Raw genomic sequence first — 144179 nt, 5'->3', positions numbered from 1 at the left:
TTTCATTTAAGCTTTAGTAAGACCTTACAGGGACTTCAAAGTGCTTATATGGCACTGTGTCCATTTTATGGGAGTTTATGGCAAAAGAAATTACATAATTTTTTTTTATTAGAGTCTTAAGAGTTATACATAGTAGTTGGGTTCCTTCCCACAAACTCATACACGCATGGAAATTGATTTCAGTTCATGATCCCTCCTTTTCCCTCCATCCAGAGTGGACTGGATGAGTGGAGTTCTTAATCCACTCACCTATTGTGGGGCATCTAGGTTGATTCCATAAGTTAGCTATTGTGAATTTTGCTGCTATAAACATTAAAGTGGCTGTATCACTGTAGTACGCCGATTTTCCTTGGGGAAAATACCAAGGAATGGGATAGTGGGTCATATGGTGGTTCTACCCCCCCTTTTTTTTTTTTGAAGAATCTCTATATTTCTTTCCAGAGTGGTTTTATTAGTTTGCAGCCCCACCAACAATGTACAAGTGTATGTTTTCCTCAAAACTCCCCAGAATTTAAGTTCATATGCTTGATCATTGCCATTCTGAGTCAGATGAAATCTTCGTGTAGTTTTGATTTGCATTTCCCTGATTGCTAGAGATGTTAAACATTTTTTCCATATATTTGTTGGCCATATGTGTTTGTTCTTTTGAGAAGTTCCTGCTTAGTTTTTTTTTTTTTTTTGCCCATTCATTGATTATTTGTTTTTGGGGTTAAATTTTTTTAGTTCTTTGTATATTCTGAATATTAATCCCCTATTAGAGGAGTAGCTTGCCAAGATTTCCTCCCATTCTTTAGGCTTTCTCTTTACTCTCTTAATCATCTCCTTGGCTGTGCAGGAGCTTTTTGGCTTTATTTCTTGTACTTTGGGGGTCTTGTTAGGGAAGTTGGTGCCTTAATTTTGAAAATAAAACAATTTCCAATCAGATTTTTGCAATATTCTTGGCAAGAAACTCTAAGTTAAATATGTAGCTTTGAGTTATGGCTATGATATTTTAAATGATGCCATTACTAGAGACATTAGACATGTTTGTTATTATACCAACTTGTAAGACATTCAGACATGCAAATAGGTGTACCCAGGGTTCAATTATCTTTCAGCCTGTCAAAGTGCCATTTTGTGCCCTTTCACTATATGATTGTGAGCTGCTTAAGCTAGGAAACTGCCTCTCATTTAATTTTACTTAGCTATTCCTTTATTTATCTTTGGTAAGATCATCCATACAACATAGATAACATGGGAATGGTGTATGTTTTGGACAAGTTTCTTACCATTTTCTCATCTGTTAAATGGGAGTAATAATATAAACCTACATTATAGGGTTGTTAGAAGCATTAAATGAGAAAATCCCTATGAAGCAGTTAGAATGGGCCCAGTAGCTTCTTGCCTTGGAAAGCTAATCTGTGTTCAATGAAGACTGGCATGTATGCTTAAAATTTTATGTAAGGGTCCATTTATATCACCACATCAATTTACATTTAAGTCTTTGCATGTCCCATTCTAAACAATCTCATTCCTGCTCGTGTTTTCCCCAACATTCAAGCACTAAGGACATATTTTTTAAGATGAAATTTTTTTAAGATGAATAAAGGATTGAATTAGTAATGAAGAATGAGTTGTAATGTTTGTCACAGACACTTCCCTTTGCCATCAGGGGTAAGGTGGTATTTAGGGGAAGCGGGTGGGTGCTATTTGAGAGTGACTGAGAATTTTATGAATAACTCCTTAAGATAAAGAGAAACAAAATAGAGAAATCAGGACTAAAATGGTATCAAATTTCACAGGATCATGTCAACTTTCTCTCTGAATCACTTGAAGCTTTGAAAAGAAATTTTACGCACACATAACTTTAATTTGTATTCTCCTTATGCTCCATAGTGGCATGGAGTCATTGTTGATGAATACTTCATCCAGACTGATTCATTTATTCCTGGTAAAAAAGGAAGGGTGGGGTTCTCCCTCATTGAGTCATTATTTTTCCTCTTATAATAAAAAACAAAAATAGGATTTTAGTGTTGATATTGTCCAGTTTATCACATTTTCCTTAGATGTATTTTTGTTTTTTACTTTTTGAGATAAAACTTACATATGATGAATTGTCCCACTTTTAATGTGCAGTTTGATGATAGTGGCAACTGTATATAAATATGTTACCAATATCACCATCAAGTGACTTCTGTTACATGAAAACATTCTCCTTTGCTCTTTGCAATTGATTACCCGCCTTAGGCCCATCCATAGACCATTGCTGACCTACCCTTTCACCTGTATGTCTGGCGTTTTCATTCCCTATGATGCTCTTGTGGTCATGTTGGTGCATGTACCTGTAGTTCATTCTTTTTTATAGCTGATTATATTTCATAGTATGATAGGTCACTGTGTCTTTATGTACCAATTGAATGCTGTTTCCAGTTTTATGTTATTAATTAATAGTACTGCTGTGAACATTCATGCACAAATTATTTTGACATATGTTCATTAATCTTAGATAAATACCTATGATGAATAGTGCTGTGTCAGATGTAAATGAACATTCAGCTTTGTAAGATAATGCCAAATGCTTTCCAGTTACTCTTATTTCTGTTCAAATGGAACCAGTAAGTTAGGACAGTATTACTTGAACTATATTCTCACGAACACTTTGCATCATCTATCTTTTAAATTTGTGTTTCTAGTGAGTGTGTAGAGCTATCTCATTTTATTTTAATGTTTAGTGATATTAAAGAACTATTCAGATGTCTATCAGTATTTATCTATCTTATTTTGTGAAATGTTTCAAATGTTTTGCCTACTTAAAAACATTCTTAGGGTTGTTTTATTAAACCTTAAGTATTTTATCTATTCTAGATGCAAACATTTTGTCCAATATGTGTTTTTGTAAATATTTTCTCCCAGTCTGTGTCTTTTTTTTTTTTGCCTTCTTAACCTTATTTTTCAAAGAGCATATGTTTTTAATTTGGATGTAGCTCATTTAATCAATTTTTCTTTTCTACTTTGTTCTCTTTGTGCCCTGTTTAAGAAATATTTATCTCACTCACTATCACAAACATTTTATTCTTTTTAAAACTTTGCTTTTAGCTTTATATTTAGCTCATCTTTTTTTTTTCTATGATCTATTTCCAGTTACTTTTTGTATGTGGCTGAAAATAAAGGGCTGCTTTATTTATATATTTTGTCTTATGAGAAAACATGTTGCTCTAGCAGCACTTTTTAAACTTCAACCTTGACTGTGGAATTAGCTTGGTACCTTTGTTAGAAATCAGTTGAGGGTTTAAGGCTCACCCCACTTCTCAGTTCCATCCCAGTGATCTGTAGGTCTGTCACCAATGTGGATTTATAGTAAGTTCTGAAAACAGTAAGAACTCCAAATTTGTTCTTCTTTTTTTAAAAAAAAAAACATTTTTCAATTCTACGTCTTTTGCTTTTCCATATACAACATAGAACCAGTTTATCAATTTTTTTCTATAAAAGTCTCTAGGATAAGTCCATTAAATTGTAATGTGATTATTACTATGTTTAGGTCTACCTTTTTATTATTCATTTTACATTGGTCAACATTCTATTTTGCTTTTATCTCTTTTCTTTTCAGCTTTTTGCACATTATTTGGATATTTTTTGTATTCCACTTTTTTTTTTTTGCTTTTTTGAGTGTATAGATGTCAATATCCTTGTTGTGATATTGTGGTTTAGATATTCAAGATATTGAAATAATTTGGAAAATAATTATCTCAAAGTAAAAATTTTATATTTGAGATTTATATTAAAAAAGGGACAAACTCCTACAACTCTACAATAAAAAGACAAATGACCTGATACCTGATTTTTTTTAATTACTAATGATTTGAACAGAAAATAAAATCCTAAAAGAAAATACATATATGTTCAATAGACACAAGGAAAAGTGTTTGATACCAGGTAAAGGAAAATGAAAACTGCATTATAATTTTGCTACATACCCCAGAGAGTGGCTGGAGACTTTGGACATGTTTGGTCAGAAAGGCCAAAGTTTAAGAAATTGACAACATTGAAGGTTGGCAAGGTTGTGGAATAACCAGAAATCATACATTGTTGGGAGTATAAAATTATACAACCACTTTAGAAAAAGGAATGAAAATCATTGTAAACTAACAATATTAGGATTTAAAAATACAAATAAGTCTTTTCTTAAGAGAAAAAAATATGACTAAGAAAGGTCATGTGTAAAACTTTAGAGCATCATTATTTATAATAACCCAAAGCAAACAGCCTGGGTGTTCATCAATAGAACAGCTAAACCATCTGTGGCATGTTCATACATTGAAATACTATTCATCAATATAAAGGAGATAATTGATATACACAATAGAATGAATTGGTCTCAAAAAATAGTACACTGAGTGAATGGTTATTCATTGTACACTGTCATTTATATGAAGTTCTAGAATAGGCAAAACCAACTGATGGGGAAAAATCAGAACAGTGATTACCTAAGGGGATGATGGTGGGTGGGAATAGACTGGAGTAGGGCACAAAGGAACTTTCTGTGGAAATGATGATGTTCTCTGCTCTGACAAGGCTTTGAATCATTACAGTTGCCATCTATTTATCAGAGCTCATCAAGTGATACATGTACTTAAAACTTACGCACTTTATGATATGCAAGTTTTAACCCCTAAAAATAAAAAGAACTATAAACAAAAAAAATCATTTGGTTAACATTAAGGAAGGTTTGGTGACATTAAGGAATTACTGTTGGTTGCTAATTACTAGTAATATTGTCTCGGATTTTTCTGCATTAACAAGGGACTACAAAATATCAGTGGCATATAGCTACAGGTTATTTATTTCTTGTGTATGTGTCTGTGCATTGCCTGGAGTGGCTTTGCTTCAGGCTATGGACTTGTGAATTGCTGGGATGATTCTAAGTTTTATGTTGTGCCCAGGATCTCTCCACATGTTTCTTATCCATGTTGAACTATAATATCCTGATGTAAAAACAGGACTCCGTGGAAGCCTAAGGCCAACCATATGAAGTTCTCTTCAACCTCTTTTTGGGTCATGTCCTCTAACATTGCTTTGACATAAACAATTCACATGGCCAAACTCAAATTTAAGGAGTTGGAAAATACTTGATGGCTATGTCCTTTCAGGGTATGAATTCTAAAAAGGTGACCTGTGTGACCAATTATGACCATAAACTCAATCTACCAAGATGTGATTATGGTATTATGCTAAAATTTTTAGAGAGAATTTTTAGAGATGCATACTAAATTACTTATAGATTAAATGATAGATATCTGTAATTCATATTAAAATAATCAGAAGAGAGAGAAGTGGGTGGCAGTACAGAGGAAAAAAAATTCTGGCTAGGAAGCCTGTAATGATTGAAGCTATGTGTGGGTACCACGAAGCTTCATCATAGCATTCTTTCTACTTCTGAACAAATTTGAACTTTTCAATAATAAAACATTAAAAATAAGCCAAAGAAATCATGTGTTAAATTTGTCACTTTTATGTATGAGAAAACAGGCTCTGTGAGGGTGTTATTTGTTCTGTGATGAGACAGCTAGTTATTGGCAGAATGGAGCCAGAATCCAGGCCAATATTTTCCAGCTAATGTGGCTTTCAGTCATTTATTTGGTAATTTCTCAAATATTTATTTAATACTAGACTCTATGCAAAGTGTTAGGGATAAAAAGTTGAAAGTTTCTACTCCCTCAAGTCTCCTAGTTTAGTGGGTCAAGGTATATGTCAAAGCAGTTAGGTCGCAAGGACTGGGAATGCTAAAATGCTATAAGCAGAGGAGTAATGTGATCACATAAAACAAAATGTGTGGGGACATAGGATAAGGTGTCCCTAAATCTGAGTGAGAAGTAAAGAAGGCTTCATAGCTGAGGTAGGCTTGAACAGAGAACTGCAAGACTAGTTGGATAAGCCAGAGACTGCATCGTAGCTCCCAGAAGCATCATGTGGAGAGTGTTGAGGTGTGCAAGAGCATGACATTATGGCACTTTGGGGAGACTACGTGTGACTCAGTGCAGTTAAGGATTAACTGTAGTGTGTCTATTTGGAGGTTCTGGGAGGGGAGGCAGGAGCGACGAGGCTGAGCTCACATGTTCTGCAAAGTTGAGATTTGAATTCTTTGGATCAGTGTTGCCTCATCTAATTATAAGAATCACCTGGGGGCTCTCATTAAAATACAGGACCTTAAGTCCTAGCTGTGGTCCAAGGAATCAGAAGCTCTAGAGGTGAGACAAGTTTAGAAAACACGACTATGGGAGCTACTGAAGAATTTTAAGCAGAGGAGTGATGTGATCAGATTTGTAAGTTAGAAAGGCCACCCTGACAGCAGCGTACAGGTTAGACTGGTGAAAGGTAGGTGCACAAAGCCAGAGTCAGAAAGATGAGTCACACAGCTGCTGCAAGAGGCCATAGAAGGCCTAATGAGTGCCTGCGCCAGGATTGCAGCAACAGTGATGGAGAGGATGGGATTGGTGGGCTACGGGGAGTAATTACCTGTGGAGAGTGAGAGGAGGATTCTGCTTTGATTGTCTGATTTGATGGGTGGTAGGCTAGTGCTACTGCTCACTTGAAGGAAGGGAATTCAAAGGTTCAGGCAGGGTGCAGTGTGTTAAACAGTGGCTCACTTTGGGCTTTGTGTAGTCCTCAAGTGCTTTTTTGGACATAAACAGAGAAGTGACCAGTGGGCAGGTCTTGAGTTCAAGAGAAAGTCTTAGCTAGAGATTTAGAAAGTGTCCACAGGGAAATTCTAGTAAAAACTCTAGGTTTATGTTCAATGTCTCAGAAAATAAATCAGGGCCTAGGAAAGCAATGATTTGGCTTAAGGGAGAGTTGGAAGGGGAGTCTGTAGGGAAGGAGAGAACAGGGAGAAAATAATATTATGGAAACCAAGGAGAAGAAGGTGGGCACAGAGTGACAGATGTAGAAAGGCAGAAATGTGCTCCTTGGATTGATAGAAACAATTCTTGGTAGAATTGGTAGAAACATTCTTGGCTTTAGCCAATAATGGTCTAGTAGAATATTTAAGGCAGAAATCTCAGTTTCAGACTGAGAATTGAGTGGAATTAAGGAAGAAGAGATCAAGCATAGGTGACTCTGCCTAAAGAAGCTTTGGGAATAAATTACATCTGTACTCTTCCTTAGGTAGGAAACAGGACATGCTTTTAGGGGACGGGGTTACATAATGATCTCTGTTGCTTCTTTTCACCCAGTGAGACCTGTGCTTCTTGACAGATATGCAAGTTTACTTATTCACACATTCGAAATAACTGATATGAAAACTTTTTAGTATTTTTGTTGAAAATTCATTCACTAGCCATTCATTATTATTTTATAGATTTAATAATTTGAAATAAAGTTGTATGACAGAGTTTAGATGTGACTACAGTATTTACAAGAGAATACAAATGGATTTTATTCATTGAGCAAACAAGTGTCTGTAGTGAACAACTATTCTCATGTTGGAGACATTCATATCTGTGTGTATCAGGAGGGATATTTTTATACACGCTTGTGTAAACTTTAAAACTGATGATGTACTGGAAATTCATTCAGTCTTCTCTAACTTTTCAAGATCAAAACTCTGAGAGAATATTGATAGACAACTAAATGTGAATTTTGAGACAAGCTGTCATGAAAACCCTTATGTTAATATTAATTTTTTTTTCTCCATGATTAAAGTCCCCCCCCCTTCAAGAGCTCTTTGGGCTCCTTGATGAGGTTTTAGAATGTACATCTATTTATTTTCAAGTTCTATTCTATGTTTTATTTCTTTATATAATAACTTCATCCCCTCTCTTTGAACTTCATGTTTGATTGCATGTTGCACTCTGTTTCACTCCAGCAGAGCATTTATTTCATTTCTTCAACCCCGTGTCACCTAGGCGACATGGAGCAGGATTTTAAAAAACGAACTTGTTCTTAAATTCTGTTCTGGAACTTGTGGACACCCCTGCCACACCTGCTTTCTTTCCCATTTTCACCGATGAATTTGAGAACATTTTCAGGCTGACAAGAATCATGGGGAATAAATAAAATTCAGATGAGTTTTATAGTTGTGCTATGATCAGATGTTTCTTGCCTGAGTAAAGAACATGTCTTAGGTGAGGACCTAGAGAAGTAGACTCTAGAAGGAGCTCCATGGTCCCTGATGAGAAGATGTGAGAAAACTCCTGTGGCTCCTGCTGTGCCTGCCACATGCAGGTGGTGGCAGCTATAATGCTGTGGTGTGAAAGTTTATGTCCCTGCACCCAGATTCCTATGTGGAAATATTAACTCCCAGAGTGAAAGTATTAGGAAGTGTGTGTGTGTGTGGGGGGGCTTTGGGGAGGTGATTAGTTTCTGATCTCATTAATGGGATTAGTGCCTTTAAAGAGAGAACCAGAAGAGCTGCTTTGACCCTGCCTCCATGTGAGGAGCTGCCATCTATGAAGCAGGAAGTGATTTCAAACCAGACAGTGAATCTTTTCTTACCTTGATCTTGGACTTCCTGGCTTCCAGAACTAGAAGAAATACATTTCTGTTGTTTATAAACTACTCAGTTTATGGTTAGTTTGTTATAGCAGCTGAAATGGACTAAGATACTTAGTTTTTGGCAATGATTTTCTGCTTTGGGCCTATACTTAATGCCCAACTGTGGCTCCTCTCTGGCTATGTCTGAAAGGTTATGACTGTCTTCATGCCTTGATGATGCCTAGTTCAGCTCCACCTGAGACAGTACCCTGAAATCCCCAAATCCCAGAATCTCCAGCACAGGTAATCTCAAGCCCACTTTCTGGGCCTTGTGGTTCTCATCTTTGAATGCACCCCCTTGAGGTTTTCTTATACCACTGGGTATGGATGTAGGGGTGGCCAAGAAGTGCTGTTTGCAGAGGACTGTGAATGGCACTTTGGTCTCAACATGGGACCATATGAATCTCTTTGCTATGTCAGATAGAACTGAGAGGAGGTGGGTTGGACTAGCAGCCTTGTAAGGCACATGCCCCCATGTCCAGTGTCTAATTCTGTGGAATCTGACAGCTTCTCATTCAAGCCTGAGCTTACATGTCATTATAAATATATTTTCATACTGTAAGGGGAGAATATATGTCATGAAATTGTTAGCAGTCAGCTTGACTTTAAAGTTTTAATTCAGTTGTGTCGGGGCCTCAGTTTGTACTTTTCCTCCAGGGTCCCACATATTAGAGGTGGCTGATTGGGAGCTAAGCCGCTAGTCACAGAGATGCACCCCTCATCCCATATTGAATGCCACAAGATTGAAACATGTTATGGTTTGGAGCTGGAATGTCCCCCCAAAGTCTTGTGTTGAAAGCATGGTTGCCAATGCAGCGAAGTTCAGAGGTGGCACTTTTTGGCAATGATTGGATTATGAGGCTCTGACCTCATTAACCATTTGATGGGTTAATCTACTGATAGCTAAATGGACTAGTGGGAGTGGGATGTAGTTGGAGGAAGTAGATTATTAGAAGTAGTAGCCCTGGAGTGTTTATCTTCCCTTCTCTCCCCTCCTCTCCCTACTCCTCCCCTCTCTTCTCCCTCTCCTCCTCTTCCTCCTTCTCCTCCTCCTTTTCCTCCTCCTCCTCCTCTTCTTCTTCTTCCTTCTTCTTTCTTCTTCTTGTCTTTTTTCTTCCTGGCTGTCATAGGTTGAGAAAATTTCCTCAGTCATGCCCTTTGGTCACAACATTTTGCCTCACTCAGGTCCAAAGCAATAAATCCAGCCTATCGTGGACTGAATCCTTCCCTGAAACCATGAGCCAAAATAAATATTTCCTCATCTGAGTTGTTCTTGTCAGGTACTTTGGTCAAAAAACACAAAACCACCATCACTGTACTTGTGGGTTGTGATTTGAGCTCCATTTCCCTGCTGCAGTGTAACCTGCTTTTAATACCAAAGCTTTGGCAGCCTGAACTTCCCCTTCCCAGAGGCCAGACTCTCCTATTACCTCTTCCCTAGGCTTTGGCTAGCTTTCATTGAAGTAAATATATGTGGAATCAAAATGGGACTTATTTAACTCCAAGAAGCATAGACACATTGGTTATTTCTGCTTTGTCAATTATGGATCAGCTGCTTCCTCAAGTTCTTCATGCACATACTTTCTTATCCTTCTTGAAGATAGATGTTGTTGTCTACAGATGGGGAAATTGAGGCTCAGAGAGGTAAGAAAACATGCTTAAGGGCACACAGTAGGTGGAGAACTAGAATTTTGAATCCAAGTAACTGCCTCCAAAGTCTTTACTTCATTGCTTAGGGATTTCCACTGCCACATCACATTCATTGGCCAACATGCTGAACACCGTAGCCACCATATGTACAGATGGGCTGTGCATAGTCAACCTTGGGCCACTCCCCTTGAAAAATAGGCCCATGTTTAAGTTAGAACTCCTACGCTATATTTTGCCTTCTTGGTTTGTCTTTCTTCCCCTTTGGCCCACAACTGAGCTTCTGTACTATCTTGTAGCATATGCACATGATTCATTTGTTGGCTGAGGTTGGAAGTTATCTTCCACTTGGGCCTGAATTTCACCAAAAGAGTGCAACAATTTCCTAGTCAGAGCTTTTTTATTGCCAAACTGAGAAAGATAAACAGATGCATTTAATGTACTAGAACACAAAATCCAAAAAGACCCCTAAAATCTGTTAACGTGAACCTTATCCCAAGAACCTATAAAATGAAAACTTTATATTAATTTCTTTAAAAATACCTTATTAATATTTCATAAACTTTATAGAGCCAGGCCATATTGTGAAATTCAACGTCAGTCTGAAAGCAATTGAGTTCAGTGTCAGAGGTGAATGATCTCAGTTTACTACTGAGAATTATTTATACTTCAATGAAAAGTTTCTCTGTCTAGATTAGCCTAGCTGATTAGGAAATTATGCTAATGAAGGAAAATCAGGGTTTGATAACTGCTTGGGTCTGTTAATATTTCTTGCATTCATGATCTTAGATATGACTAGAACTGGCCAGCCTGGCTGAATTTTTTTTTTAACAATTATACACCAGTTGTGGCAAGTGGAAAGAAGGAGAATGGGTTTGGGCCAGTGCAGGAAATTCATGCCTAGCTGATATAAATCAAAGATATTATTCATTGCTTTCTTGTCCATCCTTTGATTTGCTCAGTAAACATATTGAGCAGCTTTCTTGATGTTATTTGGGAGGTTTTTATATTATCATGTTATATAATTCTTACAACAAAGTATGATCTCCTTACATAGGCCCAGAGTGGTTAAGAAAACCTTATATTCGAGGTATTTGGGAAAAGCTCAAATCAGAATTCAAAGCCGAGTTTTCTACCTCTTATCTTCAGGGTTCTTTTCCTTATACTGTGGCAATCACCTAAGAGCCTCACTAACATAGCTTAATTATTTTACAGAAGATTCTTAATTAGGAAAACAACAGTAAAAATCACTGGTTTTAATATATTGATATATTTTTGTTATATTTACCTAATTGAGATTTTATGAAATGCTTTATAGACAAGAAGGGAAATCAAACTCATAATTGTCAACAGGATGACATTTCAGTTTCTTCTGTAAACTTCCACCAAAATATATTCCTCAGCTTAGTAAAATAGAGTATGACTATATGATTTTGAAATAGTGAAACACTTTTACTCTATGAATACATTTACTGTTTATTTAATAAAAATTATACTGGCAATCAACTTAATTATTAAAATGTGTGTCTAGAACAATCCCCATTTAGCTAATCAAATGTCCTGGTCAACTTTCCTTAATATGAAATTAATCCTTTTTCAAAATTTATCTTTTATATTTATTTTAATAAAACAATTTTTATTGAGATAATGTTCCAGAAAATTTTACAAGAATAAGGCACATGTCAAACTTTACCAGGATAACTTCTGTCATTGTGATTTTTTTTGTTTTGGGGCTGTTACTATTTTTATCTAATTTAATATTATGTGTCTAAATTTCATCAAGACTTTTCATCTTCATAAAAATGTGGCAAAGATATATAATTAGATTGATATAGATTTTTTAAAACTAGACAACCTGATTGTAAAGTTAATGTTATTTTTGTTTCAGCTAGAAAAATGGTGAAAGTCACAATCATGAGAAGATGTTAGCCTTAGAAGGTGTTAAAACTATTGTAAATGTATAATAATTAAAGCAGCAATGTCGTGGATTGTGAATATGGATCCATCGATAAAGGAAAATAAAAAGTATAAACCCAAATATATAAAACAATTTAGCATATAATAAATGTAGCATTGAAAATTCTGGAGAAACTGATAAAAGTTAATGAGATAAATAGGTAGCCAGTTCACATAAAGGGAAATTTATGTGGTTCTCATTAAAAAATCACCAACCTCTCTTATAGTAAGAGAAATACATATTAAAATTATAAGGAAATATCATTTCTTCACCTAGGATGAAAACATGAACAAGGGTTTTGAGTACACTGCTGGTGGGAATACATATGGGCCAATTTCTATGAGCAGTTAATTAAAACTGGTCCAAATTTACAATGAACACAGCATTTTATCCAGCAATTCTATTTCTGAGTTTGTATAATAATGTGCCTTTGGAAGATCTACAAATACTTTTTCATTGCTGCTTGGGTGGCTGAAGGCAAGTGAGATGGATTAGTTTTTTAATTATATACTTAATTTTGTATCTTTTCAGTTTTACACATAGGCATTTATTTGTATTATCAATTTGAAATAAAAATAGTGAAAACAGAACTTGTCTCTTCTTTTTATTTTTTAGTCAAATACGAATTTATCAGGGCAGTTTTTCTAATTTCTAACAGTTTTTCCAAGTGCAATTTTGGTCATTGTCATTTTCATTTCATGTTGGTTATTATTAATTATTAATTAAGCCAAAAAGCTGACATTTTTATTTATTTTTTTGGCTACTCTATGAGAAAAATGTGAGGCATTCCTCTTTGGTATGTACTAGTTGACCTCATCATTGGCAAGGCAAGAGTGAAAATCAAAGAATATTTTTAGCTTCAAAATGGTGAGGTCAAAATATCCCATTGAAGTGACAGTGCTCCCTTTTAAGATAACCTTGAATATTATTGTGAAAGTCATCTAAATAATGTTTTCTTTCTTTTAAGAGCCTCTTGTATAACTATTTTCCTTTATGGATCTCTGTGTAAATGGGGGCTTTGGCATAGATAAAAAACAGATAGAGAAGTGATATATTGGATAAATGCTTTTCTGATTAAAATATGTTGGTATGTATAATTTTCAGAAAACTGGTAGCATCTAATGTCTCTTAGAAAACCAGATCCTGAATATTGGCCCACTAGGATGCTAATATTAAGCCCCCATGCTCAACCCCCTAAATGAGAGAGGATCTTATTTTTAATATTTGGAAAAAAAATCAATAATTATAAATGTTGATGTAAATAATAATATAGACCTTTACAAATCTTGATTAAACTGAGAATCTCCTCCACTTTTTGTAAATCTGATATCCCAGGCCAGGGCGAGTTTCTGTCCCTGAAAAATTAGGAAAATGAACCTGCTTAATTGTTTCATTCAACAGCATTTATTGAGTGCCTACTTTATACCAGGCTTTAGGCTACACAGGCATTGAATTTATGGAGATAAGTAAGACATGTCTCTGCATATCAAAGGACACTGGCATTTATTTAATCCTTGAATTTTCCTATTGCATTGCCAGGTAGGTGGATAGAAATGAATGTGGTTATTTGTTAGATTTTTCACATAGAGCCCTGGGACAATTAAGGATTTCAGCTTTAGAGAACAGCTTTAAGAAAACTTTTTTTTTTTAAACCAGCAAATGATGAAGTTCACTCTTACAGTTTCCTCTGTATCCTGTGCCATTAAGATGCCAATTGATTGCTAATTGCTCTGCATTATCCATAAGCCAGCTACAAACATGTTTAATGGCATGCTCTTTGTTATAATTTAGGGGCAGTGACTGCTGTCTATCTCTTTGTGCTTTGGAACATTTCTTTTTGAGCCTACAAAGTGTTTGGCTGGCATGCAAGGGCCTGAGGAAGCTTAAGCAGAAATCTGGTCCCAGGAAACATAATCCTACCACACCCCGAAATGGATAGATGGTTGCACGATGCCAGTGTGCACACACAGACGGGTAAGTGGGAGACTTGTCAGCCAGAATTGTGAAAGGTGCCACCACACAGCCAGCCAGTTCTGCCAAAGGAGAAAACCACCTGCCAAGGGCAAACGTGTGAATGGCCATGAAAATCATGTTTTCCTTCTGTCAAAGTTGGTTTTGAACACTGAGGGTAGAGACTGAAGTGAAGCAGACATAGCTACAAGGACATCCTTTTCTTCTTCAAGGACTGTCTGCGTTTTGAGTTCAAGATTCTTCTCTATCAGAGAGGAAAACCTGATTCTCAAGTAACGCCAAAGCAAGCCTTTAAAGATGGTTAAAAAAAAACAACAAAAAACCACTATTGTGTTGTCCTGATAATTGGGACTCTGGGATGAATGGTGAGAGAGAAAATTACCAGGTATTAAAACAAAATGAAACATGGCTTAAGGGATTTGTATTGTTCTCTATAGATTTTCTTGGAAGGCTGAGGATAACCAGGCTAGCACTATTAAAAATAAGAACAAAGTTGATCACATCTTAAGTCAATTCCCCCAATTTTCACACTTTTCTTTTTTGCTGAAAAATGAGATTTCTTGGTGCCCCCACCCCCACCTCCACCCCAATCTACAATTCTGTAATTTTTTCCCAAACAGTTTTGGAAGAATTAGTTCCCTGGCAATGTGTGACCTTTCTAAATGTACCTCTTGTCATCTCAACTAGTCCCTATTTTCTGTTAAACTAAACCTTCACTGTGTTTCTTGCTAAAGATTGTTCTCAGTTCTTTTCCAGGTTTACAGCATGGAACATATCTTACTAAAAATAGATTTGTGCCCATCTGTTGTGAATGCTCTTGTCGCCCAATCCAGACCCTCTTCACCAGGCTTGTATGCTAATGCTCTTGAGAGGATTCCCTGTTACCATATAGCTGTGTCTTCTATAGAGAATCCACCCTTAGCTCAATGGAAGCCTTTGTATCCTATAAGTAATAGCTTATGGCCACTGACTAAGGAAGTGTAAAAGTCAGCTTCTGTCTCAAGGTAGGGCCAATTCTGTGGAGAAATTCATGCTCCAGAGCTCCCTGAGGGATTAGGCTGAAGTTAGACTCTAGCTAAGACAACATCTTTCTTCAGCTGTACCCTGCTGCCTTAGCTGCTCTTCCCCTGAGAGAACCAACACAAGAATCCCTGTCCTAGGCTCCGCATCAAGGGGACCAGACAGGCACCCTCATTATGAATGTTTATGGCAGGTGGGTAAGAGTCTGGGAGTGGTAGTGATTGGAGAGGGCTTAGCACATAATTTATCCTAATAAGTGTTTGCTAAATGAATGGATTTTCCAGGCTTGATGTTTGGATTAAAAGTAACCCAGCTATTATCAACAGATCTATTTCCCAAGAAGGGCCAGGCTCCCTGATTCACTCCTGGACTGGAAATGAAATGACTAGGAAAATTTCATAAGGCTTATTGCTGAATAGAAAGAAATTGATGATTGTTAATGATGTTAATTAATCAACAGGGATTATTCGGTGCCAGCTTTTCTCAGCGTTTCACTAAGTACCCCAGTCTGTGGTAGGTTGGATGAAAAAACAAAACAAAACAAAACAAAAAAAAAACCCAAGCTTTTATCTTATAAGTGAAATCTACTTATCTCAATGTGGAAATAAAACTTATTCAAATGAAACAATTAAAGAAATTATATTGTGCTATGAAATTACCTGCTAAAATGGACTTTATAGGTAATATGTTCCGAAGGATTTCAGAGAAATAAGAAACCAATGTGGGTGTTTACCAGTTAGGCAAGTCTTGGAGGAATAGGTGTGTGTGGGAGGGGCGGGAGAAGGAAACCATTCCAAGTGGGAGAAGTGGTAAGAACAAAGTTGTGGAGACAGTAATGAGACTGCCACTGTCTGCCAGCATACACAAAACTAGAAAATGTTTCCTCTGAGTTCTCTTCCTCTTCATAATCCCATCCTGCTTCCTTATTTCCATTTATTATTCATTCATTCACTTATTTATCCAAACACCAAATATTCTTCTGAGCACCTGCTCTGTTCCAAGAACTGCATTAGGCTTCATGGGTATGGTAATGAAAAGAATACCTGTCTTTGCTCTCAGGAAACTGACAGCATCTGGGTGGATAAAGATACACATCACGCAATTGCAATTCAGGGTGGTCCTGGTGCTGTAAGGGTAAACAGAGGGCGCAAAGAGAGAACAAACGAGAGAGGTGCAATCCAGACTTGGGGGATGGCCAAAAAGTTTTCCTTAGGAAGTGGTATCTAATTTGAGACCTAATCCTGAATTTAGCCAAATGAAGTAGGGTACAAGGAAAAATTCCTAGAGATACATGGTGCTTTGAGAAAAGTATATGGTACAGTGTGAGTGATATGTATGGAGGACAGAGAGGCGGAGGAGCCACAATGACTAGGAGCCAGATCAGGAACCACTGTGGGACCAAGCAAAGGAGTATGAACTCCATCTGAAGGGTGGTGGTAGCAATATATTAAATATTAAAATGATGTGACCATATTATTACTTCTGAAACATTAGGTTAGATGGAATTGTTTAAATGAATTGGAAGAGAAAACTGGAAGCTTATGGACACAAGAAGAAGCTTTGCTTTACTTGTGATCAGTGATGGTAGGAATGGAGATAGGTAGAGGAATCTCATGGTTTCCAGCAAGGAAAACAAGAATAATACTGGAGAATTTAGTTTAAGCAGCCAGGGTGAGGATTGATGATGTTTTCATCAAGTTTGGGAACAGAAGAGGAAGAGCCAGAATGGGAAAGAGAAGATTGTTCAGTTTGGATGTGTTGAGTTTGAGAATCCTATGGATATTCAAGTAGAGTTTTCAAATAGATGAGTCTGGAAGTTAGAAGAGGAGTTTTTGGGTGGTGAGACAGATTGGGGGTTTGACTCACATTGTTATCTTACTTTGTTTAATGGTATCACTATTGTTCCAATTCTTATTAGAAATTTTTATTTCTTTAAAAGAAATATGGGATTTTTGCACCTCCCTGAAACGATATGCAAACTTTTGGGTATAAGTGAATATCTTCATTTTCCCAATATGATGAACCCTAGTTTTTGTGGGAGTTTCAAAAGATTTCTTAACTCTCATTTCCCACAATAAACAAACAAAGAAACAAACAGATTAAAATGAGTTGGTTCAAGCTGGGAGGGACACACGTATAATCCCAGTGGTTCCAGAGACGAAGGCAGGAAGACCACAAGTTCAAAGCCAACCTCAGCAACATAGCGAGACCTTAAGCAACTTAGAGAGACCCAATCTCAAAATTAAAAGGGATGGGAATGTGGCTCAGTAGTAAGCACTCCTGGGTTCAATTTTGGATTAAAAAGTAAATATAAAAAAGTAACAATTAAAAACCCCAAAATAGTTGGATTTCTTTTGTCTCTTAAATGAATCAAATTCTGCAGTTTATATAATAATGTTTATATTACCTTTCTTCATTGCTAGTTCTGTAGTTTAGATAATTATTGCTTGCTATTTTAACTATTTTTATTGGAATGCCTTAACTTCCCAGTACATATACTTTTCACGTATTCTTCAAGTTGCCACCAATGACACTGAATCCCAACCTTTATGAGCAGCTGAAAACTCTACCTTTGTCAGTCCCTTCCAGTAATCATCAACTTAGTATACTGAGTTTTGCAATCCAGTTATTAAAACCTCAGGCTCAGTTCAAATCACTGTATCTTTTACTAAATTAGACATTGTCAGGCTGCTGGAGGCTGAACGCAGAGGAATAGGGAGTGATGGGTTCTTTATTTCTCTCCCTCTTGGGCAGTTGTTCTGTGATAGTTGTGTCAGGAAGGTCAGGGTGAGTGAAGAATATTCAGTCAGGTGACTGACAGCATGTTAGATGTGGCAAGCTGGCAATTCCTGCCATCAGTCAGGTGATGTTTCACCTCGTCCAGTCTCTGGGAATAGGGACCTGCTTCACTCACACAGTGTGGCGACAGGTGTATTCTGATGGCCAACCAATGGTCTTATTGGTACAGTGCTTCCTCCTCTCTTGATAGGTGGCTGTCTGTGTCCTCCTCACCTGTTCCTCAGTATGGCTGGCCTTTCACTATTTACCTCTTATTTGGTGACCTGGACTAAGTCTATAGAAAACTTGGAATCCTTGGTATATCTCTCTAGATTTGAGTGAAATTGGAAGGTGGGAGCAATTTTAGTATCTTATGATTCACTTGTTTACTCTGTCTCAGGATACAAGTATCCAAGATGTTCTGTGCATTTTCCTGGGTGTGTGAGTTTCCAGGTATATTGAAGGTTCATAACAATATCCCCTTCCTAATTATCTTTACAGATTTGTGACTTCTTCTCTAGGGGACACCTGGCTTGCTTGGACTGTGAGATATATGCCCAGCTGTTTCCCCACCGACCCCACCTGGAGAGATAAAGAGGGTGAATCCTCTCTCACAAACTCACTTGTCTCCCAAAGACGAAGCCTCTTCTGTTTACCTCAAGGCGGGTGCTCAGCAGTTCTTTCAAAAGGTCTCCTTATTAGCAGACTCTAAGCCTGGGATATTTAGCATCATTGTCTTTCAGCTTTGAGTAGTGTCTACTTGGTAATTCCAGGAGGTAGGATTCTTGGTATTCTTTACAATTTCATGTTACTATTTCTTAACTTGTACCCATGATAAAATATCTTGTCTCCTCCATATGTCCTTCCTAATTATTTTCACTTCAGTGACACCTTAATGTCAAGATAAATCTCAGACTGGCTCCCTAGGTCATTTAAAAATCTGACCTTGCCATACCTGGTGGCACATGCCTGTAATCTCACCAACTTGAGAGGCTGGGGCTGGAGGGTCACAAATGCAAAGCCAGCCTTAGCAATTTAGTGAGGTCTTCAGCAACTTAGTGAGACTCTATCTCAAAATTTCTAAGAATAAATAAATAAAAATAAAATAAGGCTGGGGATGTGGCTCAGTGGTGAAGTGCCCCTGGGTTCAATCCCCAGTACAAAAACAAAAATGAAAACAAAACAAAACTCAACTTTAATGCACTTTTTGCAGTGATATCACTAACTAATACAGACATTGATCAAATAAGTCCTGTCCTATAACATCTCCATGGTGTTGCCCATGTCATTCTATCTGACTGTGGCAACCTTTCTTTAATTTTGATTGAACAAACTTCTATTCATTCTTTAGGTTGAACTCACATTGTCATTTTCTTCATAACTTCCTGTCATTCATTCAATAGGAATTCACTCTCCCATGCCCATTCTAACATGATTTTATCTTTCTGACTTCAAGAGATTATAGGAAATAGTTTATTCATTACATTATCAACACAAGCCTAGCAAAGTGGATACAGAAAATTTGCAACAGTTCTATTAGACTGAAATAACAGCAGATTATAGTTGGAGCCTCAAATGACCTTAAATACTAGTTTAGTTGATATCTATTGGAGCCTTTGGAGAGGAAGCATTCAAGTCTCTTAGAGTCTTTTAACTTTGCAATGTATAAAATGCTTTCATTGCAATAGCTTATGAGCTTTCACCAAAACAAACCACACAACTATAACAAGAAATCCTGCTCACAAATTGTCACTGCCTGTCTAATAGACACTCTCTGTTGTCATATTTGGGGGACGCACTAAAACCATGTGTTTGAGTCTAAAATACAATCAACAAGCGGGGACATGAAGTCTAAAAGAAGACGAAGTGTGGGTGTTCCCAGAAATTAGCACCATGCTTAATGCCAGGACTCACATTAGACAGAGATGGGGGCAGAGCAGGGTGGGTGGGGTGTGTGTGTGTGGGTGTCACCAGTTTCAGCTGTGCAGTGGTGACGAAGGAGAAAATGAGGTAATTTGGGCCAACTCCTGCTAGGGGGGAATGAAGTCCATATGGATGTCAGTTGGCAGCCTGAGCATCTGTGTTGTACAGCTATGTAGCCGGTGCCATCAGGCATCTGAGCATCTGGACTCCAAGAAAGCAGAGCTTCTGGATACACTGTGTCTTCAAGCATCTTCAAGGGTGGCTTTAGGCAGAGGGCTTCAAAGAGGGCCCAGGAACCTCTGAGCAATGCTCAAAGTCTGGCTACACTATAAAGCCCCGATTATATGAAGAAAGTCTTAGCTGTTCCTTAGGTGGTTCACTTGACAGGCTTGAACCTTATAAACCATGAGGCACACGTAAATACATGGTGATCTAAATACATTTGCAGGATTATCTCAACACATCAAAATTGAAGTGAATTTGCTAATTTTCAAGAGCCAGATCTAATGGTGTGCATGCATTACTCATTCCATTAATACCAATCACGTATACTTTCAGCCACCCCTTACCCTCATACACTTCTTCATCCAGAGTACACACACCTGCCTCCTCCATGTAGGAACCCACACCTAAGCAACACATCTCTGCTGCCAGAGGCATGTGCATATGCAGATGCAAACATCCTCATCAAACCTGGGCGTCCTACACACTTTCTCTCTTCTTTCAGCCTATCTTGAATCATGCAGCTGTTTTGGGTCATTTTCTGACCCACCAGCTACACTCCAGGTGGAACAGCTGTGGTCACAGACTTGGCCAGGACTTGCTGCCAAGAAAGGGCTGGAGGTGGTGGAGTGAGCAGCCTTTGAGTGGAACTGTGGAATGTGGGTGGAGCCAGAGGAGAAGGGGCACAGCTGATGCCACTTTTTCAAGAAGAAGGTGGGAAACTCCCCTCCCATCCCAGTGAGATGACTGAAGGCAGCTGTGGGCTGCTGATGCAAGGAAAATGAGATGGTGAAGCTTAGCTTCAGAAGCAGCAGCTGCTGTGGTCTGCAGGGCACTGCCGGGTCATCCTGGATGGTGGGCATGGCTCCAGTGCCTGTGTGTAGTGGTGGGAGGTGGCTTCGGTGAGGATCTGACCAGAAGGAACTGGCAGTTGGTTGAGTTTCTTTGTCTCCTAGTGACAGTTTGTGGTTATATGTGTGAGAGGACACATTTCCATATGTTTACTCATTTACCTAACTGGCATGCAGGATGATTTTTAAGATGTCTGAGCAGTAGGAAAAGCTGAGTGTTAGTGGAATCTGCAAGATGCATCAATGCCCTTGCACATGGTCTCTCTGCCTGCAGTGTTAATGCTTTCACCATCTTTGAGAAGCAAGATTCCTGTTAGTTGGAGAGCCCTGTCTGGTGCATCTCACGCCATGCTCAGTTGTGTCCTCTTTCTCCAGTTACTTACTCTAGGATGTAGGAGACCAATGGGGTCATGAACCGAGTAAATTATACTACAGCAAAGTCTGGCCTTGGTAATTAATACCAACCGTGATCCCAAGTTCTGATGGCACTTATCTTTAACACAAGAGTTCATGTTTAGTGAAATTATTAAAAAAAAAACAAAAAACAAAACTTACACGTATGTTTATCACTTTAAGTCCTACCCTAGGTTTTTTGGTGTCCTTCCTTCCCTCTGTGGGACCAGTGTCCTTCAAGAGTTTCTCTGTTAGGCAGGCCACTCATTAAGCGTCTCTATTCAGAACAACCTTCTACCTGCAGTATCCCAGTCATTCAGTTATCATCAACAGTTCTGTTGTGACTGTAGAAGGACCTGTGGCTATAGAAAGATCAGCCTTACTAACTAAAAACCAACTGCTGACTGAACTCCTTTGTCTTTGGCATATATCTCCCAACTTTTGAGTCCTTGGTTCCTTTCCATCATCTCACCTTGCACCCAAGTAGATGCGGTCACTCTCTTTGATTCGGCAATGAGACTGGCCATGTCTTTGATTTCACTCCTTGGCCACCTCCTCAGCAACAGCTGCCTTCTCAGCTTGACTTCAATCTCCATATTCGTTATGGCTAAAGCTACAAGATGAATGCATCTGTCCCTAGCAGCTGGAAATTATAATCTCCTACTATGTGATTCATTTCTTGGGCACAGGGTAGGGCAACAGAGCTTAATTTGAATTGAAAAGTTCCTCTCCTTCAGTAGTTTGCATCAGAATTTTTTTTTCCCTCTCAGCATGGTATTTGGAAAATACCAATCGATTTTAAGAATTCATACTAAAGTATGAATGACTACAAAGATGTTAATACAATTTGTGAGTCCCTGAAAGAATGATTTCAGAGGAAGATGGATGGGTTGCTTTCTGATTTGTTTAGGAAACGAGAATACCCTTTCCCATGTTCTCAATCTCTAAGGACCTTCTTTGACACAACTCTGGCCTTCTGATTTCTGCATTTTCATTCCTTTTCCTTAGCCACATGACACCATCTCTTCTGAGGACTGAGATTGTAGCCTTCTGGATAAGCGTACTCTTCAGTCATCTTCAGGGTGAGACTCCATCTTTCCTTGGGGCTGAAATTTAGGAATTTAGTCTCCCACACTACCCATCCCTCTGATACCCCTCACACATTAGTACATTAGCTCACTGGTGTGTGACAAGGTGAACTTGCCTCCTCTTCAGCAAACTCTGCCTGATTCATGCTGTCAGTACATGTTTAGAAAACCTTGAGATTTGCACACGATTATCAAATTTCATAGGAAACATTTTTCATAGGCAATTTTTCCTTCTGAATAAATCTATAAACAAAGAATATAAAGAACATTTGTTTACATCCTTTTATTGAAGATTCATTGTAATTATGATAATTGTGATATCTTGAACATATCTCATTTGTCATTTTAATCCCCTGAGATGATAATTACTCACCCTATACTATAGTTAAAGGAACTGAGGTTGAGACATATTCAATAATTTGCCTAGAGTCATGTAGTCAGCCAGTGGTTATTATAGAGTTGAGATGAAAGTTTATATAATTCCAAATTCTGTGTTCCTTCGGCTAAATTTATCTAGCTAGGGATGATCTACTGTGATGAAGAAGCATTGATATTTTCCTTCCTTCTGAAGGTGAAGGCCATCTTAGTGACTAATGAGAACCCTGCTCCTCTTCCCCACATTCCTCACTCTTTATAAAGTAAGGAACCTTGAGGCTGACATGTCCTCATTATGGTCAACCAGCTGATTCATCCAGGCCCTCAGTTTCTTTGCATTGGTTCTTAATAAGTAAGGTAAACCTTCCTTGCCATTATGTCTACATTTCTGTATCATGTATGCATCGTGTGTGTGTTTTTATATTGCACTTTGATATCTTAAAAATCCTTTATAGCTGTGGAAAGCCTGTCCTTGGGGTGGGAGTAGAGCTCTAGCCAATTCTTCAAGATAACAGAGGTTAGCTGGAATTTGCCTTTGATATGCAAACTAACTATTCCAGAGCCAGACCTGCTCTGTTAAGCTTCTACCATGCAGGAGGCAACTGTCCTCTGTTCTTCTCATCTCAAGGTCAAAGACTACTGCCAATGCTTAGACCCCCAAAATTATTCAGAAGTGCTCATCCTAAACTGCTGGTGCTGCCTGGCCTTGCCTGTCCCTTGGAAAGCCCAATATGGGCTCTGGCCTAGACTTTCCCCTCAGTTCGGTCTTCTGCCTGATTATCACCCCATATTTCCCATGTGGCCCTTCATGGTTTGCTCTACTTCCTGTCCCAGGACCTGTGAGTCTAATCAACTTTAGTTCTTCTTTTTTTTTTTTTTTTAAGTCTCTCTTCTGTCCCCACTTGTGGACTGAAGATCACATGAAAGAATAGTTTCCCACAGAAGGGAAGAAGTAACTTGTGCTTTATTGCAGGAGAGTCAATAGTCTTTTTGATAAGCAGAAAGTCCAGCAAGAGCAGTTAAAAGCAAATGTACAGTTTCTCCTGACCCGTGGACAGAATATAAGCTTGGGACACACAGCTGGGAAAGATCCTTAACCACAGAGTCCCGATTTTGTGAATTTGCAAGGCTTTATAATGAATATTGTGACGGCTGATACTTAGTGGCAGCTGATATCTGCCAGTTTTGCATATATTCCTCTTCATTTTCTAAGGCAAACCACAGATGTTTTATCCCTTGCGATCACACCTGCAGACCTAAAACCAGTTTTTAAAAAAATGAGATAGCAGATGTTTTGAAATTGGAACAGTTATGCAATTGGACAAGAAAAAGAAGCTACCAAAATGGTTCCACTATTTCTTTATCTGTACAAATGCCAGAAAATAACTCCTTGTTTTTTTTTTTTTCCACTATGATACAAAAGATGAGCTGTCCTGGATTTTTCTGTTTCCTCTAAACTAGAGGGCAGTTTTATTTACATAAAAGGTGATGGTTTTTATTCCATCCCTGAGATTCAACTCACCTTTAACAAATTGTCTTACTGTATTCCTGACCCACCAGCTTGAAATAAAAGAACACTTTTAAGTCATATGAGGGCACCACATTTGCTGATGCAAAAATGTGTTACTCTGATAGGAAAGTTAATTAAGCAATAAGACATAACATGACGTGAATTATTGTGTAATAACTCATGCCTTCAGTGTAGCGAGGCACAAGCCTGAAGGCCAAGTACCCCTGCAGCATCTGGGCATGAATTATGCTACAATAACTCAAGCCCTGGAGTTTTTCCAGTGAAGCAGGAGAGGGGGCAGGGATAAGGACCAAGGACAAAAACTGATCCCTTGCAAATAAGAGAGAATGAAAAGGAAGCACTATTTAAAACTGCATATGCTTCCTTTAAAACAATGCATTTCTGACCACAATGTGAGGATAAAGGACACTGGGTTTCCTTTTATCATTTCTAGTTGCTTTGAGAAAACACTACAAACTTCTAGCTTTGGGTCTGTCGAAGAAAATGTTTTGCCAGAAGTATGGGCGCTTGGAAATTCAGCAACTCAGTGGATTCTTTTGGACACAATGGGGGAAATATTCATAGCTATAACTTCAGAAATTTCACAATCCATCTCTGACTGGGAAAATAAATGTGCCAAGAATCAGAAGTCGTGGGTCTTGTGAGATAGGGGGAGAGTAACTAATCCATAAAAACACTATTTCTCTTATTTCCTTTTCCCCCAATATTATATTGGGGGCCAGATTTGGCTTCAGAACTAAGGCAATGAAATGGGCCTGATTTCCCAGGCTTCTGTTTGGCCTGAAGAACTAAGGACAAAGTGAACTGTGCAGAAGTCACAGCTTAAAGAGTTAAACAGAATGAGCCCATTTGGAATTGCATACACAAAGAGGGAGCAAAATTAGGTCCACAGAGAGATTTTCCAGCTTGCTGTTCTTTTCTTTCATGGACATATTGATTTAATGAATGATGATGTACCTAACAAGTCCCAATTAGCGGATATGGTCCTGTTAATCTCACAGCTGGATAGCTTGACAGCCAATCAGATCACTCTTTGTTAAAATCCAACTTAATAAAAAAAATATATCTCTAAAGAAAGCAGCAGCATTTCCCCCATTTACATGTGGACACGAGGGACTGACTGAGATTGACAAGAACGTGCCCTGTCCAGCCTCACAGAACTGAAGCTACACGCAGAACAGCTCTCCCGTGTCCCTACTGTCCTCCTCCTTTAACCTTCAGCCACAGCCTGGGTGGAGATGAGCAGTTCAGCAAATCTGCGACTTCAGATCTTACAAGTTTGCTGGTAAAGTTCCAAAATTCATAGTCAGACCATGCCTCCCTCCATACGACTAACATATGGTATTAACAAATTTTATCAACACTGTATAAAGGGAACAGCTCCAGAATGTGTTTCTGTTATTCTTACAGTTACTCTGTTGCCTTTCAGTGTGGCACTGATATTGCCTCTCTTTAGTCCTGTTTGAAATGCTATTTTAACATTTATTTCTCCTCTTAAATGACTTCATTATGGAATTCTGACTTTATTGATAAGCTGCAATTCATTCTTTTCATTGAACAGGTGAAGATTTTGGAATTTTCCATTCATATTATAAAATTTTGAGTGTATTTAATTAATAAATTCTCGTGGGGGAAAAATTGTTGTGATGAGCAAAGATAGTCTATGGTAGATGTCTCTAATTTTCTGTAAAGAGCCAAATGATACATAGTATTTTTGTTTTTGCCATCCTGTTATAGTTACTCAGTTCTGCTATCTTGGTTTTAAACAGCCATTGAAAGCATAGAAAAGAGCAAGACTGTGTTCTAATAAAACTTTACTTTAAAAAAAAGTTTTCAAGGCAACAGGCTGAATTCAGTCTAAAGGCTGTACTTTGCCAACCCATGGTATAAAGAGTCCAAGAAAAGAGGGATGTAATTTAGTTCTCTCCCTTTGCATCATGGATTTTCAATAGATGAGTGGAGGATGTGAAGACTGGGTTGTTAGGATGTAGGAAATTCAGTAGTGTAGTAAAAAGGTAAAGAATCTGAAGTCAGCCACTTTCTCCTGTGTGGCTTTGGGAGAGTTATTTAACTTCTTTGAGATCTACTTTGCCCATATTTAAAAGGCAGTCATATTATCTAGGGCAGAGGCTGTTAGCTATGCATAAACTTTGGTCCTGGTCTTAAAGCTAGACTAGATTTCCCAGATTCCCTTATAGTGAAGTGGTCCATGTGGTTAAAAATCTCATCAATAGACTGTGAAGAGAAGATGTGGACTTGTCTGATCTAATGCCTTTAAATCACTGGACCCATTTTGACCATCCCTTTCATTCTGATAGCTGGAACCTAGACATGGTGATGGAGTCTTGGCTGAGATACAAGATCAATGCAAGGTAGAATTAGAAGAAGCCAGGGCAAGGAGTCTCATTCCTGAGCTGCTGCATGGAGCTGTGCTGCCTGATGAGCTGAAATACTCGTTGACTGTTCCATGAGAGAAACAGTCATGAAGTTGCTCATGTTAATGTTTTCTTGCTTTAGCAGTTCAGCCCGAAGTAAACAATGCAATATCTAACTTGCATGAGTATTATGAATACACAAAATAATTCACATAAAGTGCTTGGCATTTAATGGGCATTCCATCAAAGATAGCTTTTATCTGTTTTGTTATTCAGGAGGGTGATGGCAAAATTGGCCTTCTTGTATCCATTTGCTCCATTATCATAAGAATAATTTTTGCAAAATGTAAAGCTGGTTATGTTACTCTCCCAGTTTAAAATCCTTAATAAGCCATTTCTGAACTCTTTAGATGCAAATCAGAATTCTTAGCATAACCTTCAAGGCCCTTGCTGATCTGGCCCTTGCTGACATCTCCAGCTGCATCTCTTGTCACTCTGTTCTTAGATCTTGCTTCTAGTCTATCTGTACTTGCAGTTATCCAGAAATGCTATAATCTCCCTGCAGAGCTTGTCTGTCCCATGCAACAAAATCTCTTTAATTATATATTTTTTTCATTCCTGCTTAAATGCATTGGGGAGCCTTCCTTGATATGGAGTTAGTAAGTTTCACATAGTATTATGTACCTTTCATTTCAAGCATGTTTCACAAATTGACAGGAATGTGTGATTATTGGAAGTTCCCCCCTCTATAAATACCTTGATGCAAGAACCTGTATCTTCTTGAAACTATTAAATCTCTTTAACAGTTTCCAATATCATTATTAAATGTTGGGTAAGGGAAGTTGTATAACAAATACTTGAGTCAACTTGTAAGAAAGAAAGATTTATTTTGGCTCATGGTTTCAGAGGTTTCAGTTGATGGTCACATAGCCCTGTTGCTTTGCTGTGCACATAATGGGAGCACAAGGTAGAGGAAGCACTTTATGACAGACAGGAAGCAAATGGAAAGCAGGTGAACTAACTTCCTCCCACTAGCCCCACCTCTTAAAGGTTCCACCACCTCCCAATAGTACCACAAACTGGTGATCAAGCCTTTAACACATAGACCTTAGGGGACATTCAAGAGCCAGATTATAGAATTTGAATCTCTACATAACACTTTACATAAAAATAATTTCAAAATAGATCAAAGAGTGGTTTATAAGAATTAAGTTTTAAACACAGCAAGTCAAATTATGGGCAATGTGTTATTCTGGTTTTTGAATCGAAAAGCCCTTTTGAACAGTTATAGTTTATTATCTAAAACTAAAATTTCTAATAGGACAATAATATCTACCATAATAAAAGCACAAAAATACATTTACAATACACACACTGCATAAAAGGTAAGTTTCGTTGATATAGAAAGAAAATTATAAGTCAATAAAAATAATTTCAGAGAAAATTAGAATATGATAATTCATAGAAAAATTAATTAATAAATTTATGATAAGGTTTTTAACCTAACTTTAAAGGAAGGGATCTGAAAATAATAGGTTGATTTTTACTGATCTCATTAGCAAGGACAGATATAATGGTGATTTCCTAGAATGAAAAGAAGTTATCTTTTTTGTGGAACTATACATTGGTATAAAGCTACTGTGATACTATTTTGCCAAGTGAAAATTTTAAATTCACATATCACTTGACCCAGGAATTTCACATCTAAGAATGTGCTCTAAAAATATGCTACATGATTATTCTTTAAAATATATGAGTCTGTTTATGTATAAACATGTTGGTCACAGCATAGATGACAACAACCCTGCTCTGAATATTGCCAAATTATGCATCAAAGTGGAGTTTAATAGATAAATTGTGATATAACATTCAGTTGGAAACTACACTACCATTACAAGTAATGAGGTAGATGTTTTTATCAGTTTGGAAAATTGTCCACTATTTACTAGTCATTCATTAAAATGAACAAGTGGTAGAATAATACATAGGCTATGATTCCATTTATATTAAGAAGTATATAACATGATATGCAAATATTACATATGCACATATTGTGTGGAATGGATGGAAAACATCTGGTTCTGAGCCTTTGTCAATGACTGCCTCTGGGGAATGGATTGGTGGGTCAGGAATGTGGGTGGGGAGATGAGGAGTCCATGGGAAGCTTTCCTTTTTGCTTTCTAGAATTTTGTTTGGTTTACTTTTTCTTCAAACAGGTGTTAATTTCACTATAAAAACTTAATTCTTTCACAATTAAGTAAAGTAGTAACTTCCTGTTATAATTCATATCTGATTTCACATTCAGTTCATTATACTACTTAAATTATAAGCTATCAGAACATTTAAAAATCTATAACTTTTATACTATTAATATTTTCTTTAAAATTTTTGTTCTATTCATTTGGGTCACTTTAAAACCACTCTCTCAAGTTTTTCAAAAATTATGTTGAAAATACAATAAACCTTAAATAGAATTATCTCCAAAATATTAATATCTTCTCCATTTGCATAGTCTTCTTATGACTGTTGCTGAACTTTCTTATTTGTAAGTATTATAAAATAGGAATTGAGTTTTGTTTTTGTAAATACTATTATTTCTTCCATTTTACTTTTATAACTGTTTTTTCATGATTGATAGCAAATTTAGAATTGTAATACTTGGACTATTCATCTCAAACAAAGGTGGGTCCTGCTATCACTTAAGATAACTTTGTTATGGGATTTTGTCATTAATTATCTGAAGTTTAGGAAACTTTCTTACTAGTTCTTATAGTTTTTAGTTGGCCCTCTTAAATTTTCTTCTTCTTTTTTTTTTCTTTTTTCTGGTATTGGCGATTGAACTCGGGGCACTAGACCACTGAGCCACATCCCCAGCCCTATTTTTTTTTTTTGTATTTCTATCTAGAGACAGGGTCTCACTGAATTGTTTAGTGGCCTTGCTTTTGCTGAAGTGGGCTTTGAACTCACAATCCTCCTGCCTCAACCTCCTGAGTCAATAGGATTATAGGTGTGAGCCACCACACCCAACCCCTCTTATATTTTCTATGCAGACAATATAGGCATCTATAAATAGTGAGTGTTTTACTCTTACCAATGGCATTATCACTCAATTCTCTTTTAAAATTTACTATGTTGTCTAAAGCAGTGATTCTTAAAATTCCTCCTTGGAAATTCCTCAAGAATCTGGATTCTTACAGAATGCTTTTGTTGATTTCTACAAAAAAAAATATCATTAATACCTCTATGATTGAATTGATAAATAAATATTTTGATGTAAATTTTGTTTAACATTTTTTTTATGTGCATTGAAGTCAAAGATAAAAGTGGAGTAATGAAGATACGTGTTAAAATTTCAGGTTGTTGTCATTAATGTAAGGGTGTTCCTTGCTGAATGAGTTTTCTAATTCTGGAGGAATAGCTCAATCTTTAAATTTTTTAAATTATGTAATGACTACCTTTACAACACATTCAAGTTTTATTTGCATTATTAACATTTTCTTCATCACTTTAAATTAAAGTCTAGGTCAGGGATCATCAAATTATGACCAATGGGCAACATGTGGCCCAATGCCTGTCTTTGTAAAGAAAGTTCAGTCATTACCTATCTGCTTATATTTGCCTTTGATGGCTTTCACATTCCATTGGCAGCTATGGCATAAAGACATGAGCTACAGTTTAAAATGTTTATTATTTTCCCTTTATAGAAAATTTTTTGCCAGCCCCTGATCTAGCCAGTCAACATAACAATAAATCACCACCCTGTCCCCCCACCACCCTTTTTGGGGGGCAATTGCCAACTTCAGTGCTACAAATACTCATATGATGGGTGATTTCAGCTAACAGTGTAAATTCTCAGGAGGCAGAGTTGGAAATATGTGCATAGCACAGCATTATATGGTATCTCTACCATATTGATACATTATCTGCAAATAGTCTCAAAAGCAAGAGTAATAATGTGTTGCAAAATAATTAGGAGGTAAGACACTTTAAGTATTTATCTTTGATTTTAATATACTTTAATTGTAAGTCTACACTTTTAATTTTTAACAATGGCTATATTTTAAAATGCCATGATAGGTTACGATATTCTTGAAATTTTAACAAGTTGCTTCTCTCAGTAGCCATGTATGAAAGTTCTAGCATGTTACTATCTGAAGGGATTTTCAAAACACAGATTGAAGAGCCCCACCTTCAACATTTCTGAATTAGTAGGACTGGAGTGAGATCTGAGGGTTTGCATTCCTAATAAGTCCCCAGGTGATGCAGATACAGTTGGTCAGGGAACCAAACTTTGAGTCCCATAACAATATTACCTTAAGTGATAGCAGAACCCACCTTTGTTTGAGATGAATAGTCCAAGTTTTACAACTCAAATTTGCTGGAAATTTTTTATTGTTACTGTTATTAATTAATTTTATCATTAGCATCACTGCTTATATTTAGAATTGATAGTTTATTTTTTTTTAATTTTGACCTATTTATGTGATGTTTCTATTAGTACATTTCCCCATTAAAAAAACTATTGCTTCATTCCTGGCATTGCTAGTGTTTTCAATGGATTATGTTACTTTATTATTGCATTCATTTTATATTTATTTAGGTTTTTTCTTCAATATTAATAATCAAAAAGAATATTCATAATGCTCTTGCTATATTTTAGTGTTCCTTCTTATAAGGTTTATTTTCAAGATTATACTAGCTTTCCAAAATTAATTTTAAAACTTCCCATCTGTTTCTATGAGCTGAAGTGGAGTTTATTCTGTATGGAAATTACCTGTTTCTTGAAAATGTGAGAAGTCTCATTGGAAGACACATCTGGTTTGGAAACATTTTAGAGGAAATTTTTTTTGCAATCTTGATTTTTTTTTCTAGGCAGTTTTTCTGTTTCCCCTGTAAGTATTGGGATTTAATTTGAGTAAATGGTACTTTCCCATATAGGTTATCATTTTATCTTGATTTTCAATATTTTTAGATTCCTCTGAATCTGCTCTTATTTTCCTTTTCTCTTTTCTAATTTTGTGAATTTATTTTCTTTCTTTTTTATTATATTTGCTCTTTGAAGATTTTTTATTTCACTATATTTTTAAAAAAATCTTATCTGTGATTTATTGACCTATACTTATTTTCTACTTTATAATTTGTTTTACTTTTTGAAAAGTACTTTGTTCTTTTTATTATTTTTTGGCTTTTTTTAATGTCTTGAATTGAGACCCTAATTAAACTTTGCCAGTTTTGCACTGTCAAAATTAAGTTGCATAAACTTGTAATTTAAGAAATCATACCAAAAATAAAGCAATAAATAACCAAAAGTTACTATTTCCTAATTTTCTCTATTTTATTATTATTTACATTCTTAGTAATAGATTTACACCTATTGTATCTATAAGATGAAAATACTATGGGGGCTGGGGATGTGGCTCAAGTGGTAGCGTGCTCGCCTGGGATGAGTGCGGCCCGGGTTCGATTCTCAGCACCACGTACAAACAAAGATGTTGTGTCTGCCGATAACTAAAAAATAAATATTAAAAAGTTCTCTCTTTCTCTCTCTCTCTCTCTCTCTCTCACTCTCTCTTTAAAAAAAAAAGAAAATACTATGCTACACATATAGTGTACATTGGAAATAGTTAAGAATAACTGAAAAAAATCTTCTATTATTCAAAAACTGGTTATTCCGTTTAGCAAAAATAATTTGTCATTGAAATTACAGAAAGTTTTGACATGTCTCTTCATTGTTTTGCATTTTCCCCATTCATTAATATAAACATAAATTAAAATAGTAACCAGCATTTACATTGGCTCTATACTTATTTGTCAATTATAGTCATAGAGTGGCTATAGATACAAGAGTTACACAAATTGCATAGCATTATAATATTCTTTGAGAATCAATTTTCTCTGTGGAAGTTACAATAAGGTATATTGTATAAATTACCATTGTATGTAAATTGGGTGATATGCAGTCTTTATATCAGTAATACTTGGAATAAATTTACATTTGCAATTATCTCTCTGGAGTGTCAGTTATTAAATATTTACCACTGTACTAATAATACCTAGTTCAAGTAAAAGGAATGAATTAATAGCATCTTCTATGACTGGAGTGTGAATGTGTGATAGAGAGAGAGAAATTTCTACTTACTATTTATTTTGAAGCAGTCTTAGTTTTAGATCTTATTTCCTTCCAAAGGCAAATGGTGCATTAATATTCATTTTTAAACAATTTGAATTAAATATAATCATGAACCCTAAAAATTTGAAAAATTGAAGAAAACGTTGAGAAAAAAATGAACATAGCAAACTTCATTACATCTGATGTAAGTTTTCTTTATTATTCTATCTGTGAAATTTTTGGATGTCAAAGTTGGGAGGAGATTTATTCTTTGTTTTCACTGTGGTATTCATCATACCCGAAATGTGGAAATAACTTAAATGTTCATTGAAGAATAGCTAGATGAATAAAATTTGATGTGAGATGTGTGTGTGTAATATTATTCAGCCTTAATAAAGAGGAATCTTGCCATGTTCAACAACATGGATAAATTTGAAGATGTTACTGCTAAGTAAAATAAAACAGTCACAGAAAGACAAATATTGCATTATTCCACTTACATATTTTTTCATAAATTAGAATTTTTTTCTTCTCAATGAATGATTTTCTATTTAAAGATAGAATTTTTATGAGAGGATTAATACTGATATGGGGAATTGGTTTGTAACAAAACAACATTCAAATTTCTTGCCTATTGTGTTAGAGACTATTAATTTATAGCATGGAGGTTTGGGTACACCATTTTGTGGCTGAGGAATAAGAATTACTATCATGGGGCTGGTACAGCGTCTGTAGTTTACCTTATGAGTAGTGGTCTTAATGACCAAACAAAAATAGGATCTTCAATCTTGATGGTTTACTGACCTATAGACAGGTTGGGCATTCTGTATTGGGGAGGGAACATTTCTTCTCAGCACCTGGAAAACTTAGGAGGTTCGTAACTCATTCCATCTGACAAATATTAATAAGTATGTACTATGGGTAGGGCATTGTGTTAGGCACTACTGGGACATACCTCTGATTGAAATATTGGTTATATTAACAGGAATTAAGGAGGAGGTTAACTAACTAGCTCCCCATTTAGGAGATTAACTAATTAGCTCTCTACAAGTCTCAGATCATCTTATCTGACTCAATAATGGAGTAAGGAAGGCTAGACAAAAATTATTGTAATATTATAAACTCATTGATAAAAAGAGTGGTTATTTGGGATTTTTCTTATTGTTAAGGCTAACTTAATTGTTAAGGAGGATTCAGTAGAATTATTAAGCATGGTGCTAGGTCTTAGAGGACCAAAGAGATGTAGGGCACAGTCACTGAACTGGAAGACCTTGACAGAAGTTGGGGAGGCAGCACGGTGAACAGTTAATAGCTATACCTTATTAAAGATAAAATTCACATAACATAAAACTCACCATGTTAGCCATTTAAAGTGAACACTCCAGCAGCATTTAACATGTTCACAATCACCAGTCTCTAGTTCCAGGAATATTTTCATCACCCAAAAGGAAACCACGTGCCCTGTAAGCAGTCGGTCCCCATTGCCTTCTCCTTCTGCCCCTGGATATTGCTAATCCGTTTTCTGTCTCTATGGATTTAAGGCTGGTTGGATTTTTCATTCCATCCAAAGAATTGTATGAGAAAATTGTATGGGAAAAAGACAAGAGGTCAAATCCCCTGAACTAGCTGGGTGAAATTAAGCAAGACAGTTTGGCTTTTGAAGTTCAGGTGCTTTATCTACCAAATATAAATAATAAAACCTGACTTCTCTGAAGACATGGGACAAGACCAGATGATCTTTAAAGGTTTCTCCAAGTTCTAAGCTTTACAATTATGTAATTTCATGCCATTAGTGAAAACCATGAATTTATGCTTTGCAATACACTAGCTAAAGCTTTATTTGTTTGTAACCTTAGTAATTAAACTCTAACAGGCCATCACAGGCCTATATGTAAACAAATATATCACACGTACTTGCATGCACTCCAAATAATGGAAAAGCAAAGCTCTAAAGTGACCAGAAATGCTTCTGAAAGCGCTAGTTCTTTGTGTGGTTAGGATCTGCATTAGTCACACCACAATATGAGGAAAGAGGGAGATTTGTCATTTTTTTCATATATCTTTTACTTTATTGAAATAACAACCTGTAGGAATTCTCAACTGCCGACCTGTGCTTTGATCTCTTGCTCAGCTACTGAAGGACAATTCCTGTTAATATAACCAAAGAGAAATATCTGGAAACACAAACAGTCCAAGATGTGCCAAAGTCAGAGTCATGGAATTTCAGATACATATGGAGATGTCTAAATAATGAAGGGAATATAGACACAGAGGGGAAACTCCCTTGCCTCCTGTCATTTGGCTTGGATGCTGACTTCCTGGTCCATATATATGCAGTTACAGCACCCACTTCACCACTGTTTCTCCATACAGTTTTATTCTCCTTTTATCATTATTTTTCTTACTTATACAATAATGTGGCTTTAAAAAATGGCAGAAGAGAGTATTTCCATGGATTGACATTGTTTCACAAAGATGAATTTAGCAAAAGGAGCCCTTTAGATTCATTTTCGGGCTAAAGATGATCTCAACTTTCTTGAGAATAACATTTTTAAAGATATGTTAAATGTGGTAAGTATTAGCAAATAGAGGGGACCTGATACTGAAGCCTTTCTTGTTACCTTTAAAAAAAAGACAGCTATAAAAATAGAAGAGGGAACATCTAAGCCCCATGCACTCTGTTTAGCCTTCCATTTTTCCCTTTCCCTTCTTTTTCACTCCCCGTCTCCTTTAATTTCTCTTCATTTTTCCTACTATGGGTGATTGTCAAAGACTGTCAGTCATACCCCAGTAAAACAGCCTAACCTGGTCCTCAAAGAGAAGCCTACCCCTATCAACATCCTGCATGATCAGGTTGGATCACCCTGGGCTTGGGTTGGGCTTTCAGTTTGTATCTTTGAGATACTTAGGACCCTGTGTGGTTTCAAATTATGAGGCACTTTCCATGAAAATAAGCTAGCATGAAGCCCTTGGCTCATTAGTTCTGCCTGGATTGAGTATTGCAAAGAGCATAACTTTTTCCTTTGAAAGGAAAATTCACTAAGAGGAAGCTGTTGTAAAGTTCTGGGTATTCATTAAGATACATGTAAAAAGTCAAAGAGACCCTCAATTTAAACTAAGCTGAGTAATTTAAGAAAATGTGCCCATGGCATAAAACTCCCTGAATGGATTGTCCTTACTTACTAACAGCTGTGTAGGATTTGCCATTTCTTCCATGTTTTATGTGACGATAGTGGATGCCGGCTCTTAGCCTCCGACACTGATTGCTATTCAGGGACTGGGATTCTGGATCTGCTCCAATCATGTGGAATCTATTTTGGACCCGTCATGTCACACTTGAACTCTAAAATATGCCTATCGGTGAAAGGTTCTGTTTATCCTTCTCTTTATTCAGACTCACACAAAAAAATGGAGCTCCGTCCTCACACCATCAGATGTTTGCTCTACCCTAAAACCCATCTTTGAGTCCTCAGCGGCAGTCAGAGAAACAGCACCGTTCCTGACGTGGTGGCTGGCTTTCCTCTGTGCTCTGGTCTCAGCCTTCTGCTCACAACTCACCCTGCTCCTTCATTCCACTCACTCCCTTCTTTGTAAATCTCCCACGTGGGCAATTAGGACTGCGATTTACACTGGGTTTCTTCTGCTTTGCACACAGCAAGCAGCTCCATCCTTTCACAGGATACACAGCTGTGGCTGCCTCTCTAGGGCAGGGATTCCACGACAGAGCATGCGAGAGAGAGAGAGAGAGAGAGAGAGAGGGAGAGAACATCAGGGGTGACACTTCATAGTCAGAAAAGCAAGCGTGCATGGACGCTGGAGAGAAAAGGCAGAGAGAAAGAGGGACAGGCTTTGCCTCATTGAGTATAAAGAAATAAATACGTTGGGAGCAAACCTCCAAGACAGCCTAGGAGGTCTACTTTGGGGCAGCAGGCCAAGTTCTTCATCTCACCTAGGAAGATGCAGATACACAGGATGCTTTATGTGCCTTGTTAAGTTCCAGTCCACAAGGAGGCTTTCTTTCTAACAACTGTAGCTGAAGTATGTATAGCAGGCCTGCAAATAGGTTTTAGTAAATTTCTTTTGAATTCAGAAAATCATTTGAGAAAACTTTTTGATATTCTCCCTCTCCTCTGAGTTCATTTTTCCCCCCCTGAGTAGTGAGCCAAGAATGTAGTTCAGACTTTCTGGCTGCTCGGGGCTGAGATTTGAGTCTGATAAAGTTGTCTAGCCTACGTGGGTTACAATCTTTTTTCTTGGTGGAAGGGAGGGCAGAACAAGGAGAGAAGGAAGAAACGTTCTTAAAAGTTCTCTAAGAATGAGTAATTGATTTTTAGGAGGACCGCATGGCTTGCTCTGGAAGCCCTCTGAATCCCCCAGTTCCGATTCCTTTGAAAGGAGACCCCATATGCGACGTGGCATGATTGACAAGAAATTTGTCGGAAATGACTGAGAGGCCCTCATTAGGCTGGGACTCCTCACCATCTGGCCTTGAGTTTTGATAATAGGGTCAGGCTCTCTTTTGGTCTGTGCGTTGAATATCTGAGCGTAATTTGTTAGTGATTGTGGCTAAAACGCAAACATTTTTTAGTCACATTCACAGGAATCTGAAACTAACCGCAGTCTTGGGGCACAACAGTGAGAAAACGCGTTCCAGCTGCACTACCGTGCTTGGCGACCGGGTCGAAAAGCGCTCACAAAGCTGCCAGTCTCCCTGCGGCTGGATGTGTGCCATTGGAAACAGAAGTGCAACTTTATCACTTGACTTCAAGAAGAGGTTTCCTAGAGGCATATGGACACAATATACAAGATAGATCCCTTTAGGGAAGAAGCTCCCCTGTCACCGCGGGGAGGCGGAGTGGGTGCTCCCTCCACCAGGTTTGAGGGGAAGAGGTGAGGAAGAGTGGAGAGGTGGGAGAGGCAAACGAAGGGCTGGACCTATTTTTTTCTTTCAAAAAAAAATTTAACTGATTTGTCCCTGAACTGTAGTACAACAGATGTAAACTTGAGGCTTCATATTTGCCCATGAGAAACAGATTAAGTCCAAATTACCACCCCACAAACCAACCAGCACCGACAAAACCCTTACCATGCACAATAATCACTCTCAGAAGTTTCCCCTGGGTGCTTTCTGTAACTTGAATACAAAAATGCTCCAAATTACTTTTTGTTGTTCTTTAACTATTCCAATAGTCTCTTCAAAATCAGAGGTGTACTTTGCTTTGTGACTTTGATTTGGACTCCTTAGTGGAGGAAGGAGTAGCAGCTTTGGGTGGGCTTCTTGGAAACATAGCACTCAGCTCCTCTGAGGACTTGGTCACCCAAGGTCCACATAATCTCAACAGTAGCAAAGCTCCAGGAGGAAGTCAATTAAAAACTGTTGGTTAATAATATATATTTTTAAATGCTACAAAGGCAATTTATTAGACTGTGTGAGAAGTATAGTCTGAGATACATTTATACTTTGTGCACCTCTCCAAGGTCAACAGAGCAACTATTTACTCTAAAAATTGTGACTAAATGTTTACCACCTTTCAAAGACTACAGCTGGAACTCACTGATAGCTAGAGATTACAGATTCAGTCCTGATTTAATGTTTGTAAATATGTAAGACACTGTATGACTAAAAAACATCTTAGAAGCTTTGAGTTCACCTATATATGTTTTTTTCTTCAATATGAGAAACACCAGTTGGGAGTACCATTAGAGATACTGATGGAGGAGAGACACTTACTTGGTTGAGTTGGCCTTCTTGTTAGTTGGAACTACAGTTTTCTTAATAGTTTTGAAGTGTATATGTGCTTGTATAAGGAAGCAATTGAAAATGTTTTTTAAGCTTCAACTACAAGGATGTTCAATGTAATACTGTATGAAAGTGGATATGGTAAAGTGTTATAAAAGCTCAAATTAATGGATGATTAATTATATTTTGGGGTACAAATGCAATTAAATACAATGTGCACTTCAAAAAACAACAAACACAATCCTATATACATATCAAAAGAACATAGAAAATACATTTTATACATTGACATGTTGAATAAACATGCTACAAAACAGTAAATCCCTAAATTTGGGATTATGGGTATCTTCTGTTTTCTTCTTTTTGAAGAAGAATAGCACTCAGTCTAAATTTATTTTTTCTTTTGATGTTCTTTAGATAATCTGTATTATCTAATTTCTCCATAATAATCAACACTATTCATATTGCTTTTATATATGATAACAACTATACATACTGATTTATATTAAAAATTATTGAGCACCTTCTTTTTATAATTTTTTAAATATTATTCCAAAAGAATTTGAAAATTGTAAAAATTCTTATGATCTTATAACTTTTTAAAAGATGAAGATGAAGTCAATAGGCTAAAGGAATAATGGAACCAAATAATGATGTAATAATGTAGGCCATGAAATTTTGAAATTATTCCAGAAAACTATACAAAAATGCAAAATGTTTCATTGTCAATCAGAGGTACATCAATTAATTTGGTACTCATTGAAGCTTTGGAGGGTTTTCTATTGTGGATTCCCTTAGTATAGGTACAGAGTGAAAGAAAGACAGGTTCATAACATCTTTCTAGTAAATTCTAGGCTGACTATCTCAGAATTGTTCTGTAGATAAGGCCACCTGTTGAACAGTTGCAGGGGATGCTGTTTACATCACCATCTGTGAAGACACACTCAGCAATTGTATTCTGCTGCCATACCTGGTGGCCCTGTTGACAGGGTTCACTAATCAAACTGAGGTCATCAAATTAAATTTAGGAAAATAATTTTAAACATTATTCAAATTTCCAATGAGCTAGATTAGTCTGGGGTTAAGACAATGGATCATATATCTGCCAGGAATACTGTCTCTCATGAGGGAACTTTTGGCGCACGCTGGGCAAATGGAAGACTGGAGAGACCTGTTCATATTTTACCAATCAGCGCAATGGAAGGTGGTTTTAAAAAGTGATTCCTGGGCTCAGTGTGTTCCACTCCATGCTGAAGATCAAGACAATATTCTATCAATTTTATATTCAACTTCTTTAAATATGACTCATTTTATTGAAGATGGAATGATAACAACAAGGTGTCAGGAAACTTCAGTTGGTTACATTTTCCTTTATGATCTCACATTAAAAATTTCCAGAGTTAAAAAATACACGGCCATATTCCTTGAGATGGATGAGAAAGGCCATTCATTTTTTAACTTTTGAAATTTTAAAGATAAAAACCAGAGTGGGGAGCTACCTCTAGAATATAGGTCCTAGGTTCAGGTAGATTGGAATGGGAGATCTTACACCACTAACTGGCTATAAATTGGCCAAATTACTTGCCTCTCTAAGCCTCATTACCACAGTTCTAAAACGGGCAATGATGCCTAATTCAGAAGATTGCCATATGTACCTTAAGCATGTGCAAAGTTCCCCCCAGGCATGGTGGCTTATACCTGTAATCCCAGTGATTTGGGAGGCTGAATAGGGGAATCTCAACTTCCTGGTCAACCTCAGCAACTTGGCAAGGCCCTGTTTTCAAAAGAAAAAAGAAGTAAAAATGGCTGGGGATTTAGCTCAGTGGTAGAACATCTCTGGCTTCAACCTGCAGTAAAAAAAAAAAAAAAAGAGGAGGAGGAGGAGAAAGAAGAAATTTAAAAAATGTTCCTAATAAATTATAATATGTAATAAATGGTGGCTTTTTGATTTTAAGGGAAATAAGGAGGTATGTGGGGAAATAAAAAAGAACAAAAAATGGGCAATCTGTACCACTGTCACTTGTGCTACCTGGCCATGTTCTCTGTTCCCCTAATTGTTCATTACCGTGATAGTTATTGATATGTGTGTTGTGATATGTCATGACACTCAGAAGGGTGTTAAAAGGTCGTGAACGAATGGGCTGGACAGATGATTGTCACAGCCTGAGCTCAAACAAAGAAATGCCAGCTCGGCACATTGTCAAAATGCTCTGTTGTCTTTGTTGCTTTGAGCCTCTTCCTTTCCTGCACTCTCCTGGACTGTGGGACAAATTAAACCTACTTAAACAGAAACAGAATTTTATGGTAAGCTAATTGTGTATATACAGCCATCCTATTGTAAAATGCATCTTTAGAGACAAAAGTATCAAAAACCCTCAAAATTATCTTAAAAATAGAAGCTCTTAGGCCAATTTGGGTTTCAGATTAGACTGAACTTCTCCAGCCTCTGAGGATGGCATGATTTCCCATGGTTCCTTGGGGGTTCTCCTCTGAAAGAGATTTGGAGGAAAGGCAACATGATTGACAGGGGCAGGTGATGTGAGCTCAGGCATCCTGCTGAGGGGGCTCACTTAGGATTCCAAATTAAAGTCAGCCACAGCCCCATGCTGGCTTGCGCTGCCCCCATGCAGATATTGAGTCAATTCTGTGCTAAGTACTTACCATGTACAGATTAGCAGATGCAAAGGTTGAGGGTTTCAGTGCATCCTCTGTCTTTCAGAAATAAGTGGGCATAGTTGCAATAATGAGGAAATTAACAGGGAGCTGACATGAAGCGTTCAAAAGCATTGCTTCAGCTTTGTATGTTTTTCCATGTGGTTATTACCAGGTTGCTTTTATTGTATTGTATAATTTCATTCAAAATGCATTTGTTATCCCTCTACTCTGCTTAAAAGTTGCAAATTTGGTACACTGGACCTGGAAAAGAAACTGATATTTATTAGTTTTTTTCTACGTACATTAAATTAAATCCTCTAAATATTTTTGGTGGTTGTTGTTTGTTTGTTTGTTGTATTTGCTGATACTTAGGCAAGTACTTTACTTCTAAGCTATCTTTCTTGAAATTTTTACTGTAAATATCACTGACCAAGGATTTTATGACATAAATTCACCAAAGCCAACACAGCAAATGATAGACTCATAACTTGAATAAAATATTTGTACATAGATGAATAAAATGTAATTCTCTATCTTCAGAAAGCCCTAGCAACCAAAAGAGTAATATATTATTAGAGAATCACAATCTGAGATAGACCAAGATTCATATTGTAATCAGTGTCCAGTATAGAGCTTGACACATAATAAACATTCTATAAATGTTCATAGTATTAATGCAAAGAGAATAAATATGGGTAATAAATATAAAAGCATCTCTTGAATATGAACTCTGAAAAAGTGCTTGTGTGACAACAATCTATATTCAATTAAAGAATAAAAATCTGTGAAAGGAATGACATGGAGCTTGGATAAATTTAATCTGCTCTCTGTGGAAGAACTCTCGCCATGAAGAGATTGATTTGCTCTCAAGGTGTGTTATTCAGCTTTCTGTCACTATAACAAAATACCTGAGAAAGGCACCATAAAGGAGGAAAGTTTTATTTTGGCTGATGATTGCAGTTCATAATCAACTGGCTCCATTGCTTTTAGGTCTGCGTTGAGGCAGAACATCATGGTGGAGTACAGTTGTTTGCCTCATGGCAGCTGGGAAGAAGAGAGGGTAGAGGCAGGCTGGGGACAAGACAAATCCTTTCTGCCTCCTCTAATAATGCTATCAGATTATGAACCCATTAGTACATAAATCCACTGATAAGGGTAACATCCTCATGATCCAATCATCTTTCCAAAGGTGTCACCTCTGAACACTGCTGCATTGACAAAGCCTTCAACATGTGTGTTTGAGGGCCATTCCAAATGCAAACAATGACACAACGTTTCTGTTTGCCATCCAGATCTCATATGCCACTTCTATGAAGAGCGATGGGCAATCAAGGATGAGGTCATCATAGGTCACATTTTTGTAATTCTTTCCTTTGCTTACGTATTCCAGACATAAAAGCCCTCTCATCTCAAGTGTGTTCTGATGTATCTGTAGTCCTAGCAGAGCCAGAGCTGACATTTAGGTTTTTTTGGTGAATGCATTTGGGTGGCACTTTCCCTCACCTCTCCAAGCATCCACCTGCATCTACACATTGACATGGAAATCAAGGATGAGAATCAAAGGAGATAAAATATAGATGGCCCCAATGTAACAAAGGTTCAGCTTACTTCTTTTTTAACTTCAAAATGGTGCAAAAGTGATAGCCATTCAGTAGAAACTATACTTTGAATTTCAGATCTTGATTTTCTCCCCCAACTAGCAATACTCCTCTCGCTGCTGGGCAGTGGCAGCCAGTGGCAGCTGACAGTCAGTCATACAATCACAAGGGGAAACGAAACACCCAATACCTTACATTGTACTGTGTGGCCATGTAAGTGACAACTTTTGGTAGGTTAGGTATATTAACTGCACTGTGGGCTTAGGATATTTCCAGCATACAATGGTTTTATCAGGATGGTAACCTCTTTATAATTCCAGGAGAATCTGAATATGAAACATCATCTTCAGCAAGAATGAGATTATGAAGATGCAAAACATTCAGGAGAAAGAGTGGGTCCTTGAGAGAAAGAAGGCTCAGTAAGAAATCCAGCTGGAGGGCCGGCCGAGGAAGAACAAGGAACCGTGCAGATAGTTGGAACTTGGACTTGGAACCTAGTCTCTCTCAGTGAGAAATTGACATGCCTGCCAGGTAGTGGGTGGGAATGACGGAGACTCCATGGGGAATCTAAAGAGTTTGTGCAAATTGTGAAACATCTAAAAGAAATACCCAAGTGCAGTCCTCTTGGCAGTTAGGGAAACAAAAGTGTAGGAATATTTTCTGGATTTCAAACACAGTTCTGATTTGGTGGGGGCCTAGGGGACATTAATGTCAGGAGATGTAACTGAGGACCTGTCTCAGGGGCAAAGGGTGAGGACAGTATGGTTACTTGGCTGGTCCTGGTAGTGGGAGCCAGGAGGATAAGCAGATTTACAAGTCCCAGTTTTACCAGCAGAATCTTGTATTGGCAGCTGAGGAACAGGTAGCCCAGGAACCTGCCAAACAGCTCCACAGCTGTGGCGGAAGATAGAAGACCTGGGCAATCTGGGAGTGTTCTCCTCACACTTCTGAGACACCCACAAAATGTCATGTGGACTTTTCAATATTTCCTCAGTGAGCTGGGATGTTTTCACTGTCTGAAGTAATGTTTAACTTTCTCTCTACATCAACATGGATGATTCTCAAAAACAAAATGTTGAGTGAAAAAAGCAGATTGCAAAAGGATAAGTACAATATGCTGCCACTTATATATATATTCTAAAATACATGAAACATTGGAATATATTTTTTGGATGCTTATACATGTATATGGTGACATTTTTTTAAAAAAACATGGACAGGGAGGAATACAAATGGGATGGTATTTACCTCTGAGAAGCTTACCTCTGAGAGGAAACTCTGAGGAAGGACATATGGGGCTTAGAGTTTATATATTCCATTTTCCCCAAAAAACATTTTTGAAGAAAATATTGTGCAATTTTAATACTTTTTATATCTAAACACTGAGCTCTTTCTTCTTGTAAATCAGGCTTACTTGTTAATTTAAAACATTTGCATACATAGGCTGATGAGGCCTGAGATTTGGGGGCTACACTCTTAATTTTGTTATGTTTAAGGAGAAGAGTTAAAATTATCCCAAGGATCAACTTTCCTAGGGATTAGACACATAGAACATTTCAGCTTTATATTTCACCTGGGTTTGAGTTATCTGTACACAAAGAGTTATCTTTAGTTGATGTAAAGGTAGAAATGTGATATTTTTCATTATCCATGCTTAGCTAGAAAGCAACTGAGGACATTATGTTCAACTTCTTCAATCTTTATTTTTGGGATAAGACCAAGCATGAAAGTGTTCAGATTCCAAAAACGAAAATGCATAGAAATGTTCTGATTGAATGAAAAAGTAACTTATGCAGGAACTCTGTATATAATTTTAAGTATAGACTGCTCAACCATGAACGTCATTATCTATTATGCCATTTCGAACTAAGCTATTTGTCTCTACACATGCATGCCTTCTCTTGGACATAGGTTTTGGTTTTGATTTCTTTTATATCAGATAAACAGATAAGAAAATAGAATCCTAAATACACAATTCCCTGACTTCAAAGAAAATCCAAATGTTTTAAATTTTATGTTTTTAGTATTCTTTTCCCCTTCCTCCCCATCAAACATCTTAGGGGATAGAAAACACGTAAACCAGCCATATTTTATTAAGTAGTGGAATAAATTGTGATATGGAGAAGAGAAGGTAATATATATATATATTTTTTTTAATTCCAACATGGGACTGAAAATTAAGAGAAAAGTGACTTTAGAGGTTTGCAGAGGAAATCATAGTTTGCTTTTTTGTGTGTGTGCATGCCTGTGTATGTGGGTGTGCAGAGAATTATTAGACCAGATGTGTGGTCTATGCTAACAACACTATGGAAGTCATTGAGCTGATCCTTAGGAAAAAAAAAGCTACTAAGACCTAGTCTTTCCCTTCTCTTACACATACTTTCTCCACATTCCTTTCTACATGGAAGCTGATTCTTGATTTCGCCTAAGAATTTGAAAATGCTGACTACTCTGGAAACTTCCGTCCTGCCTATAGCACACACACACACACTGAGAATCCCTGCATTCTACCTGCTAATAAGTGCTAGTAATTTCATGAGTACTTTTCTTTCCTACAAGAAGATATTTCCTGAATGTATGGAACTTATAAGGTTTCCATTTTATTTGCTTGTTTTTTCTTCTTTTTTTTTTAGCCCTATAGTAAATGAGAAAAAGTTATAACTCCTATACACCCCCTAAGAGGTGCCATTTATATAGGAAGTTGAAGAACTGACAGTAGAATGATTTCTCCAGTGACATGCAGCAAAGGTACTAGAGTGAGTCCAGTCTCTCAAACCTGTTGGGGTTGGAGTCTTGCCCTGGTCTCAAGCCTGCAGGGGGAGAAATCTAAAATCTACATCCTCAAGACTTCTCTCTGTATAAGTTAGCTTGATGTGGGTGGGAAACCATTGTATTGTGAGTCAGACAAACCTGACTGTCTTTAATTAATGGGGGTATAGAGCCTCCACTTCTTAAACAGAAATGATAGTATCTCCATTTAAAGTTTTAATGAAGATAAATTTAATTTGAGTAATTGTCCATCCATTGCCTAGCACATACTGGATAGTCAATGTTAGTTCCATTCTTCTCTCTGCCACCCCCTTCTATCTGACAGCTGGCATCCGTTTTATATATTTCATGCTTCAGGTTTAAATTTTTTTCTAAACCCAACCAAATGACTAAATATGTGCAACTACAAAACTGTTCTGACTTGAGCTTCAATTATGTAGTTCTCCACCTACAATATCAACCTAATTTGGATATAAATGACAATTCAATTGTTGTGACATTTGAAGCTTATGATGAGAGCTGCAGGCTGTATCTTTTAGTATTATTTGGATTCATAATATCATAAAATCACTCGCTCCCCAATTCCTTCCCTTTGCCAATGGTCCACTGCTAGAATGCCCTGTGGCTAAGCCTGCCCCAGGACCTCCCTCCATGAAACTGGAGCTGAGGTAAGGTTAGAATTCAGTTCCCAAGTTCCTTCCATGCTGTCCGCCCACAGCAGACTCCAGTACATAGATGCTAGTTGAATGATGGAGCAGTCCAAAGTGAATGAATTGTGACTGATGGAAAGTGGGTAGAACTATACCAGAGAGGAGTGTGGACGTGTTGGCACATGGGGCTGGAAATAAAGGGCTTAACTGGTAGACATTTAATAGACTATGCCTTATTGAAAGACATTGGATAAACTTTTCTATTGAAAGTCTGGAGTTAATAAATAAATAGCATGTTCAAAAGTAACATTTCGGAGGGATTCCTTTCCAAACAAACTCTTAAGTGGATCCATTTACCATAATTAACATACAACCAGCTTTAAATTTATCCATTCTTTCCTTATCCATACAATAAACACTGGTTGAGCACCTAAATAAACCTGATTGAAGCATCTCTTCCAATTTCCTTAATCTCACCCATCTCCTAGTCCCCTGTCTGTCGCTGGGTAGTCATGACTGCAGCTAAAGGTTCTCATGTCTCAGGAACACACTGTCTCTCTCCTCCATTGAGTGCTCAGCTCTGTCAATTTCATCTTCATTCTCATTTAATAGAAGCCATTTAGTTTTGGAGCCTAAACTTGACCTGACCAGACCTATAAGGTTCTTTCTCTTATCACTTTGTAACTTAAATGAAACATTCCAACATGGAGCAGGCAATCTTCTTTTCTCCTGACTGCCCTGAAGTGGAGAGGTGGAGGTAAGAGAGTTGGGATGACAGCTGCCTATTGGAGAACTTTGATCAATGACTGTCTTAGTCTATAACAAAATACTTGAGATTGGTTATTTTATGAGGGAAGCAGTTTATTTGGCTCATGATTCTGATGACTGGAAGTTCTGAACAGTATGGCACTGGCATCCTGGCAGGGGCCCTTTTGACTATATCACAATCTGGCACAGAATCAGAAAGGCAAATGGCTGCAGAAGAGACCAAGCACATGGGGTTATCTCATTTTATAACTTGTCTTATGAGAATTAATTCCCATCTTTGAGATCCAGCCCACTCCTCATTACCAGTATTAATCCATTCCTGAGGATGGAGCTTGCTCACTTCACTGTCTTACTCTCTCAGTTTTGCTGTCCTGGGATGATATCTTTCAAAAAGAATTGACACTTTAGGTTTGCCTTTAGCATATTTCTGTGGAGCCCTTGCTAGAGAACACAAGTAAATTATGTGAACCTGACACCGTGCTCAGTGTGGAACATCACATGGTGAACAAGACAGACACAGTCACACCCTTATACAGTTTTCGACATAGTGAGAGAGATAGACAGTGCTCTGTTAAACAACAGAAAAGAGAAGAAAACATGACAAATTGAATTCTGAGGAAAGAGTGGAGGAGTGGTGGGAAAAAAAGATGAAGTCAATTTAAATATGGAGAATTGGGAAGGTCAACCTGAGGAGACTGTGTTTAAGTTGAGACATGAATCCATGGAAGGATCTAGCCATGGAAAAACTGAGGAAAGAGGATTCTCAGCTTCCACAGTGAAGTTAGAAAGCCAGAATAGATTTTGAGTGTTCCAAGCATATAAGGAAGATAAGATCAAGTCAAAGAGAGACTGACTTGAGAATGGGAAGATGGCAGAGTCAGATCCTGTAGACTTTGAAGACTATTCATTGAAGCAAGCTGGGTTTCATTTAAGTGCCATTGGAAGTCATTCATTTGTTTTGATCAGAGATGTTACAATAGAATCCAGTGGAATTTTAATTCTAATCCAGGATCCTCCTTAATTAGCTTGAACAATACTTTTTTTTCTTATAATTAATAATAAACAAAGAATAATTCTAGAAATAAATGCCTGGAAGCAAGTTTTGTAGTATATGAGTTAGCACAAGCATAAGTTATACCTACATGCTCGTAACCACAGCTCTCTCCTAAGAAATTATGACCTATTATAATACTGATTTCCTTTCTTTTCCTTTTTATTCTTTCCTTCCCTTACTTTCTAGGCTGATTCTTTTTCTTTTTCTTTTTTTTCTACTTCATTTTCATTCATGTTGACTTGATCATTTCCTTGTATAAATTTCGGAAAGTCCACAGTGTTTGTGGCTGCAATTTCTTAAAGTATAGAGCTTCTTCTGGTGCAATAAGACTTTCTTCATTAACTGATGTTCTATTGCTATGGCTGTCATTAGTGCAATCTGCTAATCCAGAAATTCATGGAAGTATGGAAATACATTTTGCTAATGTGCACGGCAAAATGCCCTCTGTGAAACTCCTCCCATATGATGTCATTGACAAAGTGTCTGCTGCAATTGCCAAAGTGGGATTCCAGACCAACCTGGATTAGGGTGAAAGCAATTTGTCTTCTAGGTCAAGAAAGTGCTCCTCTGTAACCCTGTGGAGACTTTTCTCCATGATTGCTACCTATGTTTTTCAGATATTCCCAAATTGCCTCTCTGGAGTTAGGTGTTTAACCAAATCACTCCTTTTTAAGTATGCTATATTAACAAAGAATTAGAAGGATTTTGTATGGTCGTTTCACAAAGCAACAACTCTTAAGAAAATGTAAACCAAATATTGATATTACTCTAGCCCAAGTCATATGACATGTTTTGAGAGGCAACAAAATTGTTGAATTACCGAGTATATGATTTTCTGACTAGAAATTGCTCCATGGATATCCATTCTTTTTCTCTGTGGGAAGCTTTGTCAATACCGGGGATAAGTTAGCCACAGGGCAGCACAAATAGGTTCACGGTGTTGATTTTCAGACAACAGTGGTCTGAGATGGAACAGATTCTGACAGAAGAGAATGGACGTTGGGAAGGCAGTGTGACCAGGGAGGCCTACAAACAGGGAACCCGAGGGATCTCGGGGCGTGCAAGGGAGGTGGTGGCATGGAGCACTGAAAGCAAAATTGGTAGTGCGCCAAATTCTAATTTCAGACTTTGCCTCAGGCAGCACTGTGTGCACTCCAAGTCCCATTAGAGGACCCTTGCTCGCAAGCAGATGGTGGCTTCACTGATGACAAAGAAAACAACAGTAGGGGAAGAAAAGATGGCCAGACCAAGCTTCAAAGAGGCAGAACACCCAAGGGAAAAGTTATTAATTCTTGGGAATGAATCACTGAAAGAATAAAAGGGGTTTAAATGGAAATGACACAATGGAAATAATTTATTTAAGAGAGTAAATATTATCAAGTTGATGATTACCCAGGCTCTTTGTAGACTTTCTGCCTCTCTGCAGATTAATAGGAAATAGAGTTAAAATATATATCTAATTTGAAATAAAATGTGTCCCATGCTAGAAGCTATTTTTTTGTGTGTGGTGGGGAGGTACCAGGGATTGAACTCAGGGGCACTCAACCCCTGAGCCACACCACCAGCCCTATTTTGTATTTTATTTAGAGACAGGGTCTCACTGAGTTGCTTTAGCTCTTTGCTTTTGCTGAGGCTGGCTTTGAACTCATGATCTTCCTGCCTCAGTCTCCTGAATCGCTGGGATTACAGGTGTGCACCACCGCACCTGGCTAACACATATTTTTTTTTTATGAGGTGTATTCTGTGTCCCCCAGGATAATTTAAGTGGAGATTTGAGAAGGTCTCTGAGAGGAGAGAATACTTAACCCTTTGAGTTCTAAGTTTTCAATTCTGCAAATATTTCAACAAAATTGGCACAGGTACAGTTAAAGAAGTTGGATGACACAATCTAGACCTTATGTATCATTATTATATTAGTATTATATTATCATTGCTATGTCATAGTTATAGTCTTACTCTAATGATATAATTATATTAACTGTCATATACTATATTAAATTCTTATGTGTTCCACATATATATAAACAGACAAAATGGGTTAAAGTTTGAGCAATATAACTTTGATTTATCAAAGCAATATTCTGCCTCTTATCAAGCAAATTTTATTTCATTAGGGAAAAAAAGTGATGCTTATCGCTTAATTTCTGGGAATAATCTAATTTTATACTGCATATTTTTTAAAAAACCTAAATTCTTTAGAAATTAAATTAATGGATAAAATGAAAAGTATGTGTTATTTATTGTTATGGTTTCAATCTTAATTGTCCCTCAAAGGCTCAGGTGTTGGAGGCTGGTTTCCCTGATGACACTCCTGGGAGGTGATGGAACTTTTAGGAGGTGAGGCCTAGTGGGAGGAAGTTAGGTCATTGGAGGAATGTCCTTGAAGGGTGTGTTGGGATCTGACCCTTCTGAAACCTGAGCCAAAGTAAACCTCTCCTTTTTTAAAGTTGCTTAGATCAGGCATTTTGTCAGTAACACAAAGCTGAGTACTCACATACATATAACATGTAATTTCATATAGACACATAGATGCGTATATTAAAATTTTCACACATGTTTACATATATATAGATAGACATTATTAAAGTATGAACTGTGTGTGTGTGTGTGTGTGTGTGTGTATGTTTAATCAGTCAAAGCAACTAAGTCTCCTTGTGTCAAGTGTTCTCTTATCACTAACCCTATATTACAAGCTCTACCTGCAAACCTGACCAAGATTAAAACAGCACAAACCTCAGGATTTTTTTTTTTTTGCCACTATCACCACACTTCAGCTGTTTTGACTCCTTCTGATTTTTGACCCTATTTTTTGCCTTAACTTCACTTTCACATGGGGAACTCTTCACCTCTTATTTCCTTTGCATCTGGCTTCCATTTCATTTGTGGTTTCTGGGCACTACCAGCCCTTCATTTCGTTTGTCAAACATGTCTACACATTTCTGATCCTGGCTGCTCACACTGTCTCCAAAGTCTGGTTCCAAAGATTGTCCCATGGTGAGCACATGGAACTTCTTACTTCAGGCTGGTTTAATGGGGATCCAAATTTTAGTAAAAAATGTATGCTTTTGACTGACTACCTCTTGTTCCTTTACTTGTACAATCCACTTAAACAGCTTCAATCACATATCATATATTCATGATCTGATCAGATTTGCTGGATTAATTGTCATGTGCATAGTGAATAAAGGATAGTGCCTAATCCCCAAGGATCTAACTCCAAATATATTAGGTAAGAGAGACTATAGGGCTGGGGTTGTAGCTCATTGGTGGAGTGCTTGCCTAGTATGTGTGAGGCACTGGGTTTGATTCTCAGCACCACATATAAATAAATACAATAAAGGTCCATCGACAACTAAAAAAAAAATATATATATATATATTTTTTTTTTAAGAAAAGAGAGATGTATAAACAAGTAGTTTCAATGCAACACAAATTTGGGACAGCGTTTGGCACAAATGAGAGAAGAAACTCAAAGAAAAAGGAATAATCAACTCTACTTATAGGTAAGGGTTGGTACAATTCATTTTACCTAAGTCCTAGTTTATGACTTTGCCCAAGCATCCATTAGAGTTTAGCCTTATTCTCATCCTTTTTTACTTTCCAAAGTATCCTAGTACAGACAAAATTATATGATGATCCTACTTGTATTAGGGATCTCCAGAGACAGAGCAAAAGGATATTTATACAGTAATTAGTAGATATATGAGAGGGGATTTATCAGGGAAATTAGCTTATGCAATTAAGAAGGTTAAGAAGTTCCATGATATTCTGTCTGCAAACTGGTGAACCGTGGAAGTCAGTAACACGGCTCAGTCCAAGTCTGAAGCCTTGAGAGCCAGGGAAGCCAATTTCTGAGAAACTGGGGCTTTATTTGGTACAAATTTTGGAGTTGAAAGGCTGGGGAACCTTGAGCTTTGATGTCGAGGGGCAGAGAAGATACACATCCTAGCACCAGAAGACAGAAATAGAGGAACTTGCCCTTCCTCTGCTTTTTTTTTTTTTTGGCTCACTCAGGCCCTCAACTGATTGAATAGTGCCCACCCACATTGGGCAAGGCCAGATCTCTTTTACTCAGTCTATAGATTCATTTGACAGTCTCTTTCAGAATTATCCTCATAGACACATCATGCTTCACCAGCTACCTGAATATCCCTTAATATATTAAGTTAATTTTACATCTAAAATTAACTATCACACTAGGTATTGTAGGAAGATCAGACAAACTTTATAAGAAGATGTAAGAAAAAGATTAAAACTATGAGAAAGATTTGCTAACCTGATGAGACAGAAATGGAAATGAAGGCAAAAGAAATAGGCCAGGTGGCCCAAGCAATGTGAGGATGATATGTGGTTCACGTGACTGTGCCATAAGGGGAGGGATGAGATGCTATGGTTGGGAAAGAAACCAGGGGCCAGAAATGATGGACCTTTTCTGTCAATGACAAGGACCTTAACTTCCTCTTCTAGATAGTGGAATCATAGTAAAGCTATTAACCAAAAGAATGAACTGATTGGCTCTCTCACTGTATTAGAACAATGTGGGGCTATGGGTAACAAATAAGGAAAACTTTAGATAACAAATGTGTGAGAGATTCATGGGATAAATTAGTTTTGGTTAAATAAATAGGGGAAATACAGGCACTACAGCTTGAATTTCCAGGATCATTTTTATGATTTATTTTATATCTCATTATTTTTAGTATGATATATCTGAATTACTGTTATATTACAGGGATTTTTAAATTATTTATTCTCATTACACATGACAGTAGAATGCATTTTGACACATCATACATGAATGGAGTATGATTTCTCATTCTTCTGGTTGTGCGTGATATGGAATTACACTGGTCACATAATCATATACGCACACAATGTAATAATGTCCAATTCATTCTACTATCCTTCTTACCTCCATACCTTGTCCCCTCCCTTCACTCTTCTCTGTCTAATCCAGAGTACCTCTATTCTTCCCTAGCATCCACCCACCCCAGTTATTGTGAATTAGCATCCACATTATCAGAGAAAATATTCAGCTTTGATTCCTTGGGATTGGCTTACTTCACTTTGCAGGATATTCTCCAGCTCCATCTATTTACCAGCAAATGCCATAATTTAATTCATTTTTAAAGCTGAGTGATATTCCAGTGGGTATACATACCACATTTTCTTTATCCATTCAACTGTTTGGATCCATAGTTTAGCTGTTGTGAATTGAGCTATTGTAAACATTGATGTGGCTGCATCACTGTTGTATGCTAATTTTAAGTCCTTTGGATATAAGATAAGGAGTGGGATAACTGGGTCAAACAGTGATTCCATTCCAAGTTTTCTGAGGAATCTTCAGACTGCTTTCCATAGTGGTGGCACCAATTTGCAGTCCCACCAGCAATATATGAGTGAAACTTTTTTCCCACATCCTCATAAACACTCATTATTACTTGTATTCTTGATAAATGCCATTCTGACTATAGTGAGATGGAATCTCAGAGTAGTTTTGAATTGCATTTCTCTAACTGCAAGATATGTTGAACATTTTTTTCATTATTTGTTGATCGATTGTATTTCTTCTGCGAAGTATCTGTTCAGTTCCTTTGCCCACTTGTTAATTGGGTTATTTGAGGGGTTTTTGGTATTAAATTTTTTTGAGTTCTTCATATAGCCTAGAGATTAATGTTCTATCTGAAGTGCATGTGGTAAAGATTTTCTTCCATTCTATAGGCTCCTCTTCATGTTTGATTATTTCCTCTGCTGAGAGGAAGTTTTTAGTCTGATTTCATCCCATTTATTGATTCTTGATGTTACTTCTTGTGCTTCAGGAGCTTGTTAGGGAAGTCAGCTCCTAAGCAGACATGGTGAAGATTTGGGCATTCTTTTTCCTCTATTAGGCATCAGGTCTCTGATCTAATGCCTAGGTCTGTGATCCACTTTGAGATGAGTTTTGTGCAGGGTGAGAGATAGGGGCTTAATTTCATTTTGCTATATATGGATTTCCAGTTTTCCCATCACCATTTGTTGAAGAGGCTATCTTTTCTCCAATGGTTTTTTTTTTTTGGTGCCGTTGTCTAGTACTAGATAAATAGAATTTATGTGGATTTGTCTCTGTGTCTTCTTTTCTTTACCATTAGTCTTGTCTGCTTCACTTTTCTCTCTAAGGATTGCTTTGGCTATTCTGTGTCTCTTATTTTCCCAAATGAATTTCATGATTGCTTTTTTTTTATTTCTATGAAGAATGTCATTGGTATTTTAATAGAAATTGCATTAAATCTGTATAACATTTTTGGTAGTATGGTCATTTTGACAATATTACTTCTGCTTATCCAAGAAAATGGGAGATCTTTCCATCTTCTCAGGTCTTCATCAATTTCCTTTTTTAGTGTTCTGTAGTTTTCATTGTAGAGATCTCTCACCTCTTTTGTAGGATTGATTCCCAAATATTTTATTTTTTTGAGGCTATTGTGAATGGGTTAGTTTCCCTAATTTCTCTTTCAGTGGATTCATCACTGATGTAAATTAGGAAATCAAATGCATTTGATTTAATGAGTGTGAATTTTATATCCCTATATTTTTTCTGAATTAATTTATTAGTTCTAGAAGTTTTCTGGTGGAATTTTTTGGATCTTCTAAATATAGAATCATGTCATCAGCAAATAGGAATAAATTCTTTTTTCCTATTTGTATTCCTTTAATTTATTTCTTCTGATTGCTCTGACTAGTGTTTCAAGGACTAGGTTGAATAAAAGTGGTGAAAGAGAGCATCCTTTTCTTGTTCCAGTTCTTGGAGGGAATGCTTTCAATTTTTCTTCATTTAAAATGATGTTGGTCTTGGGTTTATCACAGATAACTTCCACAATGTTGAGGTGTATTTCTACTATATCCCTAGCTTTCTAAGTGTTTTGAATATGTAGGGGTGCTATATTTTGTCAAATACTTTTTCTGCATCTATTGAGATGATCATACTATTCTTGTCTGTAAGTCTATTGATGGGATGAATTGTGTTTATTGATTTCCATATGTTGAACCAAACTTGCATCCCTGAGATGAACTCCACTTGATTGTAGTACACTATCTTTTAAATATGTTTTTGTATGTGATTTTCCAGAATTTTATTGAGAATTTTTGCATCTATGTTCATCAGGAATATTGTCTGAAGTTTTCTTTTCTTGATGTGTCTTTGTCTGTTTTTGGTATCAGAGTGAAACTAGCTTAAAGAATGAGTTTGGCACAGTTCCCTCCTATTCCCTTTCATGGAATAATTTGAGGAGTATTGGTGTTAATTATTCTTTGAAGGTCTTATAGAACTTGGCTGAGAATCCTACTGGTCCTGGGCTTTTGTTAGTTGGTAGGCTTTTGATGGAGTCTTCTATTTCATTGCTTGAAATTGATCTGTTTAAATTGTGTGTGCTCTCCTAATTCAGTTTGTATAGGTATTATGTCTCTAGAACTTTATCAATATCTTCATAATTTTCTATTACATTGGAGTATAAATTCTCAAAATAGTTTCTGATTATTACCTGTATTTCAGTAGTGCCTGTTATGATATATTATTTTTATCACAAATTTTAGTAATTTGAGCTTTTTCTTTCACTTCATTAGCATGGCTAAGGGTTTATCAATTTTATTTCTTTCTTCAAAAAACCGACTTTTTATTTTGTCAATTTTTAAAAATTGTTTTTTATGTTTCAATTCATTGATTTCAGCTCTGATTGGTTATTTCCTGTTTTCCACTGTTCAGGGTGTTGATTTATTCTTCTTTTTCTAGAGAAGGATCTGTGTGGCTCTGAGAAGAAAGTGTATTCACCCCTTGATGAATGAAATATTCTATATATGTCTGTTTTGTCTAAATTATTTATTTAGTTCCATAGTTTCTTTGTTTAGCTTTTATTTGGAGGATCTATCCAGTAATCTAAGAGGTGTGTTAAAGTCACCCAGTATTATTGTGGTATGGTCAATTTGATTCTTGAAATTAAGAAGGGTTTGTTTGATGTGCATAGATTCTACATTGTTTGGGGCCCAGATATTTGTAATTATTTTGTTTTGTTGGTGTATAATTCCCTTAAGCAGTATGAAATTACCATCTTTGTCCCTTCTGATTAACTTTGGTTTAAAAGCCACTTTCTCTGATTTGAGGATAGAAACTCCTGCTTGTTTATGTAATCCATGTGAGTGAAATGTTTTTGCACATCTTTTCATCTTCAGTCTGTGGATGTCTTTACTTATGAGGTGAGTCTCTTGGAGACAGCATAAGGTTGGGTCTTATTTTTTAACCCAATCTGCCACTTTACTTCTTTTGATTGATGAGTTTAGACCATTAACATTTAAGGTTAATAGTGAGATATGATTTGTATTTCCAGATATGATTTGTATTTGTATTTTGGTTTATTTCCAGTTTTTAATTTGAATTAGTTTCTCCTTTGATTGAATATTCCTTTAACATAATTCCTTCATTTGCTGGTCCGCCCATACCCTTTTTTATTTTTTTCATTTCATCTTTATGGATTATTTTGTTGAAAATGTTCTGTAGTGCAGACTCTCTAGTTGTGAATTCTTTTAACTTTTGTTTATCGTGAAATATTTTTATTTCATCTTCAAATCTGGGGCTTAATTTTGTTGGGTATAGGATACTTGGTGGCCATCTTTTTTTTTTTCAGAGCTTGGTATATATTATTGCAGATCTCATATCTCTGAGGATCTGGGTTGAGAAATCAACTCAGTTCTGAATTGTTTTCCCCCTGTAAGTAATCTTATACTTTTCTCTCACAGCCTTTAAAATTCTATTTTTATCCTGTATGCTAGACATTTTCATTGTAATGTGCCTTGGTGCAGGTCTGTTGTAATTTTATACATTTGGGGTCCTGTAAGCCTCTTGTATTTAATTTTCTATTTCATTCTTAAGGTTTGAGAAATTTTCTGATATTATTTCATTGAAAAGTTTGTGCATTCCTTTGGGTTATATCTCCACACCTTCATCTATCCTGATAAATCTTAAATTTGGTCTTTTCATGTTATCCCATAGGTCTTGGAAATTCTATTCATGGTTTCTTAACATCTTCTCTGCATGGCAAACTCTATTTTCAAGATTATATATATTCTCTTCATTACCTAAGGTTCTGTCTTCCAAGTAGTCTAGTCTGTTGGTGGTACATTCCATTGAATTTTTAATTTGATTAATTGATTCCTTCATTTTGACTATTTCTGCTTGATTTTTTTTCAAAATCTCTATCTCTTTATTATTATTTTTTAAAAAATTTTAGCTATAGGTGGACACAATATCTTTATTTATTTCTATGTGGTGCTGAGGATCAAACCCAGTGCCTCACATGTGCTAGGAAGGCACTCTACCACTGAGCTACAGCCTCAGCCCCCTCTATCTATTTATTGAAGTGATCTTTCACCTTCTGAAATTTACCTCTGATTTCACTCCTTACATTATCCTTTATGTCACATATGTACATATGTCACATATGTCACATATGTAATGTAAATATGTACATTCTAAATTACTTCTCTGACATTTCTTCTGTGTTTTCAATAGAGTCTATTATTGGATCCTCTTAGATTGTTTGGGGCACTTTGTTTCCTTGTTTCCTCATGTTGTTTGTGTCTGCCCATCTAGCAATGTGAATCTGAGGCAGTGAAATTTTTACCCTGTGGACTTATAGTGTCCCTGAAGTTTTCCTGTACCTCACTTTTAAGGGGGAGACAAATAATAAAAGCACCCAATGCAAATAATATACAGCCTTAAACCAAATAGCTCCTGTTAAGAGTTCTACAGTTTTGTCACATTAAAAAAAAAAACTAATGTGTTCAATTAATTGTCTTAATATAAACAATAAGTTTGCAAAAGGTTTTACAATTTCAAATAATGGAAAAAGAAAGAACAGAAGTGGTATAGGGTGTGATGTTTATGAGAAAGGAGGAGAGAAAATAGAAGTAAAAAATTTTAGAATGATGGAAAGAGGAATTAATCAAAGTTGGTTTTAGAAGGAGAAAAGAGAGAAAGAGAATCTAGGGAAACAGATAAGTGAGGTGAAAATATATATAAAGTAAGAATATTTTAAAGGAAAGAAAAAAATATTAAAAATAAAATATACACAAACCTATAATACAGTAGTCAGGTATCTCAGTCCTCAATAAACTGATGCATGAAAAATACTTTGTTTGAAAAATGGTAAAAATGTAAGAGAAGGAAAAAGAAAAACAGGCACCTTGATGAAAAATTTAACAGTCATTACAACTGGAGTTCAAAAGTTTCTCAGCTTCTTTCTCAGCAGTTAGGTGGGGTTGTCTGGAGTTTGCGCTAGCTCCACCCTCAGATGGTTGGGGTTACTAGGGTAAGAGGGTTAGTCCTGGAGGTAGAACTTCTGGAGGCAGGCAGTAAGCTTATGTATGCTCTGGTCTCTTCACTGGGTGCCCATTGGTCTGAAGATTTTAAGTCAGTACACTTCCAGGGCCCAGCAATCGCCATTCCATGCTGGTAGACTACACCCAGGAATCTCCTTTGCATTCCACTTGTGTGATATAGGATCTTGTTTTTAGGCCACTATGTTACTTGTGAACCCCACGATTCCTGGTCTCTAATTCGGTCTCAGAAATTGAGCTCTCCAGCCCTGACCCTTTTGAATTTCCTGTCAGGCACTTCTCTTCCAGCTGGTCCCGCAAGCAGCCAGATTGGAGGGGGAAGCCAGGTGGGTTTATGAGAACAATATTCCCCTGTGTAAACCTCTTTCCATACTTGATTTTCTCCTGGTCCCTTAGGCACACTCTCTGACATGCAGCATGGGTTTGCTCAGTGTGTTTTTCAGGCCAGACTTGGGGCTGCCAGAAATTGACTCCTCCAGCTGCTGGCCCCAGTGCTACAGCTGCAGAACGGTTCCTTCCTCTATCCTCCATGCATGCCACTGAGAGAGATGGCTGCTTCCCTCCCATACAGAGATGCTGTGCAGTATAGCTTACTGTTTTTCCATGCAGTGTCTCTGATCACTAAACTCTATATCTCGACATGCTTCAGTCTTCCTGAGAATGGGGATTCTTTTAATTCCTTTATTGCTTTACTAGACTGTTCTGGCTTGCACCTCTAGCAGCTGTCATGGGTACAGGGCTGGGGATTCTTGACCCTTATTTTATTGTACAAGATTTTCTGAGTCCTCAATCTGTTTTGAGTGCCCAATATTAAATTCCAGTAATATCCCCCCTAATTCTTGATTTTTCACCCACCTTGTTGAAAAGCAGCTTATTGGCTTTTCTTGGTTCACACCATGAATCCACCAGGGAAGCAACCCCTCTATTCTACCATCTTCCTCTCTCTTTAGGGATTTCTTATATAGAGAACAAAATATTCTCCCCCAATGATCCATTTTGGAATGACTAGTATGTACAATTAAAGCTATTGGTAAAGGTCCCAGTTATATTATATGAGTCAGCAGTAACTTTTATTTTCACACTTCTTGTATTTGGGCAAAAGTACAATGCTTTACTTAAAGAATGTCTTATAATTGCTATAATGAAGTAAGATAATAGTTGAAGTACTTCTCTGAATTAGTGAAGATACATCTCTGGGAATAAAGTTTTAAATAGTATTATACTTTCAGTACTATAACAAATACCTGAGATAATCAGCTTACAAAGAGAAAGGGTTTATTTTGGCTAATGGTTTCAATCTATAACAAATTGACCTCATTGCTTTGCTTTAGGGTCTGCTATAAGGCAGCACATCAAGGTGGGGATTGTATGGTGGAATAAAACGATTCGCTTTGTGGCTTGAATTTTCAGTGAAAGAGAAGAGGAAGGGGTTGAGATCCCAATAGTTTCTTTAAGGCCATGCCCTTCCATACCAGAATACCTTCCACTAGAATCCACCTCCTAAAGGTTCTACTATCTACCAACAGCACCACAGGCTGGCAGCCCAGCTTTCAACACCCTGAACTTTGAGGAGTACTTAGTTCAAATGATACCATCAACCTTCCAGGCCTTTGAGATAAATATTTTCAGGGTGACAATTCTCAAGAAAGAGAATTGATTGATATTTATTTATATTTTCTATGTTGTAATTGTACACTTTCCTGTCTCTCTCACAGATCTATAAGTAAATTCTGAACAGATAGGCTTATGTCATGCAAGGTGTTAAATTATGATACATAAATACTACCACTTAAGTATAAAGTCATACCTAAGATTTAGGTATTTCTAAACATGTTGGCATTAATGTCAGTAATTTCAGCAGCCATATTCAAATAGGTGAAATGATTTACAGCTTGTAAGATAAGTTTCTGAAGTGCCACTTGAAGATGTAAGATTTTTTTAAATTATCAAGGCAAAATCCTCTTCAATATCAATAATGTACACCTTACAAAAATTCCACTCTTTTGGAATATGCAAATTAGGAATACATGTTGATTCAAAAATATTTATAAATTAATTCACACATAATAAATGAATCTTTAAAACATTTGATTTATTTTTTAATTTTCAAGGTCATATTTACCAAGAAGAGTCAATTGGGTGAAGAGCAGTAAAATGAATGGTTTCTTTCTTTCTTTCTTTTCTAAATCAGAGGATTAAGTAATAAAAAAAGGCTCCAAATGCTTTCAGTTTCTGTTCTTAGAAATTAATTTTAAGAACATCTTTATGTATCATATATTAATTCAAATGAAATTAACATGACTTATAAGACTTTGTTTTATATTTATTTAACCATATCCATTTATACCTTAAGAGTATAATATATACACCAACCAAAAATATTTCAAAAAGCAGTCTAAGATTTGGCAATTTAATTAAGTAAAATTTTTCATAATGAACTCCATTTTCCCAAAGTGTACAAGTTTTGACCAATGCCTCCCCCTCCCCCGAATACTGATGATCAAACCCTTGGCCTCACACATTTGAGGCAAGTTTTCTTACCACTGAGATGCATTTCAGCACCTTTTAAAATATTTTACTTTGAGATAAGTTCTCACTGAGTTGCCCAGGATGGCTTTGAACTTGCAATCAATCCTCCTGTTATAGCCTCTCTAGATTCAGGGATTACAGGTGTGCTCCACCATGCCCAGCTGACCAGGGACATGTTTGGGATGCCATAGTGTACCACCCAGATCTTCCCTAAAACTAATATATTCATTACTCCAGCTTCTGAGCCTGATGGCTGCTGAGGCTGACAGCTAAGTCTCTCTCTGGGGTTTGCTTTGGGCTGAAAAAAGTTGATTCATCTAAGATTCAGCCCAGCCCTTTTCTCAAGATGCAGCATAGGTCCAAAGACTGGTCATGATGTAGACAAAAGCTTAGCCTCCTTGCCTTGATTCAAGACAATTTTGAATGACCATACCTGCTTTGAAACTCTCTGTGGGATCAGCTGATGACTATTAAAGCTGTATCACAGGTTCCAGTCCTATTTCATTTACTGTCCTGCAGGTATAAGTACCAACAGTATTCCCGAAGAGTCACCTGTATGAAATCTCAATTTGTTTCCTGTGGAAAACAACAGTTGGTGCCCAATAGTCAAAGGAAGCACATCATGAAATGCAGTTTGGGGGCAGGATATTACCATTGGTGGGAGGTAAGTATTTTGGACTCTGTCCTCTCCTCTCCTGAATCTATATGTTGAAGGTGTAACCTCAGTGTGACTGTATTTGGAGATAGGGTTTTTAGGAGGTAATTAATGTTGATTGAGATCATAAGAATGGGATTCTAATTGGTGGCCTTAGGAAGATCTCTCCCCCTCCCTCTCTCCATCTGTTTCTCCATCCCTCCCCACCACCTGATAACACTGTGAGAAGGTGGCCATCTGCAAGCCAGGATTAGAGCCGTTGGCAAAACCCAACTATCCTGGCATCCTGATTTCAGACTTCTAGCCTCCAGAATTGTGAGAGAATACAAATATGTTGTTGAAGTCATCCAGTCTATGATATTTTTTATAACAACCTGAAAAAGTTATAGTAGATTATTGCTAATCCTAGTATGAAGTTGTGGGCAATTGTTAAAACTTTTACCAATGGTGAATTCTCATGGATTCTGGTAAATTATAATGCACTTCTAATGCAAGTGTTTGAATGGATGGATGGAATAGCAATTACCAGGACTATGGAATCAGATAGCTCTTTCTAAGGGCCACTGATGCATTGGAGAAAACAGTATAATTTGAGAGTAATTAACCACAGAGTTAATATAAAGCATGAAATCCAGATGGCTTTCTTCATAATATACAGAGAAACAACCATACATCCAAAGCAGGTAGAGAATTTTATTACAAGGACAGCAAGATCCCTAGAAGGTTGAAGTCTCAATTCCAACAAGACTGCTACTCAAGGTCATGGTCCTGGTTAGCAAGGAATGGGATCCTGAGATTTGAGAGGAGAACCTAGGTCACTGAACTGGAAAACCCCAATTTCCTAGCTTACACTGAATCTTCTACAGAGTGGTCCATTCTTTTCTAATGGTTTCTCTCTTTCCCCTTCCTTGAGGATTATGCAGTGATCTTAGATATATGTGCTTCTCTAAAGATCTAGTCCTGCTTGTCCACTGGAACTGAACAATAATGACTTTATCTCTAACAAAACCCCACCACAAAAGTGTAAGCCTAAGGGAGGAAAAAAGAGACCATATCAAAAAATAGCTGCTGGACTAGATCGTAAGTAACTCCTAAGGCACTAGGATCAAAGGGTAGCAACTTAAAATCAGACAATGGAGATTTTATAATATGAAATCATTTTTTTCTGTGATACTTTTCAACTATGATCCTGCTGTAGACTTAGAGAATTCAAGTGCTCACAATGAATGAAGTAGAGCTACTAGAATTTCTCTGAGACAGGGGAGGAAGTATGAAGAGACTGAGAGTCGGCAAACTGAGTAAATATACTACATAAGACCGAAAAAAAAAAAAAAAAACACTCCATCTGATTCTGGTCTATGGGAAGTCCCAGGGTATATAGTACTTACAAGAAAATTAGGAAGATCTACAGTATCTGAGCTCTAAAGATCTGAGCTGAACATAGGGCTGCTGCTTTGGAACTGGGCTCCCTGACAGCAATACAGATGATCAAATCCCCAAATGATAAAGGTCAAGTGGCTATGCAAAATAGGCACAGAAGTAATGATAGTATGATCAATGTGGCGATGTAGGTTGCCTAAGCCATATAAAACTGTGGAGATATTTAATAGAACCCAAGGGAAACAGAAAACTACCAAAGATACTATTCAATCTACATAGTCAAACTATCAGGAGGCTGTGGGAAACGACTCCGTAGAAAGTCTTGATTCCTTGCCCAGGTTCCTGCGTTGAGTTAGTTTTCAGACTCAGAAACCACTTATTGAAGGAGATGCCAGGTCCCTGGGGAGAAAAACCCTATAACCCCACACATATATTCAGATTCTCTGGTACATTCAAATTCTCCTGCCTAGAGAGTTTTATCCATATGCTTGGGTGATCCCACACTACAGAAAAGAGAAAACCCAAACATTTCAAATGCTAGTAACACAGGTTCTAAGTTGACATTGATACCTGAGGACAACACATTTCATTCTGGCCCTCCTGTGAGAGTGCAGCTGAGTATTAAATGAAGTCCTGAGCAAGGTCTAACTTACAGTGGCTTGCTGATGTCATGATTCACTCACTGGTCATTTTTGAACCCTAAATATATAATTATAATGGACATAGTTTTTAGTCAGGTGAATTTTCACATTTCTTAAACTGAGGGGCCAAAATGAGTATATTGGGAAAGGTTACAAGGAAACTGCAGAAAATGACTGTCCACTACAGCTATAACAGAAATAAAAAATAAGATTGCAATCTAGTGGAATGGTAGAGATTAGCACTACCCTTAATGCTTCACAGAATGTAAAGTGGTGGTCCTCAACATAGTCCTATTTAATTCAACAGTCTTGCCTCTGCAAAATTCAAATGAATCCTGGAAAATGATTATGGACTACTGAGCACTCAACCAAGTATTATATTTGATTGTAACTATTTTCTCAGATGTTATATCTTTGTAAATGCATAATAACTCAGCCTTAGGAATATGGTATGCAGCCATAGAACTGGCAAACACATTCATTTACAAACCTAATAGGAAGGAGACTCATAAGCAATTTTCCTTCCTGTGGAACAGATGGAAATATGCCTATATAGTCTTGACCCAGAGCTTATGTAACACTCCTACCCCCAATCATAATGTAGTCCAAAGGAACATCTACTTCCTCTTCCTTGATAACTGCAGAACATAACATTGGCCCAACATATCAAAGACACCATATTAATAGAAGCAGATGAACAAGAAACAGCAAGTATATTAGATATTTTTGTAAGCCTCATCCACTCTAGGAGGAGGGAGAGAAACCCTATGAAGATTCAGAAGCCAGCCATATCAGTGAAGTTTTAAAACATCAGTGAAGTATGCCTCTGAAGTAAAGAACCAATTATTTTCTCTTGTGTTTCTCACCCCAAAGAGGGAACCATAATATCTGGTAAGCCTCTTTGCATATAGAAACAGTATATTCCTATATTGACATTGGGGAAACGGTTCCAACTCCTTAATCAAATAACAAGAGAGGCCGCCAACTTTAAATAGGACTCTAGCAAGAGAGCTTTGTAGCAGGTCCAGGTTATAATGCAAGTGACCTTGCTGCCTGAGCCACAGACCTGGCAAACCCTGTGGTATTACACATAATATTTAGTATTATACTAGAGATAATTTTGGTAGAAAAAGGTGATATACAAAGTTTATGGTGAGCCACAGTAAAAGAACCACAGTGCAGACTCACATGTTTCTGGAAAAAAGAAATGCCATTTGCACCAGAAAATTATGCCCTAGCCCCTGGCATGCTACTTTCCTGGTAAGATGATGACAGGACACAAAGCAACCTTGTGACCAAAACTTCCCATCATGGTTTGGATTCTGTTAGAAGCAGCAGATCATGAGGTGAGACAAACCCAGCAGCAATATCTTGTAATATACAAGTACTACATCTAGGATTGGGTCTGGGCTATCAGGTACCCCAGTGCTTGCACAACTAACTCATGACCAAAATACCTCTGTGGCAGAGAAGGAGACTGATTATACATGGACTTGAAGCTGTAGGCTCCCACTCATTGAAGCTGATGTAGCCATTGCTCCTGCTGAATATCCAATTTGCCAGAGGCAGAAACCAACACGGAGTCTATAGTGTGGCAACATTCCCAAGATTAACCAGTCACTTCATGACAAATTGATTACATTGGACTGTTTCCATTTTAAAACAAACAACAATTTATCTCAATTGGAATCAACGCATTGTGAGTGTGGGTATGACTTTCCTCCCCCACATCCTTGATCAACACTATTATCAGAGAGACATTTGAATTCACCAACACAGGATCATGTATGATATACTTTCGACTAAAGCATTATCTTTAGAGCACAGGAGGGACCACATTTATGATCACAGATTTCCTAATCATAACATATCTCAAAACTGAGAAGCTGCTGAAATGATGGACCAGATGAATGGGTATTTTCAAAGAGCAACTGAGGTGCCATCTTGGAGAGGATTCAGAAAGGAGTTAGTTACATTCTTCAGGGTAGAATATGCACTCTAAGTCAATGACCATTATATGGAAATAGACGGCATCATATTACAGTTGAATATCTGGACCCAAGAACAAAAAGAGATTTTTAGATTGGTCTTTTTTCCACAGATACATTTTGATAATTTATGCTCGCTGTCTCTGCAACTCTGAGTGTTGAAGATCTAGAGGTCTGAACCTCATAGAGAGAATGTTTCCAGAAGAAAACATGTCATTAAGCATAACTATGGCTGCTATTTGGTTACTTTGTACTCCTTGGATGTGAGCTTATTATAGATGGGTTGCGTCCTAAGGTGAGATAGAAGTGTTTGAGAGTAATCCTGAGGGAGAGACTCAGCAATGAGCCTCAGCAGCCATTACTCCTAGTCTCTGAGGGAATGAGTATCTCTGTCTTGAAGAGAATATTAGGTGATCCTCATAGCACCCACTACAGTCCATTTCTAGTACCACTTGTATATATATAACTTACATGGAAATTTCAGACCATTTGAGAACACTCACTAAAGATTCCGGTTGGTTTATTTTCTTGAGAAAAAATGAAAGAAAATGGGTGACACAGACAACAGTTCCTATGGTTGCAGCTTGTTGGGCTACAACTGATAGTCGTCATCTTATTATTCCATTGCAACCACACCATTGCTGTACTTCTCTGCCTGTCTCCTTACATATATTGTTTCTGAGACCAGTCCAGTGTGCATGCAAAACTCTATCTCAGAGCTTCATTCCTGAAGTCTGTGTCCTTCAACATTTTGGTTTCCTTTTTCCTCAGAAGGACATTAAAGAATTTGTGAAAATACAATGGAGATAACCCTACAGAAAGTATATTGGCCTGAAGAAAATATATATTAGGATCTGTTCATTTCTGACATCCGTTTTTGGTTTATAACTTAGATTTCTGTGTCTAAAATTTACCTCGAAAATTAGTAAAGAGAATTAACCTAATAAGTTTAACTTTAAGGGGAACAACACACACACACACACACACACACAAAAGCCAGAAAATAGTTGCTGTATTAATTAGTTGCTGAGGACTTTAACCACAAACTGAATGGCTTAAACAACAAAAACACCCTCAGAGGTCTGGAGACTGGGAGCTTGAGATCAAGACGGTGGCAGGGTTGGTCCCTTCTGAGAGATGAAAGGGAAAATCTGTTCCAGGTCTCTCCCTTAGTTTGGCAATTTTTGTTGTTTCTTGTCTTCTTTGGTGTTACTTTGGTCTCTATCTCCATTTTCACATGGCATTTCTCCTGCCATGTTTGGTCTAAATTCCGCCCCCCTCCCGCTTTTATAAGGGTAATAATCCTATTGGATGATGGGCCCATTTGACAATGCTATGACTTCATCTTAATTTAACTAATTACATATATAATGAACCGGTTTCCAAATAAGACCACATTCTAAGGTGTTTTTTGGAGTGCTAAGATGCTGGGGATTAGGAATTCACCATATGAATGTTGTAGGACACAATTCAACCAATAGCACTGAACTTTAGGAAAGGATGGTATTTCTTAGGGAAGTTAAGTGATACAAAACATTACTTCTCTACCCATTTGCAGTTGGGGCATTTCCCCCAGGGGTGCATTTCAGATGAAACAACAGAAAGCAATGGACTTCATTTGTAGCTGAACATGTACCTGTCTTTTTGTTCACCTGAAAACTTTATGCACCAAAGGAAAGAAAAAGGAATGAAGTGTTCTCTTTGCATGAATCCATCCCTAGTAACTAGTTACAGCTAATCTTCTGGAGAAAGAGAATTCAATCTAGCAATTAGAATTATGGGCACAAGTTCTGGAAGATGAAAACCCTCGTCATCCCGTTTGGTTCACTGACTCTGAAAGCCCCACATGCCATGTCGTACTGCCAAGTCAAACATCTGCATTTTAGTTGGTGCATGCCTTTGGTGTTGGCATTGGCCCTATGACCACAGTGCTTTCTATTGCAGCTATTTTAGTGGCTTGGCTCTTTTGTATTCCCTTAGGTCTTATGGTGGAGCAAGAGGACACCCACAGTGGAAGCCAAGAGAGTCAACCTAATGAATGGCATATTACAGACCTTGTGAATATGATTTGCATTGTTTCATAGCATAACTGGCTAAATTCCTGTTACTAAAGGATCAAGTTAAATCAAGCATAAAAGTGATGTGGAGTCTTTCCTTTCATGAAATCTGTCACAAAAGCACTCTTGTCCCAACCAAACCACCTTTTCGCATGAGTTCTTAAGAGAAAGTTACGTATTATATATGAATATGAAGCATGTCTGGTGCAGCAAGACTCTAGAACGGAAGTTAATCAGACTTAGGAGGTAAAGAAGCTATCCTATGCCTCGTTTAACCGCTCACATGTGGTAGGTCCTTATACCCAGACCCCTGAATATAAAACCAGGTCAACGCTGCCAGTTGTGGCTCCCCTCTGGCAACCATCTCATTTAACACAGGATTCAGGAACCTGGTGGAACACTGCCACAAGTGCAAAAAACATATTTTAGTCCCAAAGTGTCAGCGCAAAGAGGGGTAGAATGAACCAAAAACTAAAGCAAAAAAAAAAAAACAAAAAAAACATTTTTTAAAATGTTGCCTGCTTTTTGCCAAATGTGGGCTCAGAAGGAGTGCAACCAGGAGCAAGTTTCACATGGCGAACCAGGCCTTCAGCAGAGTAATTAACCCTGCCAATGACTCTGGAGGCCCCATTTCCCAGCTCGACCTGGAAGCCATGCTGCTGCAGTCACCCTTCAGCCACACACTTGGGTGTGCAGTCCATCGGTGGCTGGTGCACATGTGATCTCCAAGTCTTTTCCGTGAAATGTAAGAAAATCTATGGGGTTTCTTTGGGGGACTTTAGTCCATGGGGATTAAAGTCCAGGGTATCTGATGCTTCAGTAATGAATTTAGTGAAGGACTCTAAGAACACTGAATAACCAGTTCCTAGAAATTGTAACAGTGATGGCTCTATAGCAAGATAGAGGGAGCTAGGGAGCCACATGGGGCTGCCTTGGGTCTGGGCAAATGGAATGACTATTGTGGACTGGAAAGAGGGCTGTGGAAACATTGGGGTAGGGTGGGCGAAGTTACAAGCTATTAAGGAGACGATTAAACAGACTATGGTAAAGAAGAATGACAGCCATCTCTTGAGCAGAAGATTAGTGGGTAGACAGCTGCACCATAATGGAAGAAACACAAACTGGGTGTGGTTTTGTGGGTTCACTTCCCAAGACTGCCCCTCTCCAGTGCTGGGGCACTAAGCAAGGCACTTAACCCCTCTAAATATGTGTATATATAAATTTAGTGAAGAATATGATATTTTTATGAAATCTTATTATCAGATCTGTATTATAACTATAACAACAGGCATTATATAGTAAATAAGCTGTACACATGTGAATTTTCATGCATATTTGCATTTATCTATATAAACTCTCAATTATTAATCACATACTATGAATTTGCTAAATATTTCTTGAGTATCTTCTCTGAGCAGGCAAACCCTAAAATATGACAAGTAAGTTCTCTCTTCTCTAGGAACTCACATTCTACCAAGTGAAGAAAAATAACAAATGAATGAACATGTAAAAAAGGATATGTTTTCAGATTGTGGGGCAGTCTATAATCAAAATTACAAGGAAGATATCATAGAAAACTGGAAAGGCTGTGTTAGGTAGAATGGTTCCAGAATATTAAAGCACATCTAATTTAGTCAGGGGATGTCTGAAATCAAGGGATGTCTGAAGCCCACATTTGATTTATATTATTTGCTTCTCTTCACTAAGTAAAATATTGTTTGCTAGAACCTGCATCTATTTCTATGATAAGCTGAGCTCCCTTGTAATTCTGGTATTTATGTTACCTATCGTGGCTGAACATTGGGAAAGACATAAATTGGCTGAGATAGCCACAGTGCAAATTTGCAGACATGGGAAGACCTTTCTAGCACTATTGAATGGAAGATCAATTTCAAGAAACCAAGACTCATTTCAAGATGTTAAGATGGTTGAGTGGAACTGCTTTGGACCAGCATCTTTGAACTGGGAAAGAAGACCACATCTTCAGATTTATTCTTTTCATGTTTCTTGTTAAAGCCTTCATTGCTTGTCATGGTGTGAATGGTTTACGTAAAGGGAAGGAATCAAACTTGTATTGTGGGAAAAAATATTGCAATGGAGAGAAGGAAATTAGATCCTATATATCTTTGTCAAAATGTTTGTTTTAAGTTTGATTCGAAGCATCTCATTGTCTTCTTTCATTACACCAAGTTTTTAAATTATGTGAAACAGATGTCTTCCATGGGCCCACAGGGAGGACGTGGCTTAAAAGGGTAAAATGGTGCTAAAGAAAAGCCTAAAATCACAGAGGTGAGACCCAGGTTCATGCTCGCTTCTGCACAGCCGTTTTTCATTCCAGTTTACCATATTGCTTTTTGCATGAGGAATCATGTAAATGTGCGAAGTACAGAGTGAGGCACATGTTGAACAGCAGTAACTGCTGGATGAGTGAACATGGCCAAGGAAACAGGTATCAATGGACAATGGAGCAGGTCTCCCCACCGCTGGTTCTCTCTCCCTCCCCCAGGGTTCACCTCTCTCATTACTCCCCAGTGAAGCTCCTCTATCCAAGATGTTCTACGGCTTTGTTCTCCTCTGCCTTACTTCTGCTAGCTTTAAATGTCTTCCTTTCTTTCATGCTATTTCTACCATCTGAACTCCTTTCTCCCAGGCACTGTCACCCACTTTGTGTTTGTGGAATTTCTGCATTGTCTTCCTGGTTTCAAAAGCCTCCCTGGACTTAATAGAGACTGTGAGTCTTGTGTAAGTTTTAACCAAGGTTTGTCTGTCACTGTTGCATCCCAAGGATTATATTTTCACCATACATTGTTTCACTTAACCTTCACAGTGACCCTGATTATGGTACGGTTCCCATTTTTCACTGGCGGAAACTGAAGCTTGGAGTGTTTATTGACTTCTCCAAAGGTACCAGGCAAGCATGCGGAAGAACGATAGATAAACCTACCTCTGATGTGGGTTTGTGGGCCAGCAGCACGACATTGGACCACCATTGACTGTATTATTTTCCCTCCTTAATGGTGAACAGCCAAAAGGATGACAGTAGGTAGGAGAAGGATAAAACCTGCGCTAGATCTTTCTGAATCAGCCCATGCTGATCCAAGTAGTCGAGTACCAAGGAATGGTAACTAAAGTTTTGAAAAGTAGCATTTTGGTAGAACTTTAGTGGAGAGCTTTGTCACACACTACTGTTCCAAGAACCATTCGGTTGAGCAGCTAATTAATCCTCTTGGGGCAATTATCCAGCCACCAGAAATGATCTGCTGCAGGCCCATGCCCCTAGGCACAGTCTGCCTTAAATAAGCAGCAGAAGAACCTTGAAGTGGCAGGTTTGCAACCACTCCTTCCTGAAATCAGCACTTGAGGCACTTGCATGTTCTGGCCCAGGAGCACAGCATCACACACAGGTGGGTGTTCTGTAAATGCTTTTTAATGATGGCGGTGGCGATGATGTATGAAGGTCTGTTTATACTTGCAGAGAGGGTCGTGTATTTTAACAAGAGGGACTTTTGATTGGCATTTCAAAGAGGCTAGTGTTGTTGGAAAATATCAGCACCCTGCATAGGAGGGCGCTTCATAAGTGTTAAGGGATTGGGTCTGCTAAGGGGATTAGGATAATTGTTTTGGAGTGAATGGGCAGGCTCAGTGGAGGTGACCTCAAGTCATTTTAATAGGCCTAGTGGAACTCATGGTGACAACTCAAGCTTGTGGATTAAGATGCTCTGATGGAAATTCCCAATCATTACTCAGCATTGGTTCCACTGGGATACTGGCTGCCTATTGTATTGCTATGCCTAGTAGGGTGACTCAATTCCTGGGCTTCAGCAAAGAAATACTGATCAAAGGAAGTGCCACCCCACCATGTGGCACAGGGCTCCTTTGCCTCCAAAGATGAAAGGTGCCTATTTCCATGGTACTTCTCATTTGAAGAGAACCTTTTAATTCATGCCAGTTCAAGATCAATCAGGGATGAAGCCAAACACTGTCAGAAGTAAAGGTTCTATGGATGAAAGTAAAGAAGGAAAACTTCTTAAGTGAGCACAAGGCTGCAATGCTGAAAGTTAATATTGCATCAAATTTGCAAGTTTTAGGAACAGAGGATAAGCTCCAGAATGGATGCATACTTAGACTCAAAGGTTAATAAGAATAGGAGTTTATATTATATACAAGGAATCCATGTCTGTCTGCAACATTTTTTTTTTAGGGTGAAAAAGTTTAATCTCAATTATTTGTCGACCCAGCCAACAATGACAAAATCAGGTCATTTTGTTGGTTGGCAAGGTTGGGGTACTACCATCATCCTTCAGGTTTGAATACTTTAGCTTTAAGCCAATTTGAATTTCTTAGTGCATGAGACCATCCAATGGTCACAAACATAATTTTCACCCTGAAAGAACTAAAAGAGGGTATTCTGGAGTAAAGAGTGTTTATTTCATCATGAATATATATGGATATGTAACTACTGTTTGATAATGTCAAAATGCACAGTGTTGTCAGCTGGCCTGGGGGGTTTGAGCAATGATGGTTAAAAGTATCCTGGTTTATCAGAATCAGATGCTCTTCAAGGAAATGGGAGTGGAGAAGGAGGGAGGTGTGGCCCAGTCAGGGCAACATATCAGTGTGGTTGCCATGGAATGTACCAGTTTTTCTGCAATATGAGATTTGCACCTGCACCAAACAAACTTTGGGTTTCTCTAGAATGCAAATTGAGCAATTGTATACACAAGTGGCTCTGGGCCTAGAAATTCCTTGCTTTCCCACATTGGTTTTGTAAACAGAGTCTTAACACCCACATTACATATCTGGCCTGGGCTGCCTATAATCATTTCAGTTCTTTTGGTGGCTGGACAGTAATTGCTTCAGAGGTTGAATGTTTTCCTTTTTTAGTTTAATGCTTAAGTGTGTGTTATTTATGGAGCATAACTTGTCCAAGATAGCTCTTCTTTAAATTAAAAAAAAAAATCTCCAATAAAATTTACTTGTTTTTCTGTGTAAGATTCTCTTTCTGTAGAAACATTCATCTCTGAAACTCCTCAGTCAGGATTCTCAAGGGGCCCAGGGGAGTAATGAAGATTTTGATGGAATAGCCCATGACTTTGAAATATTCTTTCTCTACAACAGTACCCAAACCACTGATTGTTAAAAATTGAGATTCCTAGAATTTAGCCCAGTTTTACTCAATAAAACTTCCTTGTGTTGGTTTAGGAATCTTCCATACAAATAAGCCTGATAAATACTTTTGTGAGTGAACTTCCGCCAGATGCTACCAGCTGACTTTCAGAGACACTCACTCTGCCTATTACAGAGTCTTGAGTGAGTAAATCCACCAAATTTTTGGTTTCTTATATTTAATGATTCCAGAAAGATGGGTTATTGTCCAAATGATGGATCTAAAAGAGAGAATTTTAAAACTCTAGTTTCTTGACCTTTCTTCCTCTTCCTCTGTCTTTCTCCTTCGCTCTCCTCTTACTTTCTCTTTTCTTAAAACTTTTCTGGCCTCAGTTACAAACATATGTGACATACTGAGGAAGATCGAGGGTAAAATGCCAGACAACAATAAAATGTCAAGGTGAGCCAACCTCATTTTTGGGATTCATGTAGAAAGCTTGAAAGGGAAAAATTAATTTACAGGTGGGTTCTCCAGGGGAAGAATGGCACACGGCAAAGCTCTTAGGGAGATCCTAGGAGAGATGGAAAGATGAATGTTGAAGAATGAAACAATGACATGATTTATGAAGGAGGGAAATGATAGTGAACTGAAGCTATCAAGGCAATGCAAACTTGACAAAAATATAACCCAATGTACTATGTTGGAGGATGTTGTGTGAAGAAGAAAAGTTTCAGGAAATTTCCTTGATTTCTAGATGAGCCAAAGTAGTGATTATTCACTCTCTTATATACAGGAATCTGGAATCACAAAGTTTCAGCCAATATACCTCCATTCTGACCATCTCCAAACTCTAAAAGTAATAAGAAACACACCCGAATAACAACTCATTCTCACAAACATCCTTAACCTGATAAGTTTTTCAGTTAAGTTCACTTTTCATGATTCATTTTAATGAGACTAAATCTGTCCATCAGGAATCAAATGTTTTACTTCAAATCTACCCAAGTAGTGACAAAGCATGATATGATTGGGGGATACTACAAGGCCTCTTCTTGGCATCCACGTTTCCCCATGCCAACCACTATGCTTCTGTTAATTTCTTTTAGGAGGTGGCATGGAGGTAGCAGGGATTGAAGCCAGGAGTGTTTAACTGCTGAGCCACATCCCCAGCCCTTTTATTTTGAGACAGGGTCTCACTAGTTTACTTTTAGCCTTGCTAAATTGCTGAAACTGACTTTGAATCTGCAATCTTCCTGTCTCAGTCTCCCAAGCCTCTGGGATTACAGGCATGCATCTCCATGCTTAGCACTGTGTAACTTTAATTTTTTTTATCAAAATAACCATTTTTTAAAAAATATTAAGAACTTATGTTTAAGAGCCCCAAACAGAGCATGCTCAGTCATACAAACAACAACAAAAAAAAAAGAAAAGAAAAAGGCATTTACAACAAAGTGCTTAATGAAAGTAGGTATTTGCTAACTTTAACACCACGGCCCAGAGAGTTTGGACTGAAGAAAGAGGAAAGCACACAGTGGGCTATGCCACAGAGTGAATGGGGGCCAGGGCGCCTTGCAGATCAGGGAATCTTGAGACAAAGAAGAAAACTTAAAGGCGGCACCAAGTGAGGAAACACCAAAAATATTTTCTTGCCTCATGAAGAGTCTGACTATGGAATGAGCAGAATAAGTAAAACAGATGTATCGGTTGAGTCAGGGAGTAGTTGGGTACATGGCTGACGTAATGCATGGGCAAAACCAATAATAGGACAGAGACTCTAGGTCAGGTGGCTAGTCAGCCTTAAGGTGGTGACTATTATTTCCTGTACATTAACCAGTGATGATGGATTATTTGGGGGTAAAGGATGGCCTAATTTTTCTAATTTGTCTAAAGCTAAAATAGTAAATAATTGGCCTCATTTTTCTGTCAATGGAACTAATTGCATGTGCTCTTTTTTTTTTTTTTTGGAAGGAGAAGTTCTAATGATTCATATCCAGGGGAACAAAATTTCCTGGAGAAGGGCCTTTGGGGAAAAAGAAAAAAGTGGAAGTTACAGGTTTTTCAAACTCTGATCATAAATCCTTTCCCCAACCATACATTCTTATCTTCCCTGCACCTATCCTGTCCCTCCAGTTTCTGATTCCTGGGTGGGTACCAAGAACATTCGGATGTGAGAGCAAGATGGTTATAAAATATTTAGCTCTAGGAGTGGCAGATTTGGCTTCTGTGATCCTGCTAATTGGGTGGTTGCCTGCCGTCTCCCTCGCTGATCCATCCCCGAGGGCTTCAGCACACACATGGGGACGTATTCAGGGACTGATTCTGAAGTCAATTCACAGACTTATATGAAAACCAGCCTCATTATTTTATATCTGAGATTGAATTTTGTCCATGTGTGTGGGTGTGAGATTAGGGGGTAAATGGAGACTTTGGTAGAACAGGAAAGAGCATATCATTTCCATATGGATTAAAATTTTTACTAAAATATACAAACCCTGTACAGGCAGACAAACAAGAACAATAAAAGCCCAAATATAAAACTGAAGGTCAGTTTTAGCCTTTGAGGCAACAATTTATGACTCCTGACTTCAAGTCATGTTTCATATTCATAAATGCCATTCCCAACTTGAACTGCAAGCCAAGTTTGGAATTTGAGATATCTTAGGGTCATCTACCTTTCTTGCAATATTTTGTTATTAAGCTAGTAATTGAAAGGCAAGTAAACAGGGGCTTTGCGTTTCTTTGACTTCTAAAATGGAGCACAGGTAAAACTTAAGTTTATCTAAGTGTATATGCGATTTTTGTGGATTTGATTTATATGTAGCCTTTTCTTAATGTGATAGCAAATGAAAATGACTTTAAAAATATTCTGACAGGCACAGAAATAAAAAACAAAATGACGTCATACCATTGAGAGGCAGGGTCTGTGTGAGACAATTATTATTACCGCTGGTAGTGTTGTTATTATTCCCTAAAATGCAGCAACACGCCTGCTATGCAGCAAGGACTCAATTCATGTCTGCTGAATTTTTAAAAAGATCAAGGTTGCTGTACCTTTTTGTAGCATCTTATATTTTAAAGGAAGTCCCTGGTAATCAATAAGTGATAGGCCAGGATGGCTAACAGTGTGACAAAAATTTATGTCTTAAATTAAGAGATAAGGAGAATAACTATTCTCCCTTAGTATCATCAATAGAAGCATCTCAGTGATTTCATAATTTGTTCATTTCTTATTGAAATAATGGACTTATTGAATAATAGGACTGAGCATATAGTAAGAGATGAATGTGCTGTAAATCTGAACCAGTTAAACCTTAATAGCGTAAATGAAACCTTTAAATTGTGTGAACCACGAGCAGCCTTGCAACTCTTTACATGTGCAAAGAATTGAATGAAGACATATGGTCACCATCAACTTGGTTATTTAATTCTGAGATGACACACGTATTAATCTAACTGAAAGGGGAAGCTACTATATAGCTGGTTGTAATTAGCCAACCACAAATTTCTATAACCACTTCAGTCTAAACCAAAAGCCAAAATGGCATTTCATGATTACACCATCCCACCCAGATTTGCATTTCTTGATGAATTCCCAAGGTTAGGATATGAGCCATACTGTAAAACCAACCCTCAATTACATCTTTTTAGAGGGGAAGATTAGTGGCAGGTGGTGCCTGCTATAAAAGCCTCATTAAAACACCTTCTGGTGGAGTTTCACAAAAGGAAGCCACCAGATGGAGACCCATCTCCACATGGTAGTCTTACCTCAAATGAGAGTTTCACCTGACACTTTGGGGACAGACAATTTTTTTCTCACCTAACAAGCCACTGAGGTTCAAAAGACGATCTATTAGGATTAATTGTACTTGATCACTAATCCATTGTAATGCCATATGCTAAGAGCGTTGTTCACTGTTAAGCCTGGAGCCAGGTAGAGCCCCTCTGGTAATGTAAACCGTCCCATTTTCCTGCAGCTAATCTAATTTCACCTCCTCCCAGACCCCCACATGCCAGGAATGGTGCTTAACTCTTCCTACACTGTCTCTGATGCATTTTTGAATGGTAGCAAATCTGATCTCAAAGGTAATGACGCTGAAACCTGCTGACTAATTGGAAAATGATTTTCCTGGTGTTGCTTGCTTAGTGGGGCAAGTGGATAAAAGGTATTTATTCCATTGTGCACAAATTCAAAGACTCAGTCCTGGCCTTTTTATCGGCACAGCTTGGTATTACTCATCTGCTTCTCTTTCCTAAATGTGTTCGTTGAATCTGCGACTTACTGGATTGGAACAATTGGCCAGCTGGGCAGTGAGAGTGAAATTTACGTTTCATAGAGGAGATTCTGTCACCTTATGCAGTCCTTAAAGTGTCAAGTCTTTTTTAAAGTGGTTTGCCTTTGGTATGGGTCCAAACCATTAAGTGCTAAACTGTATAATAGTATAGTACTTTATATATACATACATACACACACACACAGAGACACACACACATATATATATATAATATTTCTCTTGTATGTTTTGTGTTAAGCTACTTTCAAAGCACCACCCACTAAGTCACTTTCTAAAAGAAAGATGGCTTTTTTTGCTCAAGGCCCCATGTTTATGAGTTGCTCACATAACGATAATCATACACATATGGCCACGTGAGCCCCACACATTTTACTCTAGTTCTGGGGCTCAGTATGAGAAGTTAAGTGGAAAAACTTCCACTTAACTGCAATATTATGCAATATTCTCTGCAATATTATGATCACTTGGTTCCATCTATTCAGACTCCTAGCAGGGACAGAGAAGATAATCCATCTCAATGTGTAGGAAACAGTATTATCAAGATGACAGCAGTTGTCCTGTAGTGACACTGCTCATTCAGCAAATAGGGCTTAGCCTCCTGATGCATACCATGTGCTGTGCTCATACATTCCTAATAAACTTCTCCCCAAAACATCACAGGAGAGAGTTATTATGAGTGTGAGATTTAGGTGGTGTTTTTAAATGTGATCTTTACATTGCATTGTTAGGGGGTTGCAGGGGAAGCATTTATTGAAATGCAGATTCCTGGGCTTCAAAACAGACTACTGAATCAGAATCTCTAGAGATAAAACCTTTGACAAATTTTCCAGGCGATTCAGATGCATCCTTAGGTTTAAAGTCCAAGTAAAAGAACACAGGATCCCATTGCCTACTCTGATACCAAGCCAGGCCCTTCAGACCAGTACAGTCAACTTTCCTCATACCAAAGGCCATGTGACACTGCGGTCAGGCCAGGAAGGAATGGGAAGAAACCTCACTTGCTCTCTGGATCAAATTTCCAACTGTTCTAGGTTGTTATGAGTGTTTCGTATTATCCAAATGGTATATCTAATGTGTCCCATACTGTACATGTTTATGAACCCTTAAAAATTCTTAAGTTTCTAATGACATACATAAATCACTCTAGTCTTGTTCTTATAGCCTATGTAGTCACTGGACACCAGAGATAAAAATATAGCCCCAGCATTCTGCAGCTGGAAGAGTTTAGTTTATCATATGTGAGAACTGCTAGCTTTGGCCAGGTCAGAGGGAGTCTCCAAGATATGTTTTATAAAAATAATAATTAATAAGTGAATAGGCAAGAAAGCTCAGTAGCCATTCAGTTATAATGAAACAGGGAGTCCAGGCTTCCCTATAATTACACACAGAGGACATTTCTTCTCTGTGGGATGAAGTTGCATTTTTGAAAAAGTAATTTCTAGTTTTCTTGGTCCCCTCTCTTATTCACAAGAACGGTTTTACTTTGATATGTTAAGTTGCAAATATTTTCTTGGAAATTTTGATAATCACATTTCTGAGAGACAGGTCATGTCTCACCTTCAGACAGCAGAAAGCAACCTCCTCTCCTTCTGCCTCACCTTTAACCCATCTACACTGAGTGTCTATAGGCTCCAGTGCTCTGCTGAAGGAGAAGGGAACCCAAGAGGAAGAAGAGCTACACACTGAAACCTGGACACAGAAAGGACATGTCAAGGAGAGCTCAGACAGGACTGGCCTTCCCCAGTCTGGCCTTGGGGCCTGTATCTGACCATCAGCAGCAAAGGGACCCTCTCTACCTGCCTGCAGGAAATAGTGACTCTGGCCTGCTCAGGACTCTTAGAAAGTGTGAAAGGGGGACCAGGATTGAGTTTGTGACATAAAAAAAACACAAATGATCCTGAATTTCTTTCCCCTGTGTTTTGCATTCATAATTTCTCTGATAGCGATATCTATTGCTACAAAATACTGCAACATTGACAAATATCAGAGCGTAGTTCAAAGCATTTAGTCTAAGATAGGGTGTTCTGCTTTGGTAAGGAAATAATTAAGATAAATTCTTCCAAGGCAGCGTTCATGTTTATCTTTCCTTTATCTATTTGTGTAATGTTGAGTCAACTCTAACTTTTCCTTGCCACGTTCCCCTCAAACATTCTTCTTCTTTTTCATGGTTATTTCCTCACTTTATTTTGCTTCTTTTGCCATCCCGATTCTCCCTGGTTGTATCTGGAGGGTGTTGACTGTTGTTCCATTTAATTGAAGTTTGCTGTTTGCGGCTACATGTTGGAAACTCTCGTGCCCTGGGAGTATTTATTCCTCCTCTTTGGCATTCTTTTGGTTTTGTGTCCTCATCCCCCCGATAGTTTTCACTCTTCCTTTAAAGTCAGGATTTCTGTTTTCTAAGAATACAAAAATACCTAATTTTTATTCCCTGTAACTGTTTGCCGTCCACATTCCTGTGGATTCGGGAGAGTGGACACGTGCGTGCGTTTCTCAGCATTCAGCTTTGCGTGTGCTAATATGTGGGAAAGCTCTTGATTCAAGAATGGAGATAATCATGATATCCAAAGGACAATCCCCCAATTTTTTCCACTCTCCTTAGTCAATTTGGTTATCAAAATAAAGCAAAAGAATATTTTTCTTCTGTAAAGCATCTACTTGTAGGGCTTTTATCTTCTCTGGTTACCTCAAGTTTCCCCCAAAGAAGAAATCTAAGCTCCAATTAGGATGAGTGAAGGGAGGGAGTTAGGTGCCAGAATCCCCAGCGACTGCTCTCACTCAAACAGACCACAAGATTCTCTCAACCCACCTAATTTCTTCCCATTTAACTAATAGAAGGCTGGGGAGTGACCTTTGCAGGCCAGTAGGCAGGAGCTGAGAAACACTCCCCCAAATGAGCGAGGATGCATGTCTGTTTACAACACAGCATGCTGGCCTTGAGCTAATGACATTAATCCCCCTACTGCGTTTCATTAGGTGACAGACAGGGAGCCACACTTAGGAGGGAATCGACTGCTTTTCCCCACCAGCCAGCTGCGGAGAGGAGTCGCTCCAGGACCAGCGCCGCCCTCCCCTCCCTCATTTGCTTTCTTCCTCTATTATCCCTGACATGTTCACTGAACTACAGGCTGCATATGTTTAAAAATAATTAAACGCGCTCCAAACAAATAGGCAATGTTTCCACGATCCCTGCAATGAGCATTCTGCGTGTTTTGACAGATTTTTCTGTTCGTTGGGTTCATCAAGCAGCCTGGCTCTTTGCTGTCACTCCTGACAACCAACAGATAAACCCCCAGGGCAGGCTCCCCGGCCCAACACCTTCCCTGTCTGACGTTGGGCTCAGGGAGCTTCCAGCCTGAGGGTCCTTGAGATGTTGGGGGAATCCAGGTCTGGACTTCCAGGGCAGCATGGTTTGCAAATGGTGCCATTAAACCAAAGACAAAAGAAGAGCAAAATAAACTTGGGAGTTTATTTTGAAAGGCAGCTCTGTACTGCATGGAGAAAAGAGACTGATACTGTAGGTTACCGATGATAAGTTCTGTTCCTCCAAATGTTGAAGTTTGAACTTAGAGAGTCAAGGCAAGCATATAAAGCAGGGTTTATTTAAAAAGGGGTAGCATAGACTTCTCCTGGGAGGGAGAAGGGGGCCATAGCTGGCATCCTGGTATCCCAAGAAGCGAGGTGTTCTGCCCTTTTATATGTCCTAGGCTTCCTTTGTTCTTCTGCCCTCTTCCCCTTATCTTTCTCCTTCCTGCATAGTGACAAGGCCCAGGAGTGCTCAGTGGGAAGGCCAAAGGTGGGAAACCGGTGGGCTGAAGGGGGAAGGGCAGGATGGAGCAGCCTAAGACACATTAATTAACAAACTTATAGTTCCCTGAAGGGAGGGGCAATTCCTGGGACAGGTTACCTTAGTAACAGGTTGGAGCAGGGGCAGATTCTTGATAAGGATGGAGGAAGGGCTCTGAAAGAATTAAATTTTCAGTCCTTTAGAGGGACAATCTCCAACTTCTCTGGCTCACTCAAAATGGCCTCCTTGATCCAACCTGACTTGATTTACCTATCTATACTGACTGCCTGTCTGATTCTGGCTTCACTACCATGCGGACCATCCTCACTCCCAACCCATAGACACCCCTGCATTCCATCCTTCACCCCATTTATCTCTCTCTTTTTTTCATCAACATCCTCTATTAAAAGATGAAGAAGAAAGGAAAAGAGAATGCATACAAAGCTTGATAAAATACAGTATAATAAAATGAATTAAAATATATGTAAAGAAATTTAGTTAAGAAAAAAGAAATTTGACGCGTTTACATACACACACACCCAGCGATGCTAAAAATAGAAGAAAGACTAATTATTTCTCAGATTGAGGTAATAGTCTTCATACAACAACATCCTCAACAAAACTCATTCAGCAACAGATGGATAGACAAGTGGGAGTTTCCTTATAACTGGCTAGAGGCTTACCACATGTTGCAAAAGCATACTTACCTTAGTGGAATTCCCCTGAGTAAAGAGTGTGTGGATATAAGTGTCTGTCAAGGAGAAGGAGGGTGAGGAAGAGAAGGAGGAGTCATTATAGCTTTGAGGGTCTGGCTTAAACCAGGGATGGCTTTAAAAGGAACCATAGGAATGGGTGCTCTTTAAATCCTGTATGCAACATGCTGTGATTTGAATCAATATTGACAGCAGTTAACATGCAGTGACTTTAATTTACCCACTGACTGCTCTGATGGTCAAGGGTGCCCAAAGTAGTCTTAATATCATGTGAACTTTTAAGAGTCAACAAAACCTGCAGGAAAACTCAGTTTCTCTTCAAGGAGGAATTTTCTAGTATATTGCAAAATGGGTTATGAAGACACCGAATTCTGCATCGGGCATTGTCACACTATATCCTGTGGGTCAAGACCGGACTTCTGTTTTGGCATCATTTGTGAACTATATGGCTTTATTTATTTTTTTAAGTGGCTGAAAACAAGTCAGAAGAAGAATATTTCAAGAAATATGAAAATTACTTGAAATTCCATTTCGATATCTATCACTAAGGTCTTACTGCTACTGAGTTGCACTTCGCCTTTACACTTTGTCCACGTTGCTTTTGTATTGCAATGGTAGAGTTGCAGCAGAGGCTGTGTGGTCACAAAGCTTGAAATATTTACTCTCTCTCCTTTACAGCAAAACTTTCTGACACCTGTTCTATAATGCAAACAATAGAGTGTAACTACAAATCATCAATGATTTTTCTGACTATTAAAATTAACAGCAGATCAGAATTGCCGATGTTTTCTAGAAGGCTATTTAATAACATGTATCAAATCACACAAGACATGTTTGCCTTTTGAATCATGAAGTCTACTTCTAAGGAATTTATCCAACAGTGGAAAGTAGGAAACAACCCCAACACCTGACAACACCAAAAATGATGAAATATATGACAGTGTAGCCATACAATGAAGTGCTCTATGGTCATTCCACAGATGATTTCTAAATAAAGTTAATATTTTGATGAGGACGCCAAAATCTCTCTCCCCTCCCCTCCGTGGGGGACTCAATTCAACCCAGATAAGCAGAGACAATGAAAAAGTCAAAGCAGCCTGGTGTTGGAGGACAGCTGGGATTCTCCAGTGAGATGATATTTAGGTTGCTTTTCTGTGGCATTCAAATAATGGCCTCTTTGTATTTATTTTGAGGGCCCTCCCCCTTTCTTTTTCTTTTTCTTCCTTTTTCTTCTCACTTCTGTTTTTTAAAAGGAAATATATGTTATTGGTATAAAATTCAAAAGGTACAAAAAGGAATATGATGGAAAAATTTCTCTCCCGACAATCAATGTCTCTAAGTCACTCCTCTCCCCTCCCAGAGACACTACCTTTATTAGTTTATTGTGTATCTTCCAAGAGATGTTCTGCACAGGGCCAGGGGATATTGTATATTTTCTGCTTCTCACACAATGATGACTTACTCAGCACACAGATTCACTTTGCTTTCATTCATTTCATTTGGATCATTCCACATCTGTTCATATGGAGCTGCCTTATTTCTTTTAAAAATTACATTTAATGAATAGTCCCTAATGCATTTGACCAGTTCTTTATTGATTAATAGGTAGGCTCTTAATAATCATCGGATGTCTTTAACAATATGCTTGTCCAGTATAAAGAATGTCACGTTGTGTCTATTTTCTGTATGTAAAATTACTAATCATTTATAGGAGTATAAATACATATAAAGTAACTCCTGTATCATCTGAAGGCATATGGATGTTATTTTGTTTTATTTTATTTCTTTGGTATCAGGGGATTGAACCCAGGAGTGCTTGACCACTGAGCCACATCCCCAGTCCTTTACGTATTTTATCTAGGTTCTCACTGAGTTGTTTAGGGCCTCACTAAGTTGCTGAGGCTGGCTTTGAACTTGAGATCATCCTGCCTCAGCCTCCCAAGCCACTTGGATTACAGACTGTATCTAGCTAGGCATATAGATTTTAAATTTTGGTAAGCATTGGGAATGTTCACATGAACTTTGCACTGTTAACATCCCCATACATATAACAAACTTGATTCTATTTCCTTCAATGAAACATGTTAATAAACATTTTGATTTCCACAAATCTGAAAGATGGAAAGTATTTCAACTTTAATTTTAAATAGTGAAGGGTTTGTGCACATTTTTCACCTTTCTTTTCTTTTCATGAATATGTTTTGTTTTGTTTTGTTTTTTGAGTACTAGGGATTGAACAAGGGCACTCAACTATTGAGCCACATCCCTAGCCCTATTTAGAGACAGGGGCTCACTGAGTTGCTTAGTGCCTTGCTTTGCTGAGGCTGGCTTTGAATTCGCCATCCTCCTGCTTAGCCTCCTGAGATGCTGGGATTACAGGCATTTCCACTGTACCCAGCCTGTTTGTATTTCATACTTGGGAATTACTTACACTTTCTTTTCTGTGAGTTGTCTGTTCATGCCTTGTTTTTGTATGCTGTTATCGACATATATATATATTTACTTATTTTCAATAACTTTTAAATTTTAAGAAAATTGGAACTTTTTTGTAATAAAATTTTAAAATATTTTCCCTGTTTGTCATTTGACTTTTGTATTTTAATTTTTTGTAATGTATTTCTTCCATAGAGAAATGTTTACGTTTCACATAGGCAGATAATCTTTTATGACATGCATTTTGTATATGTGTAGGGTGAGGTGGTACAACTTTCTGCTGCATATACATATATTTTTCAGATGGAAATATATTTTAAATTGGATGTACAAAAAGTGTGAAAATATTAGTTGTATATTGGGGTATTCAAAAATATCAAATTTTAACATTTTTTGATAACCGATTTCCATTTTGAGTCTCATTCCACATCATTGCAGAAAATATTCTCTCAGACTAATTTGGGAAAGTTAGCCTTTGGGAGTAAATAAAGTCAATTTAGAAGTTTATGTTCCTGCTCTGTTTTCTCTCTGCCATGGCTGCCTGGGTCCCCAGGGTTTCATTTGTAGTAATGGTGTTGGCGCCCACCCCAGTTGGATCATTACACACTGGGGGGACACACAGTGTGATATGGTTCTGGGGTATGGTCATGCCAAGGTGAAGCCATCTTCCAGGACTACTCTTTTCTTTTCTGGTCCCAGGGACATAAGAGCCAAACAACTCTCCACTGTGTAGCTCCTTATCATGATTGGGGAACCTCCAGCTCCAGGACACTTGGTGGCACCTAAACCCACTACTAGACATCTGCAAAAAACACTTGCCTCTTCCCCAGCCCACTGAAGAACCCAGGGACGTATTAGGGCAATTTTCATCCTCAGTGCATCGTAGAGCAATCTTAGCACCTCAGTTCTTCCATGGTAATGAAGGCTCTGGTTATAAAACTTATCATTTTTCAGAGCAGCTATTAAAAATAGGGACATATATCTCCTCTATTCTCAGCTCTCCAACTATTTTGAGTTTTTATCACACTTCCCTCAGAATTAGTTCTGTGGTGAGTTTCCTCTCCATTGCGCTCCTCTGGTATACTCCTTGACAAATAGCTCAATAATTTTTTATCTACACTGGGAAGATGGGGTGAAAACATAAACATAACTAATTCTGCTAGTATTTTCCAAAAAAATTCACTGTCAAACCTAGGCAATAGCCTTTTGAGATTTAAGTGTCAAAAGACCATGCCTGCTTTCTGTAGTCTCCTTGTTACCACAGTGAATACCACGTGAGCATCTTCCTGGACTTGGAGGAAGGGTCTTTGACTATCTAAAGAAATTCAATGAAGCATGAAGGGAAAAAAAATAAGTTGGCTCACATCTATCAGTTGTTAAGGTAAAAAACCCAAATAACAAAACATTTTCTATACTATACATAAGTTTTATTAAAAAATGGACAACCAAAAATATAAAACAACAAAATTTTAACAGTAATGTGACAGACTAGAGTGAAGATATAGATTTATTTGATTTATTTTTTGAAATTTATGTTTTATAATGTAATGCAATATCTTAGTTATTTTATAAAACTGAAAAAACAATGCAGAAAAATGTAACCATTTACACAAAAACTACACAAAAACTATATATATACACACACACACACACACACATATGTATTTGCATATTTTATATAATTGATATTATTTTTATATCCATTTAATAACATCTTAATTATTAACATGCCATTATTATTATTGTTATTATTCTTTTGGTACTGGAGATTGAACCCAGGACAATTAACCACTGAGCCTCTTCTGCAGCCCTTTTTTAAATTTTTATTTTGAGACAGGGTCTTGTTAAGTGGCTGAGTCTGGCTTTGAATTTGTGATCCTCTTGCCTCAGCTTCCCACGTTGATAGGTTTACAGGCATGCACAACCACACCCGGCTCCGATATTATTATTTTATCGTATCACTAAATCTTCTTTACAACACGGGTGTTTGTGGTGTTCTAAGGAACACATAGAACCACAAAATTTTCAAACAGTCTTTATTAGTATACTTACACTGTCTCCATTTTTCAATACCATTCAAATAATTCTAGGATTAAAATATTTGTAGATAATTCTTAAATCCTTGACTGCTTTCTAATTTTTTCCTAGAAGTCAGCCTGATGTTAAAGTACAAATATACTAAAATAATCTAGAAAAATGTGTCATAGCCAAATGTCCAACTAGGCCATTAAGAAAGCCTCAATAGGCCAGCCACCTCTATAATGTCTTTTTTTAACCCAAGTGATTTCCTAGTGTGCTAAGATAACCTAATTCAAATTTCTCCTATACATCTGCACAGGGTAACAGCTGTATGAGACTATTAGTTACAATGTAGTTCAGTGGAAGAATTTATCCAAATGTTGATAGGGAATAGATTTTCTCTTAACAGCCTAGTACACAAAAATAAAACGTTCAGAAATAAATGTCAAAGTAAACATAAATATGGTGGCTTTAAAATAGCTGCAAACTCTTCTAACACTTCTGTCATTGAGAAGTGCAGTCTGTCTTTCCTGCCCTTCTTCCTGGTAGGCTTGAGACTATTTCCACCAGTGGAGGATGGTGGAGGGGACACTTCAACTCCCGAGATGACACCATGTAAAGGCCTCTTGGTTTGCAGCTTCCACCACGTCCCCCTATGCTGCCATGAAGGAAGTGTCCTCAGTCACTGTGATGGAGGGGATACAGACAGACACAGGACTGAGAGTCCCTGCCAAGAGCACAGCACTTCAGCCTCACCTACCAAGGTGCCAGATGAGAGTGAAGAAGCCCTCTTGCAGACTGGGCTCCAGCTTTAGCCGGGACAGTTCCCACACATCTCAGTCACTTCCAGGGGAAACTCCAGGTATTTTGTAAAGCAGAGACAAACCACTCCTGCAATACCCTAAATTTCTGACATGCAGAATCGATCTCTAAAATGGTTATTTTTCAAGCTGCTAAGATTTGGGGTGGTTTATTATGTGATCTTAACAGCAATGATGTGATGATTGCGGGGGCCATTCTTTATATATTGCACAGCCAACTCACTCAAAATGACTTAATTTGGGCACAACTTATATGAAACAAGAAACTATCTATGCTTTCTTCCAGTGAAATTTTATGGTCCAACAAGAGACAGTTACCATGCCGTCACACTTTGATGTTAGTGTTATAGTGCAAATGCTGTGCAGAGGAATGGAGAGCTAAGTGTCTAATCCAAGTTTCTACAATTAGTTCAAGTTGGTTCCCACTTTTGGACTCACAGGGCAGTGAAAGTTCAAAAACTGTAAATGATATTCATTATTTCTTACAAATATCTCAGAAAGAAACCAGAAAGCACAATAGCCAAAAATTTGCTTTTCCTTGGTAAGCCATCATTACCTTCCTCTGCTGACCCGATGCTGACTGCAGACTGGGTACAGCTTTTTCACTTTAATGCTCTGACCCTGGATGGGCTCAATTTCTGTGATATGAAAAAAAGCAGTCTGCAATTGTTAAACCAAAACTCTCTGAATTCTCAAAATAAGAAGGGAAATAGATAAAGATACATATACACAAATAATATGATTAAAAGGTACAGCATAGTCCCCTTAAACAGGGATCGATACATGGCTACTGTGCAGCTCAGTTCCAGAATTGCCTTCATGAAGCAGAGGCTATTTTTCCCAACTACCCAAGTATGTCCCCTCAGACAAATGAGTTCCTCTACATATGGACAAGAGGATGGGGCTGAGAGAGGCAGGTCCACTCTGTCGACATGACCCAGCTGGAAGACTAGCAAGAAAAACATCCACTCATTTAAGGGGAAATCCCACCTATTCATAGAGGGGCCTTGCCTATGGCCTCAACAGAGGAACAATGCCAAAATACTTCTTGATAAGTCTAACATCCCCTGAGAGATGGACATGTGGAAGAGAAGGGAAATGTTTCTGAGTCATTATCTACTTAGAAAGTCAGGTAGTCAACCAGATGGCCATTTCATTCTTTATAATTGGTGGAGCTGTCCCCAATGAAGTTTAGCCTGTATCAAAAGAGGCCTATATCTTTGCTTGAAGAAGAGGTCAGGAAATAATCACAGGTGGAGGTAGAAGCAGCTGAGTAGAGAAGGTACTTGTTATGAAAAAAAAAATACTACATCTTTGATAGGAAAGATCTTGCCTTTTTTTTTTTTTTTTTTTTTTTTGAGACTGGCTCTTTCTATACCAACTCAGTCTGGCCTCAAACTTTTGATTCTCCTGTATCAGTCTCCCAAGCAATAGAGATTATAGGCATGTGCCATCATAGCTGGCTAATGTCTCACTTCTTCAACTGCCCACAGGCCCATACTCTCCTCCCCATCTGTTTGGTTGCACTTACTCCCTTGTATCAAGTAAGGGATACCTGATATCCCTCTTTACCAAGTAAGGCAGATTTCACCCCTATAAATAAAGTCATATGAGCAGTAGTAACTTATATTTAACTGGCTCACTGCATGCAAATGACACTCCTCCCAAATATTTATGGGAGTCCTTATAGTGTGCTTCAGATGCTTCTGAGCTATTTGTTCCCCAGATGCTGCCTATACTTTGCAGGATACCATACTGACTCTGCTGTTCTGAAAGGCATGATCATGGGGCACCAGATCTCTCTGAGTTCCCTCAAGCCTGGTGATGTACAATAAAATAGAGGAATGCCCAGTTATCTGTGAAGTTTTCTCTTCCTAGGACCCTTCCTCAGTTCAAACTAGGGTCAAAGATGCTGTTTTGTATTCTTTCGTGAGATTGTCCATCAGATGTGGACATAGGAGGAGACACAGGAAAGCACAGAAAAGTGAATTTTATTAAATGTACTCATAGGTAAGACAGTCAATGCATGCCACGAGAGGGCTATATAAAGGGATCCAAGGAAGTAAGTACAACCAAACAGGTGGGGAGGAGAGTAAGGACCTGTGGGCAAGTGCTAATATTGGGGGTCAAGGTGGAATACACAAACAAAAAGTATGCAGGGATTCCACTGAAATGTCTGGATATTACTACTGTTAGAGAAAAAGTGATTCAATAATAACTGTTAAAACACAGAGAGGCCTACTGTATTCAGGACTATCTCCACAGGCAATGGACCATGGCAATGAAGTGTTGCATTGGAGAGAGACTGGACTGACTCAATTCTGAACATTGCAAGAGCAAGTGGAGATGTATAGTCAAGTAATAAGGTGGGGGAAAATTACTAAGAGGAACTATCAGGTGGTAAAGAGGAAAAACTGACTGCCATGGTTTGGGTATGAGGTGTGAAGCAAAGACCCTGTTAACAAAGGGCTGTTCAGAGGTGAAACCATCCAACTGTGAAAGTTGTAATCTAATCTGCACATTCTAGTTTGAATGAACTGATTGGGTGTTAACTGTAGGCAGGTGGGGCATGCCTAGAGGAGGTGGGACACTGGGGATATGCCCTGGATGAATTGCATCTTTTCTGTGGCTTCTTTTCCCACCTCTCTCCTCTGTTTCCTGCCTGCCATGAGGTGAGCAACTTGTCTTGCCACGGCCCTTCTGCTTTCATGTTCTGCCTCATGTTGGGCCAATGGAGTTGGCCATCTATGGATCTCTGAAATGGTCAGCCCAAATAAACTTTTTTTTTTTTTTTTACTTCTAATTTGTTCTTGTTGTGTCAGCAACACAAAACACATCTAATGGGATGCTGAAGGCAAGCCCTGGTTATCAGCTATCACCTGGGGCATAGTGGATTGCTGATCAGCAATCAAGGGTGATCACATAGTGAGGGTAGGGGGTTCTTGATAAACTGACTTTGCAGAAAGTGGATTTCATAAGGAAGTGCACAAACTAACGTAGGAAAAAGTTCAGGAACCTGGCCAATGTTTGACCAAGCAAAGTATCTTTGCCACTAGGTCACAGACAAAGAAGGACAAGAAGAATTTGTGACAAGAGCAGCTTTGTCATGGGTGTACCTGGTCCACTGGTCAGGGGGTTTACAGCTTGTTTGTGGGGATTTTTTTTTTTTTTGGTGTGGGGGTGGGATATTGAGGCAGGAGAAAAATACAAAATTTTAAACTATGCTGTACAGATTTCACATTGTTCTAACTCAGCCCCACATTGTTGCACGGTACCTGTGCAAACAAATGGGGCTTTGCTCCTGGACCAGAAGGTTGTACCTGGATCTCACAGAGGGAAGACAAACTACAAATAGACTGGGGTTGTAGCAACCTGCAAGTCCCCAGATCTGTTCAGACATGGCTGAAACTCAGCCACAGATATTCCTCCTGTACCTCAGATTTCCTATCTGAATAAGCCTTAATATCTCTTATATTCTGAAACACTAAGATAAACCTGTCCTGAGAGCACACTGTTCTTTTGGTATTCTCCAGGCAGGGTTAAAAAGGACAGCAGAGGAGTTGTCCCAGAGGCCTGCCCAGGTGGGTAACTGGTGTGGGGATAGCTGTTATCAGAGCTTCTGATCTCTAAGTCTCCCATATGAGGATGTGTTTCACATCCACAGCCTTATGGGGTTGGGCAAGAGTGGGAAGCCAGGTCTTTACTCACATCAGCCCACTCTAAAGCCACAGAGGCAGCAGTGATTGGTAAGGTATTCTCTATCATGTCACCATGTACATAATTTCAAAAAAATGTACCCATTATGCTGTGCTGTGATTTCTGCATTTCTTACCCACTAGCTAGGCATTCTCAGAAACTTTTTAATCTCTTATGTCCTCATGGCCTAGCACCAATATTTGTTAATTGGAAGAAAACTAATATAAGACTTTTCTCTTAAGGAGGAGAAATCATATTGATTTGGTTCTAAATAAATAGCATGAAGAATAAAAGAGAATCAATAAAAGACTGAAGTTAATATAATTATATAAATGCAAAGTTCTATTTGCTTGTGTCCTTTTTTTAATGATACTTATTGTGCTTCAGGGCATATCGAAGGGATCTCTCTGGTCAATAAAATATTTCGATGATTAAATATGCTTTCACATTATCTCGTTACCAAAGATGTCCATTTTTTTTTCAAAACAAAGAAACTGAAAATAAAACACAAGATTAAAAATAAATAAATAAAGCCTGTGGCTCCTCCTCCAAGACAACCCCCCCTCCCAACAGTGATGAATAGGAGGGACTGTATTCCTCGCCCCTGGAGACTATCCTTGCAGATAGTCTGTTTTGAAATTCTTTTTAGAGGAGATTTTTTTTTCTCTCTCTCTCTTTAAAAATATCAAACAAAGCTGCTGTTTGCTATTCCTGTGGCTGGCGCACCACCTGGGGCTGAGGACATGGGCGGCATCGCCGGGCTGGGGAAAATGCAGATTGATGATGGAGCCACGGGGGATGCGCTTTTCCTTTTCTGCGAACAGCACACTCTTTGAATGACAGCAAATTCTCTACAGGTTTTCCCTGCGGGAACGTGCCCCACGCGGTTCATTCGGTTTTCTCTAGAAAATCGGCCACCGGAGAGGACCGGGGCGCGGCATTACTGGAGCGGTTCCAGACCCGGGGGCTCCAGCCCAGCCTGCGCGTACCCGCGGACAGGCTCTGCGGGCTACTATCCCGGTCCCAGCAAGGCCAGGGCCGGCGGATGGCGTGAGCGTATTCCAAACCGCCGAGGGCAACGGAGGTCCCGCCGAGCCCACTTTTCCCGCCGCAGCGAACAGCAGCCGCGCGGGGCGGAGGCACCACGTGCAGCTCACCGGCTGCATCCAGATGTGCAGGTACCCCGTGGATAAGAAGGCCACCAGGCGAGGCTATAGCGGGTTCCAAGACTCCGCACATCCCGCCAGCTCACAGTTTCGCTCTTTCTAAAGGAAGCCCTTGGCTCCGGCTGCGGGATCTTCGGTAGGTGACTGGCGCGCGAGACAGCGCTGCTCCAGCCGGAACGCCCCGGCAGGAGGTTTGTCCCCGCCCGCGCGCCGTGCCGCGCGGCACCTAGGGTGGGGAGAGGGCGCGCGGCGGAGATGGGCGAGACCATGTCAAAGAGGTTGAAATTGCATCTGGGAGGGGAGGCGGAGATGGAGGAGCGCGCGTTCACCAATCCCTTCCCGGACTACGAGGCCGCCCTCGCCGCCGCGGGGCTCACTACCGGAACCTCAGAAGAGTCCGGCTGTGTTCGCACCCAATCCACCACAGATGAGTTCGGCCTTCCTTTCCACCACGACTGCAAGGTGAGTCGGCGGCCCTGCCTCGGGAAAGGCCCGGCGGGGGTGGGGGGGGCGCCAGCGGTGGTAGCGTCCACCCGTCGCAGCTGGCGGCGCGTTGACGTCACCCGCGCGCGTCGCTGTTGGCAGTCCAGGATTAGGCACAGTGCGGTGTGCGTTTGTCGTCCGCCGGCGGGAGCGAGAATGGCCTAGGGGCTGTGAGCTTTTATTGCAGTGGCCACTTCAACGGCAATATACGCCTCCTGGGCTCTCCGGTCTTTAAAACTCTGATAGAGCGCTTTGTTTCCTGGCGCCTAAAAGTGATATTAGGGTACTAGCGGCGATTGGGTATGCAGATTTATGTACCGAAGAAGACCTGCCTCCTGGCTTCCTTCTCTAAAACTGATGAATTTAATGTCAAAAACCTATTTGCATTTCTCCCTAGCCTGATTGTGTGTGGATGTCATACTTGGTTGGTTCCCCACCCTTGGACTTTATCTCTGACGACTAGTAGCAAAAAAAGCATTGTTCATAAAATCAAGTCTTGTCATTTTTTTTTTTTTTTCCTGCGTGCTCATCAATTGAAGACGGGATTAAGAAGAGAAACTTTACTCTGTAAGGGTCCTCGCTGGGCCAGAGAATGAAATTAACGTAAACAAATTAACAAAGAGCACATAAAATTATTTCATGTTTTATTGACATAGGAGCCTCATAAGGAAATGAAGACGAAAGTGGCAAAACCAAATGCATTTATATTAGGCCAAACAACAAGAGACAATTATTGGAAGGGAACTAAAATACTGTTTATACGGAGAATAAAGGAATGTGATTATTTTAATAAATATAAAATTCTTCTGTCTTCCACACCCTGTCCCTGGTGATAAGAATGTTTCTCCTGGTATTGGGGCACGCATCTTTTCCATGGAAGTTTTATCTCCTACTTTCAGGAGGAACAGGGGAGGTTTTGAACACCTACCTGCTGTTTCTCAAGTGTTTTTAGCTCAAAATAATCCTTTTGCCAAAATGATATGTTTTACTGGGACATATTCTGCCACTTTTCTCTGGAATGTGAATACAATTTGTTCATGTTTGGTAAAACCACACATTTACCAGGTTGTCTTTTTCTCTATGTATTACAAGGCTCCTTTCACTTCCCTGGCTCCTCATGCATTTTATTTTTGAAAAGGGAGAAGTTGGCCTAAACTAGGAAGGTAAATTTGAAAGAACCATTGGTCTGAATATGAAATCTAATGACTTCTCTAGGCCTCTTTTGTCTTACTTGTGATTAAAAGTTGGATAATCATTCCTAACTCAGGGATGTTAGTGATGAATTAAAGAATATAAATTGCCCAGCAGAATGCCTGATCTGCTACCTAGTAGGCTCTGAATAAATGTTAACTGTTTCTTAGCAATTTAAATGCTATGCTTTAGAACTCATATGTCAATATTGTTTTTCTCTGTTTCCTCTCTTTTTCATATGTCTGTTATATTTGTGACTTAGTGTTCAATTTTTTTTACAACAAATATCTCTAGCAAACACTTTTTAAAATCATTTATAAATAGTTGCTCTTTCAATACTTAGAGGTTTAGTGAAAAATTAAGTGAACTCTTGACAGCTTTTTGATAGGGGCAGGTGAGCATCATTTTCAACCTCACAATAAATAAGATAAATACTGGGACAACTTACAGTACCAAAATTACAAATTTTTATTTTTACACTTTATATTTCAATAACTGTGATTTTGATCTCTGCTTTACACGAAATCAATTTGTTTAAAAATCCACAAATAATGAATGTGTCTTGTGACCAATTGTCTATGCAATTAAAATAGTAATAAATTGTCTTGGAGACCTATGCCAGTGGTTGTGATTATATACTTAAGAAAAGGGGAAATGGAAAATGTGTTCTTGAATGTGAAAATGAGAGAACATTGAAGGGAGACAGAAAGAGTGGTTTTTAAAGGTAGAAAGATTGGTTTTTGGTTATGGGAAAGTCATAAGATAAAATGAATATGAATTAAGCTCCACTGTCTTTTGTATAGACACTTTATCATGGATAAATTTATTATATTTGTATTCTTAAGACATGTTAAGAGGCAATTAAGATAGAAGACATAAAGCTATGCATTTGTTTTGATAGACATGAGATTTCCTGAAAATGAATTGTTTCACCCACAAAGATTGTGACTGAATTTCTAACCACTGGAACCTCAAAATGTGATTTTATTTGGAAATAAGGTCATGGCACGTACAATTAGTTAAGATGAAGTCATATTAGAATAGGGTAGGTTTTTAATCCAAAATGACTGGAATCTTTTAAGAAGAGAAGTTATAGACACCCAGGGAGAGAGAAAATGACTGCGTGACAATGGAGGTGGAATGATGCATCTCCCACACAAGGAGTACCAAGGATTGCCAACCACACCAGAAGCTAGAGTTGAGAAGGATGTTTTTGAACTTAGAGCTTTGAGAACAGAGATGATCAATTTCTGTTTTAAGCCACCCAGTTTTGTGGTACTTTGTGACACCCCTAGGAAACTAAAAGCAGGGAGTAATTTGTTAATTTGTAAGTTAAGCATTGCATAAGTGCTTGACAATGTGTGCTATGAGTAAAGATTACATAAAATCTGCCAACACAATTATTTTATTATTAGTATTCTTTAATCATTTACACATTCTCATTTTAGATTAACTGCATATGTATGTGGTATAGTTCTTAAGCCACTCAAACCTGCTTCTTTGAATTATTTCCATAAGTAGGCTTTTATAGCACTTTTTACAGTATTGGCCAAAATATGAAAAACAGTGAATCAAGATAATAGCAGGTTTTAAACAATGGGAGATTTCTATAGCAAATACTCTCAATACTTTACAGTCATTTCCTCCATAACTTTTACTGGAATTTACTGTGGCCATGGACTTCAAGGGAATTGACTTCAGTTCCAGGAGCTGAATCCTTAGCTGATCTAAGCTAGTAGTTCTTTGACCAGTAGCATCAGCTTTATCTGGCATATTGTCAGGGTTCAATCAGGATAGAAACCACCCAAAGTTTGATTTTTCTCATTATAAATAAGGAGAGTTCTAGAGAATATAGGAATAGTGGAAATAAGGAGCAGCCTCATCCATAGGTCCAAGAGAGTGTACAAAGAAAAGGTACCTGTGCTAATAACACAGGGGGTGCTATACTGTGTATAAAATTACCCCCAAATTTAGTCACTTTGTAAATATTTAATGTCTGAGAGTCAGGAATACGGTTTCCACTTAACTAAGTGGTTGTAACTTGTTGAGGAAGCTGCAGTCATTTTAAAGCTTAAGTGGGGCTGAGAGAATCTGGTTTGTTCACATAATAATTGTTGGCAGGGCTCTTTAGTTATTATTTGGAGGCTTCAGTTTCTTACCACACATAAGCCTTGCCATAGGGCTGTTTCAGGACATAGGGACTGGCTTCCTTCAAGGTGTACAAGAACAAGATGGAAGCTGCTGTCTATTTTATAATCTCAGAAGTGACCTATCACACAAATGAAGGGATTATACAAGCATATAAATATTAAGTGGTTTGCAGCCTTGCAGCCAAGAAATGAACTTGTTGGGGGAAGGCATGGCCATTGGCTGGCAGAGAAATGGGTGTGATACTGTACCACTGGAACTTGCTGGAAGGGTACCCTCTGGAACCATGCAATGAGTAGTATAGTAAGTGAGAATACACAAATGATATAATGAAGGTACAAGAAAGAGATTACTTCTGCCCACTGGCACCAGGAAAGGCTTTTCAGATTAAGGTGATATTTTTGAGGTCCTTGAAGATTAAGTAGGACTTGCCAGCCTAAGGTAGAGAACTACAATAGCAAGGACTTCAGAGATAGATGCAGTACTAAAATAGTAGATTGTCAAGGAGTAAAACATGGCTGGAGAAGAGGGAGCATGAATGACATGGGAGTTTGAGACAAAAGGTAGAGAGGGGCTGATTTTGATGGATCTGAAGGATTTTAGAACTTTTTCTGCAGAAAAATGAAATCAGGAAAACTTTTACTTTGCATCCTTAATTTGGTATAATCTTGAGTTATTGGAATGCTTTATTTTAAAATTTTATTTAATTTTTCATATTTTTGTTTAAAAGTGGATGATCTTTCTTATCAAAATTTGTTTAACTTCATATTATATAAACATAAGGAAAACAGCACTTCTCAATTGCCCAGAGAAATGTAATTCCTTTTTCTTCTTTCAAAATGAAGAAGTATATTCCTATAGTCCCAGCTATGTGGGAAATTGAGGCAGGAAGATCATTTTGAGCCCAGGAGTTGGAGGCTACCTGAATAACATAGACTCTGTCTCTTAAACACACATGTATATATGCTTTTATACATACATAACAAAATGAACTGTAGTGGTATATGGGTGTGGAGTAGAGGGATAAACTCTATAGCCTTTCTTCTCAAAATGAGGTTTGTAGACCCAGAGCACAAACATTTCCAGAAAACTTGTTAGGAATGCAAATCCCACCTCAGATCTAGTGAGCCACATTTTAACAAGATCACCAGGTCCAGGGGATTCCTAAATGTGAGAAGTAATATTCTTTCTCGCTCTATGACATTGTTGAATTTTCTTTTAATATGATCTTAACCACCAACCAGTTTTTAATTCCTAATATGGAAAGGTATTGAGAGAAGGGTGATGGGAAGATTATGGAGAGGAGGCTAATGAAATAGTAAATTAACATTTCTCATTTTGTGAATAAACTGAAGTATAGAGCAGTTAATTACTTGGATAGACTTATTTGCTACTTTTCTGTCACTTGCTTTTAAGTTGGTGCAGGTTACTTAACTACATTGAAGCTTGGCTTTCTTACCTCATCGACTTGTTAAAAGTTAAATTGAAAGTTTAATTGAAGTTCTTAATATAGTTATAATATGTTTGTTAAAAGCTTGTAGTAATGATAGTTGTACTACCCCATTTTTATATAATTTTTATAATGGTTAATTAAGTTAATACATTTAAAACGTTCAGAACAATGCCTGATATAAGTGGTAATTAGCTATACATAGTTAACTGATGCATAGGTCAGTAGTGAGAATTTAGTTAATGGTAGCTATTAACATCATGCATTATATATTATAAAATGTGATAATGACAATTTACTTTAAAATTTATATTTTCAGTAGAATACACAAAATATTACATAACCTTTTCTTTTATAAACTTCTTGCAATTATTAACTTTCTTGGGATTATGACATATTTGCCTTAGAGATTATACATAGGAGATCATCAATAACTTTTTTATGTCACACATCAAACTGGATTGAGATTTGTTTTGGATAGGTAATCTACAATATTTTCTACTCATAATAGAGTTTGAAATAAGAAAAACAGAATCAGACCTGATTACATAAACCAATCCTTATGTTTCTGGAGAATGAACTATTTTTAAACATCTAAGCAAAGAACATTTTCTTGATACAGATTCAGTTTAGGTAAGGACCTATTTATCATAAATATCACTAGTGAAGGTAGATGTTTCCATAGCCATCTAATTCTTTACTGTAGAAAGATGCAGTTCTCCTGTCCACTTTCCCCTTTCATAATCAGCTTTGAGGTAAGGATTATGGGTTGTTTTATTCATTTTTGTTGAACAGAATGGAGTGTTAGAAAACCAAACCCAAAGCCTTTCAAATGTGTAAGACATCACAGAGCATCTTACTTACAAGTAAGATTCTTAAAGATGTGAGATTATGGAATGTACTTTCTTCTAATAAAAAGTTTTGTAAAAACTTTCCTAAGAAAGATCGACTGATGTATATACATTAGCAACTTTTTATATATCCTCACATAGAAGATGTGGGTCAAAAAGCTATTTTTATTATCTGCAAGTCTTGTAGGCAAGACTTGCATATAATAAAAACTTGTAGGCAAGTCTTTCTCTCTAGTTTTTTCATCTATTCCATGGTAATGATAGTACTGTTTTTAGTATTATCCAGAGAGTTAAATTAGATGAAGGGTCTTAAGTGCTTATCATGTATCAGGAATGTGTGAATTATCTTATTAGTAAGTACTCCTAGTACATTTAAACTGTTATTCATACAGCAAGTTTGATTCATGCATAACTGTTCAGAAATTACTGTTGTGTTTTTAGGAGTTATTTACATTTAACATTGATTTTGGAACTTTTTACTAACCTCTAGTTGAAATCTTAATTTTTTAAAAAGTTTATCATCAATCTTTTTAACACTTTCTGTATTTTTATATGTGGTAATTGTATTTCTTCAAACCAGCATTAAATTTTCATTAAGAAAATACAGGGAACATTATTATTTTAGAAAAAGAATGATTGCATGTTTCTTACTTTTCAGATAGAACTACTTATTTCTTCAGGAAATACCATGTCTTTCACTAAATACCTTTTTTTTTTTTTTTGTACCAGAGAGTGAACTCAAGAGTGCTTAATCACTGAGCTACATCCTCAGCTGTTTCTTTTGTATTTTATTTAGGGACAGAGTCTCACTGAGTTGTGGGTCAAAAGGCTACTTTTATTGTCTTCAAAACTTGTAGGCAAGTCTTTATCTCTTAACTTTAGTTTTTTCATCTATTCCATGGTGATAATAATACTGTTTTCAGTATTATTCAGAGAGTTAAATTAGATGAAGGGTCTTAAGTGCCTGCCATATATCAGGAATGTGTGAATGATATTATTAGAGCCATACCAAGTTGCTGAGGCTGGCTTTGAACTCTCAATTCTCCTGTCTCAGCCTCCTGTGCCCCTGGGATTACAGGTGTGCACTGCACCTGGCTACATACCTTTTTTATGTCATCTTTATACTTCATCACAAAACATTACCCTTGCTACTTTCCACATAGCAAACTCCATAAGATGCATGCTAGCTGCTTTTTTACTCCTTGAAGCTGAATTGTTAACCATGCTGAAGCCATTTGAGGGGTTAAATAAGTTAGTTGTGTTAGTTTTCTATTGATTACATTATAAAAATAATATCATAAATTAACTTTGATTGGGCAAAGGGGAGGGAGGGTAGGGAGGGTGCATGGGGGCAGGAAAGATGGTGGAGTGAGATGGACATCATTACCCTATATACATGTATGACTACACATATGGTGTGGCATTGTGTACAACCATAGAAATGTAAAGTTGTGCTGCAGTTGTGTACAATGAATCAAAATGCATTCTGCTGTCATATATACCTAATTAAAATAAATAAATAAATAAATAAATTTTAAAAAAGAAGGCTGATGATGCTCTGATCCTTGATGCAAGGGCTGGGTAATTAGGTGTTTTCAGCTTATGAAAATTCATTATGTTTGAGTCTGTATGTTTGTAATTCTTCAATTAAAATGAAAAACAAACAAAATTAACAGCTTAAAATAGCACCTATTTATTTTCTCTGGGTTCTGTAAGTCAGAGTGTAGCTCAGCTGGTTCCTCTGCTCAGAATTTCTCAAGATGTTAGTAGGCCTGTGTTCTTTTCTGGAAGCTCTGAAGGATGGACTGCTTCCAATTTTAGTTCCTGTGGTTATCGGACTGTGGTGCACATTTCCTTGCTGGCTGTTGGCCGTGATGGTCTCCCCACTACCCACCAACCCCATGTTGCCCAAGTCTTCATGATTTCTATGTGGCTTCTCTAGCAACAGTACATTGAGTCTCTTTCATATTTGACTTTTTTTTTTTCTCATCACCTTCTGTTATAGCTCTCAGAGCTCTCTGCTTTTAATGACTCATGGGATTGAATTGGTCTCACCTAGATAATTCGTTACACTGTTTTAATGTTTGTAATCTGTTTCAGGTTTCAGGGACTCAGGCATATTTTGGGGTGGCTATATTGTAAAAGTCCTTAGTTTATCAATCTTGAGCTGGATACCTGGGTTCAAACTCTGACTCTGCAATTTCCTATTAGCATAAGTGACTTTTCCTCTCTCCCTGTGCTGCATACTTTCATTTGCAAAATATGGGAATGATTGCCCCTTTACCTTAGGTTTTTTATGATGACAGTGAAGGACAACAACAGACTCAGACAGAGGACATAGTCTCTTAATAAAGTATAGGATAAAATTAAATGCACACAGCTCTGCAAGGCAAGCTCAGCAGCATTTTCCATTTGAGGAACAAACTTTCGTGGACCTTCCAGTCCATAAAGTGCCCCACTGATGATACTTCCTTATTGAAGTAAGGGTCTCTTAGGACCTATAAGAAACCCCTTCCCAGCCTGACAAAGGTTACTAATGCCTTTCCATCTTCTCTTCACCCTTCTAAATATTCTGGCTACTCACCTACCTCCAGGAGCAATAATAACCCCAGTAAATTCCTGAATACCCTCTACAAGGGTGAATTGAAGATTATTTTTCAAGATGCACCACTTTCCTAGTTCCTCTAGACTGTAGACACGTTTGAAGTTTTAGTATCATTCTACATATTTTTAGGAATATTTCATGTTGTAGGTTGCTAAGTCAAACATTTATTATGTGTACTCATAATTATTCTTATGATTGTCTTATTAGATCGGGAACTTGGGAAGGAAGATTCAATCTTATCCAACTTTTTATTCTAGTAATAGTGTCTGGCAATTTGATTATTTTTTTAAAAATAACTGAATAAAATAATCTAATTTTAGACTTACAATTTTCTAATGAGCCACATTTTTTATTTCATTTTTCCCCCTCAAGTATTCCCAAGTTGTCTGAAGATTTTATATATATAAAATATTCAACATTTTATCATATTAAGTTAATAAACTATTGTATTACACTTGCTGAGCCTTATGCCAAGATAAAGAAAATTTCAGTAAAACAGCGAATAATTTCAGTAATAGCTTTTTAGCATTCTAATCAGCTATAAATTTTATAAAATTATAAAAATTTGTGAAATCAACTTATTTTTTCCATATTCAATATAAAAAATGGGGTTGGGAGGGAAAGCAAGGGAGATTACTTCTAGGTAGGGAATAGGGGTGGGAGAGAAATGCCGGGAGAAGGGGAATAGCATGGATGGTGAAAAGACACCCTCATCATTATACAAAATACATGTATGAAGATGTGAATTTGTTGTCAACATTCCTTATATACAATCAGAGATATGACAAATTGTGGTATAAAGGTGTACTAAGAATTATAATGCAAAATAAATAAATAAATAAAAACATAGCTTTTGAACATGGTGATTTTCCATGCCCTTTTTTAAAATCTAGAGATGGGGCAGAGAGATACAGAATATATGCATATGTTCTAGGAAATAAGAAATTTGGAAATAAATTATTTCCCTTAATTATTCTTATGAAGTACATGGCAAAAACAGCATGGCTAGTGTCTTCTTTGATATAATGAGAGCAATCAAGAACAGAGCAGGGAGGAAGAGCAGGAAGAAAAGATTAACATTAAATAGAGTCATGAGGTGGAGGGAAAGGGAGAGAAAAGGGGAATTGCATGGAAATGGAAGGAGACCCTCATTGATATCCAAAATTACATATAAGAGAATTTGAGGGGTAAGGAAAAAAAATAAGGAGAGAAATGAATTATAGTAGATGGGGTAGAGAGAGAAGTTGGGAAGGGAGGGGAGGGGGGGTTAGTAGAGGATAGGAAAGGTAGCAGAATACAACAGTTACTATTATGGCATTATGTAAAAATGTGGATGTGTAACCGATGTGATTCTGCAATCTTTGTAATTTTTTGAATAACCAATAAAAAAAAAATAAATAAAAAATAAATAAAATAAAAAAAAGAGCATGGCTAATGAGGAATATAATTTCCCCAATTTTTTTTTAAGAACTTAACTGGGTTAAATGTCATCTAGAGTTTGCCTGTCTCTTTCACTTTTTCTCTCTTTCTCCTGCTCCTATCTTCATCTCAGTTTCTTTCTCCATCTCTGTCTCCTTCTTCATCTCCCTCTCCCTCCTTTCTCCTTCTCCCCTTGCTCCAGGAAAAAAGGTCTCCCATCTGAATTCTAAGATTTATTATCATGCAGAACATTGTGAAGAAGGAAATGGGCACCAGTTATAAGCCACTTTCCTGCCTCTGCACCTTGTCTCTGTGTCTCCTTTATTATTCCTTATAATAAATCTTGCCATATACATGCATTGTGCATCCTTTATAATAACAAGTGTAGTGATGCCTTACAAGGAATTTTACAACCAGTGATTAATAGCTACTCCATTATATTTTTGCTTTATAACACATCTGGGCATTTTTGTATGGGAAAACAAACCTCCCTTATTAGAATAGAACATTTTCTTTCTGATTGCAATGCCTTTGCAAAGGATCAATCTCAGATAAAATCTCAGTGATAAAACCTCCAAAGTTTTTCCCTTATGTATTTTACAGGTATATTTGTGCAATGTGAGTAAGTGAGTGAAGGCTGTAGGTCTTGAAAATCGTAAAGGTAAATTGTAAATCCAGATTCCCGCAAGAATAAGAAGAGAGCATAGGGAGCCCAGGAACTCTGGAATTAATAATCTACTCAAAGCTCCAAGAGTTTTCTCTCCTTTTGCCTTGTGACCTCCAGTGAGCCTTACTTTTCTCATCTAAAAATTGAAAATTAATGGATGATGAAAAGAGTGACTGAACTATGATGTAAGCCCCATAGTGCCAGGTACATAATAAATGTTTAATAATTGCTATAATAATACCATTATTAAATGAGAGGAACCAGTTAAATTTCTCTTGGTATAGTAATCTCCATCAAATGCAAATAGAATTTGTAGAATAAAATAGCATTACCTGTTTTCTTTGTTCAGGAGATTTGGATCCAATATAGAGATTAGAAGTCTCTTTTATATAAGATAGTTAGAAAAGGAGGGACTAAAAAATGTACCTTAAAGTAAAGTACAGTTCTGGGCATGTTGGTATACACCTGTAAACCCAGCTACTAAAGAGGCTGAGGACAGAAGATCATTAGGTTTGAGGTTAGCCTATGCAACTTATTAGCAAGGCCATCTCAAAATAAAAAGGGCTGGGGATATAGCTCAGTAGTAAAGTGCCTGTTTATATGCGTGGAACACTGGGTTCAATCCCTAGTACTGGGGGGTGGGAGAGAGCACAGAGCAGAAGAATGATTTTTGCAGTAAAATTTTGGACTATATTAAACAGAATTCACATTAAAAATATACATCATAAATATGAGAAATGAAAACTTAGTACTGTATGCTTTGGAATAAAGTTCATTACTCAGCCACATATGAATGTGAGTTAGGTTTACATTCACAACAATAAACAGAAAACTCTTATTTAAAAATATCTTGATTAGATTTTATTTGCCTTATAATAAGAAATCTAGAGATAGGCAATTGATAAGGTCTTGATAAGATGGAATAAGATTAGGGCCAGGATTTCTGCTGTTTATTTTGGTCTTTCTCTCAAATTTTTTCTGTTATAGTACCAGATGGCTGCTGTAGCTTCAGATATCATGTTCAGGTTTTCAGTAGGGAGAGAAAGGAAGAAGTACCTATTCTCTTTCTCTCATTTATCAATAAAAATAACAACTTTTGAGATCTGGGAGATTTGCACTTAGGTCTCATTGGTCAGAACCATGTCATATGACTTACTTTTTTTATAGAAAATCTGGAAGAATAGTAGCTCTTCTGGGGATGGATATATTGTTGTTATTAATATAACCATAATTATTATAATAAGGAGAAAGGGTGTGGGGAATAGATGAACCTACTCTGTAGGTTCTGCCACACCAGGTATTATGAAGAGGTATTACCCACATTTTTTCTTCATCTGCATCTCTTTGATTATAGCAGAAAACAAACATTAGGACTCAGGAGGCCTAAGTTACTAATTTGAAGTCAGAGTTATCAGTCAGTTGTATGGTGAATCAGACAATTATTCTTTTTGACACATTTTTCAATATTTATTGCTGGAGTGTCCTCTAAAAGACCATTGGGAGATAGTGGTACCTTTGAGAGGTGGGGCCTTGTTGAAGAAAGTTAGGTCACTGGGGGGACATGTCCTTGAGGGGAATATTGGGAACCTTGCCATTTTCTCTCTCTGCTTCTTCAGTTCATAAGGTGAGCAGTTTTGCTGTATCATGAACTCCTACCATGCTGTAGCATACTGTCAGATGCTCAGAATGACAGGGCCAAGTGACCATATACTGAAATCTCTGAAACCATAAACCAAAATAAATATTTTTTTCCTTATAAGTTATTTATCTTGGGTATTTCATTACAGTGATGCAAAGCACCTCAGCTAACTTAACATAGCAACAAAATAAAATACATTTACAAGTATATCATCAAATAATAGGAAATGGCAAATCTTGAAAAATTTTTAGTAAGCAAGGATTGGTAAAATGGAGTCTCTTTATATTACATCACCTCTGAAATATCATTGATATTGAATTCATTGGTGTGCTGTCTTTATCATTTTATGTGAGTAAGCATATTTGTAAAGAAGTTTATAAAGTTGCTGTTTGTGTTAGATTTTTAGCTTACCTTTTAAAATAAGAGAATGTATTTTACCACCATGATTGAATAGGAATTGTTGTAATTTACTACTCTAAATGACATTTAATTAAGAAAGATAATTTTGAAAGCTAATATTATGTTTTAGATACTGAGTAGAATCCATAGACTACTTGCGCAAGGAAAAAAGCATACTCAATACCTACATGATAGTTGAAATAAATACTTATTAATGTAAATCCTCTTTGACAAAATTAGTTGGCTGTAACCACCTCAGCTAATACTTACTGAAGCTTAAAAATGTGGGCAGGGATGGGGATTTTAAAGGAATTGCAGGCATACATCATTTTATCATAGTTCATCAATAATGGTATTTTTAGCACATTGAAGATTTGTGGGAATCCTGCATTGAGCAAATCTAGCTATACCATTTTCCAACATGTGTTCACTTCATTTTTCTGTGTCACATTTTAGATATTCTCATAGTATTTCAAACTTTTTCATCATTACTGCATGTTTTATGATGATTGTTGAGACCTTTGATATTTCATCATTATTGCATGTTTTATGATGATTGCTGAGACCTTTGATATTACTATTGTAATTGTTTGAGGTACCATGAAATGTGCCAGTATAGGATGGCAAACTTAAGTGTATGTTCTGACTGCTCTACCGGCCATTCCCCTATTTCTTTCATTTTACTTAGACTTCTGTATTGTCTGAGACACAAAAATATTGAAATTAGACCAATTTGTAATCCTACAGTGGTCTCTAAACTGATTTAAACTGAAATTTGTGTGACTCTTACAGTGAATGAAGATGTGTGACTCTTTCATTCACTGTAAGAGTCAAACAAATTTCAGTTTAAATCAGTAGCTAGAAATTATTAGATTTAGTGATGAAGGTGTTTCAAAAGCCAACACAGATCCAAAGCTAGGTCTCTTCTGCAAAACAGTAGCCAAAGGAAAAGTTCTTGAAGGAAATTAAAATGCTTCTCCATTGAACACAGAAATGATAATAAAGTGGTTATGGAGAAAGTGTTAGTGAACAGGACTGCCACAATATTCCCTAAAGCTAAAACCTAATTCAGCGCAAAGCCCTAAGTCTTTTCAGTTCTGTGAAGTCCGAGAGAGGGAAGGAAACTACAGAAGAAATCTTTGAAACTAGCATAGGTTGGTTCATAAGAGGTCATCTCCATATAATAAAAGTGCAAAATGAAGTAGCAAGTGCTAATGTAGATACTGTGAAAAATCATTTAGCTCAGATAGTTGATGAAGGTAAGGTTACATTCAACCACAGATTTTCAAGGCAAACAAAATAGCCTTCTCTTGGAAGAAAATGCCATCTAGGATTTTCAGAGCTAGAGAGCAGAAGTCAATGCTCCACTTAAAGCTTCAAAGGACAGGCTGAGACTTTTATTAGGGGCTCATGCAACTGGTGGCTTTATGTTAAAGCTTATGCTCATTTACCATTCTGAAAATCCTAGAGCCTTTATGAATTAGTTATGACAAATCTACTTTGTGTTCTGTAAATGGAACAACAGAGCTTGAACAATAGCACATCTGTTTCTGATATGATTTACTGACCTTGAGAACAACTGCTCAGAAAAGAAAAATCATTTTAAAATACTAATACTTATGGACAGCACAGTACAGGTGTGCACCACCACACCATGGTCACCCTAGAGCTGTTATGGAGATGTACATGAGACTGTTTTCATGCCTGCTAACACAACATTCATTCTCCAGTTCATAATTTCAACTTTCGAGTCTTATTATTTAAGAAATATATTTTGTAAGGCTGTAGCTGACATGGATAGTGATTCCTCTAATGGATCTAGGTAAAGTAAATTGAAGACTTTCTGGAAAGGATTGTTCATTTTAGATACCACTGAGAGCATTTGTGTAATGAGGTCAAACTATGAACATTTTGGGGGCGGGGCACTTGGCCACTGAGCCACATCCCCATCCCTGTATTGTATTTTATTTAGACACAGTCTCACTGAGTTGCTTAGCTCATCACTGTTGCTGAGGCTGGCTTTGAATTCATGATTCCCCTGCTTCAGCCCCCTGAGCTGCTGGGATTACAGGTGTGCACCATCGCACCTGGCCAAGCTATAAATATTAATAGGAGTTTGGAAGAAGCTAATTTTCACCCTTATGGGTGACTGTGAGGGATTCAAGACTTCAGTGGAGGACTGTGAATGTGGTGAAATAGAAAGAGAACTAGAAGCAGAGTCTGAAGATGTGACTAAGTTGCTGCAACCTCATTATAGAACTTGGAGTTGCTTTGTATGGATGAGCAAAGACTGGTTTCTTGAAATGGAATCTTCTCCTTGTGAAGATGCTCTGAGCATTGCTGAAGGGACAAGAAAAGATTTAGAATACATAAACTTAGTGTTAAAACAGTGGCAGGATTTGAGAGGATTAACTACAGTTTTGAAAAAAGTTCTACTGTAGGTAAAATGCTGTTAAACAACATCACTTGTTACTTAAAAATTTCATGAAAGAATTGATGGCTATCAAAGACAAGGGGGAAGTGAAATGAGTCAGAGAAGGGATCCCTAAATTTTGTCTAAATGTACCTCTAACCAAATTTTGATTACAGACTTAAAGATATTTAGCTAATGACAGAAGATCTGAACTGATATAGAGCTGCTGCCCAAGAAACAGAATTTGCAATTCAACACAAGTGGAATAACAGACTACAAATTTGCATTCTAGTTGCCATACAAAATTACCTGCTCTATGAAGAACCAAAAAAATAGGGGAGAAAAATAATTTTCTCTTTGGGAGTGCTTAGTTGGGATAGACAAAAGACAGATTAACAAGAGAAAAACAGAGGCTTTTTAATTTGTACAGTGTATTTTCCATATGAATGGGAGGTACCCAGGGAATGAGTAAATCTCAGTTTGGCTTAGAAATCTGTTTATATTGCATCTCTAACTAAAAACATTAAATTTTTAGAGAATACAGAAAATGAAGGAAAAGAAATTTGAATTTTCATGCATGCTAATTGCAGGAAGGCAAATAAATGAAAATTTATTATATTGATTTCTCTGGTGACTTCTCCAGGCTGATTGGTGTCTAAAGTTGTCTTTACTTGTGGAAAAGGGAAGACTGACATTTTTGTAAATTTATGTCCTGCGTTTAGGCCAGTGGGGTAATGCAGAAAGCTGTTCTTGTATTGCTTCTTCTGAGTTGTCTTCAACTCAGAATAAATAATTCTTATGTCAAAAAGGCATGTTTTAGGGTGGCATATTCTACTCTTCTACAATAGAAACACATTTTCAGAAGAAAAGAAAATTAGCTGCAACCAACCTTGAAATGAACCAGATAGTGAAACTAGCAGACAGGATTTTAAAGTGAGTACTGTAACTGTCTTCCACAAAGCACAGCAAAAATACTTTCAGTGAATAAAAAGACAGGAAAAATCAGCAGGAAAATGGAAAGGCAAAAAACAACATTATGGGTAGTCTAGAATTAATATAGACAAATCTGAAATTTAAAAGCTACTGGATGGATTTAGAGGAAAAAAGTGACTGAACTTAAAAATAGATCAATAGACGTTTATCCGTTTGTAAAAAGTAAAGAAAATATTGAAGAGATAAAAAGCAACAGGGCTTCAAGGACTTATTAGATTATATGAAGCAATCTAACATAATTGAAATCAGAAGGAAAGCAGAGGAAGGATGGGAAATAAAAATAATCTGAAGAAATAGTGGGCGAGAATTTATAAATTCAATGAAAGATTAAAATTTGAAGAGCAAATCTTGAATAGAGCAGGGAAAAACAACACATTATGTATAGATAATTGATTAATGATGATTAATTAATTAATATGATTAATGGCTGATTTCTAGTTAGAAAATCATGGAGAACAGAGGAGAGTGAAAAAAAAACATAAAAGTACTAATAGAAACTGTCATCTAGAATTCTTTATTCAGTGAAAACAGCCTTCAAGAATGAAGGTAAAATATATTTTCAGATTAAAAAAAAAAAGAGAATTCAAGACCCCTGAGAGAACTTGTAATTGCAAACCCGTTCATTGAAATAGTGACATTTAAGGGGATATAGGTAAAAAAAAAATTTCTACTCTTTTATCTCTGAATTTGTTTACAAAACAGGTTGTACATGAAAATTGCATTATTATCTTGTAGGATTCATTGCTCATGTATTGGTAATACAGATATCAGCTGTAACAGAAGAACTTGGGGTAGGACCTAAACCTATAAGATTCAGAGTTTCTGCATTTTACATGAAGTGGCACATTACTAACTGCAAATGGATTGTGAAAAGTTGTGGATATCTCTTGTATCCTCTAGAGCAACAATTTAAACTAATTTCCCTGCTAAAAGTTCAGCAGGAATATTAAAATACCTTTCTAAAAGTATTCAAACAATCCAAAAAGCAGGAGAAACAATAACAAAAACAAAAATCAAACAAACTGAAGAAGTTAAGAATGTGCCATCTCAAAATATGCTGAATTGGTATATTGATTATTTCAAGCTGAAATTACTTGAGAAACTGTAAGTTCCATTTGGCATCTCTTTTCCTACATGCAGCAAGCCATAAATATTCTTTTGGGAGAGAAATCTTTGTACCAAGGCAGGAAAAAATCTTTGTACCAAGTTGACTAACACACCAATATCACCAGACATTGGTGTGTTAGTCAACTTTCTGCTTCTGGGACAAAATACCTGAGATTATCAACTTATTACAAAGAAAGCTTTATTTTAGCTCCTGGTTTCAGAGATTTTAGTCAATGGTCAATTGGCCTCTGTGCTTTTAGGCCTCTGGTGATGTAGCACATAGTGACAGGGAACATGTGGTAGAGCAAAGCTGCTCACCTTATGGTGCTAAGGTTGCAAAGAGAGAAGGGAAGGGGCTGGGAATCCCAAATGCCCTTTCATTGGAATGCCCCCAATGGCCTAATTTCCTTCCACTAAGCTCCACTTACTAAAGGTTCCACCACCTCCAAATAGCACCACAAGCTAGTGACCAAGCCTTAGCATATGGGTCTTTGGGAGATATTTAAGATCTGTGATTGGGACCGTAATGAAGCCAAATAAATAAGTTTATTGAGTTAACCCTTATTTTATACTAGATTTTACATCCCTTTCATAAATCACTTAGTGACATTCTGGAATTTACTATTTGTAGTTCAGAGATTAGTATTTTCTTCCTTTGCAAATTATTGTTGTCTAAAAATAATAAAAACATTGATTTGGACATTTTCTTTGGACTTCACTCTGTTGTAAAAATCCCCATGTAATATGCTTTTTTCTTGCTAATCAGCTCTTGTTTTAATTCAGTTCCTAAATCCAGCCAAAGAGCCCACATAAGAACTAAAGAGTGATAGAAGGGAATTCTCACTCCCTAGGAAAAAAAAAAAAAAAAAAAGCTAACGCTGTGCTATCCAAGATATTTACTTTAACTCTGAATACAGAGAGACTGAAAATAAATGGACAACAAAAGTAATCATCAATAAGAAAACTGATGTGATTATAATATCACATAAGATAGATTTTACGACAAGAAGATAAAGAGGGTATTAGGTTTTAAATATTTACCTTTCATTAGTTTTGTTCTGAATGTACACAAAAATTTCTCAGATCAGAGATTTTTTTTGTTTACCAGACAGCACATAGCAGGTGGTTCCCTGTGACTCAGTTCTTAATGGCGGGGGTGATGCAGTGAAGGTGGGGTCTGCTGTCCTACATGCACAGAGTTGTATTACAGGCAAGAATGAAGAAAAATAAATTTTCTGCACTTTTTATAAAGGGGAAAGAGGCAATGTCTACCCTTTTCTTTCTAGGAGAATCTTATTATAAATGTCTTACTCTAACCCTTTGGAATGTACACTAATTTCTATATGAAAAAGAACAGCCCATTGTCCAGTTTTACCTTTTCTCATCCCTTTTTGAGATGTAAACATATATTTCCAGGGGTTAGCCACTTGGAATTTTCATTACATATACAGTGGCAAATTAATTCTTAGTGTTTGATTCCAGAATCCCAAATTTCAGTAAAATTTGCCTTGACACCTCTAATTGTGCAATACAGGTTCTTTTTTATAGTCCTACAATAGGAGTATTTCATTATGAAAGTGAATCAATTTTTTAGGAAGATTTAATAGTCAAATTTGTGTATGCCACATAACAACTTCAAAATACACGAAAGAAAAATAATCATAAAAGGCAGAAATGAAATTCTATAATCATAAACTGTTTTTAAGACGCTTCAGCAATTGATATAGCAAATAGACTTTTAAAAATCAACAAAAGTATAAGAGATTCTACTATGTATTTAAGAATGTTGTATATTTCTCTTGGGAATGACTGCCAGAAATGAAAAAAAATACCTGTTTCCTTTGTTCTTAGCAGCCTTAGAATTTAATATTTTTAAAAAAGTATTCTCTATTAGTCTGACAGGGAAACTGTGGCACTTGTAATGATTTGCAATTCATGAATCATCTCCGGATTGGACATTTTGCATATGCTTTTCATTTGATTTTTCTTTTGTGTAAGATGCATTAATAATTTGTGTTGTCTTCAGTATTATGTTCTTTTTTGATTTATAATATCTTATATTGCAAGTATTTTCTATTTGTCATTAATTTTTAAATCATCTTATGTGTTTTACCTTATAGAAGCTAAAATGTTTGTGTAGTCAAATCTATCTTTTTTATGTTTATTTATTTATTTTTTATTTTATACCAGTTATTTTTTGTGAACCTATTTGTGAGTTGTAATACCCATACAGCATTATCTCAGTAAGATACTAACCCTGTAAAAGTCAAGGTAGTGTCCACGTAGTTAGACATTGAGATGGGCCACATAAAATAAGTTCTGTTATGTTCATGTGACTTACACTGTCATTATGACATTGTCCTATTCTTGTGCAACTAAATTTATCTTTTCTTTTGCTTCTTAGATCATTCATAATTTTGTGAGGCGGATCCAGACCAAAATCAAAGATCTTCTACAGCAGATGGAAGAAGGGCTGAAGACAGCTGATCCTCATGATTGCTCTGCTTATACTGGTTGGACAGGTGAGAATATGGAGTAGAAGCAATTAATATTTTTTTCTTATTTTATGAGATGTAAGACTTGGCTTTGAAATTTTCTTTTAAAGTGGTAAAGTTTTATACTCTTGAAGTCTTAAACTATGTCTTCATTGAGAGATTCTTTGGAATTTTATTTCTAAAGAAATATCTTCTGCCTGAAGTTTGACTTTTAATGTATATAGTATGTGATATTTTTACATTTAGTTAACCTAATATGTAGCTGTGAAATGTGTAATAAAAGTAAACTTGCATAAGGGGTCAGGTGTATTTTGTTTTGCTTGGTTTGTTATCATTCTTGCTTTACTCTTTGTGATAGGTTGTGATTGAATGAGTTCTCTGGTCTGTTTCATAAATCATTTACCATTACTGCCTGAACTCAATTTGACTCATTTGTACATGTAAAGATTTTTATTTAAATCTTAATAATAATGACTAAACAGGCAACCAGTAATATACTTCACTTTTTAAAAAATATAATTTCAAAATTAACTTGCTTTAACTAATCTTTATATTTTTATTGTTTTTACCAGGTAGCCAGGACATTATAACAGCTATTTGGGGTATATAAAAGAAATAAGACAGATCTTGTTCTTAGGGATTAAACTAAATGCTGATTAAATTGCTAATGACAGTTTTTATAACCTTCTTGTTAAATTGTCGTAGTTGAATTTCCAATTAGCATAGACACAGATATATATGTTAGAGCTACCGTGAACCCAAAACCTATTATTTTTGCAATGTATAGCCAAACATGGCAGCCTTGATGATTATGTACTTATATTTATTTCAATGATGTTTTATTTATTATTTGCCTTTTATAAGTACAATTATATGGTGACATTAAAATTATATATTTCAGACTTGTAAACCCAGATAGACATAGACCAAGTTCAATTACAGTGCAAAATGTAAAATTAGATATTTGTGGTTAACCAGAAGAAAAATACAAAGAATATTTTGAGAAGAAAACTATTCAGGAAAGAACAATAACATAGCTGTTAATAGCACAGGTTTCCCTTAAAAAGTCTTTTACTTACAGCATTTTCTCTTACTTTTGACAAATATTTTTAACTCTAATAGTTAGGTTCCAAACTGACTATGCATAGAGTCATTCAGAAAGCTTTATAATAAATTAAGAGGACAACTGCAGTAGGAACTCTGGGAATCTTTATTTCTTTTTCTTTTTTTTTTTTTTTAAGAGGGAGGGAGAGAGAGAGAGAGAGAAGTTTTTTTTAATATTTATTTTTTAGTTATTGGCGGACACAACATCTTTGTTTGTATGTGGTGCTGAGGATCGAACCCAGGCCGCACGCATGCCAGGCGAGCACGCTACCACTTGAGCCACATCCCCAGCCCCGGGAATCTGTATTTCTAAAGAATCCTTATCTATTGCCATCTTCTGGAATCATGGTAGAACCACTGTGGAAGTATTTGGTTTCAGTGATATAAAATAGTACTTAGGGCGTTAGGGTTTAGGAAAAAGTATGGAAGGTACCTTTCCATCTTTTCTCTTAAAACCATACAAGAGGAATGAATAAAGCATTCATCATTTATTCCCTTTTGCAAAACTTTGAGACAGACCAAAAAAATTCATTCAAATAATTTTGGATAAAAAACAAACAACATATAGAATGAGTGTGGAAAGCCGCGCACGACATAGCAAGAAAGGAAAGCCACAGGGCCCAGGAGTAGCAAAATCCTGCTTTTCTCATTCTCCATATTCAATAAGGAGTAATTCCCAGAAGGAGTGGCCCACACCCTCAACAGGAACATTTGTGGGCACATCTGAGTGCAAAGTGAATAGGCAATGCTGGGCTGGGCGAGCAGAGAAGAAGAGGCATGGCAAGTGTACAAGGAAAGAGTACAGACCTTCAAAAAGGGGGTAGCGTCCTTGGTGGCACCAGCTAATGGCTTAAGGCAGGAAGGAAACAGCAATGACTGACACCCTCCTGAAACAGGAAAAGATATGTGAACTAAAGGAAATCTGGCCACCAGAAGTCATGACTATTAAAGAAAGAAACTGTTGTTTATTACTTAGCAAGAAGAGGATGCCCTTGAGAAAAAGCAAAAACAACTATGAAAGCTACCCTAACCATTTTTTTTTTTTTTGGCTAGGGAATCTTCCTGTAAATAATTGCTCTAGAAATATTTAATATATTCACACTTAAGAAAAAAATTTGTTATAATATAAGAGGAAAAAGGGACTCTCAGAATGTCATAAAAGGAATTCTGAAAAAGGAAACATAAGGAAATGCCACTGCAATGTGAAGAAAAATTGGCAATACTTTGAACATGAATTTTGTAAAACTTTTTAAAGCAGTAAGTTCACAAAGCAGAAATAAAGGCATTTGGAGAAGAGAGGGCCAGAAAACAAGAGCCTATGATAAAGAATTGACAGAACCAAGAAAATAATTGAAAAGGTAAGAATTGACCCACAAAAGTCATTTAAGAAAACTGAAGTACAAGAAACTGAAGTAACACTAAGATGACACCATGGAATTGTCAGCAGCACCATGAAAAGCCGAGTATCTTTCTTGTCTAGAAAAGTTTCAATACATACTTTCTGAATAAATACATTACTAAATCAAACCATTAAGGGGGAAAAAAGCAAAGAAAAAGAAACAAAAATCAACTAAGGAGAAACTCCTGGTTTTCAGTCCAGAATGTACAGAGTTGCTACTCCATCCTAACAAGGGAAAAGCTGAACAAACTGAAACATCACCTCTTCTTAGATCTATCAGAGAAGTTAGGTCACAAGGTGAACTGCTTTATCAAAAGTTGGAAGACAGGTGGATGCAGGGAATTAGAACTAACAGGAGCTATTGCCAGTTACTGCCAACACACAAGGTTAGAACAAATTTAATTAAGGATTGTGTTAGTCAACTTTTTATCACTGATAAAATACTTGAGAAAATCAGCTTAAAGAAGGAAAGATTTATTTTGGCTTATGGTTTCAAATGTTTTAATTCATGGTCACTAGTCTCTGTTGTTTCTGAGCCTGTGGTGAAGCAGAACATCACTGGAGTAGGGAAGAGTCTGTGGCAGAGCAAAGCTATTTACCTCATGGTATCCTGGAAGCAGAAAAAGTGGGGAAGAGGCCATGGACAAAATAGATCCTTCTGGAACCTGCCCTAAGTGGCCTTCTTCTTTCAACTTGGCCCCACCTCCTAAAAATGCCATCATCCATGAACTCATTAATGGATTTATCCATTGATGAGGTCAGAGCCCTCATGGTCTAATTACCTTCCAAAACATTGCTGCATTTGGGACCACACCTTCCACATATGAGCCAAACCATAAAATAGATCTAATTGGCCTCTATTCATAATTCATGAATTGAGGCAGCCTGCATTCTACAAAATAGATGGAGAGCTCCCTCCTGGCAGTGGCAGAACAATGGGTTTTGTAAGGTCGGAACCAGGAAACAAGAATACTACAAAGATGATTGGTTAAGATCAAGTTACTTCAGCTTATTATTATTTTGTAAGGGTTAAAGCAGAAGAGACTTCCTTATTATTTTGACACAAGTAGACTGAAATCTGTTTGGGGGAAAAACTGGTCTTTTGGAGGTCTTTCTGCTTCCTTGAAGTTTCAGTTTATGTAACATTTATCAAGAGTGACTCCATTTTGGTTAATTCTGTTCTGCTGGGGTCTCATGCAACAGTTCAATCTAAAACAATGGGACCCCATAATTTTTGTTTAATAGTAGGAAAACCTAACTTATACTTTGATTAATCCTGGAGGCTTAGTGTGAACAAATCTGAAAGAAAAATTCCAGGGGGACTTAATCATAAGGGAACCTCATACAAATGCATCTTGCCTCCAGAAGCTCTACTGAGGCTTCACAGTGAATATTGAAGAAACAGTCCATCAATCTTTGAGCAAAAGGAGGGGAATGGAAACCATTTTGAAATACCTCTGAGCACTTTGTTCTTAACAAAGCCCACCCTCTGAAGAAACTTTTACCAGAATCTGACCTCCTAGAGTTTTAACATAGCCAAACTACCTGGGAGAAGGAAAATACCCAAATCTAGCTGGCTGTAAACCTTCAATATTGGGGAAGTGAAATAATTAACTCCAGCTCCCTCTGGACATCCAGGCTCTCTAAGGGAACAGGAGGTGAGAGGCACTGGTGAAGTTCAACAGTTTAGGGACCAAGACTTGCCAGAAGATGGAGACCACGGTACTATGGACCATTTCCTCTTCCCACACTTACCCTACATCTCTAAAGGCCTGTTTACCACAGTGCCTTTTACCCAGTGCATGTCAACATTTTAACAAAAAAATTACAAAGCATGATGACCATTTTCTTTTTATTTGTCCTCATGTACTTTAAAATACTCAAGCATTAAATATAAGTTTTTAGGTCCTCAGGTTAACCAGAGAGTATTCTGTTTAGAGGTTTCTGAGTCAGTCAGGGAGTACTTATTTGTAAACTTTTTATAATGATTATTATGTTCGAAATTTATCTGTATTTAGCTTCTAACTCTTCTAATGATTACATAAATTTACATTTACTTACTGGAAGAGATAATAAGCAACTCATACAGAAGACTTTTTTTTTTTAGCTTCCAGATATACTGTAAGGGTTAAATGTCTTTTTACAGAAATGGATAAGGACAAAAGAAGGATTGCTCAAAAAAATAAAGTGTTGAGCATTAATATGAAAGAGTCATGGGATACCCTGAATAGGAAAATTGAACAAAGCAGAATTAGATATTTAGAAAACTTTCAAAAGCAAAATAAAAAACAGTAAAAATCAGAGGATGTTATTAGATAAGACCAGAATATTGAAGAACATAAATTCTACATTAACAGGATGTTTTGTTTGGTCATTTCACCATCATATCACTTCTTTCAATACTTTTTTCTATAATATATTTTATTAAATAATAAAACACTTCACTGTCATACTGACTTCTTTTTGTTAACACATATTAATTGCACATATTGATGGGGTCAGTGTGATAATCCCAGAGGTTCATTCAGAGCGAGTGCATTGATCAAATCCAGCCACTCTTCTACCCTCCTCTTCCCATAGTAACTTCTTCCACCCAGGCATTAAACTATGCTTAAGAAGCTATATACATCATCCTCCAAAGGTAGCAAAGCCCCCTCTCTGGTTCATGTGAAGATCTGGGTGTGTTATTCAATCTAAAATAGGAGGATTGTGTAGGTGATAGTCTGTACATGTGGTGTCCTATAAATGTTAAACTGACTCACTGATCAATTGTATGGGTTGATCACTAAAGAAAACTGAAAAACTGTGCCAAATAGAAAAATTAGAAAAAGCAATAAAATCCAGAAAGGTAATCATTTAATTTGGGGTAGCATTGGAGGAAATAATTGAATAAGAATTTAAAAAAAGGTAACTTGAGATACAAAAGAGACTGAATATAACCTTGAAATGAATAAAAATTAACAGAATGAGTAGGACTATCCTCTGTATTTCAGACTGGGTATTTCATCTCTTGTTTAAGAGCATAGAATCACCATGCCATACCAGTTAGCAAGATAATCGATTTACATGTGTATCTTTTTTTTTCCCAGCTCTTATTTCTGTGGGGTTTAATTTTCATTTTTAAAGAACTATTTGACATAATTTTTTTGATGTTACCCCTTCAGAAAATGTAGTGTTTACGCAGAAGAATTTATATCATGTAATTTAAAAATATCTTGAAGGTAAAAAGGAAAGGTAGTAATATTTTTCTTTTGGGGTGGGGATCATTTCAGGCATAGCCCTTTTGTACCTGCAGCTATACCGGGTCACCTGTGACCAGACATACCTGCTTCGATCTCTGGATTATGTAAAGAGAACACTTAGGAACCTGAATGGTCGCAGGGTCACTTTCCTCTGTGGAGATGCTGGGCCCCTTGCTGTAGGAGCTGTGATATATCATAAACTCAAAAGTGACTGTGAATCCCAGGAATGCATCACAAAGTAAGTTTTTAATTCTGGAAATATTTTCTTTAAATTCTTAGTTGGAACTCTAGCTGTAGAAAAATATACAAAAAAGAAACTATTTTTAACTTACTTTCCTATTGCAAACAGGTCTCCCTAAGAAGTAAAAGGGTTTGTATGTCTACTTTTTTTTTTTGTACCAGATGTTACACCCAGGAGTGCTTAACCACTGAACCACATCCCCAGCCTGTTTTTTAATTTTTTATTTTGAGATAGGATCTCACTAAGTTGCTTAAGGTCCCCCTAAGTTGCTGAGGCCAGCTTTGAACTTAGCGATCTTCCTGCCTCAGGCTCTAGGCCCCTAGGATTACAGGTGTGTGCCACTTTGCTTAACTGTATGTCACTCTTGAGCATTTTAGTGAAATCATATGTTATTTTTCTATTCAAGCATGAGTATTTCTTAATTTCAGAGGGACTTTAATCATTTTTCCTAAATAATTTTTGGTTGCCTTCAATGCATGAAAATTAGCTCACAATGCTGTAGATCCACAAGAATAAATTAATCATAGTTTAACTTTTAACTGATTAGTTATATTAATGAAGAGCAAGTAAGGAATATGTTTCATTGTACCTATTGGTTTATATTCCTTCTTGAAGAAGTAGAAATCAGGGCTTAGTTCTAGGACCTGATCTAGTACATGTTAGTTAATGTCTGTTGAAAGTTAGAATGATTCATACTCATTCCTAAGCACTGGCAGCATTTCAGTGCCATTTTTATTTAGATTTTAAATCACTTTGTTCTAATGCTAGATGAATTATGTTACATGGTTTAGAATAAATATAAAGGTATACATTTTGAACAGAAAGATTTTTTTCTTTCTTTCTTTAATGGTGCTAAGGTTGGGACTAGGGCCTTATAACAGCCTGAGCTAGAGGCCTGACTCTGGGTATCCAAAAATAGGCATAGCTACTTGCTAAAAAGCTAAACAGGAAAGGTAATTATAGAGTGTGAAAGGAACTTTAATCAGTATAGCTACACCAGGAAGACAAGGGGACCCATGGCCTTAGTTCTGTCTTTGAGGGACTGACAATTACTTTGAGGTTTTATAGAAAGAGGAGTAAGTGCAAGGTTGTTTACACTGTTGAAGGCTTTTCTTAACTGCCAAATAGGTGATCTTGATCAGTCGTGCTTTGTCCATCATTATCTCATGATTGGTCAGGCTGGGCCTTTTCCAAATAAGAAAATTGCACTTGATGTTGCTGGGCAAGGGATGGGGTGAAGGAAAGCTTCAACTCATTATAAGATGTTTATCCACCAGACCTAGATAATGGAGGCAGAGACGCCAAATCTTCACTCCTGCTTTTAGTCACCCGTGGGGCATTTGCAGACAAAAGTGAAGTCTAAGTTGAAGTCTAAGTCCTTGTTATACTTGTACATGCTAAGCACACACTCTACCACTGAGCTATATTCTCAGATCAGGTTTTTTGCTCATAATTTTTACATTTGAAAGAAGAATTAGTAAAGTGGAGAAATTCTAGTTGTTTTGGGAATTTAGGGTGCTTTTTTAAATCATAGTTTTAAATTTAAAAATAAATACATTTCTAAAGTGATGAGTTACTTGTTTCTGAAAGAAGCATTTTAGACATGCACATTGGAGAAAACAGAATTTTTTCTTGTTGTTTAGACTTTTGCAGCTGCACAGAAGCATTGTCTGCCAAGAATCAGAGCTTCCTGATGAGCTGCTGTTCGGTCGAGCAGGTTATCTGTATGCCTTACTGTACCTGAACACGGAGATTGGCCCTGGCACTGTGTGTGAATCAGCCATTAAAGAGGTATTGTGGGATTATTGACACCTGTGGGTATTCAAAGCTATCTGTTAGCATGGAGTTATGTTAGTATTAAGGCTCTGCTTCTAGGTTGAATTAGCTTTTTAAAACATCTCATAAAAATTACAAATTAGCTGCTTTTCTTTTTAGGGATTTTTTTTTTTTAAACTCAATATCTGCTGGGTGTCATGGTGCTCACCTATAATCCCAGCAGCTGGGAAGGCTGAGACAGGAGGATCAAGAGTTCAAAGCCAGCCTCAGCAAAAGCGAGATGCTAAGCAACTCCACTCTGTCTCTAAATAAACTTCAAAATAGAGCCGGGGAGGTGGCTCAGTGGTAGAGTGCCCCTGAGTTCAATCCCCAGTACTAAAAAGCAAAAATCTATATATACTTCTCCATCTGTTATTGATAACAACTGGTTTTACAGGAACCAAGCAACAACAGCAGCTTCAAAAAGTTTGAATGTTTATTTTTCTTTTGTGAGTTCTCTGAGGTGACTATATCTGGTGACCTATCTTCTTTTTACTCTGTTATGCTAAAAGCGTATCTTTACCTGTTAGCATGGAGTTATGTTAGTATTAAGGCTAATAGTTTGGTATTAATGCTAGTTTGGTACCCTTAGTCCTAGGAAGAAGGGAAAGGGAGAAAAAGCATTATCCTTTGTAAGGACTCCATCTGTAAGTTGCCCATCTCATGTCTGCTCACATCCCTTTGCCAGAAATTAGAAAAAATGGCTGTGTTCAGCTGTTTCTAGCTAGGAGACCAGATGCCAGCTAAAACTTAGAGTACTCCACCAAAATGATGAGAAGAACATGGGTTTGAGGAAACAATTAGTGTCTTTGCCACATAGTCATTCCAAACATGATATTCTTGTGATCTGACTAAAATCCTTCAAACCACAACTGACCACATTGCATGAGCTTTTCATCAATGAATCTAAGTCCTACAGTCTTTCCTGAAAAGTGTGTTTGCCAGTCTTTTGGGCAAAACATTGCAGCTACAAAGCAACTAAAAAGTCTGGAACCATTTTTAATGGGAAGTTTTTCCAGATTTTAGTTGACATTTTTTATAAAGAACTTTAGACGTTTTTAATAAAGAACTTTTCCTTTCTTAGACTTTTTTTTTTCTTTTTCTACTCTGATGTTGTCTTCTAAGTCCTCTCTGCCCACATTTATTAATTTATAAGATAAAAATGACTATGTTAGCTACTAATTTAGATTAATAATCTCTCCATGTATACATAAGTGTTAATGTAAATTAGACTAGAACAGCATGCATGTACAATTTTTTAGATTTATGGAATCTCATTGCCTCTGTAGGTAGTCAATGCTATTATTGAATCCGGTAAAACCTTATCAAGAGAAGAAAGAAAAACTGATCGATGTCCCCTATTGTATCAGTGGCACAGGAAGCAGTATGTTGGAGCAGCCCATGGCATGTCTGGGATCTACTATATGTTAATGCAGGTAAATAACAAATTTCTGAAATACTAATACAGCAACTATATTATAATATATTAGGTCAAATACAAATGGGAAATGAAATTTTTAGACAAACCAAGCTGGCTAAATTGAAACAAGCTCCTCCTTTGAATCACAGTTGCTTAAACTCTGCTTCATGAACATGAGAATTCCCAAGAGTACATTTAGTTGTTTTTCGCCCATGCTTTTCTTCTTTCCTTGTCCTCCTGCTGACTGAAGTGGAAACTTTTTTAATACAGATGGATCTTCAGGGAGTAAAAGGGCCTCTTGAATCCAAACTGAGGCAGAATTTTTGTTATATTCAGATGCCCCCAACTTATTATCAGTCATGTTCTGAATTTTAACAAGTTTATTGCTGTGGTTATGATCTTGTCTCTTAATTATCCTTGTCACCTACTGAATTAAGAACCTGCACTTCTGTGAAGTAGTTAGAAACCCATCCCAGGTATTAAACCCATCCCAGGTATTACCTCGATGGATGCTTCTAGCCGCATGGCCTAAGGCCCCCTTCTGTGCTAAGTATACAACCTCCTTTTTCTTTCTTAAAATTATGCCTTTCTTTATTTTACAGAATCACAAAGCTAGTGAGTCAAGGAATAAGGATTAGAATTTAGATATCTTTGACTGAAAGCCTAGTTTAAATTTTTTTTTTATTTTCCTTTTTGAAAAAAATACTATACCATGCCTAAAGGAAAATAGAGAGCTGGGATTGTGGCTCAGAGGTAGAGCACTTGCCTAGCATGCATGAGTTACTGGATTCGATCCTCAGCACCACATGAAAATTAAATAAGGGTATTGTGTCTACCTATAACTAAAAAACAAATGCTAAAAATAAAATAGAAAATTCATATCTAAACAGGACCAAAACTTTCTTTTCTGGTAATTAGTAGTCTTTGTTAATTACTGTAAAAGTAAACTTGCATATATTCCAGTTGTGGATTTTCTTAAAGTGCAGCATGCATTTCTAAAATAATCAGAATTTCATCTGAATTTTGAAATAACAGTTACTTTTTTTTAAAAGAGACGTTATAGTGTGATGTTTGTGTGTTAAAGTTTTCTAGAGAAACAGAACCAATAGGAGATGTAAATACACATACACATACCTGAAGGAATTTATTATAGGAATTGACTTTGTGCAATTATGGTGGCTGAGAAGTCCCACAGTCTGCCATTTCTAAGCTTGGGACCTGATGGTGTAAATCATAGTCAAGGGTCAGGAAGAGACTGATGTCTTTGTTCCAAGTAGGCAGGCTGGTGAGAAGGGGCAACTTCTTCCTCCTTTGTTCTACTTATGACTTCAGTGGATTAGATGAAGCCTACCCACATTGAAAAGGACCACCTACTTTACTGAGTCCAGCAATTCAATTGCTAATCTCAATCAGAAAGACACTCTCAGACATACCCAGAAATAATGTATTGGGGTACCTCATTGACCTAGTCAAGTGAACACACAAAATTAAACATCACAGGATGTACTCCAGAAAGGTGTTTTAACTGGTAGCTCAGGAACCTCAAATCATAAAACCATTAGGAAAAAAAATAATAATGTGAGATCCCCACTGATGTGGTTTAGATTCAGTTTTTGAGGTTGATTTTGTTGCATATTAGGAGTTTCTTTGAGAGAAATACAAATCATGAAATTTTCCCCTCTTGTGCTTTTAAAGTGAGAAACGTGTTTACACTATTTAGTATTCTATTTAGAAATCCTTATCTTTTTAAAGAGATGTTAAGCAGTGTGATGGCACTGGCTGAGAGCTGACTCTGCATTTCTTTCCCCTGTTCCACATCTCCTGCTGGTGTGGTAGCATTGTCCTGTGGTGGTATTATCCATTGTGTGCTGTCACTTAAACAGAACTTCAAATTCATAATGGCATAACTAAAACAATTCTTCTCTTGAAAATCCTTTCAAAATACTACTAATAATAATAAAGTAGAAACTCACATTCCAAAATGAAACTAGAAGACACCTAAAGCCCCAAACTGTGAATATATAAACTGGAAAGAGGTGAATGAATGACAAATGTCCTAACAGGATAGAAGAAGATCACACAAAAGTGCCTTAATAAATTAGAGGCTGCCAGAAGGAATCAAGCCAGTTTCTCTTGCAAACCCTATGACTAAGGAATTTCAAGTGACATGTACCATAAAGGTGGCATGAGACATGTGTCTATATGGCAGTGAGGGCAGGTCAGCAGAGGGCTCTACAAACATTTTTATAAGGAGCCATTGGTTCTCTGTAAGTATGTCCATCCAGCAAAGTGAGATGACTATTTCTCCTCTTAACTCCTGCTGGAAACAAAGAGGATTTAGGTCTGTTTTAGTCAGCTTTTTTGTTGCTGTGACCAAAAGACCTGACAAGAGCAATTAGAGGAGGAAAAGTTTATTTGGGGGACTTATAGTTTCAGAGATCTCAGTCCATAGATAGATGGCTTTATTCCTTAAGGCTCAAGGTGAGGCAGAACATCATGGTGGAATCATGTGACAGAGGAAAACAGGTCAGGACATGGCCACCAAGAAGCAGAGACTCTACTTTCCAGGGACAGAACATATACCCCTAATACATGCTCCCAGTGACCCACCTCCCCAAGCCACATCCTACCTCTCTTCAGTTACCACTCAGTAAATCCCTATCAGAGGATTACTTCACTGATTGAGTTAAGGCTATCATAACCCAATCATTTCACATCTAAACCTTCTTGCATTATCTCACACATGAGCTTTTGGGGGACACTTCATGTCTAAACTGCAATAGTCTGAAAGAATTGAATCTACTATTCTGATTAGAGATGGCCAGGTATAGAGGTTGGTGAAGGGGGCTTGAATGAAAGTCTAAGTAGTTGTATGATGAGATCACCCTCTGTCACAGCCAGCCTCAGACATATCCTCAACCCCTGGCCAATGAAAACTCCACCCATACACCAGATGAGGGATTGAAGTCTCCTTTTTTTGAGAAAACAAGCTCAGATAAAAGATTTACAGACATAGGTATTTGAAAGTTCCCATTTAAAAACTTAGCTAGAAATCTGTGATGATCAATTATATGTGTCAACTTGGCTGAGCCGTGGTACCCAGATATTTGGTCAAAAATTATTCTGGATGTTTCTATGAGTGTGGTTTTGAATAAGTTTTACATTTAAATTGGTGGACTTTGAGTGTAGTAACTTGTCTTCCATAATATGATTGGGGACCTTTATCCAATCAATAGAATGTTTAAATACAACCAAAGGCAGAACTTCCCTGCTAAGTAAGAGGCTATCTTCCAGCAGACTGTATTTAGAATTCACTTCATCTGCAACATTAGCCCTTCCTGGTTATTTAGCAGACTGCCTTTGGATATGAACTGCAACACTTTTGAGTCTTCAGCCTTCTGATAATCCCATTCAGATTTGGACTCAAGACTCTTAAATGTATTGGTCAGTTTCTTAAAAGTCTTTTTCTCTGTATAACATACCATATTGGTCCTGTTTTTTTGTAGAATCCTGATTAAAAAATTATCCTACAACCCTAAAGTGATTTCTACCATTGAACAAATCCCCCCGTGTTCAGAGTATATTCAGTGAGCTTTGTACTACCTTATACAAAATATAGACAAACAGCCAAAGAATTTTCAGACATTTGAAGGAAGTCTCCAACTTGAAAGATGAGAGACCTAAACAAGTTGAAAAAAGAAACTCAGAACATATATTCTAGGAAGAAAAAGAAAACATCACAGAAATCAAATGAATAATTAATGTCCTTAGGCAAATAAGAGAAGCAGTTGCATACAAGAAACATTTGAAGAATAAGAAAGAGCTCTTAAAATTAAAAATATAATAGTTGGGGCTGGGGATATAGCTTAGTTGGTAGAATACTTACCTCTCATGCACAAGGCCCTGGGTTCAATCCCCAGCACCACCAAAAACAAAACAAAATAAAACAAAAACAAGACACACACACACACACACACACACACACACACACACACACACACACATAAAATAGTTGTTTTTTTTTAATTATAACAATGTTTGGAAATCAAATATCTTAGCAGACAGAAATAAACAGTGGGAAAAGAAAATAATAGGATTAATTTAGGAGGTCCAACATCCGATTAATAGGACTTCTGGTAAAGGAGAATCCAAAATAGCAGGGAGGAAATTTTAAGAAATGTAGTAAAAGAATATGTTCTAGAACTAAGGGACATGAGTTGCCATATTGAAAAAAAACTTACCAAGTTGTTATATAATAAATGGGGAGGGGCTGGGGATGTGGCTCAAGAGCGGTAGCGCACTCTCCTGGCATGCGTGCAGCCCGGGTTCGATCTTCAGCACCACATACAAACAAAGATGTTGTGTCCGCCGATAACTAAAAAATAAATATTAAAAATTCTCTCTCTCTCTCTCTCTCTCTCTCTCTCTCTCTCTCTCTCTCTCTCCCTCTCCCTCTCCCTCTCCCTCTCCCTCTCCCTCCCTCCCTCCCTCCCTCTCTCACTCTCCTTTAAAAAAAAATAATAAATGGGGAAATTTATCCATACCAGATTATTGTGAAAACTTAAAGAGATATGTTAAAATTTCAAGAGGAAAAAGGTCATATACCAAGGTTGGACATCAAAATAGCATTGGAATTTGCAGCAGTTTCATTGAAGCTAAAAGAGAAATGGAAATACCTTCATGTTCTGAGTAAAAATGATTTTCAGCATTGAAAATTATCAATTAAATGTGAGCTAGAACAAAGACAGTTTTAAATATCCCAGTCTCAAAAAAATTAATTCCATGGGCTGGGGATGTGGCTCAAGCGGTAGCGCGCTCGCCTGGGTTCGATCCTCAGCACCACATACAAACAAAGATGTTTGTGTCCGCCGAAAACTAAAAAAAAAAGAAATATTAAAAAATTCTCTCTCTCTGTCTCTGTCTCTCTCGCTCTCTCTCTTAAAAAAAAGAAAAAAGAAAAAAATTAATTCCCCTGCATCCTATCTCAGGAAGCTACTAGAAGGGAGTTCACTAAGAGAGAGATCCAGGAAAAGAGACCCTGTACAAGAGAGAGGGAATGGAATCTCCATGAAGTTGACAGGTGGCTGTCCCAGTACAGCAGTTGTACACAAGTCCTAGAAAATAACTGATTAAGAATGGAATGAGATTAAAGAGCTTTCTCCATGAGAAAAAAAAAAATCACAGCAGTTTTGACTTTGTGGAAAATTAAATTGAGAGACTTTACAAGCTGTTTGTGCATGAGAAAAAAAAAACTTAGATGGCGATTCAAAGAAAACCAACTAAATAAAAGAATGAGAAAGTTACTAACTTTAGGAAAAACTGAAAGTAATAAAACTCTTAAGATATGTACTTTAGTATGTTCCTTGTCTAAGCAGCAAGAAATATTTACATAGTTCAGTCTGTAAAGAGCACAGTGAATATGAATGTAACAAAAATTGGTGATGGAATAAAATTCTCTTGGGATGATTTGAAGAGGGAAATTATAATCATCTGCCTGCCACAGGAGAATCCCATAGATGAAGTCTAGAATTTGTAAGTCTACACTATGCAGGCATTTTTAGAAATATTCAGGAAACATGAAGATACAGCAAAAATACAAACAAAATCACAGTTTTATCCTGGGAAGAAACACTGAATGTTGCTTTTTGAAATAAGCTTCCCAAACATTTTTTTGACATGTAAAACTATTTGATTACATTATCTGTGTAAAATAACTTAAAAATTACTAGTTAGCCTTTTTGGAAATATATTGCATGACCTGTAGTTTGAAAAACAAAAATCTAATCTCTAAATATGTGTCAAGGAAAACACTTAAAGATTTTCTAATATGTAAATTAAATTAAAAACATAAAAAAGTAGTTTTACTTATGTGAAATTTAGAAATTAGTGATCCTTAAAATTATCTCTTTTCTTTGTGTTTAACAAAGAAATGAGGTTTTCATTTTGCGTTATAGAAGAAAACATCATGTTGTAGATTTTCTTTGGCTTTAATAGAACAATAATAATAACAATTGTAAGTAGTATTTCACTTTACCATTATAATTTATATTACCTCTGGAAAATTGGGAGGCTGAGACAGGAAGATGGCAAATTTGAAGTCAGCCTCAGCAGTTTAGCAAGATCCTCAGCAACTTAGTGAGATCCTTTTCAAAACAAAAAAATAAAAGGGATTGGGGATATGGCTTAGTGGTAAAATGTCCCTGGGTTTAATTCCAGTACCAAAATAATTAATAATAATAATAATAACAACAGCAACAATAATCAGTACCAAAATAATTAGTAATAATGTAATAACAATTATATAATATTATATAATAATAAATATAACAATTTTTCTATAATAATATTATTATTGTTATTTTGTGTTATTTTAATTATTTGCCTGCAGTGACAAGGCCAGTTAATAGATTTGGGAGAATTGGGGTAAGAGCCACATGGGAAGAAATCAAGGGTCAGTTTTTGGACAAAGAAAACATCTAAATAAAATCCTTCATAGTCCTGGATTCATTAGAGATTCAGCTTAGTCTTCTCCCTTGCTATATAATGACTTCAAGTTGACGATCCTAATGCATCAAAGTAAAAATAAAATATATCTTTTCTGAAACTAATAAATTTTAGAGAGATTTTAAAAAGAATTGAAATAAACAAAGTCTGCCTAAGTATTTAAAACAAATAATTGAATTAATTCTAATTTTATATGTTCCTCAGTATTCCAGGTAATTTGTGCTTTATTATATTAGTCATTGATACAAAGATTAAAAAAAAATTCAGAAAAGTTGTTTTGTTTTTGTTTCTTTAAAGCCTGCAGCAAAAGTGGACCAAGAAACCTTAATAGAAATGGTGAAGCCTAGTATCGATTATGTACGCCACAAGAAATTTCGATCTGGGAATTATCCATCTTCATTAAGCAATGAAACAGATCGATTGGTGCACTGGTGCCATGGTGCCCCAGGTGTCATCCATATGCTCATGCAAGCATATAAGGTCAGTATTTCAGTTAGTTTCATAAGCTTCCACTGTACAGGATCCAGTTCTCACCGTTTCAGTTTGATTTTGGTAAGCCCATTCAACCGCACATGAAAAGCCGTTTTGAATTAATATTTTCATAAAATAAATAGAAAATGTCTTTATTTCACTATTCACTGCTGCTGTGACCAGTACTGTACTGTGAGTGTGTTTGCATGTTTAACAGAGTTTACATTCATGTGTAAAAGAAATACACGACAAGACTGATGATTTTCATTCTAATGAGCGTTAGTATCCAAGAAAACAGCAGAAAGAATGAGAACCAATTATTTTTGGTCTTCACATTATATTATACCCTTGCTTGCATAAGCATTTATTGCTGGATTATAATAATTATCATTCAAGGGCTTTTAAAATTGTTAACAAAATTATTCATAAGAAATAGGAGTGGTGTTCAAGTTTTTTACTTCTGGGGTATTATGGGAAAATAGGCAGTATCTCCATTGATTAATTTATTTTGATTTTAATACAACTTTATAATAATTGATGTTGGAGATTATTGCTCATTTAGCAACAAAAGTATACAAATATAACTACAATAATTATTCTAATCAATGCAATATTTTAATAAGTTCTTTTGTTTTGAAGAGATAGATAGAATTAACGGAGCAGAATTCACATTGCTACATGAAAATAACAAAAACTATTACCTGAATTCAATTCTTTTTTCCCTTTATGACTAACTATAATAAATTCCTTAGAAAAAAATTGTGGTAAATTGACTTATGATATAGAATAGTTTCTCAGAATTCTTTTAGTTCTCTTTCAACAATAACACCCCAAATTTTTAAATAGTATAAAAAATATGAACATTCAGAAATGACTCAGTTATAGTATTTGTTGAGAGCATAGATAATATTCTTCTGGAAGCTTTTTGGTTTTAGACTTTTACTCTTAAAATCAGGAGAATTTAATGATTCATCTTAACATTATTCTAGCTTTAAAATTAAAACATAATTCTGTTCAAATCACTGCCTCTTCTTATTTGTATATTAGAGCAATTGTAACATCTAACATGATAATATATGTATTAATATTACAAAATTTTCAATAGTAAGGTGTTAGCATAATATTGACAGTACAAACATGTATCCTTTATTATTCATATCAGATGTAAGAATACCAAAATTCAAAGTTTTTATTTTTAAAACTCCTTTTCCCCTTTCACCTTTAAGAGTATCAGCTTTTGTACCCCAGTCCTCCTGGTGACTCCCTGCTGAGGGGCTGCTTTATTATTGAGTTATAAGAATTCTTCATATATTTCTGTTTTTTTTTGTAAGCTATATATTTTACAAATAGTCTCTCCCAGTCTGAGTTCTTCTAATCATTTTGTGTTAGTCAGCTTTGTGTCACTGTGATTAAAATACCTGACAAGAACAACATAGAGAAGGTAAAGTTTATTTTAGGCTCATGGTTTCAGAGGTTCGGACCATGGTAGGCCAGACTCCATCTCTGTGGGCCTGACATGAAGTAGAGGCAGAACATCATGGTGGAAGGGAGTGGTGAAGGAAAGCAGCTCAACTCATGGCAGTCAGGAAACACAAAGGGGTGTGGGGGAGGAAAGGGGTGTGGGGAAGGGAGTAAGAGCTTGCCTGTGAGAAGGCCAAAGGATATAATCCCCAAGGGGCTGCTGTAGTATCCTACTTCCTCCAGCCCTGCCCTACCTGCCTACAATTAGGACCCAGTAGTTAATTCAGATTATTAATTCATCAAATGGATTAATCCACTGATGAGGTTACAGCTCTTGTAATGTAATCATTTAACCTCTGAATATTCCTGCATTGCCTAGCATGAGATTTTTTGGGACTCCTCATGTCCAAACCGTAATAATATTCTTTCTGGTATCTGTTGATTAATAGTGTTTTTAATTTCAGTAAATTTTATCCCTCTTTTGTGGTAATTAATTTTGTGTGTCTTGTCCAAAAACTTGTCTACCCTCAAGTTATACAGATAATATTCTTCTGGAAGCTTTTTGGTTTTAGACTTTTACATTTAGGCCTATTTCACATTTTGTTTATTATATTATGAAAGGAATGAGTTGCTTTATTTTGATCTTAAGGATTGTTCCTGCATTATTTGTTGAATATTCTGTGTTACAATTTCTCCCACTTGATTCATTTGGTGCCTTTATAAAAATATGGAATGACCTAAGAAGTATGGACTTCTTTTTATTTAAATTTTTATTTTGTTATTTTGACTTGTCTTTTTGATACTGTCTTATTATAATGCTGTTTTGCTTACTTTAGCTTTAAGTTTTGAGTCTGGTAACTTAAGACTTCTAATTTTGTTGTTCTTTTTCAAAACCAATTTGAATATTCTAGGTTCTTTTTAAACTCCTCTATAAATTTTAGAGTCAGCTTATCAACTTCTAAAAAAGAAACCTGTTAGTATTTTGAGTGAGAGTGCATTGAATCTAAAGATCAATTTAGACAGAAGTGTCATCTTCGTAGTACTAAGTTTTCCTATCTACAAATATTTTATCTCTCTCCATTTATTTATATTTTATAGTGTTTTATAGTTTTTTTGATGTACAGGTCTTCCACATATTTTTTAAACTTATTTCTAAGTATTTCACTTATTTACATTTTTTTTAACCATTCATTGCTTGTGTATAGAAATAGAATTGATTTTTGTATATTGACTTTATATTCTGTAAGCTTGCTAAATTCACATAGTAATTCTAGTAGCTTTCTGTAATTCCTCAAGACTATCTGTGTATACATATAGACAGTTTTACTTCTTTCTTTCCCATTTATGCTTTTTTTCCCTTTATTTATTGCATTGCTTAGGATCTATAATACAATATTAAATAGAAAGGATCCCAGCCATAGAGAAAAAATTAAATATTTCATCATCAAATGTACTTAACTGTTTTTCTTAAATGTTATTTATCAGATTGAGGATTTTTCTTTTATTACTGTTTATCATGAATGGATGTTGAATTTTCTCTTTTTTTTTTCCCTTCAGTTATTCAAATGCTTCTATAGTTGTCCTCCATTTATTTTGTTACTGTAGTGGGTTTATGTTGACTGCTTTTTGAAAGTTAAGCCAATATGTGTTCTTATTGCAAACTTCAATTGAACATGATTTTTATCCTTTTTAATATGGTCAGATTTAGTTTACTAATATTTTGTTAAAGATTTTTATGTCTCTGTTAGTCTATAATTTTCTTTTCCTTTAACATTTTTGTTTGATTTTGATGTCTGATTACATAATCAATTATAAAGGGTTTCCTCCTTTTATATTCAGAAATATTTTATATAAAATTCATATTCCATATATTTGTGGCATAATTTTTATTAGAAATTCAGTTTCTTTAATTGAATTCATTTTGTATCAGTTTTAATTTTTTTCAATATATCGTCTCATTTACCTAAGTTGTGAAATTTACTGGCACAATGTTGTTCCTAAAAGTCCCTTATTATCTTTTTACTGTCTGTAGAGTCTGTAGTGCTTCTCTTTCATTCTTGATATGGATAATTTGTTTTCTCTTTCTCTATCTTTCCCTCTCCCCCCACTTCCCCTATCAGTTTTGTTAGTCTTTCAAACAAACAACGTTTAACTCTATTAATTTTCTTTGGGTTCTCTTTTTTTTTACCTCATTTTGCTTTTCTTCTATTTCCTTTAAAACTTCCACCTGATATTAATTTTCTCTTCTTTTTTAAATTTTTGAAAAATAGAACCTTAGGTCATTGATTTTTATACCTTTCCTATTTTCCCCTGAATACAGCATTTCCATTTCCATTTCCATTTAAGCAGTGCTTTAGCTTCGTCTCTGAATTTTTTTTTTTTTTTTTTTTTTTTTTTTTTTTTTTTTTTAGTTTGAAGTATTTTCCAGTTACCTATGATTTCTCTTCTGGTCCATGGATTATTTAGAAGTACATATGTATTTTCAGAGAGTTGAAATTTGTCTAGATATTTTATTGTTATTTTATTCCAAGGTTGTCAGATAACATATTTAAATCTTTTAAATTTTATTTAGACTCATTTTATGACTCAATATTTAGTCTGTCTTGATGAATGATGTATCAGGCACTTTGATCAGAGTGTATATTCTTTAGTTACTTGGCATAGTTTTCTTCAAATGTTAATTAGATTAGATAGTTGAAGGTTTTATTCAGTTATTTTGTGTCAGGGGTCTACATACTTTCTGTAAAGACTTGGATAATACATGTTTTAGTCTTGGAGTCCATACCATCTCTTGTGCAATTACTCAGTGCTGTCAGTAGAGCACAAGAGCAGGCATAGATATGTAGATGAATGATCATGACTATGTTCCCAGTAAACTTTATTTACAGAATCAGATCATATGGGCTTATAGTTTGATAACCCCTGTTCTATGGCCTTTTAGATATGTTTAGTCAATTTTTTTTTCTCTCAGTTGTGGCGAGGAGGACTGCTACAATCTTTAAATTTGTCAGTTTTTGCTTCATGTATTTTGAGACTCTCTTATTAGACATATACAAATTTATGATACTAATGTATTCCTAATGAATTGGCTCTTTTATCAATATAAAATATCCCCTTTATCTCTGATAATATTCTGTCTTAAGTCTGCTTTGCCTAATATTAATATAGTCATTCCAGAATTTTATTACTACTGTTTGCATGATATATATTTTTGTTTTCAACCTATGGACTTATATCCAGTCTAAATATCTCAGCCTTTTATTTGTAATGTTTAGTTCATATATGTTTAATGTAATTATTCATATAGTTAGATTTAGCTCTGACATTTTATTTTTCATGGAGCTAAGATATATTTGCTGAATATTTTTTAGAATTCCATTTTAGTTTCTCTGTTGACTATCTATTTGAACATTTTTAATTTTAGTGGTTGCTATAGGAATTGCATGTATATCCTTAACATTTCACACTCCGTGTAGAATAATATATCACTTCACATAGGATGTAATAACTGGTAATCTTATACTTCTATTTACTCCCTTTCTTTACACTGTGCCATATATACTACACCTACAAATGTTATAAACACCAGTATAATTTAAAATTATAAATTTTAAATTAGAGAACAATTATATTTTTTTATTTAAATATTTCCTAAGTATTTAAAAGAAATTAAGGTAGTTTTGGTATTTATTCACATATATTTTTAGTATATTGCATACTTTCATACAGGTTTAGATATGTGTTTCCTTTTGCCTAGAAACCTTGCTTTAGCATTTCTTGTAGTCCAGGTTTGGTGACAACAAATTGATTTTCATTTATCTTAGACTTGTCTTTATTTCACCTTCATTTACTTTGCATCCTTTAAGATATTTTTAATCATTACCTAAAACTCTTATCTCTGTTTGCAACATTAGAGTCATCTCAGAGTTAATCAATTTTGTAACATAAGCAAACAGGGCCAGAGAAGTCACATGACTTGCCCAAGATCACAACATTTGTAGATATAGAAGAATGACTCTTAAGTCTCCTGACTCCAGATTCCTTATGATTTCTTATGCATTGCTGTCTCATTTATCCTGACACATCTCAGAAATCTACCATCAGGAAAAATAATATGGCTAAGTCAGTGAATTTTCCCGTCTAATTATGATTGCTACAATGTAAAGATCATGAATCTGTGATTAAATCTGGGAGCTTATTTTCTTTAATACTTAATTTTTCAAATGTCTCATTATTAAAAGTTGCTTTTCACATAGAGAATCATCAGAGTATATGATGTGGGCAGGGAAACTAAAAGTGTAGATAGCATTATGGGCCTTCCGTAGCATCCTCAGTCCTACCAATACAGCAGGACAGTGAAGAACACCTAACTGATTTCTCCTTCAATCTTCACATGCCCCTAGCAACCACTAGAAAGAGGTTTAGGGTTTCTTCACACACATGATTTCAAGACATAGCCTCTTAGTGTCTTTTCAGCTGTTAGCTTTGACCTAGTATTTCTTTAAAATAGGTTAAGGTGTTTCATTTTACAGTTAATTCTCAAGGGATTTAAGATGCAGCTAACAATGTAAAGTAGTCATGCTGGCAGGATAACAGAAAAAATAATGGTTAATTAAAGATAGGAAGTAGTTAGTACATGCTATTTGCCAGGTTCTGTTCTAAGAGCTTCTTATACATTATCTCTTTTTAATTCTCATAACAAGCCTTTGAAGTGAAAAAATGTTGGTGGAACTGCAAATTAGGCCAACTACTCTGGAAAGTACTGTGGAGATTCCTCAGAAAAACTAAGAACGGAACCACCATTTGATCCAGTTATTTCACTCCTTGTTATGTGTCTAAAGGAGTTAAAATCAGCGTACTATATTGACACACCCACATCAATGTTTATAGCAGCATAATTCACAATAGCTAAGCTATGGAACCAACCTAGGTGCCTAGCTACAGATGAATGGATAAAGAAAATGTGGCTTACATACACAATGGAATATTACTCAGCCATAAAAAAGAATGACTTTGTGATATTTGCTGGTAAATGGATGAATCTGGAGACTATCATGCTAAGTGGAAAAAGCCAGTCTCCCTAAACCAAAGGTCAAATGTTCTCCTGTTACGTGAATACTAACCCACATTAAGGAAGGCAGACAATAGAAGTTCATTGGGTTAGACAAAGGGGAATGAAGGGAAGGTGGATAGGAATAGGAAAGACAATGGAATAAATCTGACATAACTTTCCTATGTACATATATGAATACACCACAATGAATCTCCACATCATGTACAACCACAAGACTAGGATCCTAATTTGAATAAGATATATTCCATGTTTGTATATCAAAATAGATTCTACTGTCATGTGTAACTAAAAAGAACAAATAAAAATAAGGAAAGGTTATCTTTTTACAGAAAACTAAGACATAATGATTAAGTGACTTGTCCAAATTGAAAGATGACAGAAGTAGGATTCAGAGTCAGACAGTCTGACCCCAGAACCTGCCTTTCAGTTGCCATCATGGTGAAGAAATGGAGTCTTGCTTTTGACTCTGGCAGCCTAATTTTGGAAACATTTAATTCCCTTCATGATTAGAAGTGCCTTTCCCTGCCTACAGCCTCAGAGCTCTTCTCGGCCTAGTGCCAGTACTCATTAGTCATTAGTAGATGGATCCCGTATGCCACCATAAGTAGATCATGTCTAATGGCCTTCATGTCTTTCATTGTCCAAACTCATTTGTACTTAAATGGCATGAGTTCATAAGCTGTTGAAATTATTAACAGACTCTGAGAAAAGGACCAGGGAAAAGCAATAAATGAAAAATAAGAAAAGAGAGAAGAAAATTTATAAGGGAGTCTGGGGAGTAAAAACAAACAGCTTCTTCTGTCAGTCATTTGCCTTCACTGTGCCTGTTTGTCTCTGCAGCTGTTCATACTTTAATAACTAATTTTTTTGGAAACTTTAATAACTAATTTTTAAGCTTAATTTTAGGATTACTTATGCCGAACTACAAAAGAGGAAGTCAAGAAGAATAGGCTGATTGGGACTGTAAGAAATGATGCACTGTTAGTGCTATTGGTTTTTTGTTTGTTTGTTTTTACCCTAGTGCCATTTCTGTTTTCCTAACATTGTGTAATTTTCTAACCAGGAAGGAAAAGGATTTTACTAACTCTTCATTGAGACCATCTTATTAACACTGTTTTGGTTTTTCACTGCCCAGGTTTTTAAGGAGGAGAAATACCTGAAAGAGGCCATGGAGTGTAGTGATGTGATTTGGCAGCGAGGATTGCTCCGAAAGGGATACAGGATTTGCCATGGGACCTCTGGGAATGGCTATTCTTTTCTGTCTCTTTACCACATCACAAAGGATAAAAAGTATCTCTACCGAGCTTGCAAGGTGAGGACATCTGAACACCCCAGAACTTGTACAAAGTTCCCAAACAGTTCTTTTTTTTCTTTTAACCTGTTTTTCCCACCTTACACATGTTTACTAAAACTTAATTTGCTTTCTACCTTCCAAATCTGCTTCCTTTTTTGATCACAAGGGAAAACCCCTGGTTTCTTCTGGCAAAGTTTTGTCCCTGGCCTCCCTATAATGTGGTGTACTTGTCTATAAGACAGGAATAACACATGTAAATGACCTCTGAAGAACAGGAGTTTTGGAGTCACACTGCTTGGTTAGAATTACCATTTGTACTGTGTTTATTTGTTATAAAACTGTGTAATTTTATGAATTTGAGCACAGTTCTTTAAGCTTCCTTTTCAAATAAATATTTGCTAGTATATTCATTATTATACACATTTCATACTCTGTAGTAATATGCTCATAGAATAAAGGTCGGAAGAAAATGTTTACCATGATCCTTGATAGATGGAGTCCTTATGGTTGATATATTCTTTATACCTTTTGATCAATGAACATCTGTTACAATTATAGTCATTTTCTTAACTGAAATAGAATATACCTCGTGTTGGTGCCTCTGAGTAAACACACACAGAGGATTGTGGATACTGTAGAAGCACATTAAGAGGTTAGGGCCCAAACTGGGTGTGGGAGTTCAGAAAAAACATCCAGACTAGTACCTACAGAACAGCTAGAAGTTCAGCAAAGAGGTATGAGGTAAGGTATTAAAAAGAGAAGAAACTGCTGTGGAGTTGTGAAGCACACAGGGGAACTGTGTGAAGTTTGTGGTAGCTGCAGCTTGGAGTGGGGAGGCCAGAACAGGAGAGACAGAGGTATAAAGCAGCTAGGTTCTGTAGGCTGCATCAGCCTTGATAATTATAATTGTAGATGTTTAAGTAAATATGGGGACTTTGAAGACTTTAGTAGGATTAAGATACAGCTGGTTCTTCAATGATGAAGTCTCAGGTGGACCAGGAGCCAGGTGGCTAAGGGGTGGAATACATTCCTGATAGGGAGAATAACTTGTATAAAACTGCCAAGGCACAAAATAGCTCTGTGTATTCTGGAAACTCTGAGCACTTCAGTGTTGTGGGATGTCATAGGAAGAGTGGTTAGTAAGAGATAAAGTCAGGTGGGCAGAAACCAAAGAAAATAAGTCTGTTAGCAGTTTTCAACCTCAGTAACACCTGACATCACAGGGCCCACTCTAGACCAATTAAGTGAGAGAGTGTGTCACTAATAGTTTAAAGCCTCTGCAGGTGATTTTAATAATCAGCTGGCATTGAGTACTGATTTGAAAGATGGGGGTCCATTTTGAGACTCCTCTTTTAGAAAGATGGCTTTAGTTCCATTCGGAAGGATGAGGCAGAGGTTGTGTTTCCACACATTAATGCAAGAAAAATACTGAGTTATACAACAAGGCATTGTCTATGATAGAATGGAGAGTTTAGGATGTAGAACAGAATTTAGTGCCATCTTTTTTTTTCTTTAGGGTGGAGAGGATGGAAATACCTGAGTGTTTTCCTATTTTCTAAGAAAACCAGGTAGATGCTGATCAATCAAGGGAAAAGAGGAAGCACATTTGGAAAATATAAAACAGAACGAGTGTTATTAAACGTGCTAAATTTGATATTAATTGTTACCTTAAGAAAATAAAATGGAAGTTTATTATAATATAGAAAAATCCCATTGAAGAGGTTTGAGAACTCAATATATCTCAAAAGGAAAGCACTGACAAAGCTAAGGGATGAGGCATTTTCAAGGCGGAACTGTCAAACAATGGTGCATAAGAAAGTGGAGGAAGAGGAAGCGGAGATAAGAAAAGTGAGAGTGTAGATTATGTTTAACAAGAGTGTGACTGAGAATGGCCCTGGCCAGGGCTGATGCTGCTGCCACAGGAGATCACCAGGGGGAGCCAGCAGCTGATTCTGCAGGCAGCTTCTTCTTCTTTTTTTTTTTTTTTTTTAAAGAGAGAGTGAGAGAGGAGAGAGAGAGAGAAAGAGAGAAAGACAATTTTTTAATATTTATTTTTTAGTTACCGGCAGACACAACATCTTTGTTTGTACGTGGTGCTGAGAATCGAACCCGGGCCGCACGCATGCCAGGCGAGCACACTACCACTTGAGCCACATCCCCAGTCCTGCAGGCAGCTTCTGAGCCAGGTTTTTAAATTCAGAACAAGTGTTTGGAGTTACTTTGGAAATGATAACTGGGTGGGCAGCTGCAGATGCCTAGAAAGGACAGACAATGGATGAGGTAGATACCACCTTGCAGATGAAAAAACAGGTGAAGAGAGGTGTATAACATAACTTGCCAGGACTCAGCCCTCTGAGAGGAAGTAGCACTGTTGTCCAGTCCTGAGCCTTTGCTCCAAAACACTGTCGGTTCTGGTGAATTCATTGTAGTATCTCATTTATTGCCTTTCACCAAATGAAAATTCTGTTCCTAAAAAGAAATGTTTTCTTTTTAGTTTGCAGAGTGGTGTCTAGATTATGGAGCGCATGGATGCCGCATTCCTGATAGACCCTATTCCCTGTTTGAAGGTAGGAGAGTGAAAAAGAAAAAAAAAACTATAGATTTAAGCATCTGGGTGAGTGAAATTGATCTCCCTGACTCTGGGGATTAGCAGTAGTGTATTTGATCTTACATGAGTAAAAATTCCAAAATTAAAATAGCAGTACACAGATTAATTGATGCCTGAAAATAATATTGAGTATGTCTTTATGTTGCCTTCTTTGTGTTGTGAATATCATCCAAGTATTTGTAGATCTGTGAAGTATATGCAGACAAAGTATGAAAGTGATTATCTAGTGATATGGATACAGTATGGAAGGCTTGCTACTGAGCAGTAGGAGAGATAAGCATCTGGGTGATACCTCTTGCATTTCATTTGTAATATTTTTATATTAATGTGCTCACAGGAAGCTTGAATAGTTAAAAATAAATATATTTATTTTATATAAACTTAAATTATATATTTATATTATATATTATATATGTAGATTATATGTATATATAAATTATATAAGGAAGTATTAATAATTAATTGGAAGTATTAGTAATTAGGAATACTAGTGATTGGGAAAAAAATAAACAAATATTGAAGAACGTTCTGGAAATGAGCAATAACAGGCCATCAGTAAAAGTAACAAAAATTATCAGTCTGCTCTGGGCACAACAGAATGTAACTTAACTTCTTTTTTTATATTTATGTGTGTATTAACTTATAAGCCACAAAAATCAAAGGACAAAGACTAAAAGGTCAGTTGAGATAAATTCATAATAAAGTAATTTTTAATTACTTTAGAGCCACATCTTATACTTATCCCAAAGTAAACTTCAGAACTAATAAAATGATTTCTACTGAAGGACATTTGGGCTTTTCCCAGGCTTCCCGACAAGTTTTTGTTAGAAGAAAGGGTTCCAGAAGGTAGCCTTATATAATAAGAATTTTACATCTGTATTCATGAAGGGTGTTAATTTCTAGTTTTTCTATTTTGCACTGTCTTTATCTTATTTTGGTAGCAGCGTAATTGTGATCTAATGAACTATCCTGAGAACTCTCCTCTCTTCTGTTTTCTGGGACAGGCTTTGTATTTATTGGTGGAAAAATTAGTGTAAATCAAATTTTAATGTTTGGTAGACTTCTCTAGTAAACATTTCTGGGTCTGGAAATTTCTTTTTCTAAGATTTTAAAATAATTTCAATTTCTTTAATAGTTATAGGGCTGTTTCCTTTTTCTGTTTCATATTGGGTACGTTGTAGGAGTTTCCTGCTTTTGAGAAATTGGCCCATTTTATCTATGATGTCAAGTTTTTATGTGTTGAAGCTATTGGTAGTATTCCTTTATTGTTTTATTTGATGTCTAAATCACCTCTAGTGATATATGTTATTTTATTCTGACCTTTGTGATACTTTTAATCACATAATATAAATATGAACAAAAATAGAATATTTGTCAGATCTTTTGGGGAATATGATCTTTTTAATATTCAAAAACAACATAGAGGGCTGGGTTTGTGGCTCAGTGGTAGAGCACTTGCCTAGCATGTGCAAGGCACATCATATAGAAAGAATATTTCTCAATGAGACTTTTCCTTATGTCATAAAAATGTGGTATATTTTCATCAGATATAATATAGTTAGAACCTGAACTCTAAATGGAGGTCATTCAGGTTTAGAAATTCAAGTTTATAATAGCAACTTCAAAGCCCTAGTGAGTCAAAATTGTTCAATGTATAATCCCCTGATGTCTGGGAAGTTAACTCCCTGCCTTGGGTCTTTCCAGTGCCTGTCAGACACAAATAGTGGTAGGTGTTAATGAAGCTCTTGTCAGATGGACCAAGAAATAGTTATATTGAATGTCTATGTGGCAGGTCAGGCAGAGGAGCTACTAGGATGCTGGGGTTGCTGACACCTACGACCCCTCATGATGGAGCATACTCCTGCTAATGTGCTCCATCCAGTGAGTGTGGCACCCTACCCTTTAAAACAGAAAATGGGTCATTGCAGCATCGCCTTCTCTAGGGTCCTCCCAAAGGTGTCAAGTATTCCTGTTTACTTCTAATAGGTTCCTATATAGGTTACTAGTTTTTGAATTTTTTAAATAAACTTCTGGAACCTTTTCTTGAAGCAAAACTTGTAAGGGAGGCTGTAAACAACTGAAATGTCCTCCAGTAGGAAAACAGGGAAACAATCTATAATGTACTACTCAGCAATAGGAAGAAACCAACTACTGACATACACATGAACAAAATGGAGAACCCAGACACAGAAGGCTGTATTGTGATTTATGTGAAGTTCCAAAATGGGCAAAATTCATCTGTGGTGATTGCTTCTGTGGGATGTAGCGGGGACAGACTACAGATGGACACAGGGGACTGCTTAGGAGTTATAATATTCCAGATCTTGACAGGGTTTGTTTTACACAAGTGTATGCATTTGTCAAAACTCTTGAGGAAATATGCTTAAGATTTGTGTTTGGTTTTATGTGATTTTTATGGCAAAAGAAAACTTAAGCAAACAAATCCTATAGGAAAGTTATCGTTCTGATTGGAGTAGGAGACAGAGGCCTTGAGACTTTCAGAAGCTCCTGTCAGGGAAGTGTGAAACCTGAGGTTTAGTTATTACATTGATTTGGAATGGGGATTTTGACCAAAGCAAATAATGCTTGTTTGAAAATTACTGTCTTAAAACCTAAAGAAGATGTAAAGTACAACTGTTTTTTTGACTTAAAATATAAAAACTCTGGGAGGGGAAAATTTTATGTATTGAAATATAATTGACAACATCTGTAACTTTTATGTGTGTGTGTGTGTGTGTGTGTGTGTGTGTGTGTGTGTGTGTGTATGGTGCTAGGGATGGAACCCAGGGCGTCATGCATGCTGGGCACGCACTCTGCCACTGAGCTACACCTCCAGCTTAGCATCTGTAGCTCTTTGGTAGTGATTCTGTAGTATTATAGACATAAGATGAAAGCTCATGAGCCAGTTGTAAAAAAAAAAAACCAAAAACTTAAGAGTGAAGAATACTTGCTGGGTATTAATATAAGGATTTTCTTTTCTTCCTCTTTTTTTTTTAATGAAATCATCTTTGAAGTCCCCAGTACTTTTTCTCATATCCTTAGAGCCCCCAGTAGAGGAAAAAATTGAAGGTTACTTTGTTGCAGATACAACCTTCATGACTATTTGTAAAAAGATCCACATTTTGCTTTACAGGCATGGCTGGCGCTATTCACTTTCTCTCCGACATCCTGGTACCAGAGACATCACGATTTCCAGCATTTGAACTTGGCAGTTCACAAAGAAATTAAAAAGGTGCAAAGACAACTAAAATACATGTTGGACCAAAAGCCACCAGATTGCATAGTGCCTGACATAGAACTACCTGTAACTCCTGAAAGAGAAGAAGAAGATGAAAAAAAAAAAAAAAAAGCAAAGACCTTCACAGGCACCCTTCTGTTGCAAAGACCCTCAAGTTAGAGCATGAGTAACAGAAACCATCCCATCAACATTTTGTAACAGTGTCCCCTCATTGTGTAAAATATGAAGTCTTCACCTTCAGGTTCCCTGTGGTGTTTGCATGTTTCTTGGTGTTTGTTGTCTGTAGGTGTAAATTGTTTTAAATAGAAAGCCCTTCTCTCCACATGAGCTCAGAGATGGGCGTGCATGAGTGTATGGGGGCAGCCATACCTTTCTGTATATAACATAAAAAGTGGAGTGTCATCTCTGTTGACAGATAGGGGAGCAGTCAGGTGATGTCTCTCTTATGTATCAGAAAGATAATATAACCAGGTATGGTGGTACATGCCTATAATCCCAGTGGCTAGGGAGACTGAGGCAAGAGGATCATGAGTTCAAAGCCAGCCTTAGCAAAAGTGAGCCTCTAAGCAACTCAGTGAGACCCTGTCTCTAAATAAAACACAAAATAGGGCTGGGGATATGACTCAGTGGTGGAAGGCCCCTGAGTTCAATCCCCGGTGCCAAAAAAAAGAAAAAAGAAAGATAATCTAGAGTCATATTTTACTGACTGTCAGCATTTTCCCTGGGTATTTTCAGAAGACTATGAGAGAAAGACCACTCCAAAACCTAAACAGAAACAGCAGACAAGAGGGTATTTGTTGGGAACTTTTGGGGAGTATACAGTTGAATACTGTTTATTCTTTGTGTTTTGTGCTCACTTTAGTGTTTCTAAGAAACCCCAGGAAGTGCATTAGAGCTGCCAGTCTAGCAAGGTAGAGATTTCAGGAACTTTGCCTAAAGTTCAAAAGCTCTTTGCAATTCAAGCAGCTAGTGCCCTGAGGAATGTATTTCATAATACCAAGAGTAAACTTAATGACCACATTGTAAGTAGTAATGACTGAGTGTTGGCAATTCTAGAACATGTACCCAGATGTATATTATTAAAATAGACCCCACCTTGGGCTTGGGATGTTGCTCATAGTAGAGCATTTGCCTAGCATGTGCGAGGCCTTGGGTTCAATCCTCAGTATCACAAAAAATAAAAACAAACAACAGACCCCACTTCAGTTTTATCAATATGATAACTTATTGGTTATGTGGATACAATTCCAGATGGGTGATAAACAGGAAGATCCTCAGTTGGACCAATGTCCCTGCAACCAAACTTATTTCAAAAGTTTAGTTTAAGTGATCAAAAGTGTAAATTTGGGATGAATATATTCCTTTTTGTACACTTTTGGGTAGTTAAAAGTACTAGTCTGCATTTATGCATATGGGGAACAACATAAGGTTCTAGACAAGAAAATTATGATATTATCCAGATGACTATTTTTTTTAAAAAAAAAGGAGCATTAATTTGGATTAGTATATCATTAGTAATTCTATTGTGTAGATTTCCATTTTTAGAAGGGCTTTTGTCATCATGGTACAAGAGGTCTAGGATTTTCTAAGTAATTCTCATTAGGCAAGGTAAGGCATTGTCACAAAAGACAAGATAGGACTCTGGAATGGTCTAGTCCTTGTCTACAGGGGACTGTCTAAATATCAGCCCACGTTTCCACTCCTTTTATAAAGGATAAATAATAATATCAATTTAGAAGATAAGTCTCCTTCATGCTTATGCAGTTTTTAGGGCGTTGCTGAGCCTTATTTGAGAGTCTAGTGCCCTAAACATGTGACCTTCAGTTTCTAAATGATGCCTAGTGACTGTCTTCATTGAAGACACTCTTGCTTCTAAGTTATTATTATTTTTGTTCATGTTAGGGTGATGACTTCCATGGGCATAAGTCTTCATAATTATGCTTAAACTGGGTCTCTCCAGGAAGTCATTACCTAAAGGCAGGATATGCCATCATGAACAAGCCAACGGGAACTGTTTTGTAGAAGGCCCCACATAATATTCAATCTCTTCCAAACAACAAGGTTCCCATCTTTCCTATCCATTTCATAGAAGAATAATATACAACCCAGTTTACCAATGAGGCCCTGCCTGTCTTGTTTCTCAAGGGAAACAATTGGGGCTTCCAGGAATTCCCTGGGGCTCTCTAGTACAGCTTTTTGCAAGGAGGAGTCAGCCAGTAGAATCTCTGACCAGGGATCTCTAGTCCAGCAGCAGCAAGGGTGACTCTTAATTTTTATCAGGATGCTGGATGTGTTCACGTATGCACATGTTCAAAAAATACTTACTAGTCTTTCTAATTAATGCACTAAGGGAAAGAAAGTATTCATGGAATAAATGGAAATATTATTTAAAGATTTTTCTAAGCCAGCTGGGTTGACACCTTCCACTAGATATTAACAGATGTACAGTTCTTTGATTCAATGTTAACGTACTTCTCATGTCTGTTACATGGGCTGCTGTGTGATCTCACCGTCATGAAAAGCAGAGGAGAAATGGCACATACTTCATAGGACAGGATTCACAGACATCAGTTTAATAATTACAAGTGTTTGAAATCAGATTTCAGAACAACTCATTCATTTCTTGTATTTCTTTGTGTCCACAACTGTGTTCTCCAAATGTACCTAAATTTAAAAATATGTACATGCACAATACCATTTCAAAATCTGAAAGAAAAAAGCTAAAGTCCACAAAAAGTATTTGAGGTTCTTTGGTTTTATTAGTAAAAGACAGTTTCGTGTGATAACTTGTGGAATCTTCATTTCTTTCCATTCTATCTGTGT

At 37.0% G+C, this 144179-nt stretch overlaps 1 protein-coding gene across 2 annotated transcripts; it reads left to right on the top strand.

The window, feature by feature from the left end:
- The first annotated feature begins 61466 nt into the window (after positions 1-61466).
- LOC143389851 (lanC-like protein 2) lies at positions 61467-141600 on the top strand. 2 transcript variants are annotated; one of them, XM_076842620.1, is made up of 9 exons: positions 61467-61537; positions 111395-111512; positions 117261-117468; positions 119115-119262; positions 120576-120722; positions 127508-127690; positions 135352-135528; positions 138005-138077; positions 141252-141600. In XM_076842620.1, exons 1-9 carry the CDS (start codon positions 61496-61498, stop codon positions 141344-141346), a joined length of 1191 nt encoding a protein of 396 aa, XP_076698735.1. In that variant the 5' UTR covers positions 61467-61495; the 3' UTR covers positions 141347-141600. The 2 variants fall into 2 exon arrangements, with proteins under 2 accessions (XP_076698735.1, XP_076698734.1); XM_076842619.1 differs by lacking the exon at positions 61467-61537 and adding an exon at positions 91828-92087.
- The last annotated feature ends 2579 nt before the right edge of the window (positions 141601-144179 follow it).

Source organism: Callospermophilus lateralis, unplaced genomic scaffold (genome assembly GCF_048772815.1).
Source record: "Callospermophilus lateralis isolate mCalLat2 unplaced genomic scaffold, mCalLat2.hap1 Scaffold_66, whole genome shotgun sequence".
Classification (NCBI taxonomy): domain Eukaryota; kingdom Metazoa; phylum Chordata; class Mammalia; order Rodentia; family Sciuridae; genus Callospermophilus; species Callospermophilus lateralis.
This window is presented reverse-complemented; position numbering and strand designations above follow the sequence as displayed.

Excerpts from the sequence above, each read along its gene's own strand:
- LOC143389851 (XM_076842619.1), top strand. The coding sequence starts at position 91,881 with ATGGGCGAGACCATGTCAAAGAGGTTGAAATTGCATCTGGGAGGGGAG. Across the intron at positions 111,513-117,260 it reads TGCTTATACTGGTTGGACAG|GCATAGCCCTTTTGTACCTG; the intron begins GTGAGAATATGG and ends GGATCATTTCAG. Across the intron at positions 135,529-138,004 it reads ATCTCTACCGAGCTTGCAAG|TTTGCAGAGTGGTGTCTAGA; the intron begins GTGAGGACATCT and ends TTTTCTTTTTAG.